General features: G+C 43.3%; 1 protein-coding gene and 1 long non-coding RNA gene across 4 annotated transcripts; one reads left to right on the top strand and one right to left on the bottom strand.

Annotated features, from left to right (window-relative positions):
• Positions 1-12,180: 12,180 nt before the first annotated feature.
• Positions 12,181-97,968, bottom strand: CTDSPL (CTD small phosphatase like). Of its 3 annotated transcripts, XM_058041823.1 has the most exons (9): positions 97,505-97,968; positions 47,830-47,984; positions 40,729-40,761; positions 37,131-37,184; positions 33,972-34,073; positions 29,052-29,108; positions 20,720-20,812; positions 18,929-19,114; positions 12,181-16,709 (listed from the first exon to the last, which is right to left on the bottom strand). In XM_058041823.1, exons 1-9 carry the CDS (start codon positions 97,578-97,580, stop codon positions 16,584-16,586), a joined length of 882 nt encoding a protein of 293 aa, XP_057897806.1. In that variant the 5' UTR covers positions 97,581-97,968; the 3' UTR covers positions 12,181-16,583. The 3 variants fall into 3 exon arrangements, with proteins under 3 accessions (XP_057897806.1, XP_057897816.1, XP_057897826.1); XM_058041833.1 differs by lacking the exon at positions 37,131-37,184; XM_058041843.1 differs by lacking the exons at positions 37,131-37,184; positions 40,729-40,761.
• A 3,333-nt stretch (positions 97,969-101,301) lies between these two features.
• LOC131091601 (uncharacterized) lies at positions 101,302-103,219 on the top strand. The gene is made up of 3 exons (XR_009115411.1): positions 101,302-101,430; positions 101,633-101,891; positions 102,540-103,219. It is a non-coding gene; the product is annotated as an uncharacterized LOC131091601 (long non-coding RNA).
• The last annotated feature ends 26,552 nt before the right edge of the window (positions 103,220-129,771 follow it).

Here is a 129,771-nt window from a genome sequence, read left to right as displayed (position 1 = left end):
CCCTGCTCCCATCTCTGATTTCAGACATTCCCAGGTGTCACAGACATCTTTTATGGAAAATCCTTTCCTTAGGATTTTTCCTCCTGAGAAGCTGAGAGGCCTCAGGAACAAAATGTAAACATTGATTATCTGCTGCTGTGGAATGCAACAGGTGCATCTGTGATTGGTCTCATGTGGTTGTTTCTAATTAATGGCCAATCTCAGTCAGCTGGCTCGGACAGAGAGCCCGAGCCACAAACCTTTGTTATCATTCTTTCTTATTCTGTTCTTAGCCAGCCTTCTCATGAAATCCTTTCTTCTATTCCTTTAGTACAGTTTTATGTAATATATATCACAAAATAATAAATCAGCCTTCTGAAACATGGAGTCAGATCCTCGTCTCTTCCCTCATCCAAGAACCCCTGTGAACACTGTCACACCCAGGGACAACTCTCTTCTGCTCCTCCTGCATTTTCAGCTGCAGGTTGTTCCTCCATGGATTCAGAGACCCTTCCCTGGTTTGGCTGGGGGAGCATCACTCAGGTGTGGCTGTACCCACAGATCCCCTGACAGAGGAGGTGATTTTGCAGGGAGCTTCCCTAAAAAGCAGCAGGGCCTTGCTTTCATCTGCCTCCTGCTCCACAGCTCAGGTCACACAAGGCACTCACCAAATCCTCACAGAAAGGGCTCTCCCTGGGGAAGCTGCAGCAAGAAATGGTGCTTGGAAAGCCCCTCCAAGCCCACCCAGCTCAGCTTGAGACAGGAGGGTTTAGCTCTTTCCAGGGGGCTTTGGGCATGGCTAAAGCAATTTTCCCCCCAGATTTTGTGTAAGCAGCACTTCTGGTCAGGCTGGGGGAGCTGAAGGATGAGCAAAGCTGTGTTACAAACCTCTGGTGGAGACAGACAGCAGCTGGAGCAGGTAACAGCAAGTGTGCTGGTTTGGAAAGCCAGGTATCTGCCAAGGAAGGCAGGAGCCTCCCCTGAACTGGAAAATGAAAACCCCCTCCCTCTGAATTGTTATAATTTTGAAATTAAGGGGCTCTCAGGCAAAGATATGGGAGCAGGAAATAACAGTTCATTATTAGGGAAGAAAATAAAAAAATAAAATAAACAATGCAGTAAATCAAAACAACACTGACAGAGTCAGAACCCAAGCTGACACCCTGTGGGTCAGGGTGTTGGCAGCAGTCCCATTGGAATTGTGGCTCAGCCCTCCTGCAGTGTCAGGGCTGGTTCTGCTGGAGCAGGGATCCTGTAGAGAAGGATGGATTCTTCCTCTGAAGATCCAGTGGAAGGAGAGGCAGCTGCTGTTCCTCTGGGGAATCCAGTGGAGAAGCCGTGCTGGTGTCTCAAAACCTCTGGATTATATCTGGGTAGGAATGCTTGGCTCCTCCCTCTGGGCTCACATCTCCCAATGGGATGCTGTAGTTCTTATCAGTCATGCAGTGACATTCAATAGCTGTTATCAGCAGATGTCCCCTCCCGAGGGAGGTGTGATTGTGGTCACTCAAAGACAGAGATAAGGCAAACTGTCCTCTTGACAAAGGTAATCTGCCATACAGATGGTAATGGAAAACATCTTGCACTGCAATCTGGAACACTCATTGTCCAAGGGGTAAAACCATTCCACAAATAACATATTTTCTTTTCTGTTCTGTAAAGGTTGTGGCCTCATCTCATTTAATTCCACATCACTCTTGTTCTCCTGAAAGTCTCTGGGTGCTGGGGGATAAATGTTTTTTATCTGCCTGCAGTGAGTCAGCTACAAGGCAGCAAAGGGAGCCAGATTTTCTAAATTTCAACTTTACAGAAAAAATCAAGTTCTTCTTTTAACTTTTTCATAACCAGGTTGTCAGCTGTGACACTTTGTTGTGATGTTTTTTAAAATAATGAATTTGATGTGCTTGCTGACAGGCTGGATCACACAGGCACTGGGTTTGTGTGCTGTCACCCATTTTTAGGGATCTCACTACCAAAATAGGTCTCAGCTCCATCCTGGAGACAGCCAGAAATGCTGAAGCAGAGCCACTAATTAGTCATAATGGTGGGTTCTTTTCCCTGATATCATCTTGAGCTTTAGAGCAGGCACCTCCTGAGAACTGGTGTGTGATTATCCGTGAAGCAGAAATGGGATCAGGAAGAACCTGGGCAAATGAAGAGAGCAGCAGCTCATCCTGCAGCAAGTGGAGCCCATCCTGGGCTGCATCACCAGGATTGGCTCCAGCAGGTGGAGGGAGATGATTCCCCCTCTGCTCTGCCCTGGTGAGACCCCTCCTGCAGGGCTGGGAGCAGCTCTGGGCTCCCAACACAACAAAAATGTGTTGGAGAGACTGATGGAGGGACTCCAGAGGAGGCCATGGAGATGTTCCAAGGGATGGAGCCAGGCTGGGAGGGCTGGGGGTGCTCACCTGGAGAGGAGAAGGCTCCAGTGAGAGCTCAGAGCCCCTTCCAGTGCCTTAAAGGGGCTCCAGGAGAGCTGGAGAAGACAAGGGATGGAGGGACAGGACACAGGGAATGGCTTCAAACTGAAAGAGGGAAGATTTGGATTAGATATTAGGAATAAATTGTTCCCTGTGAGGGTGGTGAGGGCCTGGCACAGGTGCCCAAAGAAGCTGTGGCTGCCTCTGGATCCCTGGCAGTGCCCAAGGCCAGGTTTGGATGGGGCTTGGAGCACCCTGGGATGGTGGGAGGTGTCCCTGCCCTTGCAGGAGGTGGCAATGGATGGGCTTCAAGCCCATCCAACCCAAACCCTTCTGTGAGGCTGTGAGTGTCCCTGTCACAGGTGAAGGACTGTCCCCACCAAAATCCCCTCCTGTGACAGACCCTGCATGTTCCTGATCCTTTCCTTTCACAACCACACTTTTACCAACCACATCGTGTGGCTCACACTGATCCTTTCTCACCAATGCACAACTCAGATATTTAAAAACCTGAGGGATGTAACAAATCTTCATGTCTAGATGAAATATGGAAGTCATATTTTGAGAGGGGCATATTAATTCTTAAGGGATAAATCTTACTTTCCTACCAAGACAATTTTAGGTTGTATTTTACTGAGTTTAGGAATTGACAGAGAGGCAACCAACCCAAGCCATTCTGGAATTCTAAGAGATCCCCCCTGCCATGGCCCTGCTGAGAATGACAGCAATTAGAGATGGGTCAGAGTGCTCTGAGCTGCCTCTTTAAAGGCCAACATTTTATCAAAACAAACCTCAAACGTTGTTGATTCCTACAAACTTTCTGCTCCCCTCTTCTATTCTTAGAGAGCTCTGGAACAATACCAAAAAAAGTCATTTTTCCAACAGCATTTTCAAGGTTCATAAAGATTCTGTGATTATTATTTTATTTCCTTTATTTTTTCTTTAAACAAGCAGCAACTACAGCTTTACTGCTTTATCAACCAACAGCCTTGAGGCTGTTATAAAAAAGCTGCACTGCTGTAATGAAAGAAACACAGAGATGGGAAAGCTAAGGCTGCTGCTGTAGCAGTGAGCTGTGTGTGGCCTCTGAACGTTCAATTTTAGCTTGCAGGTAGCCTAAACCACTATTGAAGGGAGGGAAGGGGAGAGGCTGAATTCTAAATGGTCCCAGTCCAGCTCTGTAAATTGTGTGAAATCACAGCCCTGTTTTGCTAAATGCTCAGAGCTTATCCTGATGCTCTATTTAAAATTGCACAGTGCAAGGTGGGAGGGGAGGATGACTGTGCCAGGCAGGAGGGAGGATGGGGAGCACAAGCTGTCAGGGGCTGGAGCTGCCCTCAGATCTCCAGCAGCAGCTTCAGAGCATCAAACCTGAGCTGGGAAACATGCAGGAGTGGGGAAAATAAAAAAAAAAGAAAAAACAAAACCAGGTGCCTGTTTCACTGAATTCCCAGAATGGCCACGTTGGAAGAGACCTTCAAGATCATGGAGTCCAACCCAGCCCCAAACCCTCAACTAAACCCTGGCACCCAGTGCCACATCCAGGCTTTGTTAAACACACCCAGGGATGGGGACTGCACCACCTCCCCGGGCAGCCATTCCACAACTTTATCACTCTTTCTGTGAAAACTTTTTCCTGCTATCCAGCCTGTATTTCCCTTGGTGCAGCTCGAGGCTGTGTGCTCTGGCTGTGTCAGTGCTGCTGCAGACAGAGCCCAGCCCCAGCTGAGCACAGGCACCTTTCAGGAGCTGTGAGAGTGATGGGGGCAGCCCTGAGTCTCCTTTTCTCCAGGCTGAGCACCCCCAGCTCCCTCAGGGGCTCCTCACAGGGTTTGTGTTCCCAGCCCCTCTCCAGCCTCGCTGTCCCCTCTGGATGTGCTCAGTGTCCCCAGGTCCTTCCCAAGCTGAGGGGCCAGAGCTGGGCACAGCCCTCGAGGTGGGACCCCAGCAGTGCCCAGGGCAGGGGCAGAGTGAGCTCCCTGGGAAAAACAGTGCTGGGAGAATCCTCTCTGATCTCAGGTCAGACCAAGGTGGGAGTGGCCAAAAAGCCATTCACAGAATCAGGGAATGGTTTGGGCTGGAAGGGACCTTAAAACCCATCCAGTCCCATGGGCAGGGACACATCCCACCAGGCAGGTGAGGTCAGTGTTTCCCTTGTGTCCTAGAGTGCAAGGCAATGTGCATTCTATTCCCATTTGTCAGAGCTGGGGCAGTTATCTCTGTTCATGGGGCAGTTTTTTCTTTCTCTCTCCCACAGCCAACCCTCCCTGCAGGAGATCTCTGCTGTCCATGGCCACTGAGTGTCCCTGCAGGGCTGATCCAATCCCAGCATCCCATGGGGAGATGCTCCGCCCAGGGGAGGAGCCAAGCATTCCTACCTGGATTTAATCTGGAGATTCTGGAACACCAGCACGGCTTCTGCACAGGATTCCCCAGAGGAACAGCAGCTGCCTCTTCCACTGGATCTTCAGAGGAAGAATCCATCCTTCTCTACAGGATCCCTGCTCCAGCAGAACCACCCCTGACACTGCAGGAGGGCTGAGCCACAATTCCAATGGGACTGCCACCAACAGCCTGACCCACAGGGTGTCAGGTTGGGTTCTGACTCTGTCAGTATTGTTCTAGTGTACTGCATTGTTTATTTTATCCTTTATTTTTTTTTCTTTTCCCTATTAAAGAACTGTTATTTCCTGCTCCCATATTTTTGCCTGAGAGCTCCTTAATTTAAAATTTATAGCAATTTGGAGGGGTGGGGAGGGTTTACATTCTCCATTTCAGGGGAGGCTCCTGCCTTCCTTAGCAGATTCCTGTCTTTCCAAACCAAGACAATGAGGTATAGATAATTTCCTTCCCTTTTATTCAAGTGGAGGTGACAAGTGCCTGTGCCCCAACAGCATCCAAGGAACTGAAAGAATTTGAGGAGAAACCGGATCTCGGAGAGACCCAGATTTAACACCAAGTCATTAACTGGGTCCTGACCTTTTCCCTGGCACACTGCAAAGGTTAAGAAATGCTTGTCAAGGAATTTTTCTCCTTTTAATTTAAATTTTCCATATTGGCTGGGTTACATTCACCAAGTTACACCCCTTCATCCTGCATCCCATGGGGAACATGGATTTGCAGATAATCTGATTTTTACAGCCAAGAATGTCTTTGTTTTGCTAACAGAGATGCAGGAGTGGCTTGCAACCCCCTCCCCCTCAGCTCCAACACCCTAGGTCCTGTGTGGCTGGACCAAAGATGTCTCTTGGAAAAGCCAGGAACTGGGCCCAGGCAGGGATCCTAGATGGGATTTAACTTTTAGGGCAGTCTTGTCCTCATGAATTGAGGCAAAAGAGGAGGAGCCATCTGTTGGGGAAGATGAAACAGGAAAGCTTTATAAATATGATTGTCTGGGAAAAGATTTTGAGAATATGGAAACTATAAGCGAGACTGAAATGAAAGCAAGCTTTGAGATCCCTCAGTTACTGAACAACTGGAAAACAATGGTGTGGACAGCTGAAGGTGATCCCCTTTTGATGGAACAACACCCTCTGCTTGCAGACAGGCCCAAGGGTCAGAGCAGACCCTGCCAGCTTGGCAGAAGGGGCCCAAAGAGGAGTTTTTAGGGTTTAAAATGTAACACAGAGTGGTAATGTAATGATTCTTATAGGCTGTATGTAAATGCTGTAGGATTTGTATCTTGTACTAGATTGGTTAGTGAGAATCAGGATATTCAGCACAGAAGAAGATTTATGGTATTGTAATGGGAGCCTCACTCTCTTATCCTTTTACCCTCTTACCCTCTCATCCTCTCTCTCTCTCACATCCTCTCTCCCCCTCTCTTCTCTGGGGCTGCACCCAGGCTCTTTGCAATAAACCCCAAGTTCCAAGCCCTGGCTGCAGAGATCTCTCATGTCCATCCATCCCCACCATCCTACCCCCATCCAAGCCAGAAGGAAACAGCCAAGGTTGGGTGGCTCCTCCTCAGCTGCTGGGGCTGCAGAGCCCCCCTGCTTCACCGTGGTCACCCCATTGCTGGGCACAGCCTGCAGGAGGGGCAGGGTGATGAATGGGAGTCACAGAATCAAAGAAGATCCCAGGCTGAAAGAGATTCTGATCACCTGCTCCAGCCTCTCATGGAATGGAAAGGGAGCCTGGGTGAGCTTTCCATCACTGTCCAGTCCCACCTGGAAACCCTCCAGCCTTGGGGACTCTACCACATCCCTGGGGAAGTTTTTTCCATGATTCATGGAAATATTTTTTGTGATTTTCCATGACTTGTGTCAAAATAAAAGATGTCTTGTGTCAAAATAAAACCTTTTTTTTGGGCAATTTGTAGCCATTCCTTGTTCTCTCCGTGGCTCTCTGGGAAGAGAGAGGGGAGGAGAGAGCCTCCATCCTCTTTGTGGCACCTTTCAGCCCTGGGCTGCTGTGATGAGGAGCTCCCTGAGCCTTCTCATCCCCAGGCAGCAGGGACCCAACTCCTCTGGTTTTTCCTCAGGTGCTTCCAGGTGGCAAGAAGCCTGCCAGGAGAGCAGAAAGCCAAGGAGATTTGCTGAAAGGGGTGGCTAATGGCCTGGAAAACCCACCATTCTCCCAAAAAAACCCCAAAAAGCAGATGCTGCAGTCACTATAAAGGATTCCATTTCCATTCCCTGGAAAGGCCCAACCCCTTTGGTGCAGGCTGTTCCCTGTCCCTGTGCCCCTGGCTGCCCTGTCCCCTCCTGGACGCGGGCAGGGAGCGGAACTGGCACAGGGAAGGGGCCTTGGCACACACCTGCCAGCCTGGCACCACCTGCCAGCCTGGCACCACTTCTGTTTCTTCTTTTTTATTCCCTCCCCCTCCTGGAGAGTCAACATTTGTCAACAGTTCTCCTCGTGAACTTCAGCCAAAGCTCAATTTAAAATGATGTTGTTGAGAAAAAAAAAAAAAGGTGAGCGGCGAAGCTTTTGGAGGAAAAAATGGTTTAGCACAATAGGGGAGGTGTAAGGACATAATTTAGAGATCAACAGTTTGAGAAACACTGATTTCCCTCTTAAAATTTTCCTGCTCTGATCACATATTTCTGCATTTTCGTGGAAGAAAAAATAATCAGTGACTAGAATTATCATGAATACTTACCCTGCGTTCAGGTGTGGCGCCCCCAGTTCCTTTCTCAAAGGAAACTCAGGAATAACTGGGCAATGAAGAAATTGCTTGTGAAGTACCAAAAGAGATTTTTTTCACCTGAAGGGAGGCGTTATCCATGGGCGTGTGGAGCACAATCCTGGCACTCAGACACCCAAAGCTGTGGTGATGCTCCCTGAGATAATAAAGTCATTTACATTTCCTCCAGGGCGCTTCAAAGGGCAGCGCTGCCCGGCTGCACCATCTCGTGGTGTGACCGAGCCCTGCACGGCCTGAGCCTTTCAAACCGTGCTTTTCCAAGGCTTCCACCCCTGACACATCAAAACCAAACGCTGCCACTGCCCGACCATGGCACGGCTTGGAGCACCACAACCACAAAAGCCATCCAGACCTTCCTCCCTCGTGCTCCTCTTTGGGATGCAGCAGTCCCATTGTTTTCCAAGCATCATCATCATCATCACCCTGAGCATTTACCTGATCCTTCTGGTTGTTATTCCAAGACCTATCCAGCAGGTCAGGGCTGGTTACTCATCTGAACCTGCTCAGGGTGACTGAGATCTGCTACAGAGGATTCCACTGAGAGGAAAATCAGAAGGAAAGTTGAGTCACAGAGCTCCAGCCCTGTGATGCAGAGGCAAGGGCAGGACCTGTATGTGCCCTACGCCTACACAGCACCTGTCCCTCTCAGCTGTGACTCTTTTCTAACCAAAATGATTCTGTAATTCTGTCATTAAATGGGTTCTTTAGGTCTTTCTGACAAAAAGCTTCCCCTCTTATTCTAGAAGCATTTGCTTGTGAAGGAAAAAGATGCACTAAAACCCCCACAGATGAATTTTACACCGATCCCTGGTTCTCAGTCCTGAGGGTACAGCAGGTATTAACCGGGGGATCAGGCAGAGATTAGAAAGAAAGAAACCTAACAGCATTTATAAAATAATTTTCCTATTAAAAACACACACATGAAAATGCCAGACTTTCACCTTTCTGTGGGTTTGTCTTGCAGCAAATGCTTCACTTGCAGCCACCTTCTCCAGCCTGACCCTTCCATGCAGACCTAACTCGAGACATGTCAGAACCCAGGACATCCCTCTGGCTGCCCTGGAGGACTCCAGACCCTGGCAGGGGCTCAGAGACCTTGGGACAGAGTCACAAACACCTGTGCCTTTGATTTTAACCCATGGAAACAATTCCCAACTTTGTGTGAGGAGTTACAAGCCACAAGGGTTTGAGTAGAATGATAGTGAATTTGTCACAGGGTGAAAAAGTAGAATTTTGGGGTTTTTAGAATGGGGGTTCAAGAGGCAAGATGGAGGAGGAATCTAGGTATGTCCTGTCCTCCTTCTTCTTCTTCTTCTTGTCCTCCATCTTCTGCTGTGATGGTGACACTTCTGGATTGGTTTAGAGTAGAGACAGACTGTCTAATATAGGTGACAGGTATTGGAAAATCATTGTAAATAAAGTACATGTAGTTCTTAGTATAAAAAGCCAACACCACCCCAAGGGCGGTCAGTGTGCCACAGCCTGACCTGCTGGACAGACCACAGCAGGTCAGAGAAAGAATGTCATAGATAAGAGAAAAGAAACAACCTTGAGAGGCAGAGCCCAGGAATCTCGACTTCTTCTTTGGTCGTGGGGCTGGGAGAAAGACTTTTAATACCTTGGGGGTCACCTTAACCACAGAAACCTGAGAGAGACCTCAGCCAGGTGAGAAACACGTGGTGTTCCCGTGGGCACCTTGACCCCATCCAGCTCCAGCAGCTCCCCCAGCTTCTCCTTTCCCTCAGGGGATGAATGTTTGCTGCAGACTGGGTCACCCAACACCTGTGCCAGGTGAGCTGCCCAACAGCAGGCACTGTCACAGAGAGGTGACACCACAGCCTGGGAGAAGGGCAGTGATCCTGATGCACTCTCAGCCCCATTTAGCCCTAAAAACCCAGGACAAGCAGAACCAAACTGGTGAGGAACCAAACAGCTTCAGGGGTGCTGGGAATGTCATCATACACGGGGTGCTGCATGCAGGGACTGGAGGGGGTTTGTACACAACCCCACCAGCCACCATCAGGTTTCCTCCTGCCCCTTTACCCTCTCCCAAAATCCAGGACTTTGCTTTTCTCAGCTCCATCCCACAGGCTCCAGTGGCTTTGGAAAGCAGCCAGACGGATTTATCCAACCCTCAGCAGGTTCACCAAAAGGAACAGGAGCTGAGCCTTTCTGCCAAACCTGCTGGCACAGGAAGAAGGCCTTGGTGCTCAGCAGTCAAGGCTTTCATCTTTACTAAAGCCCAGCAGCTCCCAAGAGCTGAGAAGAATGGAATGAGAACTTTCTGGCCTGATTCTCTGAAGTCTTTGCTTCCCCCTCCCAATGCTTTCCCCACAGAGAAAAGGGGATTTCTGGGAACAGACCTAAACTATTTGCATTATCAGACATGAAGAGAATGAAAAAAAAAATAACACAGATAGTTTATTGTCAAACTGAATCAAAGCATGAAAAAAAAAAAATTACCAGGTTACACTGTAAAGAAATTTGGTTTCCATCACAAAAGCTCATTAAAAATCAAAGAAAACAACCCATTGTCAAGCCAGCAACTCCCCAACAACCCCCCCCAGCTTCTGAGTGCAACGTTTATTGCAAGGTTGGGAATTCAGAGGTGGTGACATCATGTTTGCAGGGACAAAAGGATCACCCCTCGTTATCTGGAGGGTCAGAGAAGTTCTCCAGGGGTGACAGAGGTTCTCCAGGGGGTGACAGAGGTTCTCCAGGGGTGACAGAGGTTCTCCAGGGGGTGACAGAGGTTCTCCAGGGGGTGACACGTGTCTGGCTGAGCGGTGACTCCTCTGTTCCCTCTGAGCAGCAGCAGCAGCCTGGTCCTTGCTGGGGTGAGGAGGGTGATGGGTGCCAGCTGTGCTCGTGTCCAGCTTTTCCTGCCTTTCCATCCCCACCAGGGGTGTCCATGTCATGGAATCAAAGCCTGGGGGCAAACCTGAGCGATGCTGCTTTGGGGAGAGCATGGCAGGCACCATGGGGGGACACAGCCACAGCCACCACCTCCCAAACTCCTTGTGAGCCCCTTTTAGCCATGGCCAAGCCTCCCCTTTTGACTTTGAGGTGCAGTGCAGGGGGACCCTGCCCTGTGGAGCCACAGTGTGTCTCAGAAATGCCCTGGACATGGCTCCAGCCATGGACATCCTCTCCAGCCATGGACACCCTGCTCCAGCACTGCTCCAGCACAGAACCATGGACACTCTGCTCCAGCACAGCTCCTTCCCACAGAACCATGGACACCCTGCTCCAGCCATGGGCATCCTCTCCAGCCATGGACACCCTGCTCCAGCACAGCTCCTTCCTCCTTCCCCATGGAACCATGGACACCCTGCTCCAGCACAGAACCATGGACACCCTGCTCCAGCCACGGACACCCTGCTCCAGCCATGGACACCCTGCTCCAGCACAGCTCCTTCCCACAGAACCATGGACACCCTGCTCCAGCCATGGACACCCTGCTCCAGCACAGCTCCTTCCCCACAGAACTCCTGCAGCTTTCCAGGGCTGCCACCTGCCCAAAGCAGAGTTACCCACTGATCCCTGCTTCTCCAGCAGAATCCAGAACTTTCCAGAACATTCCTGGGCTCCTGCCAGCGTGGCTGTGCTGGGGGCAGTCTGGATAATCTGCATGGCAAATGCTGCTTGCCAGCCCCAGCCCATCCTGCAGGGAATTGCAGAGCAGTTTGGATTTCCTCCTGAGTCAAAAAACAACAAACCCATTGGAAAGCCTATAGGTGTACAGATTATTGTGTATTCAGTTGTGCAGACACTTGGTTTCTGTCAGCACACAACAACAGGAGCTTTCTCACCACTATAAATGAGCTGTTTTATGAATTTTGAAACACTTGTTTTACCGAGTGAAAAAAACAAAAAAAAGAGAGAAAGGCATCTTTATCTTTATCTTCATCCTAAGTAGCAGCTAAGGAGATTGGTAAAATTAAAAACAAAAACAAAACAAAGCCAAACCTAAATAATCCAAAACCTGACCAACCAGTACAAGGTAAAGGCAGGTCAGGTCCTCCCAACCAATCATAGGACTAACTAAAAAATAGTTTTAATTGCACCTAATGTGCTATCTTGAGCCAGCTGCTAATTCCAACAGGCCTGAGGTTTTGTGCTCATAAAGCATCAATAATATGTGCCTTTCCTAGAAAGGAAGGCTCTGCCTAAGTCTTACTGTGTCAGATAAAAAGTCCCAAAATAGATTTTTCCAAGCAAATAAAGTGTTTTATTCAGATATTCATGTGGATATGGCAGTGATGTTAAGAACAGCTATTCAAGTAGCTGAAGCAAGCCCTTCAAAAGAAGTCACACAGCTTTGAGACTTGAACAAATTATTGTATGATCTCATCCAAGAGACCTAAATAGCTGGAACATCTGCAAGAGTCGCCACCAATTTATTTAGCAGAGTTCAGCAGCAGTTCATCAGCTCTGCCTGCACCAGCAGGTGCCAGGGCAGCCACTGAGGAGGAGGAGGAGGAGGAGGAGGAGGGACAGGCACGGGGGATTTCACCCTCTGCCACGGATGTGCATTAGCAGCAGCGATTCCCTGCTGAATCAGTGCCTGCTGCTGAAGGAGAAGTGCAGAAATGCTTTTTCCCAGAGAAGTATTACATGCACAAGTAGCTCTATTGTTAAAATTTTTTTATTTGTGACAGTAAAGAAACCATTCAATACCTGATTGACAACACTTCTCTCTCCTGCAAACACTCATATGGTATCTGTAGTGTTTCTCAAGTATTGCTGGATTGTTCATTGCATCAAAGTGTAAACAGCTCCATCGTAAGGAAAAAAAAAAAAAGGAAAAAAAGAAAGAAAGAAACATTTCCATTGCTTACTCCTCTGTTGAGGAGCTCCCAACAGATCTTTAACAAGAAATAAGAGAGAGTCAGCTGGGATTTTACAACATCATGTGAAACAGAGAACTGACAGCTGGTTTTGCATAGTTAGCCCAGAGATTTCGAAGCAATTGCCCCACGCCAGCCTCACCTGCCCCTCCTCACCCCACAAAGGCAAAAAAACATCACAGCACCTTGGAATCAGAGGCACAAACTTGTTTTTGTTTTACAAATAGGGCTGTGCAGAACTGTGGTTTATTAGGTTAAAAACAATCTGTCCAACAGAGGGTTACGCCTTCGGAAGTCACACAGCTACAGATTCTTTTTCTTGGTTTTTTTTTTTTTTTTCTTTTTTTACATTGAAATTTCAAAAGCTGCAACATCAGCACACACCAGTGTCATTTAGATACTTTATTGTCCCCAACCAGTCTAATCAAAATCATGCTGTAAGAAAAGTGATTCCGTACACTGACAACCAAAAACGCCTCCAGGTGTTGAGTTTCTTCCACGTACAACTTTTGCTGTTTTTAATAAAGACCAAAAGGGCGAAACAAAGAGACAAAATTATTCTTCCAAAGCTACCTAAATGAACACAGCAATATTGTACATTTGCCACCAGCTCCCCATGCCCAGCCTGCCACGCCTCGTGGTGTGACCAAGGATTCTGTGCACAGCCCTAAGGTCACAAATGGCAATTTCTTTGTGAACACTTCTGTTGGGTTTCAAGGGTCTAAGGCATTCTGCCTTACAGCTTCATTTAAAAATACCCATACAGGCAAAAAAACCGTTTTTTAACCCAACATAAAAAGGACAACAGAACTTCAGGCCAGGCAGCCTGTGTTTAGAATGACCAACTGGGAAAAGGGTTTTTAATATTTCTATAATATCCAGAACTAGAACTGAAACCCAGGGTTTAGAACAGCCCTGGTGACCTGCATGCAGTAACTGCACTTCAAAATATGCAAGAGATTTAGGAAACAAGGGTTGTTTTTTTAATTTTTCCTATTTGAATTTTTTTTTTTTAAATCTTGTATTTAAAATACAATCAAATACCCGTATTGCAAATTTTACAAACATTCCACTCGTTTTCTGACTTTATGGACAGAACTCTATTGCTTTTTTTTTTTTAGAATCTAGAAACTCTAAATATATAGCGTATGTGTATCCACGCAAACTCAACACTTGAAATTTCAAGTATGATGATAGTGTCAAAATAAACAACTGTGACAGTTGTTGGCCAAATCTGAATAGCCAGGGGAGTCCAAACCTGATTGCAGAGCACTCTGAGTTTTATTCCCACACGAGTTGGGTGGGTTAAAAAACAATAGAACTGATCAGAACTTATAGAAAATACTCTTAATGCTCACAGAGATCAAAGCTGTGCTACGTTTTTTGTCTTTGTATTGTCACCAAGTGTCATTTTAATGCTGTAGCAAGTTACAGTAGGTTGGGTTTTTTAAAATTTGGGGGTTTTTAAGAGCCAAAATGATACAATACAAGTATGGTTGTACAGAACATCATCAGAACCATTCCTGCAGAGGCTGGTGCAGAAGTTCAGTTGCCCATTCTATGTGGATTGGAAAACAATACAAGACACTTTAATAATAGAATCAACATTCATTCACAGACTTAAGGCAACTGGTTCATGAAATCGCTGCTTGCAGAGATGCAGACGGGTGACATGGTTTGTCTCACGTCCCACAGGTCACAACTGTCACACTGGCTCGTGGGTTATTTACTCTTTGTCTGATTGTTTGGTCTAATGCTAACGAGAAAAAGTCTTTGAATTTCTTCAGCCATTCCTCTCATACCTGCACGACTAACTACAACCTGAATACTTCCCTGCAAACTGCACTGGGGCCCTGGGGCCACAGGCACAGTTGAAAATACTGCTCAGAGAACAACTTTTTTTTTTTTTTTGTTTTTTTTTTTGGCAGCTTACAGTTTCATTACTCTGGAGTCAAATACAAAATTAAACCATCTTAAACTGAAAGCAAACGTTAATGGACTAACCAGAATCCACACGTCCTCCTTTTTCTTGCTTAATTCTTTTTGTTAGATTTTAAACAAAGTAGGCTTTTTTTTTTTTTTTTTTTTTTTTTTTTTTTTAGATTTTTCATTTTCGAACCTGACACTTTTGTCTTTTTGTTGTGGCACAGATTTATACAGTACTGAGGTGATGCCAGCTGGTTAAGAAACAAAAGGGTGATGCCCCAGAGACTCAAGGGTGTGATGGGGCTGCCTCCAGCACCCCTGGGCCCAGCCACAGCTGGAGCACAGCTGGAGCACAGCTGGAGCACAGCTGCACTGCAAGGGGGGCTCAGTTTGACACTGCACCCACCACCACCCACTCACTGCCTGTGCAGACTGGCCTGCCCCTCTCAGATGGATTTTTGTTAAGCTGCTTCACCAATGGTTTTGAGACGAGGATCACAAGCCCCAGGTCCATCACAAAGGAATTTGTGTTTTTCCCAAGTCATTGGGACTTTTCAAGGAAAAGAGAAAAGGCAAAGGGGGTCTACAATTCAGAATTTAGCACGAGGCTAATTAGAAGCACCAAATAATCCATTTAGTCTTCTCTGATGACAGCCAAACACAGCTGCACTTTTTATGTTTGCAGATTGCTGCTGTGGACAATAACTGAAAGGTGACACTGGAAAGGAGGAGGGGAAAAAAAGGTGCCTTGTTGTTCAAAGGCATAAAATATTTAAAAATCATTCATCTGAAATACCTATGGCACTGCAGAAGATGTTAAGCAGGCTCTCAGATTCAGAGATGAGTCTAACTCAACTCCAAAGCCAGAGGACAAATTTTAGTCTAGGCTTGTAAATTCTGCCCTTCAGCAAGACTTGATACAGCTCATAATCTGCACCTCACACCTTGGGGAAAAAGAAATACAAATCAAAGGTGTGGGCAGTGAGCTTCCTGCATTTTTATGTATCAAAGAAAGGAGAGGGCTTCATCTTAATTGAAAAAAAAAATCCTTTACAGGTCACCTTTAACTGGTATATCAGATACCAATGGATTAATCCATGGGGGTGGGTTATGAAGCCTGCATGTTTATTTATTGCCCAAGTTTGCAGCTTACAGAACATGTCTCATAGCACAGGCACAGTGGCAAAAACAGTATAACAGCCGATGGTCAACTCCATTTGGTGAGTATACAGTAGCAGCAATGGAAAGAAAAAAGTACTCCAAACAGCTCAATGTAGATCCAGCTTCCCCAGATGGGTTGTTTTGAGAAAAGAATCTGAAGCTAATAAATAGATCTTGCTGTTCTCCCAAGAGAATGGTTTTCCAAAAAAGAAGAGGCATGGCAGTTGTGCGTGAGCAGAGACAGCAGAACTTCATCTGTCTGCATTAAAGGTGCTTTAGGTCTATCAGCCACCTCATTTCCTCAACTCCATCACTCCCTAAACACTCAGAACAACTGCAGATATATTTTAAAACTGTGCCCAAAATCCTCATCAGTGAAACAACCATGTTAATGACCCCAGTTCACCCCTCCCACGACCGCCTGAACCTTCTGAGCATGACAAAGTGTAACACAACTCATTGTCATCGTGGAGACAGGAACCCAGCATCTTGGTTTCAACTTTTTCCTTTGTTATATATTACAGTGCTCTATAAATTTTTTTTTTTCCTTTTTCCTTTTAAAGCATTTAGACAATACAAGACTAAAAGATGTCTGGAAATACGTCTTATACAAAAATGAATTTTTATCTTAAAATAACATTCAAAAAGGCACTTCATTCTGTAAGAAAAAATTCAGAGTCAGGTCAACTGCTCTAAGCAGGGGGGTAAAATTGTCTGCATAGTGGGAGGGGAAGAAAGGGAGAGAAATTCAACTGCTGAAATACAAGCTTCTTTTTTTTTTTGGCATGTTTTAAGAAAAGCTGATCCAGTAAAAGATGTCCATTTATGAAATTAATTAAAAGAGTCCCATTTAAAATAGCTTTTTTTTTTTTTTTTCCTTTAAAAAAGTAGTCTGAACACATGACCTTAGGAGTCAGGCTTCTGAAGGCTTAATAGCATCACTCATGATTGTCCTTCGTGTCCAATGTAACAGGAAGATCAAGAGTAGCACTTCTGACTGGGGTGACCTCCCCAAGCTTACATTTGAAAGAGCTGAAAGAGATGGAGACAGCCTCTAGCAACTGCAATCTAGGAGCAGGAGTCAGCCAGAGTTAAGGGCTACCTGTTGCAGAGTTTATGAAGCATACTGTAAACTTCTTCCTCTTTGCTTAGTCCTTCAAAGAAAGGAATAAGATCTAGCAGCTCTGTGTCTGTCATGTCATCAAACCAGGACTGCACAGGCACCTGAAACAGAGCAACCAACAAACACTGAGAGGGTTTCATGATGCAAAAGACACTGAGTTTTGTCTGTGTAGGTGTTCTGTAAGCATCACCACCATGGTTAATAATAATCGTGGCAATTAGCCACTCATTAGCATGCAGGTGGAGCAGCAGGGTCAACCCCAAGCCCAAGGGGGACAGCTGAGCTTCACTGCATGTCCAGGTGACCCACATGAACCCCACACACTGGGCAGCTCTCCCTGCTCTGCCTCCCAGAACAGGCTGCAAGGCAGACACAGCTTATGAAGCTGCACTGACACTTTATTTACAGGCAATTATTTTTTTTTTCCTCTCTAAGAATTATCAGAGTGAGTCACCAGGCACAGGCAGGCAGCAACAACCCCTTCCAGCACGGGGTTTGCAGGAAATGTTTAACTGCAAGGGCAGAACATTGTTCAGGTAAAAATGTTACATCTAGTGAGTGGGTTCAGAGAACAACACAGATAATAGCCCTGATTAAATATGCAGCCTGGATTTGGGGAAGGTGTTCTGTGTATCTTGAGCACACTGAGGTCTTTCCAAGACTATCTTGGATCTTGTTACAAGCTCTGGTTTCTGCATAGACTCCAGTATCAGTCAGCCAGCAGCACTTTTCTCTACATGATTAAACCACTCTGACAAGGCCCTCAATTTCATCTCCCAAATTTCTACAGCTCATTATTTCCTTGGCACTGATTTCTGAGATACCAAATGATGATCTTGGATCAGGTTTTTAATTTTAACCACGAACATAAATTAGAGCTGCAGGTCCTGGTTATTATAAATGGCAGCTTTAAACCATGTGTGGCACCAACCAGAAAAATGTTTTCACCCCATCACTTAGGGCATCACAATATTAGGATCTGAACTTGAAAGCTGATTGCTGGAAGATAAATAGCTCTTGATACAAAAAGAAAGAAAGAAAAAAAAAGCTTCTGGAGAGGCAGGACTGTGCAAAGCAACGTTCTTAATAAAAGATTTCCTACATTGATTTTTAACAGTTCACAGAGAAGGCAGCCTAAAAACATCAAAGCCAACAGTGCACAGCCTGGTTGTCTAAAAGTCAGCAGATCTGAGAGCTCCAGCTTCTCCCCTGGCAGCTGAAGCAGATGTGAGCAGCTGTGCTGGCTGCAGCATGGATGGAGCACCCCAGACCTCTCCATCAGAGCTCCTGGAGCCAGTGCAAACACACAGTGGAAATGCACATTGCTCCTCATTGTTCTGCCCTTCAGAACTGCTGCCTGCCCTTTATCCTTATTCCTAAACCTTGATTAACTTGTTGACTAACAGTTCTAATTATGGAGCTATGACAAAAATAATTGAGAGAGAAGTGTAACAACACAATTGGATCTTGATTTTTTTTTCTTTCCCTTACCCACAAATGCAGATCTCAGTAGCAACCAGTAAATCATTAATTATCTTGCCTAATAAAATATTATTCACACAATGCAAAAAAAAACCCTTCACCCAGGATTTTTTTCTCCTAGGAAGCTGAGAAGCCTCAGAGATAAAGGAAAACAATTCTTATCTCATTTGCTTCTCCTGTGTTGTGCTCATGTGGAATGTGTTTGGAGATTGTTTACCCACAGGTGATTGTTCCATTGGATTCTGCTGGGAGTTGTTTTCACTCTTTGGCCAATCAGAGCCAAACTGTGCTGAGGCTCTGGAGAGAGTCACGAGTTTTCATTATTATCTTTTTAGCATTTAGTAAGTATCCTTTCTGTATTCTTTAGTATAGTTTAGTATAGTATTCTTTAATATAATATAGTATTATAAAGTAATAAATTAGCCTTCTGAGAACATGGAGTCAGATTCATCATTCCTGCCTTCATCAAGGGTGCCTGAAAATACAACACAAGCAAACCACTCTTTCTGCAGTCACTACTCCAAAGAACAAAATCTGTGCTGCAGGGCAGCTTTGTTTCTTAGAGCTAGGTTGGTTTTTCAGGTTCCACACCACTGTGTATCTCTCAGAAGTGCTGGAGCTCAAGGCAGCAGCCAGAGCTCAGAGCACAGGAGCAGTCATGGCTGTGACATTCTGTCAAGATCACTTTGCCCATGTCCTTCAGTGAACTCCAGAACGCACTGCAGCCTAAAAAAACACACAGTCTGACACAGTGCTCTGAAAAGTCCATTTTCTCAATCCCAAAACCTGGGTGAGGGCCAGAGAGATGAAGTTAGGCTGGAGTACTCGGAATACTTACTGCATTTTCAGGATGGAAGATGTAAGATGCAGGAGAATTATCTACTATAATAACTTTACTCAGCTCACGGCCCAGTCGACTCAGATCCTTCACGTAATTGCCTCGGTGGAAAACACAGGATTCTCTAAAGAGCCTTGCCCTGAACACACCCCAGCGATCCAGTAAGTCAGCTACTGGGTCTGCATACTTAAAAATACAAGTCAGAAACACCAAGTTAGCAACATGCAGAAAAGGCTGGTTCACAGAGAAGGGACACAAAATAGTTTCAGATAAAATGCCCTTTTTCTCCATTTTCGTCCCTGCTCCTCGTTAATTAACTCAATTGCCTGCAAACCTGAAGTGATTAATAAAGAGATAAAGCAAAAGTAGGACAATTCTCTTTCTAGAAAAACCTAACTTAATGTTTTCTGTGATTTGATTAATTAAGTTTTATTCTCAGGGCCAACTTAGTGTTAACCTGAGAGTTTCCTAGAGGTTGATGGATCCAGAGATCTCACCTGCCATTACCATAAAACCAGCCAATGCTAGTAGAAAATCAACATGAAGTTTTTCCCAGCTGATTTGTTTCCATGTGCCTCTGAAGATAAAATGCAGTGAACAAATCTGAGCCTGATATGGCTCTGCCAAATGATGCCCTTGGAGCAACTGGGTCAGCAGGACTCTTAAGATTACCAAATTGCATAATTAGGCCAAAAAGGATCAGCTAAAGATGTTATTAATACAAATACTCATGAACAATATCAGGGAAATTCACATTTTATAGATAAGATGGGATTTTAAGTGAGGCACAGCTTAGAATCCAACCATTTATATAAAGTGACCAAGAACAAGTATCTAAATAAACTCAAACATGAATAACCACATAGTTGAAAACTGTAGTTAGATCTTATTATTGCACAACAGGAGTTACCATTTTCCTATATTTTAAACCAAGTAAAAAACCTGATGTTGAAATCTATCATCTCTTGATTATGAAATAAGGCACATCATTTCAGTATGAAATTGGGGCAGTATTTAGGATTTTTTCAACATGACTGAACAGTATGTGGTAAAGAGAATGCAGGGAAAAAGGCTTTACAGGAGATCAGGGTCCTGGCCCCTGCCACCATCTCTACACTAGGCTGGAGCAAAAGCTTGCCATGCTACAGCACTACTTAGAAATAATCAAATCATTTTACAAACACACCACAAATACAATACACTGAAGGAGGTGGAGAATTCCAGATCACTCTACTACTGTAACATCTACCACAAAAACTACCTACGAGCCACTACTGCTACTGCAGGACCAGAGGGCACAAAATATTCCTGGGGATGTTCCAAGCTTTGCAAAAAAGTCTCATTTCTTCAACTCCAGGTTGAAATTGCCCCTCAAGAGAGCAAGAAGCTTGGTTCCCAATTTCCAGTGAGTTTCTGAGTCACTGGTTGATGGTGCAGACAGGGTTTAATTCGGTGCTTTATTTCATGCCCAGCTTTCATGTGCTGCTTCACTGGCACTCTATTTGTTCTAATTTCTCACTATAACCATGGTAACTTGGGAGCCTTTCATATTGGCATCATGAGCAATGCATGGAGGCTACATTATGAGACAAGCCCATATGTGATGGTGTTACCATGGAAACACTTACCCACACACTAGCAGACAAAGTACACACTGTCAGACAAAGAAGCAGAAAAGAAGGGGAAAAATTAAGATAGTACCAACTGTGGAAATAATCATCCATAGAAAACCCAACCAAAAGTCCACTGACCAGCACCATCAGGGTTAAAGAGATGAAAGGAGGAACAAACCTTGGCTAGACTGGCTGTGAAGAGTACACATTCAAAGAGCTCTCCCATCCTCTGAAGAAACTCGTCCACGTGTGGTCGTTTCAACACATAAACCTGGAATGATAACAGCATTTAGGTCAGATGCTGCTCAAGGAAAGGAAAAAAAACCAAAAAAACCAAAAAAACAAAACCACTCCTGCAATGCCAGCACTTGAAACAAAAGTTAACAGGGAAGCAATTCAAATGAAATGCTGGGGAAAAAGGAAAGTATGCAAGATAAAAGTAGAGCTGCAATAACGAGATTGGCACACACAGGCTGCCAGGCCCCTGCTGGTTATGGAGCTGCAAACACTGAGCATCATCAGGAGGGTGCTCCTCAAAAATCTCATTAAAGGCAAAGAGAGACAGGAGGGCTTCTCAAGAAGTGAGGATCTGGATCCTTCCACCAAACCCATTCTTCTGCTGGGAAGCTGAGGAGCTCCACAGAAGGAATAAATCTGATTAAACCTCTCTGACAGCAGGCATTGCTCAACAGGGACCTGTTTTCCTTCTGCGGCTGATTGTCTCATTTCTGAAATTCCAGGTGCTGAGTACCACAGCTCACTATGGAGAGTGATCAAGCCCTCCAGCTCTACAGGGAACTTTTCTCACCAAAAATCTTCCCAGCACCACGCAGAAAGCCTGAAAGTGCTGGGTTTGAAATCTGACAAAGTCTACAACATCTTCTGAAGAGGACCTTGCCAAAAGAAGGCAAATTCCCAGGATTTCTGTCCTCTTCAGCAGTGCTCTGCTGCCTTTTAGCACTGCCTTGGCTGCCTGCTGTCAACAACCTGATTAGCAGATTATTAAAACCTCCCTGATTCTCCTTGCAGAGCCCACAAGATGATTTTGTGCTCGCACAAGATACCAGAGCAAGGAAAGTGCTGCTCAGAAAGCTTGGAAACAGCTCACAATATACTGGGAAGCTGAAGAGGGGAGTCTGCTTGAAAAATATTTATCTGTCTTGTTTGCAGTTAGATTAAAAGTTTGAGAGAAAATATTGGCAGCATTTTATCTTCTTTTGTTTGGCAAATAATCCCTAATGCTGGAAATTTCAAGTGGAGAAGTCTGGCATAGAGCTGAATTCAGGAAGAATTGCAAGACTGATGCTATTTCAGGAATTTCATTCTTTGATATGTAAAACTAGATTAATTGTATGTATTTTACTAGATTCCTATTAATAAGAGGTTAAAAATAAAAATCAAGGTACTCAGAGAAAAAGCCTGAAGGAGAAAAATATGGAAACAGCAGCTTGAACTGAAGTGTAACAATTAAAGCCTTCAGCAAAAGAAGAATAAAAGGAACTGTGTAATTGAAATTGAAAACCTAAAATTGAAAGTAAAGTTTTTTTAAAAACACATATAAGGAGCTGTATCTTAATGACTAAAGCAGAAATGTTAATTTCCCACTTTATGCAGCATACAGATCATACCATGAAGTCTTTATATCTTTTAAGTTATTTCTGTGAAATTTATCGAAAGTATTTCTGACCCCATAAACATTACATTCAAACTTTGATACAGATAACAATTTATAACCCAGATTTTTTTAAACAACCACAGCAGCACCTAACACATCAAATAATGGTGACATTTTATGGATTAAAGACAGTTAACAGATGTACTTCACCACCACTCTCTTTCCAGATAATTACAGCAATGTTTCCTGTATTTCACCAGGCATAAACCAAGTAATTTCCTCTCCTATAACAAGGCAATTAATTTTTCATTTAATTCTTTCTACACAAAGTTGTGCTGTAGTATTTCCTCTCCAGATTCCACCTTTGAATCTTTTTTAAAGACAGAAAAACAGCTGCAGTCCCTCCGCTTTTGGGTATCCAGAGAGTTTCCAACTTCCCAGATGTGAGAGGAAAGACAGCAGGATCCAAGTTCATAATTAAGTTCTTGATTCTTTAGCCTTAATTTTATTCCTACACTTATTTTTGAGGGGCACCCCAGAGTCTTAACATCATTCTTGGAGAGTAAGTGCTGGAATTTAATATTAATGTCCCTTTTAAAGCCCAGTGCTTCCAGCCTCAGCAGAAGAACTCTCCTCTTTGCTCTCCATCCCTATCTCTGCCCCTGTCAGTGAAGTATTTCCACTTGGAATGTAATTACAAACTCCCTGCCAAGGATCTGAACTTTGCTGCTTGCAACACAAGCCACCTCCTCCATCAGGAGCACTCAGTAAATCAAGCCCAGAGCCCTGAGCTGCACTGGCAGCCTTGGCAATAAACACTCCCTGGCTGTTTTTAGGGCTCCTAATTCTGCCCCTAATTCAGGGTTAGCTGTGAATACACAGCATTTTTAGTTAGCCTCCCCTCTGCAGTTTGGGGCTCCTGATCCACCACAGAGCACTCACAGCCTCCTCTGCTTGAGTTTCTCCTGCTGCTTTGCCTTAAATCTTTCCCTGCTGGGACCCGGCCAACAGATTTGCTTCTCATGTTAAATGCCTAATTAATAATAAATGTCACCTCTTAAGATGAAGTCTCACCAAATTTCTCCCTTAATTATTTCCCTCTGTACAAAGCCCCAGTTCCTTGACTTTTTTTTTCTTCCATTTTTTTTTTTTTGGCAGAACAACATATCTTAATACTCTGGATAGTTATTCTCCAGAGTTGAAGTTTTCTTTGAGAAGTCCTGCTTAGAGCCTTGGAAGCAACTCCAAAATGTGCTGGTATCCTGGGCTACAAAATCTCTTTGGTTTACTCCACATAGAAAGCTTTCTTCAGCTGACAGAGCAGCTCTTTTCTCCTCTTCCTTCTCATTTGGAATTTTTTCCCCTTTACTTTGTAAGTGGCTGGACTTGAATCTCAATGCTGCATGGTTATTTGTGGCTTGGCTTTTTCCTCCATTGCCTGATGGCTTTTGAAATCTCTAGACTAACTGGCTCCTGGCATTTTTCTGAGATTTATATACTGTCTTCAGGGCATTAAAAAAAAATTAAATCCATCTTTTTTTTTTTTTTTTTTTTTTTGTATGCTCACTAATTTTTTTCCTTATCACAGCAAGAATTTAGAGGAACACAGTATTTTTTTTATTATTTAAAATGAACCCTACTCAACATTTTAAGCACAAATCAGGCACTAGGCATGTTTCCACAGGATTTTTACTAATGGCAGAACACAAGCAATTATCTTTAATCGTTTTCAAGCATTTCATATTTCCACATGAATTTTCTATACCTCAAAGCAGCCTCAGCCTACAGAGAACTCAGTATTTGTGAAATCCAACGACAAACCCAGCTCAATTTCAACCAATTCAACAGGACACATAGAATTGCATTTCAAAACCAGCTTTACAGTGAGGAAATCTGCAAGTAATGACCAAAAATCCTGCCCATGACAACTCCAACTGCTGTAATCTCCTGTTTCATGTCTCTTCTGAGCAGTGAGCAGAAAATCCCACGTGTCCCTCGTGGTCCTGGGTCACACACGTGTGGCCCCGTCCCAGTGCAAGTAACCAAGAATAGGCCAGTTAGAATGGATACAGCCTATCCTGGATTACTTGAACCAGGCCACAGCCTTCTGCAAGAAAATCCATGAATTCTGTGCTTTACAGGAAGGAAAATTATTATTCAAACAGCCTTTCCACCCATCATCAACAAAAAAGAAAAAAAAAATTGCATATTATATTCAAAGTATACATGCCAAATGTTCCCTAAGCTTTCAACAATTAAAAATAAGCAATTAATTGGATTAACTCCCCCCTCACCCCAAAGAAATACTTAAAAATTAGTTTTACTCAATAAACAAATTGTATTTAAAAATAAAATTCAAAATAACACCAAATCAAACTCTTCCTGGCTAGCTCTCTTTACTCCTGGACACCAAAAGCAAGGCACAAAGGCACTGGAATTCAATTTGGATGACAGATGAAGGACAAGCATTGCCTAAAAGCCTTCATTCACCCTTGGGGGATTAAAGCTGTGTTTGATGCAGTTCTGGGCTGGGGGCTGTGGTCACTCTGCTCTTGCTCAGTGGGTCCAAAGGAGAGGAGGTGTCCTGCAGAGTTAAATCAAGGTGCCCAACAGGGGGAACATCTCCAGCCACCACTTCCATCCCCAATGAGCCTCCTCACAGCTCCAACACATTCCACTGGACTCCCCCCCACTTGTCATTTGGGAGAGAAGGTCCAGCTCTGATCTCCTTGCACCCAGAGAACCAGAGTGGAATGAGAGGAGTGGCCACAAGGGTCAGCTTGAACCAGAACCCCCCCTGTGTACCTGGGCCACCACTGCCAGCCCAAAGCAGAGTGCCCTGGTGGCCAAGCAGGCCAATGGCTCCTGGCCTGGCTCAGGGATGGAGTGGCCAGAGGAGCAGGGAGCTCATTGTGCCCCTGCCCTGGGCACTGCTGGGGTCACACCTCGAGGGCTGTGCCCAGCTCTGGCCCCTCAGCTCGGGAAGGACCTGGGGACACTGAGCACATCCAGAGGGGACAGCGAGGCTGGAGAGGGGCTGGGAACACAAACCCTGTGAGGAGCCCCTGAGGGAGCTGGGGGTGCTCAGCCTGGAGAAAAGGAGACTCAGGGCTGCCCCCATCACTCTGTGCAGCTCCTGAAAGGTGCCTGTGCTCAGCTGGGGCTGGGCTCTGTCTGCAGCAGCACTGACACACCCAGAGCACACAGCCTCGAGCTGCACCAAAGGAAATACAGGTTGGTGTGGAAACTCAGGGCACTGGGAATATTTCTCTGTCTGCTCTGGGGTGCCCTGACCCCCAGGGCAGCACTGACTCTGACCCTCATCCATGGAGAAAGTTTCCCAGACTTCAAGACAGACTGGAATCCACAAAAGTGTGAAACAGATCATAGAGAGCAGTATAGGTGCATCACTTGCTGAGAGGTTTTGGGTTTTTTAGTGTGTTGTGGATGGCAGCAAGATGGAGGGCACAGGGTGTCATCCTGGGTTTCTTCTTCATGCTGCTTCTTCCTCCTTCTCCATGGGTTTGGGTGGCATTTTGTAATTGGGCAGAAAAGTCCCCATGGCAGCTCTGTGGGATCAGTTATTGGGTTAAAAGGGAAAATAATCCAGGTGTCAGTTCTTAATGGCATAGTTTAGTCTGAAAAGCCCTTGGAACAAGAGATTGTTGGCCATTTTGTGCCTTCTAATAAAAAGCTGCTGAACTCCCAGCAGTGAGACTGCTTTACTGATAAGAAATAATAAACTCCTGAGTCTGAACATGAACTAATGTCTCAAGTGCCTTCAATCCAGACCCAGAGAAACCAACACCTGGAATCACCACAGGCTGGGTATCAGGAAAAAGTTTTTACAGAAAGAGTGATAAAGTTCTGGAATGGCTGCCCGGGGAGGTGGTGCAGTCCCCATCCCTGGGTGTGTTTAACAAAGCCTGGATGTGGCACTGGGTGCCAGGGTTTGGTTGAGCTGTTGGGGCTGGGTTGGACTGGATGATCTTGAAGGTCTCTTCCAACCTGGCCATTCTGTGAAAATGTGGGATCCATCCCTGGAATTTCAGCTGCCCCAGGATGGGCAGCTCTGCAGGCATCCAGAGACCCACAGCAGAAAGAAAGAAAGGTTCCTTCACACTTGATTTATTTCCGTCTTAAAATAAAATGACAAATCCTTTCAAAAGATGAGGCAATTTAGGCAGGAGTAAGAAAGATGGGAAAGGGAGAAGGGATGTTAAGAAAAGCTGGTTTTTAATCTAGGGAAGCTCGTTTACCCAAGCACCCTTTAGGATGATGAATTGTCCTCCCTATAAAAAAAAACCCCAAGAGTGTTTCTGACCTTTGGATTATAAATTATATAAGGGAAAGCAAACTCCCCAAACTAAAGACATTATCTTTTAAGACCTCTGTTGAACTGCAAAAAAACCAAAAAACCCAAACCCAACCAGCATTTACCATGAAAAACTTTGCTAGATAAGTCAATCTCAAAACTCTTTCAGGAGTACAGCAATTCCATTTGCCACAACTTGTATTTTTTGGTATATGAGAGCTGAACAATCTCACATAATTCCAAGTTTCTATATGAATGGGTAACTCTGAAATGGTGTCTCTCAGCAAGGAAACTTCTTTTCCACTGGGGTTCTGCCTAAGGAAGAGGTCAAGGACAATAAAAATCTGTCAACCTCCTCCTGGTAAGGTACCAAGCTCACTGGAAAAACAGAGATATGCACTATGGACAGTGTGGTTCCACAATGTTTCCCATCTCCTGGGATATTTTGCACAGGTGGAAACATTTCTCAATGTCAGTGATTAATCCTGGAGTTTATAAACTGCTTAAGAAAATGGACACGCATTACACAGATGACAAATCCTGATAAATGACACAAATTGCTCAGATCAGTTCATTTAGGCTCTAAGTGACTACAGAATTACAGGTTTGAAGTGGGAACAGGTTGTCAGAGCTCTACAGGCTGTGTTAATGCACATCACACTCAGCCAGAATATCCATTTTTGCCCTTTATCACAGTGCAAAACAAAAAAGAAAAGATTCCTGAATGTCAGCAATACCACAAGAGGCATTACACACCCAGGCTTTGCCATATCCTGTGCGCCACACAAATTACCTTTACTTCAAGAATAACAAATTCCTTACAATTACCTTCATTTTTACCATCCAAATGGGCCTGAGGCATTTACCTATTTTAGAGGTTAAGAACTTGAAATTCAAAGAGTGAAGCAATTTCCCTGAAAATCATGCAGGGACTTTCCAGCAAAGCACAGAGACCAATTTCACCTGTTCTCTGTCAGAGGAGGAGATGCACAAATCCACTCCCTTTGGAGCCAGCTGTGAGTTTTTGTTTGTTTTCAGGGGTTTTTTTTGGTTGCTATTTTCTCTTTTCTCCACATGGAGTCATCTCCAAATGCCAAACTGCATCAGTTTTGGTGAAGAATCTCAGAGTTTGCAGCAGGGAATGGAAAAGCAACCAGGTTTTGAAATGTTTGACTATAAAACCCAAACCTTTTATTGGGGTTTGTTTCCAATGTAAATATGTCATCCTGACAAGCCAAGTGATCACAACTCTAAGCCACTCAGAAATTCACTTTTTAAAGCATTCTGTGAAGTTTTAGGAGAGAGAATTTGTCTGTTCCACAGCACCAAACACAGATAAAGCCCACATCAAATCAGGATTAAAAATCACAAATCTCCAAAACATCACTTAAATGTTGTAAGCATCAGCTCTGGTGAACATTACAGGTGGAAGTACCACAAGTGTTATTTTTTTTCTACATAAAACAGGCACAGTGTAAGAACTGTCAAAACAACTATTACTTTAAAGCACACCTCAGTCCACTGACTGATATTCAGTAATCATTTTAAGAGTGACAAATACATGGAGAGCTTCCATCACAGGAAATCAGCCAAAATTATGAACTATCTTTATGACCCACCAAGAAATAATATACAAATAAAATATAAAACCTTTTAAAATACACAAACCTCTTTGTCCAAGTAGAGATAATCCATAAAGATATGTAAACAACATTTCAGATTGTAAAGTACTTAAAATTTCTGTTAAATCAAACAGAAGGTTTGCTAACTGTAACACCCAACAGAAGATGTTTCAAACAATTTACAGAGTTCATGTATCAGAAAGGCTCAACTTGACATTAACCTGTTCAATTCATCTCCAGCAAGAACCTCAGTGTCTGCCTGAAGAGGGAGAGTAACAGCACTGTAATTTATTTGATTCAGCCCTTCAGAAATGATCACTGATTAAAGACACCAATCCAAGACACATGGAAGGGACTGATTTTCAAATTATGGGTGTTTTGCATTTACTCAAAACCATTTCTCACAGCCTTAAGTGAAGCTCTTAAAGAGCAAGACACAGAAATCAGTCTCCTCATGATTTTGTCCAGACCTTTCAAATATGCTGAAGTATATAATGATTCCTATCAGAGGAACTTGAATTACTTACAGGAATAAAAGGGGACAGAAATTGAACACAGACTGCCATAAAAACTGAATAAATGCCTGTTCTTCTTTTATATTTTTCTAAAATATAAATAACCTTTAGCATATGAGCTACCAACATATATTAAAGCCAACCTATGTCCTATTTATGTTGGAAGGAATGAAAAATGCAGTGTTCAAGCAGCTTTTTCTGGGCTCAGCAATGTTTGAAACCCCATCCTTACATCACTTCCTGCTGGAAAATGTTTTAAAATTGACAAAGAGTTGAGTATTGAAGTCCTGAGAGAGAGACTCCACCTGAGCACACAGGGATGCCTGTCTGCATTCCAGAATAAACAGCTTTGCAAGAGAAATTATTGGATATAAAGCAGCAAATGGAGGAAGAGAACATTCTGGGACTCAGGACACAATGCTGAAGAAAGAACCAGCACTTACCTGATGTATGGTTCCATCAATTTCAACAGGAACGATGAAATCAGCATTGCTAATTGGCTGGAAAGAATGACAAGGAAATAATCAGCAAAACTTTAAAAATCAAATGGTGAGAGGGAAAATTTCAGGGGCATGAAAAGGAAGAGTACCAACTTCTGAGGAACAAGTTAATAATCATTGTTGACCACACATATCCACTCTGTGTGTGCTCCTACACGAGCCAGAAGTTCCCAGTTGTAATTTCAGATGCTGCACTTCCCTTTTCTCTCCTATTTTTAAGCCTCATAAAATCCAGCACGCTTCACTGCTTGAATAACCCCCACTACCACTGAGTGTGTTCATCAGGAAAACATCTCTTTGGATAAACTCTTCCATCCAGTCTTTATGGATAAATGACCATCAAGAATATCAACCGTGTGCTGCACACATTCTACTCGAGGGTATCGACTCGTGACTAAATTAAAGAGTGTGGTAAAAGTAATACCTAATGATCATATTTGAATCAGCAGCTGCAGCAAGACTAAAGGATTGTAAACATGCCAATTCAATCAACCTAATCATGTAAAATTGCATTTTAATTCCAAAAGGAAGAGCAGGCACACTCTGCCCAAGTCCTTGAATCTGTTTTTCCAGCCTGTCGAACACAACTTAATTCTCAAGACTGACTGTGAAAAACTGCTGGTCAAGGAAAATTGCCTTGGAAAGCAGCAAAGTGGCCTTGTAGAGAGTTCAGGAGTTCATAATCTAATCTTGGCTACACAGCAGGGCCAGTTGGGAAGAGGCTGCTGCCAATGTTTGCTGGTTCAAGTGGACACCACACTTAGGTACAGCTCATGCACTGTGTCCATGCTAAAAAAGCAGTCATGTAAACATGCCTGGAGCTCATTCCATCACCTGCAGCCTGGAAATGGCTGAGACAGAGCTGCCAAAGGCAGTTTTAACATGAGTGGTTAACAGCCAGTATCTTGCATGGATACTGCCCAGGCTGGGGAACATCTTCACTCAGCTCGGGGGGATTTGTACAGATGGTCCCAGCTCTCTTCTGCACCAGCAGGCTTGATCTCAGGAACCACCAAAAAGGTGCCCCTGGAGTATCTGTGGGACTGGAAACAGACTTCAAACTCATTCAAGGGGCCAAAGGTGTGCCAAGAAAGCAGAGAAGCAGCTGAGGTCAAGTGACTTGAGAAGCAGATCACAAACTGGGGAGTCTAAACAGGTGCTCTGTGAAAAAATGGTGGGAAAAGAGGATCCTGCAGTATGAACCTGCCAGCAGCACTTTGATCCCACTCCCTGGATAAACCAGATTGTAATTCCCCTGTCAGACAGCCTCCCTGCCAGGAGAGCAAAGTGACCACAAAGAATTTCTGTGGAGGGAAACACCCTTTCTCAGGAGAAAAGAAATAAAGAAGGTGGTTTGATCTGACACCTGCAAGTGCTGCTCTGAGGGCACAGGAGAGGCTACATGAAATCCTCTCATCCTGACCAGCCAGGATTGGCAACAGACCTCATGCTGCCCCCTGTGCTGATATGATCTGAATAATTCCTCAAATACACACAGATCAATCTGTATTTTTCTTATCTAACACTGAGCAATTTCCCCTTTCTGCTGTGGAAAAAGACAGAAGGGAGGCTCCCATCTGCTCCCTGCGTGAAGCCCCTCAGATAGAGAAGATACTGTGCAGCTCCAACAGCCACAGAACAGCCACACAAAAGTTCTGCTGCTTCACCTTAAAAAAAAAAAAACAACCTCAAATGAATTGTGAAGAAGGCTCAGCCACCAGTTTTCCAGTGGGTGCCAGCTCCCTGCAGACTTTGAAGAGGCTTGCACACACTTGAAGGATTTATATATGCATGACTCCCTTCAGCAAGAGAAACACTCTGCAGCAGCAGCAGCCGAAAAAGAATAGGTCACTGCAAGCTGCAGAGGTTTTGAAATCCACTGTTAAAACTCCAGCTTTTACAGAATTTAACCTAACAGGAGCAACATCAAACCACATTCAGTGTGAGCAACTTTGGTTTTTCTCAGCCTCAGACTTCGTCACCAAACTACTCCCAATTTGCTTCCCCCACTTAACTTATATTTCAGGTATTTTGTTGCTTCTTGTTGTCACTGGTGATAAGGAAAGGAGCACAGCCTGCATTCCTGTGCTCCTCAGGGAGGGAAAAGAGGAGAAAAGTCTGCAGCAGTTTGCTGGGCAAAGGTTGTTGGGCACATGAAGCACGTCCCTGCCTCCAGTGGGAAGCACAGAGACAGAGCCTGGAAGAAGGGAATGGAATTCCACTGAAAATCTTCAGCTCAGTTAGAACTTTTGTATTAAGAAAGCCCCAAACTTTCAGCATTTTAAATGTTCTAAAGGTGTTTCACTGCCAGTTTTGAATAGGACTACATTCCAGGCTTGCATGTGGTTTAATACATTTTATACAAAACTGTGTTTACATCTCCTTGATTGAATAATTTATTGTTTTTTGCTTCTATTATTGTTTTATGATGGGAATGATAACTACCCTGTCTATCTATTCCTTTTTTACTCTTGCCAGAGAACCCTAAACTTTATTCCTTTAATATGCACCTAACATGAAAGACCAGTACCTCCTTAAAGCTTCACAAATATGCAGGGGCATAAAAAGATGAGAATTACCCTCCCTCAGATGTTGCTGCTTTCATAAAGAGCACTTTAAATATTCTGCCTCTCTGGTTGTGTCAAAAAAAAAAAAATGTAATCTGCATTTGAAATATGAAGCCTATTTCATAACAGAATTACAAATTCTAAAGTTATCAGGTGCTTTAAATAAAGTCTTTTGTACTAAAACTCTCAAATTTATGTATGCTTTTCCACCTTTTAAGTGGGGAGCTACCTGGTTAGAGCAGATATGTTTTAATGGAAGGAAAACCCCCAAAATACCCCCAAACTCCTACAAAATAAAAAGCTACAAAAGTAATTTTGACTATCCAGGCAGAGCAGGGTGCACCCAGGTGTTCAAACCCCTGCTCTGCTGGAATGTATCATTATTTTTGACGACAATTAATGGTCTTAATTCAGCTGAAGAACTTGAAACAAAACCCAGACAGCACCACTGGACAGTACCAACCACTAAACAACTAAATTAATTTCCTCCAGCACTTGGTTTGCTCTTACACACCCCCAATCACAGGGTTTCATATTGAAATAACACCATTGTCACCCTAAAATTCCAATTCTGCAGAAAATCCAGCATCTGCACAACTCTACTGACCTCACACAAAAAAAGGACCAGTTTTCTTTCCCTCACACAAAACATTATTCAGTGCTCAGCATCAAGCAGAAAAAGCTTTTGGTTTTTCTTAAATATCTACTCAACATCATTTAAATACCCATTAAATATCATTTGAATGTGGGAGGATTAAAAGGAGCCCTCTAAGAAACACTCTGCAAATCTCAGTCCTACAAGAGAGATTTGCAACTGTGTCAACCATTAAACATACATTTCTTTAAAATGGTTAAAAAAAATAACTAATAACCACTTAAACTGAATCTCATTTTGTTTCAAAACCAGAAAAAAATCACAGTACAAAATTACCCACAGCACTCAGAATGCAAAATTGTATTTTTACCTTTCAGGTAACAATAAGCCCAATGCTTCAGCTTTATTATACACAATTAGACTTTTACATTCAGCTTTCTCTTCTTGTTTTTGATTCTTGCTTAAATAGGAAGGCATGGCTCCTCCCTGCCCAATCCAGCTGTGGATTTTATCTCCCTGAAAAGCTCTCCAGAGCAAACTCAGTCTGGCTACAGAAGACAAATATGGCACTGAGGCTTGGAGTTTCCTGCACACCAGAAATTATTCTGTACCATCAGGCACAACAAAGAGAAAAAAAAAAAATCTTCATTTCAGACTGAGGCACAAGAATATTTGTTCCAATATTTCCATATAAGGTTTTCTTTAAGTCAATAAAGAGAGGCTGCTGCCAAATCCTAACCACAACATGAATTACAAGTTTGCATTTTAAATACTGGCAACCAACAAGTGAAGGATTAAAAAGTGGAGCTGATGTTTCCAGTGAAAAATGGAGTGCAAGCAGCTGGAAGACTGTAAGGGTGGTTAATCTGGTTTGGGAGTGGTAAAACAACATTATTAATTCTTATAAATTCCCCAATCAATGTATAAAACCAGCAGATGCTTTATCAGTACTAGCTGTACTAACCAGAAATGCTATCAGTACCCCAAGCCAATTTAGACTTTGTATTTCTGAAGTCTCCTAATTTCAGCCCTACTTAAACAACAGAAAAAATACATAAAATACAGTATTTTGAAGAAACATTTGTTCAGCACATGCTGAACTCTGAAGGGTTACAGAAGCTGCTTCTTGAAGATGACTGACTCACCACCAACAGCTAAATGGTATTTGTTTTCCTGCTCTGAAAACTAAATACCTAAAACCAATTGCTGGGATCAGGAAAACAACATCCTCCAGCAAGAGAGAAGAGCCACCACTGGTGCCCAAAATCTCCTGGTTTAAGGTACATCCAACCCAGCACAAAGCTGTGCTGATTCTCCATTCTCCTACACTAACTATGGCATCATTTGAACTGCAAAAACAAAAAAACTTCAAAGCATCTGTTGCTATTTTCAAAGCAACAAATTCTGCACCTGTTGAAAACTCAGGTCTTTGGTGGAATACACAAAGCCCTGCAGTCAATACCTATTCCAGGCCTTGCTGCAGTCAGTGTGACTTTCTCAATAAAATAAAATAAAATTTAAGAAGCAATCCCTGTTGTTACTCCCCTGAGAGCTAAATTAGGATGAATAATCACAGGAGAGGCAATGAGGACTCCCAGGCAGAGGATGTAAGAGGAGTTCAAGTGTTAAGAGGCTTTAACAGTTCCTGCAGCATTCACTGACAGATCCAAGCTGCAAGAGATCCCTTTTGAATTTACTTACCTTAAATGAACTGTGCACTAAAGTTTCATCTAAATCAATGACCACACACTTCTTCCCATAGTCTGATGCTGTCAGTTCTGGCAGGAGGTATTTAGCTGGTGGCTATAAATAAAAAGAAAAGAGGAAGACAACAAAAAAAAAGTAAAACCTCTATGGAAGGGGCACCCTTTTGTCAATATTACTATTCCAGTAATTACTGGCAGCTGGAATACATGACTTGAAATCAAATGATTTTCTGGGCTCATCCCAAGTTTATGTATGGATATTAATGGCTCATGCAATTGCAATACCCATACAGACTTTTCTTTTTTAAATTAGAGCCTTGTTTAGAATGACCTCCAAAGCACTGGAAATGAAAATGGTAAAACACCACCACTATCCAAAGAAAAATAATCATAAAACCAGGATATTTGATACAACATCTTTTTCCAGTGGCTCTTCTCCCAATGCCTGGTTTGGGTGCTGTTGTTACCCTATTTCCAGTCAATCCATTTGCAGTCATATCAGGCTGATGGACACTTACACAAATCATTATTTCTGTTTGCCATGAAAAATGCTGAAACTGAGGAATCCATCCTGATGGAAGACAGCATTACTAATTTTATCTTCCAGGACATGTCTTCACTCTTGCTTTTACCACTTAGGAGGGTGGAGATCACCTTCCATGTGAATTATGCTCCCAGTCAAGGTATTAAAATTGCAGTGAAGAACCTGAACTGGGCTCCTGTACAGCACACCTTACTAAAAATGGAACCAATCCCATGAATTTTGACAATTTTTCTGAAAGCAATGCAGACATTCTCATATTCTTTGGATCATTTCCCACTTCAACACCACAGTTTGCAATAGAAATATGTTGCTTTCTGAAATCACAGAAATGGGAGAGAATGCTTCCATTTGGAGCTGAAACACTGCTGCCACTTGGGGTTTTTTGATGAAAGAAAAGGATTAGCTTTATAGAAAAGCATCAGTAGGGAGAAGCTTAAGACAGAGAGGAAATTAAATTAATTTAGACTTGGATACACAACTCTAACTCCATTCTTTTCCTATTTCTTTATCTGTTCACTGTCGCTCTGGTAAGGATTCATCATTTATCACTTACATTTATTTATGGGTTTGCTCTTTGCAGAGGTGCTGGCAGAGATCTGAGGCCACCCCTGTGCAGGCAGGGGTGACACAGGTGAGGCAGGGCCACCTCCAGCAGCCAGGACAGATCATCAACCACTGGCTGAATTCAAATGTCACCTTGATAGATACTGCCTAATGATGCCTAATGAACTCTTAAATGAAGCACCCAACAAATCAGATTCTGGACTTAAATTAAGTGCTTGTAGCTAAAGCAGGAGTTCTTGGGGCATTTTCAGGAGCATTCACTGAAATTGATTAAGCTCCTTACAATTAACACTGACAACAGTTCCCTCAGCCACCAAACTGGAAGCTGCCCTGCCTAAAACCACTTTTCTCAGGGCATTTCCTCTCAGCACACATCTGACAAGGACTTTCCAATTAAAACAGCTCCTGCCTAATTACTGCAAAGGCTCCAGAGCCACCCAAGCAGGCTGGGATTTATACAACACCCTGGCTAGGTTATGGACAGCCCCACAGCTGCTTCAGTTCCACCTCTGCTTGCTGGCAGCCAGGACCAGACCTAAAAGAATTTTGGGTTTTTCCTCCTATTCAAAGCCTAAAAGGTATTTAGCACCCCACCTCAGTTTTCATATTAAGAAAGATCCAAACTTGCAACCTAAATGAAGTAAAAGCTTATTGAAAGAAAAAATTTGACCCATTTAAAAACAGTAATCTTCAGAAGCCATGTTCCAGTACTTCTTGTCTTTAAAGATGAAAAAAAGGCAGGAACATCCCAAGAAACCTTAAACATACTTCTCAAAAAAAAAAAAAATAATAGCTCAGTTTATTGTTGTACTCAAAACTCTTATCTCCTTTGAATTTCTGACTACATTAATCTGCACAGGCAGTTCAAAGCCAGAAATTCCTTCTGCTATGTGAATTCCTTATCAAAATGAAAATATCTGTATCTGTGGAAAATATATGGAACTGTATATTCTTCAGTGTAAAAATGCATATATGAAAAATATGAGCACTGTCTTACCATAGGTATCTTTGTTTTTTTTTAGCTGCAAACTGTTGCATTTGTCATCAAGAAAAGGATGGACACACACCAAGGACTACAAAATGCAAGAACTTTCATCTCTAAGAGCCCAAATTCCCTGAATGCACAGTGAGGTGACCTGCATCTGTTTTTTTTTTTCATCCAAAAGCAGTGGCTGGGAGAGGCACAATTCCCCTGTGGTACCCACACAGAGATTCTGGTCACTGCTGGAGCTCCTCTCCCTCCTCAGCACTGCTTTAGGGGATCAAGTGCAGTTTCTGACCCAACTGCATCTAACAAGGGCACAACCAGCTCTCACACAAGCTTTGGCATCTTGAGTTCATTCTGATCTTGCTTCCTTAAATTCACACTTCTGAAGATCAGAACAAATGAATTTTCCATTTCACAAATTGCAATTCTGTTGCTCTCAACTGTGCAAACATTCACCCTCTGATAACAGGGATAAGGAAATTATTCTGAAGCTGAAGCCACTACAAGCTGTGAGGCTGCTAAATAGCTGGTGAAGGACTTGGGAGCAAGGGTGGCATTTTTGAGGCTTTTAGGAACTTGAAAGGATTTGTATGCAAAGTATCAGCCCATTTGTTTTGCTGTTCAAGCTTTCTGATCTAAAGCAATTTCCACCTGTCAAGGGCAGCAAAGCTTTTAGTCAGAAACAAGCGTTACTCAACACTGTGTTTTAATTTTCTCTCTAATGGAGACATACCCAAGAAGAGCTCTAAATACCAATTTCCATCACAATTAACAGTGAATAGTTATGGAAGTTTGACAAAGTCTTTTATTTTTTTACACACATCACTTTGAAGACATCTGAGATGATTAAGAATATTTCATTGTGGCCAACAGCAACTCATATTTACTATGCAACACTCCCCCAAAGGCTGCACAAAGAACTCAGCAGAAAAATGCCACGTGCTATCCCACTGGTTTGCTCAATTCCAACAAGACACAAACTGTACACAAATTAAACTAGTCACTGTTTGGGGTTTATGCATTCCAGCCAGGTCTCAGGGCTGATCAGCTCAACAGACCTTGTAGTGGAACGACTGCTGCACTGCTTCAGTCCCGTGGAAATAGTAAATTCCCTAAGAAAAAAACAAAAAAAAAAAGGGGATGGTGGCGGCAAGAGAACAGGACTTTTGGTTGAAGCATCAACAGCTGGTGAACACAAATCTCACAGAAATTCACAACCATCAGCTCTCCTCCCTGCAGGCCTGTATTTCCCACAGGTATCAGAATTAATAAGCCTTTTTTAGTCTCTCTCTCTGTCCTGGCAGTGTTGTTAAGCTCAAGTGCAGCACATTACACATTAATTTACTGTTTGTGTCCTCTGCTCACACTCTGGGCTGCACTTGCAGGCTAGCAGCTTCTCCCAGCAGCTCTGTGCAGAAAGAAGATAAATTATTCCTACTTCAAACACAGCTGCCAGAAGATGCCAGCTTCTCTTGTGGAGCGGGCAGCTCCCAAAATTTCTGCTAGAACAAGTTATAATAAGGATTTAGGATTTATAATTTCTGCTAGAACAAGTTATAATAAGGATTTAGCTAATGTAGGTGAGGACAAATGGAAACAAACCCCAATATCCCTGTGCTAAGATTTAACTCCTGCAGGGATTCTGAGGGATAATTCTGATACCACTCCTTAACAGTGGAATTTTAAGCTGAACAAAAGTGGACACTCCAACTCATTTAAGAGCTGAAGTTTGACAATATCTCATTTAATCTGTTGCATAAGCGTGGCTTTGTATTTCCATCTACATTCAAAAGAATTCCATCTTCATTCAAAAGAATATAAAATAGTGAAGATGCTATGGGTCTACTTTGATTTGGGGGCTGGAAGAAAATAATCTTTTAAAGTTCCTTCCAACCTAAACCACTGTATGATTTTATGATTTCTCTACCAAATCATTTCCAAACAAAGCTGAATAAAATCCATGAAAACACAGGCATCCTGAGCTATATCTGCATTTTTAATCAGGTCTATCAAAATGTGTCAGGTGGGGATGTTTTGGGCTTGCCTTTTTAAAAATTTTGTGTTTATTTCAGCCCTAAAAATAATTAATTTTGCAGTATAAGGAAAATAATCAATTATGCTGCTGTTTAGCCTATGCCTTAACTGGAAACAGTTTCAAAATATGAGTTACCAAGTTCATATTTAAAAAACTCCAAAGCAATGCTGTTTCTAATTTCTGAAGAACCTAACTTTAAACTGGAATATTTTTTGTTTAGCAGTCATCTTCATCAATAACCAAGTAAAAATTCACATTAAATCAAACTTCTCAATTCAGGTCAATTAATACAGGACAAATCTGATTGAGCAGAAGATCCATTTCACTGAACTGCACACATAAATGCAAATAAAAGCAATGCAAACTGCACATCAAGCAATGGAAGCTTTCAAACAGGTGACCTCAGCACACTGCCAGGTTTAATACACAATAAAAAGCACAACAAAGCTCCAGAAATCCTCATATTTTGACTGGAGGCTTCAATTTGAAAGGGGGGAGTGGGCAGAGCTCTTTTTAGAGCCACTCAGGAAATCTCTGAACACTTGAACTGATGACATTTGCAACCAGTAAATGTAAATGTCCTGTAACATGAAAATGTCCACTCAATTGTGGCCAAGCTCTGTGCCTGCTCAGAAGATTTTTCTCCTGGTTTGTACAAGAGGCAGCTCACACAGCCTCACTTCTCATCCCTAGAGAGCAGAAAATCAAGAATTTCTGCCTTAATGGGTCTGAAACACAACATTAGAGCTGTCTTGGACCAACACCCCTATTCAGACCAACCCTTCAATTTTAGGTGTTTTTCCTAACACGAGCCTGCATTTCCCTTCCCTGCACTCCCTGCATGTGCAGCTCCCCTGTGCCTTTATTTAGCTGCTGGCTGGCTCCTGAGAGGCAGCAGCTCTTTCTCTGATGCTGGCAGCAAATGTCACAGAGTGCCCAAGGGCCACGGCTGCCTGACAACACTGCCCTGTCCTGCTGCAGGGAGGAGCATCAGGTGGCACTGGAGAAGGGGAAGGAGGGTTTAAAGTCACCTGCTTGCTCAGAACTCCACAGCGTGGCTGCAGGGATAAGTGGATTTTACTGCCTGGTTAGTGCTGGGAATGTGTCTGCGAAATTACAGCTGAGCTTAAAAAAAAATAATAAAAAAAGGAGGGGAAAAAAAATATGTCCCTTCTTGAATCATTCATTTTCCTACCACTGCCCAAATCTAACACTGCTTTAACACTGCAAAGACAATGTTCTAACCAAGCATCTGATTTAATTTCTGTACCTGTCAGAGCTCTACTTATTAATCCTTCCAAAATTTTGTTCTCTTTGAATTCTTATTCTGTTAGTAGCTACAGTCACTCTTGGGAAAGGTTTTATTCCAGGTCAGAGCACAGCCAGAACATGTTTCATGTTCAAATAATTCCTAGTGGAGCAGCTACAGCCACCTAACAGAATTTGGCAGGTATGTAAAAAAAGAAAAGTAGTTTGGAAATCAGCATTTTCTGATTTACATTTGAGGTTTTTCTATTCCTAGACTTGCAGAAATACAAATCACATGCATGTCCATGCCTGCCTGCATCCACAGCATGCATGAGCCACACCAGAAATCACAGGTAAGCAATGAAGAGGAATTTCCAACAGTTCCCAAACCCAAGGAAAGCTGTTGGAAGAGGGAAGATGTGCCCAGTCCCAGGGATCTCCTGGCACTGGTGCACTGCAGCACAGACAGGGGGGTTCCTACAGGAGGATTTGGAATGCTGGGCTACGTGAGAAGGAAGGGAAAGAAGATAAAGAATGGCATCTTGGGGAATATCCAGGTCTTTAAAAGCTACCAAATATCTCAGACAAGAGGGTTGGGTCATTATCTCCACACATCAGCACTGCTGCTTGCTGGGAAACTCTGCAATGATGAAGTATTGTAAACAGCAAAGGAGCTCAGGAAAAAAAAAGTGTTTTCAGCTTTACAAAGCCTAAGCCTTCATCCTTGTAAAAAAAACAGCAGCTTTTTGACCAAAAATGGTTAAAACTAATTAAATTAAAAGCTTCAGTTTGAAGGACTCGGGTTTTTTTCTTCCTTTTATTTAGCTTTGAAAAATAATTTAGATGCCAAACAGCATTCCAAGTTTAATCCAGGGAAGATAAACAGAAATATTGAGGCTCATAAAGCAGCAGCTGATACCAAGAGCATCATCTCAAACAAGTGCAGGGATGAGCAAGTCAGTGTCCTCTGTTTTCTTAATGTGACATATTTCAAATAAATTATGCAGTTTCCAACTGTTCTTTTCAACTGGAATATAGAGGAAAATGAGAGGAAAAGGTTTTTGTAATTGTGTCTCACATAATGATGATGAATCACCTTTTGCCTCTATTAAAATAAATAATTTTCAGACTACCTCATGTGTTTTCAACATGCTAAAAATCCAGAAGAAACCCAGATAAAACCCAAACTCTTCTTTCAGTCCCTGTAGAAGACATGCAATTCACTCCACCTCTGGGGATACAACATTACAGACAGAACATAAAATCCTTTTGTTAACATGCAACACAAAACAGACCTGTTAGACTGCAACATAAAATGAATCAAAGCAAAAGTCATGAAAATTATTAAAAGAAAAAGGGATAAAAATACATACACTTGGTATAGGCATGACCTGCATCTGGTCACCCTGGGGAAAAAGAAAAAAAAAATCACTGTAAGGGTAATGGCTTTTAAAGGGTAGAACAAAGGTCTGGAGCAGTAAATGTAGCACTCAAACATTTTAAACCAAAAAGTTCCAAGTATTCAAGAAACCAGGGTAAAAAAAAATAAAAACAGGATTTTGCATTTTAGTTGCTGAAATGATCTGTTAGTATACTGGCATTTATGATTTTTAGGAGACTGGACTGATAAAACCCATGCTATGGTTAATAAGAGATGACAATAAGAAAGTACCTGTATTTACTGGAACCTTTTCAGCTTTAAGATCTACTAATGGGTGTATTTGTCAAATTGCACTGCAGCAGCAAGAGGCTGAGCCAGAGCCTGGCAGAACCCCACTCCTTGAACCCACCTGCATTTGAGACAACTGACTTAAAAATCAGCATTTTCACTCAGCAGAATGTCTGAGAAGGACACAATGATGTTAAATTAACCCAAGGAATTCCATTTTTTCCATCCAGCAGTGCCAGTGCTGCTCCCATGGTCTCACTTTTGCACCACCCTTGGGAGAAGGCAGGAAATTCTTGGCCAACCTGATCCTTCCTTCTCATCCTTGGACATGCAGAAACAAGGACAGCTCTAAAATGGACACAGCCTGGCTCAAATGGGCAATTCTCACTCAAACTCTCACTCAAATATATAAGATATTTTTTAAGCTAGAATTCTGTTTTCTCAAACTCTCATTCCAATATCTAAGAGATTTCTGAAGCCAGAATTCTATTTTCTGATGTAATCCTTCAAAACCAACTTTATTTTCTGGTGGGCACAGCACATAAAAAAAAAGGAAGCTGATCCTTCTAGCATAGATGTTGCTTGGGTTTGGTTTTATTCTTTAATATTTGGGCAACACAGGCTCTGATCTCCAGCAGAGAAATATTGAAAGGGCTGTTTTGAATTCTAGAACAGCCTCTTCCAGCTGAAGAAACCTCCTGCTTATTTGTTTTCAAGTCTACCAGTGTTGACACATCACTGACAAACAGAAATAATTCTTTATTATTTTTAAAGTGCTCTTTTTTACTGAATTTTTTTTACTGAAGTTTGCCCAAAATCCTGAGAATTTTTTTTACAGAAATTTTTTTACTGAAGTTTGCCCAAAATCCTGAGAAGCTGAACGAACAACTACCATGAACTATCAAAAACTTGGCACTAGTAAAAAGTACCTGATTTCTAGAAAAAACACACACAAAAAAGTTGGTGAGAATACAAGTTTTCCTCAGGGTAACAGCAATAAGAATAGGGAAAAAAAAAAGATAATTCAGTATATTAATGTCCTGTTAGTGGAACTGACTTTCATGGGAACCCAAAACCAAAGTTGCATTACTGTTTCCCTAATTTCTCTCAAAGAATTTCTTAAATTAAATTAAAAAAAAAAAGGGGAGAAACAAGCAAATTTCTTAAAAGGAACCCTGGAAATACCTATGCAAAAATCAAAACAGTAGTAAGAGAAATGAGAACAGGAAAAACAAGCAGAAAGAAGTGCAAGAGTCTGCTGGGAAAGCAAAAGTGTTCATGAACAGGCAAATGCTTCTTAAAAACAAGCCTGCTCTGGGAAACTTCTTACAAGCTGCTGCCTCATTTCCCAGTGCCTTGGAACAGGAAGGGAAATGGGTCAAACAGCAGAGTTTGAAAGAGATGACAGATGACTGCATTTGTTGAAGGCTTTCCACGAGCTGCTGATGTTGGGAACAGAACAAAGCTGTTCCTAGAATGCCAAAATTTCCCTATTGTGTCCCTAAGACAAGCCAGGAACTGATTTGTCCCCAGCCATTGAATGCAGGGTTTTTTTAATGGGTTTTATTTTTTCCATGCTATATACAGATGGAATGATAAATCCTATCTTTTCCTTTAGCTGCATAATTTTTCGTTTGAAATAACAATTTCCAGCACTGTGTTCCTCACTTACACTGCCTATGATCATGTGTGGCCTCAATGAGCACCAAGTGACAGGCCACAATATTTTGCTTTTTTTTCAGAGTCTGTATTGAAAGATAAGGAGCTATTTTCACTTTAGAGAAGAAGCTGACCAATGTAACAGATTCATCCTATTAGTTTCTTTAGCACAAGGCTTGCTCTACACCATGACAGGTTCTTTTACAACAGTAGTACAGTTATTATTTGACACTTAAGTGATCTGACAAACTCTCAAGCTGTCTCTTAATAAAGAAGGTCAGAATGAGTGGGCAAAGAGAGGAACCTCATCACTCTCTGCAGCTCCTGAAAGGTGCCTGTGCTCAGCTGGGGCTGGGCTCTGTCTGCAGCAGCACTGACACAGCCAGAGCACACAGTCTCAAGGGAAATACAGGTTGGATAGCAGGAAAAAGTGATAAAAGAGTGATAAAGTTGTGGAATGGCTGCCTGGGGAGGTGGTGCAGTCCCCATCCCTGGGTGTGTTTAACAAAGCCTGGATGTGGCACTGGGTGCCAGGGTTTGGTTGAGCTGTTGGGGCTGGGCTGGACTGGATGATCTTGAAGGCCTCTTCCAACCTGGTCATTCTGGGAATCTTTGAATAGGTATGGGGAGGAGATCTTGTTTTCTAAACACCTTCCACACCACATCTTGATGGTGACCAACAGAACCAAACACGTGGAATTTTCCTGCTCTGATCAGCCAAGGGTAAGCTGGAGACAAAGCACAATGATCTCCATCAATCTCAATCATCTTCCTCCACATGGAGAGGGATTCCCACCTCTGCTCAGCATCCTGTCATTACTGATGTCCCCATCACAGAGCCCACACTCCTGCTGCTCCTCGAGGTCTCCAGCATGAAGCAGATGCTACTGTGACCTCAAGAACGTGCTCCCTCCAAGCTGTTTCCTCATTTTGCTGGGCCACATTCATGAGGGACTGAGAGAAGATCCTTTTCCCTGTACTGTGCTATAAACAGAGATCCCTGAAGCAGAGGAGAGTGTTGGAGACACGAGCACAGGGCATCTGCACAGCTCCCCAACATCACCTGGGAGGTGATGGCATCATGCAGTGGGTAGAAGGAGCCACAGCTTTTGGAGTGAGGTGGAAATTCAGTGACAGGAATTCACCTGGGAGATGATGGCATCATGCAGTGGGGAGAAGGAGCCACAGCTTTTGGAGTGAGGTGGAAATTCAGTGACAGGAATTCACCTGGGAAGTGATGGCATCATGCAGTGGGGAGAAGGAGCCACAGCTTTTGGAGTGAGGTGGAAATTCAGTGACAGGAATTCACCTGGGAGGTGATGGCGTCATGCAGTGGGGAGAAGGAGCCACAGCTTTTGGAGTGAGGTGGAAATTCAGTGACAGGAAAAGCAGAGGGAGCAGCTGCTGCCCCTAGAAAAATCCTCCTCTTAGTTCTGTCTTCTTCCCTGGTGCATGTGGATCAAGAGCTTCTCCTCTAACCCAGCAAGTGTAAAAATCCCTTTCCTCATTCATGTTTCACCTCCTTAACTGGAGCCATCTGCCTGATCTGGATCTTGCTGTGAAACAAAGGCAAGGTTGACTCCAGTGGAAGTGGGCTGGGGGTGAAATGGAAAGTGCCCACAGACATGTGAGGGCTCCCTCACCCACCAGGACTGAAAGCAAAGGGAAAAAAGAGTTTGTATCTTGCTTTTCTCACCTTTGTCTATGTGGACTCCCTCCCCCTTCAAGTCTGAATGAATGAAATCTGTATCCACAAACACCTCAAAACTCAGGTAACAAACTTACCCAGAAGAAAAAACTTACAGGCAGAAAACACAAAACTTGAGTCAAGTTGCTAACTGAAGAATGGAAATTGAGATTTGAATTTATCCCAAAGAAAACAAAACACAATTCTCTCTCCAAACACTGTAAAGAAAAAAAATACAGTGGCTGGAAGGTGTTGGGGAGCTGCCTGATGCAGAAGGGGCAGGAAAATATTATAAAGGAGTTCATGAGGTTGAATATTTTGTGCTCCCAGTGACACATCTGGCTCAGCATCTGAGCTGCAGGCAGGCTGATACACCCACAGATATCACCTCTCACAGTGCATCTTCTGCTCTGCTGGAGAGCTGCTGCATTTGAAGGAAAACAAATATGCCACAGTTTCAGTAAATACAAGTTATTATTGAAAAAAATGTTGTACTGAAACTTCAGAGACAGAATGGACCATTCATTACCAGTATTAGAGTCACACTTGGACAAGCAGCTGCTCTGTGAGTAGAAGGTTTAAAAGAGAACTCAATACTTTGAAGAAGTTTTTGGGCTTTTTTTCCCCACTTAGAGAATAGAATTCAGCACTGAAAGTAACTGTTTAATCAAAACCATGCTCAATTTGGTGTTTCTTCCAACCCCATGAAGAAGTGACAGAACACTTGACATGTCAAGCACCATCAATTCACATCATGAAGCCCTGATTAATCTGAAGCACTGATTTCATTTTTTCTACTAGAGCCAAATAAGAATTGTCTCACACATCACAATTATTCTGAACAAAATTTCAGTGCTGTGTTTTCAACTACTTTATAAAATACCCTTCTCCCCCACTTTCCCTCCTTTTGAACAGGGCAGCATTTAAAAAAAATCAAGATTCCTAATTAGAAGAAAGTTGGCTTATCACATCAGCTTCAGAATGTGCCAGAAGCAACAGAGAACTCTGAATTCCAGTGACACCAGCAGAAGCTTCCCCCATTCCTTCCCTTCCTCTGAAGTCTTTACCATCAGTTTTCATGTACCAACTCCACTGAACAGCAAAGACATGAGGGAAGTACCTCCAAGCCATTTTGCACTCATTTCTAGTGGTAAGTGCTTGACATTATTGTGCAATTTTCCTTGTCCATTTTTTAAAGAAAGGGTCACAACACATGAACTGACTGGGGCCAGCCAGAAGTGAACAGTGATGTGATAAATAATTAATAACACACAGAAGAGAGAGCAGATTTAACCAAGTGACCATCTGAGCAGCAGCTTAACAGAATTTCAACAATTCCTACCTGGCAGTGAAACTAATGCAAAAAAAAAAAAGAGATTCAATGAAACAGCAGAGGAATTTAAGCAGCGGGTTGTCAGGTTTCATTTTCTTTCCTGATAGGCAATTTTGTCATTCCTGGACATTTCATTTCACCAATTTAGAATCCAAGGCCCACTGGTGCCTCCCCCACTTTTCTTATTTCTGAATCTAGACAAGATGCTCAGTGTAAACTCCACCAAATTCAAGCAGCTCTCCTGGTAAAAATCACCAGCCCAACAGTGTAACAATATTCAAACATATTCAAAAGTCTTCAGTGCTCTTTTGATTCCCTTAGAGGATTTTCCTACTTACACTGTGTTAGCACTCAAAATAAAAATAGTATAAACATATATAGAGATTAATCTTTAATACAGCATCTAAAATAGCAATGTCACTGACTTTTTTACCTGAAGAACCACCTGAAAGTTCAGCTATACTGATTTCTTCTAAAAAGATATGAGTATCTGAGTGCCTTTCATTCAGCTGAAGAAAGCACTCTTCAATTAAATTCTCTTCAATATATTCTTTGAATTTTATTTTGTCTTGCACATTTTGATCTGGTCATTTTAGGAATGCTGTGATTTTGTCCTGGCCTTGTGTACAAGTATTGCACAGCTCCAGAACTGCTCAGTGAGGCATCACAGAGTGAGAATGAAAACTTGTGTGGACACCCATGCAACCTCTCAAGGCATAGGACATATTTGGAAAGTAATTGTTTTGCAAAATGCAATCTGGACACTACTGACTCCAGACCATTCTGATTCACGTTATTCTACAGAAAAAACAAACTTGCTTTTATGTTTAGTTTCTACTGAAGTCCCATTTTCTCTCAGCTGTAGTTTTGCCAGTAGTCTCAATTCTTTTTGCTTTCAATTCCCCAGCATAGTGGAAAGGAAATTTTAGTAGCTTCCCATCCCTTTTTTTTTCCCCTCAGATGAATGTGTGCATACATGTTACACACTCCTCAGCTTTCCCTTCAGCACATCCAGGCTATATTTCCCTCCTTTCACTCAAAATGTACCTTGGCTAGCAGGAGAAGTCTAAAAATACATGTACAATCCCTCCTCTTGGCAGGATTTTCAGGGCATTTTACCTCTGTGAGAGCAGTTTCAGCAGGAACTGGTACAGTTCAGGCTTTACCTCCACACAGAAATCTCCATCACTTTCATCTGCTCTCCCTCCCTCTCTCCCACCAAAGAGTTCCTTGTTCTTTCCCCTGAACTTTTCAGAATTCAAACACAACCAGCAGAATTCAAACCAGAATAAAATGGACTGGACAAGGGAAGGAAGGAATCAGCTGCATCAGACATGAAAAACTGTGTGAAAAGCAGAAGGATAAAAAACTCAGAGACATCTCCATTTCTGCCATTATTCTCCACCATGGATTCACCTGGATTTGCAATCTCAGAGTCCTGGAAACTGCATGGAAAACTTGGCATTATTTGCCATATTGAACTGAAATTCTTCAGACCATAGCACAAATGCTCTCAGTGTTATCAGATTTATAAAGAAGAAATTTGTGTTGCACTGTTTGTATTCTATGTGTATTTGCATCTAAAATCCCCATCCATTCATTTCACTCATTAAACACAACTTAGTAACTTGGGAAAATAAGGCCAAAAGCTGCTAGCCCTGGCCTCAGCATGTACTGAATGTAAGTGGATTGCTTAGGAAAAAAAGGTCTAAATAATTATGGTCCTTTTGATTTGTTTTTATGTCACTGAAAACCCTTTAAAATGATGTTCAGAAGGTTTTACTATGTTCCAGGGGAACACATTTTAACTTTCCTGTAATCAGGAAAAGGAACCAAAGCTGGGGACAACTCAGCAGTTGAAATTTTACGAGAAGTCTCCATTTTTTTAGTGTCTTAGTCAGGTTTTAAATGTTGGTTGTTTACAGAATGTAAAGTGCCAACACCCACAACAAAAACATTAATTTTATATCACAGATGAACAGACAGCATTAGCAATCCACCATCAAACCAGCAATTTTTTTTCCTGTATCTCACGAGGGAAATCTGTCAGGACAAACCTTTGGAAGCAGAATTAATCCTTGCTTACAAACCACCCACATGACAGCAAAATAAGACAAAATCCTGACCTTCTGAAGTCCTCCATTCTCCTCCACCAAAGGAGGCAGAGCACTGGTGCTGTTGGTGGATGGTGGCTCGACATTGTAGTCACGAAAGCAGCAGAATAAGGTGCTAAAGATACTTCGACTCCTCTGCTTCTTCAAGCTGATATTACATTGGGACACTGGGGGGAAAAAAACACAACAGAAAAATAAATTCATGTGGTACAGACCTGGTTTTCCAGATTACAACAACTGAATTGAAGATGTAAGGTTTCTATACACAGAAATCTTTATCAAGTTTTAAGATTACTGAGGTTTTCTAGTCATTATATTGGGATAATAGGGGGAAAAATCACACAGGAGAAAAATAAATTCAGGTGGTGCAGATCTGGATTTCCAGATCACAACAACTGAATTGAAGATGTAAGGTTGCTATACCCAGAAATATTTATCTAGTCTTAAGATTACTGAGATTTTCCAGTCATTATATTGGGACAATGGGGGAAAAAAATCACACAACAGAAAAATAAATTCATGTGGTACAGATCTGGTTGTCCAGATTACAGCAACTGAATTGAAGATGTAAGGTTTCTATACACAGAAATATTTATCAAGCTTAAAGATTACTGAGATTTTCCAGTCATTACACTGGGACACTGGGAAAAAAAAAACCCACACAGCAGAAAAATAAATTCATGTGGTACAGATTTGGTTTTCCAGATCACAACAACTGAATTGAAGATGTAAGGTTGCTATACCCAGAAATATTTATCTAGTCTTAAGATTACTGAGATTTTCCAGTCATTATATTGGGACAACGGGGAAAAAAATCACACAACAGAAAAATAAATTCATGTGGTACAGATTTGGTTGTCCAGATTACAACAACTGAATTGTAAGATTCAGTTGTTGTAATTGAAGATGTAAGGTTTCTATACACAGAAATCTTTCTCAAGTCTTAAGATTACTGAGATTTTCCAGCAGATTGAGACTGCTCTTCTTCTTTTTTAACACATTTTTCCCTTGCCAGACTCGTACTGTGACATCCTGGAACTCTGCATAATCACACTGAGACAGCACAAAGAGTTTTCCCAGTAACACCCAAGGTGGATACTGCAACTACACAAAATAACTCACTGCCAAAATCCATCTCTGGACAGAGGAAGCAAAGAGATCTAAAAACCAGAGATGCACTAAATGCCTCCTGTAGTGTTTCTACACAACCACACAAGCATGGGTGGAACATTTACAAGTCCTGTAAGGGTCAGGAAAATCTCTGAGATGCTTCTGAGTTTGACAGCATTGCTGGAGGACAGAAGACACAACACAGAGGATACAACAACAAGGGTGGTTCTCAAGAAACAGGAGCCCTGGCCTTGACTTTCAACTTGCTTACTGGTCCACCAGGATGAAAATAACCCTTAAGTGGTAAAAAATTACATACAGCTGAATGAAAGCAAGTGTAGCATCTTCAAAGAATGAATACTGTAGTTGAAAGCAATAGTTGAGAGAAAAGACATCTAGGGATTCCCCTAAGGAAAAAAAAACTCCTGAATACACATTAAAATAAAAGAGTTGGAGAAAATTTTTAGGATGTTTTAAATAATACTTGATTTGTTCACCAAATGTTTTAATTATCTATTATCATGCTTGTACATAATGCTTATTTAGAAGTATTTCTTTCCTGCTTTGGGGAGGAAATCAACCCCCTCCCCATCCAAAAATTAGAGGGTAGGTGAAATTTTTAATAAGTGCCATCATTTCCATATTTGCCAAAATACTTTTCCACTTCAGGGCAGTGAGCACTGCCCAGGTTCAGTTATTAATTGCTGTAAGAGCAAAGCGTACCAATATAAAAAACTAAATGGGTTTTACAGACTCTCACCAATTTCAAAAGTGCTCTGATAACAGGATGGAGTCAGAACTGTGCAGAGATTTGTGTGCTTAAGGAAGTGTTTCATTACTTTAAAAAAATCTGTAAATTGAAACCAACCCAGCACCACTTATCAATATTCCAGTTAAACAGAAAACACATGAAGAACTCTGGCAACCAGTGCTGCAAGTTACAGTCAAAGGCTAATCCTCTAATTCTCAAAATGTCATATTCTGTTTGCAACAACAACACTGGCTTAGAAACGCCCAAAGGATACCTGGGCAGTTGGGAAGGACATTTTCAAAGCACTCAGAGAAAATGGTATTGCAGCACAAACAAGGTAGGTGCAATATAATCCTGGCAAGGAGAACTCCTTTCCACCATTAAAAATTGAAATATGCTGAAATTAGAACAGGAGGAACAATGCTCTGTGTCCTGCTGCCTACAGCTACTGCCACAGAAACCTTGCTAATAATTTCTGCTTTGTTTTCAGCCTCTGCTTAAAAATATGAGGGCAAATTATCTCATTTGAGTGCAGGTATCAATTACAGCAGGGTGCTTGAATTCCTAACTCACAACAGATCAACGGGAACACCAAAACCACTCCAGAACTAATACTTCTATCATCTCTACTTACTATAGAAAGAGACAGTAAATTGTTTAAATAAACATTCAAAAATCTCTAGACAAAAAATGCTGATTGGTCCAAACCTTCTAAGAATACTTGGATAGAATCATACATTTGAAATCTGGCCACTCCCTTCACTTAGTGAAACATTTTACTAGGAATAAAATCCTTCATTTTGGTTTTTAGTCTTGACAATTCTGCCATTCATAACACAGTGCTGTTTCAAACAGGTCTTTGCACTAATTTAAATGTTATTAAATAAGCTATTAGAGAAGCTTTACAGTGACTTAACAAATGATAATTTTGGATGCAGCAAGGAAAAGAAGTTTTCAGGTTTTATGTGCTGTGTTAGATTAAAATACAAGTACTGCACACACAGAAAATGTTTGCACCCATATCTCATTTTTAGCTACTCTGACAGTGTTGTGCATCATGGAAAATAGTTCCTCCCTCCTCAGTTACCCTGAGCCACCTGCAATCTGTGTGCTGCTGACTGGATTTCTTCTCCTTGAAGCAGTGACAGCATAAATATAACAACTACAAAGGTGTAAAGAAGCATTGATGTTGAATTACCAAAAATTACATAAATTTAGGCATTCTGGATGGCAGCAAATTTTAAGGAGAAAAAATGCTGAGGATAAAACCTTGAAAAGGTTTGGCATTCTTTAAAAAGTTCATAGCCAAACTGCAGGTCTGAGCAGCATCCAGCATATGGAGTTTAAAAAAACAAAATTCAGATTTTCTTTTCTCCCTCCTCCATCTGTGAGAAGTCACAAGCTCAGTTTCTGGAGCTGATTTCCTCCCCAGACACTGTGAACCATCCCTACCCCAGCACTCTGAGCACCGAGGACACCTCAGTGACGTTTTGCATCTCAAAGCCTGCACATGGAACACGTCAACACCATGGCCCAAAAAAACCCAGGCAGAGCAACCCCAGAGCATGAAAATGTGTTATCTGTGAAAGCAGAGAAGGCTGAGAGCAGCAGGTGCCTGCAGGAGGGCTGAGGAAGGATCAGGGTGAGCTGGAGCTGCTCTCCCCTCCCACCACCCCAGGTTCACTGCAAGGGCAGTTCAAGGACCTGAACATACCACATGTGTGTGTGCAAAAATCCTCAACAAATTCCCTTTTCATGGCTTTGTCCCATCACTTTTCACTTTTAGAGCCCAAAGTATCACATGGGCTGCAGCTCAGCCAAGAGTTCAGCTGCTTCAGAACTCTGAGCATCCTTGTTTCTTACCTCTCTGCAGGCCCTAATTGGTATTTCTGAAGCAGGAAGCACACACAATATCCAGGATGAAAGGAAGGAATTCCACCTTGAATTTATACACCCACACAATGCTTTGCTCTCTTGCTTTTCTCTAATAATTCTTAATATCTTACTTGAGGTTTACAACAAGTGAGCACTGGGCTAATGTGATTTTTCAGATCTGATTATAACACCAAGATCTCTTCATTAGAAGGGATTTCAGGCATCACTGAAAATATAAATCAAGAATTCTCATATCTTTCCATGCAGAAAATGTCACATGTATCTACATTTAATTCCATCTGCTATTTTAGAGGCCAGTCATTCAAAGTCATGATGCCTTCCTACAACTTTTCACAGTTAAATTTTAAATACAGATGCCCATATAAACACACACATCTATTTACATGCACCAACAAATGCATAACCTTCTCCCTCACTCATTTTGAGCACTTTATTTCCTTTTCCATGTGGTGTAAGGTCACACTGAAGAGGAGAGTGCACAGATCCAGCACTGCTTCACTCCTGGGGGTCTGCAAGAGCCTTTAGTGAAATACTTGGCCAAATTACCTGAATTTGTAAAATATTATTTACAGCAGGGTCAGAAACAGCACAATCTAGAAGGGAAGTAACTCTGGTGCAGACTGGCCCCAATTTAGGGTCTCACCTGTAGTTTCCTGATGCCATTTCTAAGCACAAGCCTCACTGCCCAGGACCCCTGTGGCATCCAGGGTTTGAGGGCATGTTCATCCCTGAATTGTCTGGAGCCCAAGAACAGTCCCAAAATTGTTCTTATGGAAGTCTTCTGGCAAGTCTTAACAACCCCACAGCCCTGCTAAGGCAGGGGAGGGGCCCAAGGAAAAAGATAAAGGCAATTTTTAAAATAAATTACTGCAATCACACAAGCTTAAATGGGAGGTATGGAGACATACTGGGGGGTTTCCAAGAGAACAGGGAGAAAAAGGCCATAACAAACCCCAGGTTTTAACACACACAGTGTAATAACTCAAATGTTAAAACAGAAATGAATACAAGAGGTGCTGACAGAAATAATCTACAGCATCTTCTCCAAGCTCCTTTCATACCCAGGAAAGAGGAGGCAGAAGGGCTGTGCTGCTCTCCCACCAGCAGCAGCACAAGTTACACAGCCAAGAAAAAGATTCTCCTCTCATGCACTGTACTCTAGAAAAGTTTAGTTGAGGGCTTCCCCCATCAGATTTTGCTGTGGTGGTGTGAAATGACAAAAGCAGATTCTTGGGTAGCCACAGCACCACAAGGAGCCACCTCAGGATGAGTGGCAGGCTCTGAGCCCACCCTCTGCAGCCAGGAGTGAGCTAATTACTGCTGAATCTGTCCTAATTAAATGAATGCAACATCCAGTTCTTCCAAATAATATCAACTGGGGAATGAGGAGACTTCTCTGCTTACAGATGAACTCAGTAAATGCAATAAAATGATCTGGGTATGGTGAGCTCTCACCATCAGTTTGTTTATAACACAGGATAGAAAGAGGAGAGTCAGAATTAAGTGATATTAAACAAAGCCTTTCTTCAAAGAAAGCAATTTTAAAACCTAAACATGATTAGAAATGCCTAATTTCTCCAACTTTAAAGAGGCTGTATCTGATTTTCTCAGAAAGAAATTTTATATCCCACATGCCTCAAGATAGAAACAGTTAAACAGAAAATCATCAACTTGCTGACACAGCTCCTCTTTTTGTGGTGTGACCAGGACAGGAATTGTTTTACAACACCTGGTGCCAAATCTGCATGTGATGCTCTCATAACTTTGGTTTTAAAATGCCATTTGTAGTTTATCATTGAAAGGTTCCATCTCCTGTGTAAACTTTGCAGCAAAAACAGCAATAAAAGCAATAAAAGCAATAAAAGCACTGTCACATCCCTGAAACAACCACCCACAACTGGTTTCACCTTCAAGCATGTAAAGCCCAAGCAAATTGCTCTGCTGAAATTCAGCATGTGATACCCCAGAATTACATTAATTTCAACTGAAACTGGCAATCTTTCTCCCCCCAGCAGCACAATTAATTAAAAGTAAGGCTTTGGGTTTTCCACTGAAATGATTACTTTGAAGGGAGAGATCCCAGACTAGTTTAGTGAAATAAAAAAATCTTTCCAAAACATTTGACTCTCCCTCTCCACCAACCTGTTTCCCAGGCATTCCATGAGTAGTTTGCTCTGGATGAAGTTGATGGGCAAAGAATAAAACCTGAATACATAAGGAAGGTGAGGACATGAGGGAAAAATGACCAAGAAACTCATTTTTATTTTTGAGAGAATTTCTTTAGGTCAGTGCCCTTGGATCTGAAAAAAAAAGTCAACATGATTTAGGAGCTTTTAGGGAATTTTAGGAAAAAACTGAGTATTACTCTTAGTAAATGATTCCATGATGCTTTGGAAAACAAGTTTATGAGTTGCATCTGCATGCTAGGATGAAACAGCTACACAAGAACTGCTTTTCCTACAACTTATCCTTCTATTAATAACTCTAACAGTGGATATCAGAAACTACAGTTTCACTTCCATACCTCCCAAAGTCATCTAACATAAAATTTCACACAATACCTAGGACAAAAATCATCAGGATGGATGTCAATTCATCCATCAATTCAGCTAAAGCTATATGAAGAAAAAAGAACTCTACCTAACCAAACAAAGCTTTGGAAATGTTTTTGTTGCAGCAGCTTAAAGCTAAAAAACTCCCCTTATTTCACCCTACATAAATGATTTATTACAGCCCTCAAATCTGAGCAGATTAAATATCTGCTGTTGGTTATTGGATGCTCATATTTTAAGGATCAAAGGTAGAGAAATTCTGAAGTCACTTTAAAGACATGACTGAGAACTCAGCACTGCTGTCTCTGGAAGGGCTCTGATGCTTCATGAAATGCAGCCAGTAAATGTTCAAAACACCAACTGCACACAGAAGCCTCTTAAATGACAAGGAGGGATAGGAAACCATGAAAAGGCTCAAAACAGCACAAGAACCTGATGGATCTCAAGGCAAATTCCAAAACCTTTTAAAGCTGCTGCTGCACTTCAGCCTTCATCCTGTGGTTTGGCTGGACACGTATATATGATGGTATAACCTTCATATTTGTGTCAGCTTCTCATGTAAGCCATGATTTAAACATCTTTTGCAGTATTCCACGAGTGAGGAGAGCTGCTACCAGGCAAGATCATGTAAAAATAAATTCATCTGTCAGAGCCCAACTCTGCATTTATTCAGCCCCAAGACTGAAGGCAGATCCACAGCTTCAGGGGTATCCACGTTACAGAGAGAAGCTCAAAAGTTAAATACTGCTTTAAGAACCCAATTAACCTGCTGAACCATGTTCTGAGCAAAACACCTTCAAATTCAAATTAAACAGGGCAGATCTTGGCTGCCTCCTCCCCTGCTCCAGTGCTGACAGGGCTACACTGAGACCACTTCCAATTCTGAGCAGCAGCACATGTAGATCTGTATCTCCAAAGGACTCCAAAGTAGGGCTCCTGTAATCCAGGAAGGAACTAATTAACAAGCAGCACTTTCATTCTTGTGCCTGTATTGCTTGCCACTGAAACAGCCAGTGGGATCAGAAGATGGATGAGGATACAAAGGAGGAGTCAGGAGATGCTCAGCTCCAGTAAAACCCTCAGCAAGAAGAACCAGGGAGCTGCTGCACCTGTGCCTTTGATATAAACACCTGAACAGTTCTTAAAAAGGAGCTGAATGTGCCCATCCAGCCTTGCCTGTGCTCTGCTTGGAGTAGCCAGGAGGGATGTGCCCCATCCTTCAAGCATTACCTGTGCACAATTCCTTATTACACAGGGCTGAAAAACTACTGGACGCACTAAAAAAGGTGCTGCAAGGATACACAACAACTTTTAATGCACACATAAAATCTTTTCCTACTGTTTGCTTTTCTTTGAGAAGAGTGATAGCACTTCATAGCTCCCAGAGCAGCCTGTGAACACATGTGCTCAAAACACACATATGCTTGAAGAAAATAAGTAAATGATTAAATAAAGTAAGTAAATAAGTACAATCATCAGCTGACAGTCTGAAACATGTACAAAAGACCAGAACCATTTAAGAAAAAAAAAAAAAAAAAAAAAAAGGGATGAAAATTAAAAGAAATAATTTGTGTCACTCATCTGCCACTACACTCATTTCACACTACACTCAAGGCCAGGTTTGCAGCACTGGAGTTCAGTGCTAGCTGGCAAAAGTGATTTGACTCCAAGCTTTTTGCCTTGAAATCTTTCACTCCTGGAGTGAAATTCATGTAGTGTAAAAGTGATGCCTTAAAGCAGTTTAAGGGCCAAGTAAAACACAGCAAATAATGAGAAAGTGGCTGCAGTGCCACAGGATTGCCATGGTTTGTAACTGGGTGGTAAACCAAGCTAAATGAAGTATGCAAGCAATGCTGGGGAGATGTATTATGATACAAAATAAACAGAACTTTCTGCAGGGGCATTATGGAGCCATTTCCCTGTCCCTGTAGCACTTCAAGTGTTTTGTCTCAGCCCAATAATTTATAAACATTACAAAGCAACAGCCACACACTGATCCATTTCCAGCACCAGCACACCGTGACTGCTCCCTTTAAAAATGGTAGTTTTTCTGAAAAACAAAGCATTTGGGCCTCTGTGGTGTTTCTGTGCAGCCTGAGCAAGGCTGGAGCTGCTGGAGCTGGATGTTTTCCCAGCGCTGGGGTTTGGAGCGGCAGTTGAACAGGAAATACTGCGCAGTCTGTGCATGCATTACATTCCTGTCCCGCCCCGAGCAGCCAACAAACAAACCTTTCTTCTAGTAAAAGAGAGAGAGAAAAAATACACTGCACAAAGTTCACCAGCAGATGTGGCCTGTGAATCCAACCCAGCCTTTTCTGCTGATAAAAAGAATTCGATGTATTCGCAATGTTGGTGTAACGTCACGGTTTGGTGGAGCTGGATCAGCAAAGACCTGGCAGCTTTAAAGCTGCAAAATCTGCACTGCTGAGGTTCCCTGAGCTGCTGCACCCACAGCAGAGGCTTTCTCTTGGGGAGGGTTTGCCAAATATTAGCAGCAGCTTCCAATAAAAAGGATTGTTTTATTTCCATTTTGCTCAGCACTTAAGTTTGTTTTCCACCATCAACCACGCACAGCAACCAGATCAGATGTTTGCATACCTCAACTCCAATCACTCCAAGGTTGGCTTGTTTGAAAAAAAATATTCTGGAAATTATTTAAAACTGATTTGTTAAATACTTGGGTGTGGGATCTCAGCACATCAGGAGTGATGTGCAGAGTGACCGAGACCACCCTTGGGGGGCTCGGGAGTCCTGGAATGTTGCCAGAAGTGTCTGGTGGCTGGACTTTGATCCTGCACGGGAGACGACACCTGTATGAGGATGGGAGGATTTCACGGGGATAAATGGTGAAGGGATAAGTTAATTAGAGTGTAAGACACAGGGTTTAAGATTTCTGTACAGGGGGGTCTAAAGAAGTAAGATGGAGGAATTGGGGCGTGTCCTGTTCTTCTTCTACTTCTTCTTGACCTCCATCTTCTGTGGTGGTGGTGGCACTTTGGGATTGGTTATTACTAAAAGTGCACTGGTCAATAAGGGTAAAAGGTATTGGGGAAAATAGGTAAATATCTTATACGTAGTTTTGGGTATAAAGATAAGTGACCGCCCCGGGGGCTCTCAGTGTGCTCATGGCTGGCTGCTGTGCAGACCTCTGTCGGGCCGAGAGAAAATCTTGTAGATAAAAACTAATAAACACTGAAGACCGAGAAAAAACCTGAAGACTCTTCTCGTCCTTTGGAGTGCGGGCTGTCCAAGGCCACCCTGAGCCTTTCCAGGCCATCAAAAACAGCTGAGAACGGGACACTTGGGAAGGAAGACAAAGGAGAAACAAACAAATGGGAACAGGAGCAGCACACGGGGTGAAAATGGCCGGATCTCAGCGTTGGTCAGTCAGGGCTGAGCCCCTCTGGCATGGGGAGAGGATCCGAGTGGGAAGGCAGGGAAGTGAATGTAAACAAGCACGTGTTTGTAGAGCAGAAATATGTCCAGCATCCGCTCTGCTCCAGCCTCTGCTGACGTGGGACACGCTGGGAAAGGCAGGGGAGAACAGTTTGCTCCATCCCCAGCAGCTCCAACCCGGGGAAAAGCAGGAACAGGCGAGAAACAGGCGGCACCCGGAGCCCTCACACAGCCCAGGCAGTCACTGCTGCCCACACATTAATGGAACTCACAGCTGGCAGCATCATAACAGTAAAAAAAAGTCTTAGAACCAATGCTGATTGAACAAGGAAAAGGGACAAACAAATTTTTCTTTAGGTTGTTTGGGAGAGTATTTTCTTATTGCGAACAGGTATGAACAGACAGAAGGATGGACACACACACACCGTCTGCAGCCCCAGGCCACATTTCCCTGAAGGAATTATGCCATGAAATTAGTGTGAAGTTACTGAAGAGCTGCAAAAACCTCTTTTTTCTGTGCTCCTCACCTAGCCACACAGCTTTTACCCAATCACTCATTTTTCAAGACAAAGAGAGATCCAAACCTAAAAAACATTGCTGGATATGGGACTTAGAATCAGCTCATTTCCTCATCAGATGGGTTCAGTTTAATAAACTGGGCTTTATAAGGGTTTTAATGGAGTTTTCTTTCCCCCCAGTGACCAAATTCAGAGCCTGGGGTTGTGAAATTAAGCAGAGCTTCTTCCTGCCTCCTGCCACACTCAGGCTGATTTAAATTGAAGTGACAGTTTTAGTTCTTTTATTTGACTTGAAAAGTGTAAGACAAGTGGTTCACCAAACACAAAGGTCAAAGAAATTCCTCTACTCTCTCCCCCCAAAAAATATCATTACACCTCCAACCAAAACCTTATCAAATTCATCTGAGGAGAATAAGCTTAATTTAATTTTCCTAAATATAGCCCAAAGATGTTCCCATAGAGACAGCAACATTCTATATGGTACTTTTTGCAGCAAATACTTCAGCAAGACATCAAATCCAAAGCATTAGTCTATTTTTGCAAGCTTTCTCCCCTCTTTCCTAGGAACAGCTCTTTCTCTAACAAATTCATCTTGCAAAAGTATGTTAAGGGTCTCTGCAAAGAAAAGTTTTGTTTCTCCATTTTGCCTTATGAATTTTTCATACTCTCCTGGGGATATTTTTGGGCCAGGCTACAAGTCTGCCAGGGAAATTCACTCATCCACAGTTTGCTCCCCAAAAGACACATCCCTAATAGGAAAATATCAAACTGGGACATCTTTTCTGCACTTCCTTTGACTTCTCTTTCTAAGCCCCATTTATTTTTCCCAACCCACTGGTATTTTGTGGATATTGAGTGCAGGTCTCATAAAACATTCACCCTGTGTGAGAAAATACACATCTAAAATGATGCTGCTTCTGGTGACATGTTCTACAGAACCCAAGCCATTTATATCATGTAAGTTCTGAAAAGATTCTTAATGGAGCAGGGAACAATGTGTGACCATGTATGAAACATTTACCTCGTGTTTTGGAAGAAAAACAGAGGTGGCTTCGCTTCGAAAAGACACTGATTTAAACAGAGATGTGGATTTATTTGGTGTCACTTCCCCATTCCTCCATGCCCCTCCTCAGATTTCTCTGTATTATGAAACCCAGATACAAAGGAATAAAGAGGAATCCCACTCCCTTGGAAGAGGAAACTTGCTCTGAATCACTGTATTATCTGTGCTTCAGTCATTAATAGAATCTGAAAGCAACAGCTGTTTCTAACAACTAAAAATGCTCTAAAAATCAATTTACAGGCACCATACAGCAAGGGTAACTTAGCAGGTTACTTGAATCCAGCCCTTCTGGGAGCAAAATAAAAACATCAGGTTTTGATTATAAACTTATTTGTTGCAGGGATTTCTCAATAAGAGGTCTGGGTTACACTGGAGTGTATCTGCTGGGACAGAATCTCACTTGGAGAAATTGTTACCAAGGTAATTTCTTCTCCAGCTTTTAGCTTTCATTTTACCCTATCTTGGATTACTCTTCATAAATTCTTTTTTAAAGATAATGATAATATTTATAGACATGTAATACAAATGCCTATTACAGAGAGAAAAATGTAATTTTATTTGCTGCCTTCTTCTTCAAGCTGTTGAATCCACCCTCACCAGTGAAGCTGGAAAGGATTTTGATCAATTTACGTTTTCAGTAAAACCTACACATCTTCTGCAACTATTTTAGATCTAAAGTAATTACAATATCAACCACTGTGGGTTTTCAGTTCAATTGAAGTGTCACCTGCAGAACAGCAGCTCTGCCAGGTATCTCTGACAAAAAATTGAAGCTGTAACAGAGCATCTATTGTTACACACTAAGTAAAGAAGTAAGGAAAAATCCCCCACAGAAGCACATTCCAAAGGCTCATTAATAATTTGCTAAAATATCTCACATTGCCCTGGTGCTGCATCTCTCCCTTCACTTTTCAAACTCCTTTTTTTTTTATTTTATATTAACTGTGTTTTCAACTGATTCCAAGAAATAAGCTGGAAAATATTCAACCCTAGCTCTTCTGACCTTGTACTTTGGAGTCATGAGTATTTTATCCATTCAGCATTCCCAGACCATTAAAAGCAGCACATTCCCACCTGGAAATATGATATTTAGAAAGCTAAAACTAGATTAAGAATGAAACAAAAGATAGGGGAAACTGCAAGCTTTGTATGATAAAGTGACTACAGTTTTGACAAAAAATAAAAGCAGTGAAACTTGATGAACTTCCAGCAATTCCTTTCTAGAACAAAGCCACAGTTTACTGCCCGTTGAGAAACTCAGCTAATAAGAAAAATTATTTTCTAAAAAGAGTTTTAGGAGGAGGGAATTTTTAAAAAAGCATTTTGATATCTTGAACAAGCACTCAGATGCCTCCACCACGCTGACAATTCAGCTGCAGGTTGGAACAGCTGCAGACATGTTTAACTGCCTCTCCTCTGACCTATTTGAAATATCCTAAACTTTGTACTAAAGGAATGCACAAGATTTAATGCCCATGCTTGAACTCCTGACAATCCTGCAGCACTGACAGCAGCCCACTTGCTATTTCACAGAGCAGGCATGAGAAAGTATGAATAACTAAGGATATTAAATAACCAGTGTCTTCAGGACTACAAGTTTAGAAACCTTATAAATAAACTGTTTCCTAAATTATATTAGAGGGGGGGAAAAAAAGCAACAAAAGCAGTACAGTGATTTTTTGCTGCTTACTGGAGCAAAAATGATAATTGTAACTATGTTGATTCATTCTACAAACCCCACTCCCAAACAAAGGCCACATATTGACCTTATCAAAGGCAGACTAAAAGGAGGTAAAAAAATTCCAACTAACCCCATTAACAAGGCAGAAACTCTTCCCCATCTTACTTTGTCAGCATGTGCCTTTGTGCTAATTTTAAGAGAGAATCCAGGCATGAGGCAAGAAGAATTATTCTAATTCTGCATCTTGTCCAAGTAGCCTCTCTTAGCCTACATTCCTGCCCAAGCTGTTTGTGCAGAACACTCCAGATCAGCTGGTCTCTGCCCAATCTGGCAATAAAACCCTGCTGCTTTCCTCCAGCACCGATGCAGAGGCAAGGGTGAGCTGTGTGTGTAGTGCATAATGATGCAATACCATCCCCAGGGCTTTGCATCCTTCTGTCTTGGCATGGAGCAGCCAGATTTTCACCATTCACATCAAACATGTCATAGCAGCACAGAATGGTTTGGGTTGGAAGGGGCTTTAAAGATCAGCTGGTTCCACACCCTGCCATGAGCAGGGACATCTTTCACTATCCCAGGCTGCTGCAAGCTCTGTCCAAACTGGCCTTGGACACTGCCAGGGATGGGGTGAGAGATCTCAGAGGTAAAGGAAGCACATTTCATCTCCTAGGGAGGCAGGAACCTTGCTTTATCACCATCACTTTCAGTAGCAGAGGTCCCACTTTAGCTCAGGGCAGAGAAGCAGATGAGGGATTCTCAAAGGTCCCACATTGGCTCAGGGCACAGAAGCAGATGAGGGATTCACAAAGGTCCCACTCTGGCTCAGGGCAGGGAAGCAGATGAGGGATTCACAAAGGTCCCACTCTGGCTCAGGGCAGGGAAGCAGATGAGGGACTCACAAAGGTCTCTGGCTCAGGGCACAGAAGCAGATGAGGACTTCTCCATGAGCCCTGAGCAGATGATGGATCCAGCACATTCCTGCACTTAGCTCAGATGGGAAACCCCAGGCATGAGGATTCATAAATGCTGGATCCCATCAAGTCTATACTTACAGAAATACTCAAGCACTCAGAGAGCCAGGCTGAGCTCTTGCTGCTCTTCCTCTCCCAGCAGGTAACAAGCTCCAAGTCCAGGCAGCCCAGCCACCATCACTCCTCCTGAGCTGCTTCCAGCTCCCTGTGCTGCTCTCAGCACCCCAGCCCGTGCCCCTCTGCAGCTCAGGAGGCTGCACTGACCCCACACACACAGGTGTTCACACAACGAGCCCCTGCCACGTGGGCTGTACTCAGACTGAGGAAAACAGGGGTACAAAAGCAACAATTTCTAACTGAAAACCCTCTGGGTGCCTCCAGCATCCCCCCAGCTGTGTGCAGCAAAGCTGCACTGAGAAAAGCAGAGCCTGAGACAGTCACACCTGCACTGCTGGGTGTGTTGTTTATCCTGAGAGCTTTAAAAATCCCTTTTGGCACCAGCAGTAAGTATTATGTTCTGTACCATACCACAGCACAAGCAATTTGAAAGGCTTTTTTTCTGGCTACTGGCTGAGCTCTATCAGTTTGGGCAGAGCCCACTTGGCTCCTTCTGCCCAGCCCCAGCACATTCAATGAATTACTCCAATCTAAACAGATTCTGCATTTCAATTGCTCTCCCAAAGCTGCAGCAGGAAAGCTCTGTATGCTCTGGCATGCCTGCTGCAAAGCAAGATAAATATCTGGCACCTCTCCCGCTCCTACATAACCAGAATGAGGACAAACAGCTGCATTATTGGCTTCATTAGGGCCTGTCTTAGATCTTATTTCTCCTGGTGACACAGAAAAACATGACAAGGGAGACAGTGGAAAAGACTGCCCAAGGAAGCAGTGAATGCCCCATCCCTGGAAGTGCCCAAGGCCCTGAAGTGCTGGATGGGGCCTGGAGCAACCTGGTCTAGGGGAAGGTGTCCCTGCATGGCATGGGAGGTGGAACAGGATGATCTTTAATGTCCCTTCCAACCCAAACCATTCTGGGATTCTGTGAAATCCATGACCCAACGGGATTTTCCCAGATCAAAATCTACCAAACACCCAGATCTGTACTCTTGCTATAACTCTGCAGTGCTGCAGGGACATTCTCCTTTCTGCTGAAGAACTGTGCTCCAGTGACACAGGAGCAGAAACCAAGGCCTGAGTCCCCTCCCACGGCTCCCCACACACACAAGGAATTCCACCCTACAAAAAATAATAAAAAAAAAACAAAATAAGGTCCAGTGTGTTTGAGACACTCACTGCCAAAAACCTCCTGCCAAGACCCAGCCAGCTGGAGGGGAAAGTCTCTGGGTAGTAATGGGTCTTGACATTGAAAAAAAATTGGTTTATTTTCTTGTTTCAACTACATCATTACAGGTCCCAAGTAGTTTCTGTTGAATTTTCTCCTCAGCCACCAAGCCCAGCTGACCACAGCAGAGCTCACAAAGCCAAGCTGATAAGAACTTGTAGGGCACAATGCATCTCATTTGTCCACACCAGAACCCACCCCAAAAATGCCAATATTGTTTTTCCCCTCTCCCCTGGGAAGCCCTGATGAACAGCTCAGCTGTTTGTACTGCAAACATTTACAGTTAAGGGAAAGATCACCATCCCCCACATCCCTGCTCCAATCCTTCCTGTAAGTCACTGCAGTTGGCCAAGACCAGGAACAGTCCAGCAAAACTTGCTTACCCTAAAAATGCTGCAAAATAACCCCTTCATTTAATCCTCCTGCCTCTGTGCCCGGTGCTGCTATTTCCTGACCACTCCACACCACTGATCTGCGCATCCAAAATGGAAAATGTTGCTCATAAGGAAAATAAAACACAGGATTAGGGCTTTAAATGAGGTTCCTCAGCAAGGCTGACTTGGGAGCTCTGGACTCTCAGCACATTTTCCTGCACCTCTCAGGTGATGCCTCCAGGATTTCTGAGGAACACTGGGAGTTCTCCATGAGGTGCTGTGAAAAAAATGCCACCATACAGAAAATTCTGATGGCAGAACATTTAGTGGAGGATCGTTTGCTCCAAGTATTTTTTGTACCAGCTGAAAGACTACAACACCATTCCCAAGGGGGAGAGCTTACACAAACAGGGCAAAGCTTCTGGACAGGCTTTCACAGCAGTTTTTTGAGGTTTTTTTTGAACTCTCTTCCTTCCTCCTTTCGCCCAGAGGTGAAAGTGGAAAGTTTTCTCAGGCAGAGAATGCTTTGACCACTGAGCACTTAAGCAAACACATTATCCACAAAACTTGGGGTTTTTTTTCCTCTTTCATTTTAGGAAATTCAATTGTTCAAAAGCCTTACTTAATCAGCTGGTGCACACCCACAGCTGAGCCCAAGCACTGAGGAAGCTGTTTCAGCCCAGCCTTTAATGCAGGATGAGCACAATTTCCAAACACCTGTGACAAGCCTCATGTCCAAACATGCTCCAGCAGCACCTGACAGCACCATGAGGTGGTTACAACACTCCTGGGATGTTTGTACCTGCTCCCTGGGCACAAGTTTTAACTTTCCCATCACCACCTTGCATCTTCTCTTCAATCCCCAGGATTATTGTATTCAGGGTTAACATTAAAAAATGGCAATTTCTATAAATGTGGGACCATCCTCCTGCTGTTTTGCTTGTGGTATTCTTGTATCAGTTTGTAATTTACATCACTGAAAGTTTCACAGCAAATATTGAAAGAATGTGGCTCCAAGTAAGTATCAAACAGGTATTTTCTCTTGCAACCCCAAGTTTTGGACACTCCCATCAAAAGGAAAGACAATTCAAGAGTTCCAAGTAAAGCCAGAAGGTATTAACTGTTCCAAATGACAGCTGGGCACGTGGAATTGAGGCTTCCTAAACTCTGCATCAAGTGAGAAACAGGCATTTTTTGTACTTCTTAATAGGATGTGTGTCCTGCAAAGCACAGGGAATAGGTCAGCCCCATCCATGAAAACCAGTCCAAGTCCAAAGAGAACCTTGGTCCCCTTTTCTGCTCCACTCCAAATTTCCATTTTTTTGGACAAGCAGCTTCTAAGTCTTTGTGCAACAGTTCCTTGTTCATAATTTTTAAACCCAGTGTAAAAACCAACTGCAGAACATTTTCTGCTTCAGTTTTATTCTTAGGTAAGGCACACACACAGAGTTGAGTAGGACCTTGGGGCAGAATACATATTAAAAATTGAGAGGTGCTCATATAATTTAATGGTAGATTCTAGAGGAGCATTTAGCTTGTAACATCCTAACTTTATTCCCTTATCACAAAGAGCAAATATTCCTGCTTTATCCAATGTCTAGAAATGACATTAACCATATCCAGGAAATCCTAATAGGTCAATCTTAGCATTTAAGTAACATTTCAAGTTAGGCCTTAAAATAAGATATAACTGTGGTGTTTGGATATTACTAATTACTGATATTTTTCTTATTCATAAACTAATTGTTGTGTAAGGATTCTAGCAAGGGAATGGAAAAAAATATCTCTAGAGCTGCTTAAACATGCAACTTGTTTTGTTTTTTGTTTTGTTTTTTTTTCCTGGAGTCATCTCAGGCAACTAAAACTAAGCATGATCTAGGAATGAGAAAGTACAAAGGAAAAAGAACATCAAAAATTATGTCACTTGGCTTATACTTCTTGTTTATACTTATACCACAGCAGGAAATATAATTACAAACATCAGTCTGCACCGGGTATAAAATATTCCATATTGAAAAGAAGCAATGTATTACATAACACTTTAGAGTTTCTCCAAATTCCAAAGCTCACACACATTCTTCCTGCCTTAACAACCCAAAAGTACACAGAGATCTGCAGGAATACATGGTGTGCACATACACACATCTGCAAAAGCCAGCTTGAAAGTGGCACAAGTAACAAAAATATGCAGCCAAGCCCTGCATCCAAACCAGAGGCAATAACTCTTAGACATGGAGTTTAAAGCAACTTCAATAAACAATCACTCCATCATTCTAAAAAGCACATTCTAACTGGAATTACCCTGACTTATTTTAGGAATTGAATTCCAGTAATGTTGTATGAATTATTCAATCATTGTATCAGCTTATTTTCAACCAAATTCTGTTTCCCTGAGGAAATTCCAGCATTGGAAATTGCATGCACCACACCAATATTAGCAAGAGCTAGAATCCTTTACATTTTTTCTTTTTTCTATACAGATAATGTATTCTTCAAGCTCATTTCCACCGAGGGGAAGAAAAAAAGCTTTCAGCTTGGCTCTCCTCATGAATAATACATTAAAAATTTAATATTAGAGCACAAATCTTCTTTTTAAGCCTCCAGAAACAGTACTATATTTGCCCTATTACTTTGAAAAGATTCATGTACATATTTAAATAAGGGTAAACCATAAGCTCCTGTTCTCCATAATTAAGCTGCAACAAAATATTTCCCCATTTATCAGCCCAGTTCTGAAACAATTCTGTAAAGCTTTGTAACTGTCATTAAAAAAGAGAATTCCTTACCATATCCACAATAAGGAGTGTAAGACATTTTGTTCCACAGCTCAGTGTAACAATCTGAAGTGGAACAGATTTTTTTCAGCCATTCACAAAACCCAGTTTTTTTTGCACGGAGGAGAATCCTGATTTCAAGAAGGCATCTCTAGTTCATGTTACTAACAGCAGACATAAATAAAACCCAAACCCACAAGAAAAAAACAGCTGCAAAAATGATGTAAGGGGGGGAGAGGGAGGGAAACAAGTGCCTGGTGAAAGGATGAGAACTTCCAGGAAGAGGAGAGTCCTTCTAAGAACAGCAACCGCGTCGATCCCGTGCCACTTGCTCCAGCCCTGACTCCGCAGGCTGAGGGCTCTGCCACAGCCTCAGGCTCCCAGCCCTTCTCAAAAACAAACAAAAATGAACAGCCTGTGGAGCACAAACCCAGATGTTTCAGGGCTCAGAAAGCAGCAGTCCCATCGTGCTGCTACAGAAATATTTTTAAGCGTTTGCGTCGAGAGGCAGCACCGCCGGGGCTCAGCTCCCTGGAGGCTTCAAGCATCTCCTCCAGGAAGCCAGCAGCAAGTTCGTGACACTCTGAGGAACTGGACAAGGTGTCCTCTGAGAAAGAGCACACACACTGCAATCTGCAGCACAAAGGACAAATTTAACCAGCAGAAACTTTGCTTTCACTGTTCAGGGCTGGGTCAGCAGGGTGGCCTCAGCACGGAGCAGGACTAATGGCTGGGTTCAATGTTTTAAAGGTTTGCTCCAGCCTAAATGATTCTAGGATTTCCATGCATTGCCTGGTCTAAGGATGAGTCAAATGGGAAAGAAAAAATGGCAAAAGATTTCTTTTTATTAAGGTGAATGGAAGAAATGTTACAAACTTGAATATGTGCCTGCACCAGCAGATTTCAGCCAACCATTCACCCCCTCCCAACACTCTTTCAAAATTACTTCTAATTTCTCTTTAAGGTATCCTGTTCTAATTTCTCTTTAAGGTATCCCAACAGGAGTTGGGATACTCTGCTCATTACTACAGCAGAACAGCAGGAAATACAGTTTTCTTCTTCACCTAACTGATCACAATTAAAAAATTATCATTACTGATTGGCATTCAAAGATTTCACTCTGGGCTGAACTTCTAGGAGGCTCTTCACATCCCCCCAAAAAGCAGATTTAAGGTGCAAGACATGGGAACCAGAGACTCTCTCTGCCTCTTCTGCAGAGAATTATCTACAAACACAGTTTGCTGATCTGTTCCCAGATGACAGATTGTGGAAGTGAGCTGCAAACCCTGTCACACACACATTTCCAACCCAGCTTTCAAAGGGAAGTGGATTCCGAGCAAGGTTTTCAGTCTGCACTGTGAAGCTGCTTGGTTTTGCAGTCCATGAAAAAGCTCCTACAAACCTGTGTCTCTTCCACTAAAGACCTGTGAATCTCCTCTGTTACTTTTTTTTCCCTACAAACTTGTTTTCCTTCTTTTCAGCCATGATTTTAAACACAGAATCCATAAGGAGCTCTTGCACCTCTCAGAAATGAACTCCTGTTGCGTTCTGAGCGGTTAAACCCATGAGGGGCTCCCTCAGGCAGCTCCTGGGCTCAGCTCTGCAGTGACAGCGACTGTCCCCAAGGTCCCTGGTGTCCCCCAGCAGCAGCAGCTGGAAATCAGTGCCCCGATGCACACAGCCCATGTTTGTCCATCACCCTTTTCCTTTTGGCTGCTGCCTCAGCTTCGCGAGCTCCTCTCCCCTCATACAGGAAGCTGGGGCCTCAAACTTAATCCTGCACATTCAGTTCTCTGCTCTTCCAGCTACCACTACAAATGTACTCTCCAGAAAAGAAAAAAAAAAAAAGAAAGAAAAAAAAAGGCACAGAAAGCTCTCGCAATCCAATCTTTGCTAAAATTCTCCACGGTGAGATTATTTCTCTTTTTTTTCTTTTTTTTTTCTTTTTAACTGAAGGAAAGATTAACAAATTCCTGCAGCTGAACAAACACACTGAACATTATTCATCAAGACAGAAAGCAGATAATCCAAAGCTAAAAGGTACAAACAAACTTTGCAACACCACTAGAGCCAGAAACTCTGGAAGGTGCCAAGGTCTTTATTCACAGGTTTCAGTGTTTCTGAAGGCACTTTCACTCCTGTGGGGCTGGAGCAGCAGCACTTGTGGGAGATGGGGAGGAAGATGGAGAAGATGTGGTTGAAAGAAGATTGAGCTTGGCCACAGCAGTCTGGGAACCCAGAGTATCAGATCAAGGAAGTAGAATGAGGAAGGAGCCATCGACAGCTCTAATTCATCTCCTTTTTCTCTGAAAGCTGCTGAGTTTCTCTGCCTGCTTGCTCCAAGTCAGCCCCTTCCATCATCAGAACTGTTTCCTTCTCAGCCTACAAGAATGAACCTCCTTCTCCTGTCTCTTGGCCATTACAATATCACCAGGCTCACCCCAGTATGTTCCAGGGGGAAAAAACCAAGCAAGCATCATAAACTGAAACACAATGTTTTGTACTGCTATTTGTGTGTGTGTGTCCCCTCCCAGCAGCTTCCTCAATTCCTTCTTCCTGAACCTCACAGCCTAAAATAGAGTAAAAAAGCCTTCCTGTCATCCTTTCCAATTATTCTGGTGCTTCCTCAACTACTGGCTGTGGGTAAAAACTCCTACACCACACATAAAGACATCTGCAATTTGCTTAAATGCATCCATGGCACTTTGGAAGGGCAGGATTGCCTGGATCCCAGCCTCATCCTTCCTTCAGCTGGGATCAGCACAACTCCACCACAGCTTTTACAGGCTTCACACTAAATAATTTTACACCATTTAAGATGTACAGCAGCAAATTGCTGTTTACTGCTGTAGGAAGGGCCTCAGCCTAAGGAGCTGATGCCTCTTTGATGCCTGTGGGTGGCTGAGGAGCAGCAGCTACTCATGGAAACACCAGGGGATGTGCAAAGGGCTCCACAAATCAAGGAGGGTATTAAAGCACCCTCCTTAAAATGGAGGTATTCTGCAAAAAGCATTTAATATGACGAGTAAGAGAAAAGGTACTTTCTGAAAAGGGAGGGAAGAACAGGCTTAAAGCACCAGCTGAAGTGATTTTTTGCAGTGATTTATTTGTCTGAAATGCTGATTCAAGGTGCTTCCCATGGTATGAATGAACTTAGTATGCTTTAAAACCCTCACTCTTTATTTACTACAGGTATAATGGTTAATAATGGAATAGCAACAAGAGGTGGGAAGAAAGGAAAAGTAACTAGACCTGAATTAACTCTGTGCAGAGTTAACCACACCAGCAAACTTCCTCTACATGAAAATCTGTATGCCAGGGTCACACTACTGTGACTTCTACTGCCAAACTCACTGGTGAAATGCTGTGGTCACACCAGTCACAGAAACCAGGGGCAGATATGTAAATAAAGAAATAAAAATCACGATACCCCTTCACAGGACAAAAAGAAGAAATTCTCAATTTGTTCAGCCTTTTATTGCAGGTCAGATTTTCTACTCTGCTTTCTCCCAGCTCCTTGGAAAGCTCTCAGCTCTAAATCCAGAGGACAAAGCTTTACACAGCAGCTCAGAGAAGGAAAAGTCCTTCCAGAACAGGGTACAGCAGGACAACTTCACCATTCCTACAAATCAGCTGTCACACTGGAATGTGTAAACAGACATATATCTCTTTTTTTCTCATTGCTACAAGTCAGATCTGACTACTACAAATACCTCAAGATTTTCTAAGGTCTACCAACACTACCAGCTGTCTTCTTGTTCTCAGTGTTTGCAGTGATTTATTCCACAAAAACTTGAAATAATCTGATTGAGTAATATGAAAAACACATGATTTATGTTTTGCTCCCTCCAGTCCCTTTCTATTTTTAGTGGAAACACCCAGTGTGGCTCAGATTTCAGTACCTGCACATTCAGAGTCTGCTCCAGGCCACCAGGTCACCAATGGGTGACCAGATCTGGATATTCCCACCTGCCATGTCCCTCTAAAGGCTGCTGCAAACATTTCTGCACCCATTTTATAGCAGCTTATATGCAGACCAGCATTTTCCTAGTTTATTCTTAAAAAGCTTCTTTTCAGCTCACGGCAATCTACTCCTTTTTGCTCCCCATGTTACATGTTACAGAATTAAGTTCAGCCTCTGTGGCATGGTTTATTTTTGAGTAGAAAAATCTGCTGGGTATTACTGGCTTCCTTGGTTTCTTGCAACATTTCTCAAGCTTCTGTGTTCTTTTCTGAAAACTGAAATTAGAAATTATGAATAAGGCAGCCTAAGCACTATTTTAGTTCTTACAGGGTTTTTTTAGAAGCTTATTTACTCTTCCCAAGGTGTCAAAGGTAACAGCTCACAGTTCTGAAGTTGTACAGTTTCACACCAGCCACTAGGCACCCAGTGATTTAATTTACCATCTGCTCCCAATTAAAGTCATAGCCAAAGACTGATGCAAGCTTCCCTCCCCCAGTTTAATACAATATTTTAGTGTCAGAAGTTGGTGACTTCCCTTTCCTGCTGAGCACCAAACCAAATCCTTTGTCTTCCTTTCATTACTACAATACTTTGCCAATCCTTTGCCTTCTCCACTGCCAGGTGCATGCTCTGGCAAGCACAAGACAGAGAACATTAAAAAGTTATTAAGGAAAAATTAAAAACAACATCCAAAAATATCAGGGAAGCAAAAATATTCTTGCTCAAACCATCCCTGTTGGAAAGCAGGGCAGACTTTTTGCAGGCTTCCTTCCTTCCTCCTGCACTGGAAAAACTCATCAAGTTAGTGAACTACAATATTTCCTATGCTGCATTTGAACTGGCACAGCCTGTGCCCATCTCCACAATAAAAAAACCTGTTAAACTGCTACATCATCATCTTCTTAAATCCTATTTTCCTTTCAGGTTTGCATCTGAAGGAACTGAGTCAGGTCTCCAGCTTCTCAGAGCTTACTGAAGTTTGCCACCCTGCAGCTCACTGGTTTTCTCACTGATTTTCTCACTGATTTTCAAGTTTTTGCTCTTGCTCCTCTAAACCTCTGATAAATGTCACCATGTCAGCCACCCTTTCTGAGCCACCTCCCACTCCTGTCCTGTGGTGCCTCCTCACCTGTGATGCCTTTAGGGATCTCTGTCAGCTGCCTTTCCCGCACCAAAGCCTGCTGCAATATGAGAAGGATGTGCTGGACACCATGCCCTGCTGTCCTCCTTCCCCAATTTTTATTGCAAAAAAATTCCCTGTACCAGCAGCCTGTGTGGCTGGAATCTCTGCAGCACTCACCTGTGGGAATGAGTGAGGGGCTTCCCTCAGGGCACAGGGACTGAACTGAAACCCCTGGAGAAACTGAGATATATGAAGCCACCAAGTGAAACAGAAATAGAGATTTAGAACATAGATTTTAGCTTTTAGTAGATACTAGTGCCTTGAGTATCTAACAAGCTGCAGCAGAGAGCAGAGGCCTTTGTGCCCTTAGGGACCATTCTACCATAGCAGTGGTATTTCTGTAAGGTTGCCTTGCCCCCCAAAAAATGTAAACTCTCACCCACCCACAAAGGGCAGGTACCTGAGTGAAGGCCCTGTGAAGGTTTGTAAGGTTTTCCAAGGAAAATTCTCCACTGCAATGTGGCTGCAGTGACACCAGCAGTGCTCATTTCACAGCCTGTCCTGCTGGGCGACAACAGACAGAACAAGAGGACACAGTCTCAAGCTGGGTCAAGGGAGATGTAAGTTAGAATTAAGAAGGAAGTATTTTACAGAAAGAGTGGTCAGATACTGGAATCATCTACCCAGTGAGGTGGTGGAGTCATCATCCCTCGAAGAGTTCAAAAACAGACTGGATGTGGCACTTGCTGCCATGATCTAGTTGAACAGTTAGAACATGGGTTGGACTTGATGATCTTACAGGTCTCTTCCAGCCTTGAATTTCTGTGATTCTGTGACACAGGAGCTTTAATGAAACTTGCCCACTGCTGCAGCTTTCTGCTGCTACCATTTATTTGTCAGTTTTGCTATTTTTAACATTTCACAGAATCTCAGAATCACAGAATTTCAAGACTGGAAGAGACCTATAAGATCATCAAGTCCAGCCCATGTTCTAAATGTTCAACTAGATCATGGCAGCAAGTGCCACATCCAGTCTTTTTTGAACTCTTCGAGGGATGATGACTCCACCACCTCACTGGGTAGATGATTCCAGTATCTGACCACTCTTTCTGTGAAATATTTCCTTCTTGATTCTAACTTACATCTCGCTTGACGCAGCTTGAGACCGTGTCCTCTTGTTCTATCTGTTGTCGCCCGGAGAAAGAGCCCGACCCCCAACTCAGCACAGCCACCCTTCAGGAGAGACCAACCCCAGCTGAGCACAGCCACCCTTCAGGAAGTTTCAGTCTTTCTTTCTTGATAACCCCATAAATGAAACTCAAATATGAATTACTGTGTCACAGAGACCCTTCACAGGGCTGCCCTGTCACAGTGAAGGACTGTCCCCACCAAAATCTCCTCCTGTGACAGACCCTGCATGTTCCTGATCCTTTCACAACCACACTTTTACCAACCTCATCGTGTGGCTCACACTGATCCTTTCTCACCAATGCACTCAGATATTTAAAACTCAGATATTTAAAAACCTAAGGGCTGGAACAACTCTTCATGTCCAGATGAAATATGAAAGTCATATTTTGAGAGGGGCCTATTAATTCGTGAGGGATGAATCTTCCTTTCCTACCAAGACAGTTTCAGCTTGTATTTCTGAGAATTTAAGATTTGCCAGAGAGGCAGAGTAGCACACAGAAGTGATCTGGAATTCAGCTCAGGTTTACATTCACCTCTTGATTTACATTCCCCCTCTGATCCAACATGAACCAGCTCTGCCCAGCTGCTTTTAAGGAAGCTGCCAATGGGACCAAGGCTCCCCTTCACACAACAAATCCAACTATTTTTGTTTGGTGGGTGTTTTTTAATGCTTAAGCCTTTTTAAAAATTAATTCTTAACTCAAATGCCTATGAGAGAAGAGTAAGAAACAACAACCAACAAACCTTTGTGCAATTCTGTAATGTTTTTAAATGAACTTTTGTGGACAGCGTTGTGTACACAGGTCTGTAAACACTATGCATTTCCTTACAGGTAGGATTTAAACTGGCCACCAACACTTTAATCAGTATTAAACATCCTTAAAGAAATATAAAATTTTGTAGCTGTCCCAAGCTGATTTTTTTACACACTATTTCTGAACATTGCTTTGTATGCTCAACTGTTTATAACACTAAAAAAAGAAGACCTGAAGAGTTCAAGGAGTGCCAAAAAAAAGAAGAAACAGAATGTTCCAGGCCAATGATGACAACTCAGAGGGACATCAATGGGTTCCCATCACGTGTCAAGCAATAACCACTGGCACCACACTCAGAGCTGACACAGGAGGTCCCCAAGCTTGAGAGGCTCTTGTAACTACAAATGTTTCTACCACCACACTCAATCCACACTATCACTTGACACAGGAATGCTCAAATCTGCTCTGTATATATGTTCATGCCAAGCAGATGAAGAGAATCACATTTGCAGGGATGAATGAAATGACTGGAGGCACATTTGGTGTGTTCTGTGTCGCTGGTGACATGTTCATCTATCAGCTTTTCAACAGAAGCAACCACCTTTCCATCATGAGATGTTTTATTATAGACCCCAGCTAAAGCAACCACAACAATTAACAGCTTGTTTGGTGTGTTTGTCTCTGCAAGTGGGTCATGAAGTCAAAAAGAGCGGGGAGAAAAGGATGAATCCTATGGAAACCTAGTGGCACTTGTGAAGGTGATGGTGGGAGGTCAGACTTGAGAAACTCTCAGAATCTCTGCTGGTCACAGTGACCCCAAGATTTGTCAGAAAGTCTCTTTTCTCAGCCCAGCAGTCAAAGAAGGAGTCAGAGCTCTTCAGTTCTTGGTCTCAAGGTTGTTTATGGTACCTTATCTACAAAATTCTTTCTCCTGGCCTGCAGAGATCTGTTCAGCAAGACAGTCCAGGCACTCTGACTACCTCAGGGCAGTGTTATCTTTTATACTAAAAACTACGTGTACATTATTTACCATAACTTCCCAATACCCATCACCCACGTTACACAGTGAGCTTCTACTCTAAACCAATCCAAAAGTGCCACCATCACTCAGAAGATGGAGGCTAGGAAGAAGGAAAAGGCACGCCCTGATTCCTCCATCTTGGAACCCCAATCCCCCATTCTAAATCCTCAAAAATCTGTTTTTCACCCTGTGATAAATTCACTATTCTTCTACTTAAACCCTCTTGACTTGTAATTCTTCATATTAAAGTTGGTAATTGTTTTTTCCAAGGGCTAAATCAAAGGCACAGGGGTCTGGGGCTCTGTGCCAAGGTCTCTGAGCCCCCTGGGAAGGGTCTCAAGCCCTCCAGGGCAGTCCGAGGGATTTCCTGGGTTCCCACAAGAAACCTTCAGCCTGATGATCCCTTTTTGAAGCAATAGGGCTCTGTGTTTGTAACCCCTTTTAAGAAGATATAAGTGCACATTAATAACCCATTTATTTTGTGGACAGAGGTGTAAAAATAAATATTAGTCTCACTCCAAACACACCATTTGCTTTAGGAAATGAGAAGCCACCAAGTATCAGTGGCAGACAAGGATGGACAACTCCCAGGACTGCACCACCAGGTTCCTTGATGAGAAAAGAACCCCACGTGTTTCAGGAACTTCTGAAGCAGCCTTTCAGAGCACAGGCTTGCCAAAAGCTTTTACTCACTGAACTTTAAGTGGAGCACTGCTAGTAGATAGCCCAGTGTCCTACATTGTTTTGGTACCAGTCAATAAAGGAGCTGAAGAGAAAAGCCAGAAGAGGAACAACCATCATCTGTTCCATGTGGAATTATGTTTTAAAGGCAAAATCCTAGGAAGCATAAAGAATGAAAGAAAGGTTGGGTGTCACAGACCCCCAACCTTTTTTATGAAAAATCCTTTCCTTAGGATTTTTCCTCCTGAGAAGCTGAAAGGCCTCAGGAGCAAAATGTAAACATTGATTATCTGCTGCTGTGGAATGCAACAGATGGATCTGGGATTGGTCTCGTGTTGGATGTTTGTAATTAATGGCCAATCACAGCCCAGCTGGCTCAGACAGAGAGCCAAGCCACAAACCTTTGTTATCATTCTTTCTTTTTCTATTCTTAGCCAGCCTTGTGCTGAAATCCTTTCTTCTATTCTTTTAGTATAGTTTTAATATAATATATACCACAAAATAATAAATCAGCCTTCTGAAACATGGAGTCAGATCCTCATCTCTCCCTCATCCTGAGACCCCTGTGAACACCATCACAATTGGGTGGTTTAAGTTTGTCTTTCTTCTGCCTAATACAACTCCTGATTAAACTTAGGTTATAAAAGGAACCAAACTCATGGATGAACAGATGAGGCTGCAGCAGGTTGGCACATCAGTGAAGCACAGAATCATTTCGTTTGGAAAACACCTCCAAAATCAATGAGTCCAACCATTAACCCAGCACTGCCAAGCCCACCACTAAACCCCGTCCCAAGGGCCACATCTGCACCTCTTTGAAATCCCTCCCTGGGCAGCCTGTTCCAATCCCTGATAACCCTTTTGGTGAAGAAATTTTTTCCTAATATCCAATTTCAACCTTCCCTGGTGCAGCTTGAGGTCATTTCTTTTGATTCTGTCACTTGATCCCTGGGAGAACAGGCTGATCCTACCTTGCTACACCCTCCTTTCAGGTAGCCAGCCATAGAGGAGAAGATGATCCACCCCTGAACCTCCTTTTCTCCAGGCTGAGCCCCCACAGCTGCTCCAGAGCCATTCCCAGCTCCATTCCCTTTTCTGGACACACTCAAATCTTTCTTGTATCAAGGGACCCAACACTGAAGACAGGATTTGAGGTTTTCTGCACTCTCTGTTCCATTTAGGTGAAATGTTTAACTCCATGGACACAACACATGTGGATTAGCTGGGAGGTTTTTATTTCATGGGGCTCTGACAGCTCAGTTTTGCTGAAACATTTCAGTTTTGCTGAAATGAGCCCCACAACAAACGCTGGAAATAGCAGCAGAGAATGATTTCCAGCAACATGTCAAAAATACACTGTCAAAGATGAACTTCTTACTTCCAAAAGCAAAGGCTCCTTTAACTGGTAATCTCCCAAACTGCAATTATTACAGGGAACTCAATTAATCCATACCAGAGACAGAGAGCACAATCTAATATATATATATATATATAAAATATACTAAGTGATATAAAATATACTAAATATATAATATAAAATATACGAAATAGTGCTGATATAAAAGATACTAAATATATAAAATATATAAATATATCAAATATACTAAATAGTGCTGATAAATCAGAGAATACTTTTCCCCAGATTGTGCAAATCCTGGCTGCATGGATTCATGTGGTACTAGAAGTCCATGTTTTGAAACATTGGGCAAAAATTGATAAATAACCACCTCCACAAACATGAGTTCTACTGTTGATGCTTCAGTTTGGGCCTTGTATCCCATAACAAAAAGCCCCTAATCCACTTTCTGAGATTTTTTTTTGGTTGTTTATTGTTGTTTTTTTTTCATTTCTCTTGACTAAACTGCAAGACTATGCCCTGCCTTCCCTTGCCATTTCACTGCACAAGAATAAAGCCTCTGTCTTATTATGCAGCTTAATGATATGTTAATCTTAAAGCAAAACACTGAAGGGAAACACTAATACTCTCCCCAAACAAACAAACAAACAATCAGAAAATGTGCTGTTGAGTGTAACAGAGCTGTTTGCCCAAATAATGTGAGAAACCCAAGCAGTAATTAACACAAATTGTTTTATTTGAGAGAATTAACAGAATACAAGCAACCTGCAATCATGATGCAGTTTGGACTTGGCTTCTTATGGGCTGGCTGGTGTTACAGCAGTAAAACAAAGGGCACTGCAAAATGCAAAGCTGAAGCTTAAAAAAAGGAGATGTCAGGATTTTATTGGGAGATACAAAGGGAATTTTATATATTTTTTTTCTTTGAAGACAGGATTCACAGGGATTTGTAAAATGAGGTACAGATTTTCTACAGGGATATTTAGCCCCTGATTTTTCTGAATCTTCTGCACTGAAAAATAATGTTCATGGTATTCTGATTAATCTAATAATAATAATTATTACTAAAATTCTTCTTGAGGCTGTGAGAACAGCAGGCTGTAGGAAGTATTAAGTTATTTTACCTCTGCAGGCTCTGTGGTAAATAAGACCACAGGGTCTTTTTAGAATATTGTTGTCCTACATGTCCCAGGAAAGTCAAGCAGCAGGAAAATTATCCTACCCACAAAAACTAAAAAAGAGGAAAAATGATAATAATAAAAATGAAATACAAAGAGCCCTAGAAGTTATGCCACAAAAAAAAAAAAAAAAACAAACAAAACCCTACTTAGTCTCAAGAGTTATTTTCTGTAACCTCAGAAGGAAGATGTGACTGGCAGCTTCAGCAAATAGGAACAGACAGAAGGGAAAAAGGGATGAAAATGCCCCCAAACCCAAAGCACCAGGGTCTCCCATGCTGCCCTGCCCTCAAAACCCAACCTGCTCTACATGAACCCCCCACAGACACCACCTCACAGCATAACCTGAAATTCTATTTGAAACCATTATACATTTAGGGAAAAAAACCCACAAACACTCTTAAAAAATGGAGAAAGTTGTCAGATATAAATTTATTTAGAAGTAACCCATCATTTAAGCTGCTTCACTGAGTTGTTTATGGATCATCATCTCATTTCTGGAGGAGGCCATAATCACCTTGTGCCACTGAATCCTCACTCCCATTTTCTGTAGAGCAGGAACATTTTTGCCTCCTCACATTCACTCTACACTCTGCAAGAGCCATTCTCATACTCCCTGAAATTATAAACACACAGACTCTGTGTGCTTTACAGAAAATCTATCAAAGTGCCACACAAAACTGCTGCAGGACATTAAGAACTGCTGAATTTTAAGGCAGAGAATGTAGATTTTCAGAGGTAAAGAATGTCATCGAAATTTGGAATCCAAACTTCAGCTGAATTCAAGAATGAGGATGAATATACACTGTTCATTTTTCTGGATATGTCATTGGGCAAATTAAAAAAGTTGATAGTTGAACAGTTTGTATTTTTCTGGAACATTCAGTAATTTGGGTAGAGCATCTCAAGAACCAGCACCCTAAATCTTTATCAAAAAAGGAACATCTCTTTTAAATGAAGTGACTTAACAATTCAGAGGGGGTTCTGACACATAGTATGACTTATTGAAAGTGGGATTTTTATTTACTCTACAAAACCTGAAAAGCTGCACATGCACAATAGGGAAGCTGCTCCCAACACACAATTATGCTATATAAAGAAATGGCTTAGATGAGAGTATAAAAAAATTGTTATTATTTTTAAAGAGGAATCTATAGCCACAGTATTTACAGGAAATAAATAAGGTAGGATGAAGCACTGGCTTTAAACTGGAAATCACCACAAACACTGTGGGAGAGAAGGATCTGTGCAGATAAATTATATTTAAACACAGAACTGCCTGAGTAAGAGAGAAACACTTGATAAAGAATCATTTTATTACTCCTTTGCACAGTTTGCATTTTTCTGGAACACTCAGTAATTTGGGGAGAGCATCTCAAGAGCCAGCACCTTAAATCCTTATCAAAAGAGGGCTGGAAAAGAGGAACACCTCTTTCAAAAGAAGTGACTTAACAATTCTGAGAGGGTTTTGTCATGTAGTATGACTTACTGAAAATGGGATTTTTATTTACTCTAGAAAACCTGAAAAGCTGTGCATGCACAATAGGGCAGCTACTCCCAACAGATAATTACACTATAAAAAATGGCCTAGATGAGAGCATAACAAAATTGTTATTATTTTTTAAGGAGGGTTCTACAGGCACACTATCTTCAGGAAATAAATACAGCCAAGGCAGGTGTGAGGGTAGAACAAAGCACTGGCTTTAAACTGGAAATCACCACAAACACTGTGGGAGAGAAGGATCTTTGCAGATAAATTACATTTAAGTAAACACAGAACTGCCTGATTAAGAGGAAAACATGATTGATAAAGAATCATTTAACATTTTAGGCAGACACAGATCCTGAGGAGGTTATGGAGAACACAGACTGAGATTTGTAGAGCTACAGACACAGGAGCAATACAAGAGGCAACAGATCCTACTTGCAACAGGATAAATTTCCCCTAAATATTAATAATTACTGTGGTTGAACACTCCAATATGGTTCCAGAGGCTGTGGATCCAAATTTGGAGCATCTCCATCCCTGCTCTGAACAAGGATCTCCAGAAGTCCCTTCCAACCTGGAGCCTCCTCTCACAGTAACCAACACAAAAACAGGCAACAATATTTACCTCCAGTTGTTCCATGAGATTACAGGAGCACAAACTCACCCTCAGCTACTCAAAGAATCATTTACAATGGCTGAAAATATCATTAATGGGTTAAAAACCCCACTGCTTTTATAAAAAAAATCCCTCTCTAACATTAGTCTGCCAGTCTTGTGTGAACAATAAGCCTTTTCTTTTAAATTCTTTTCTGCAGCAGAAAATTAAAGCTTAGTATTTTTATCTTGAAAACCTATACTGCCAAGGAAGAAAACCTTAAAAGGGCTTGTGTGACACCTGAAAGGTGACTTTTTTTTTTTTTTAAACTGACATTTATATCACACTGAATTCCTTAAAAGCTTTCCTCCAGTTTTCTCTTCGTTACCTTGCTCTCCTTTTTCTCAGTTTTCTATTTACTGTAGAAATATCTTCTTTTTCCAGATCCTACCTTTTCAAGCATCCTCATTCCCTTAAATTACTTCCTGGGACATTAACAGCAGAGGTAGAGGAAGCAACCTCAAAGTCTGCCAGTGGAAATAAATACACCTTGCTGATCAGTGATCACAGAAAAAAAGGGTGAGCAGTGTTAGAGTTTCAGTGTCTGCTAAATAAATGCCCTGTAAATATTTCCTAAATTGCAAACTTTGATCATGAATCTCCCCCTGCCAAGCTCCAGGAGTGAGCTGAATTTTATCCTTAGTGCCACACAGCAGCCCCACTAAAATCACACCCCTGAGCTCACAGCTGAGGCTGCAGAATGATTTCATCTGGTCCTAAGGGAGGATTTTAGAGCAGGAGTTTAAAGTTGGCTGTAAATTCAACCCCTTCCCAAGCCAAAACACAAATACCTGTGTTAATGCCTCCCCTTGAAGCAGAGCTAAGCTCCTGTACAGGGGCCAGGCACAAATACCTGCAGGATGAGGAAAGATTCCAAAATATCCCAGCTCTAAGCTCACAAGAGGAGAAAAATGGGGATGAGGGAGGGAGAAGCCATGGGAACAGCTCTGCCAAGGATTCCCCACTCCTGCATCTTTCTTTCCACTGACAAGAGCACCTTGAAGACCAAAATCACTGAAAATCCAATAAAATTCATTAAAAAATACATAAAATCTAAGTTCTAAACAGCTATGAACGTTTTGTTTTACTGTAAGTCCAGAAATTTATGCTTCCTGAATACATGAAAAGAGAAATACAGGACAGTATGGAATTCTTCTAGTGGGATACAGGCTTTGGAATTTTTTTTTTTTCCCATTAGCAGTTCCCTGGACTATCAAAATTTATAAAAGATAAATCCAGTCATAATCCAAAATTTATAGAAGATAAATCCAGTCAGAATCCAAAATTTATAGAAGACAAATCCAGAATCCAGTTCATGTGATATCTCCCCTCACTCCACAACAGCATCCCATCTCCCTCTCCAGCCAGTGTTAAATCATTATCTCAGATGAATCCCCCTCCCTTTTCAGACCTGAGTATTGATTTTCCCTTAGATGCATGGGGAAAAGAGCAGGAAATGCTCTTCCTTCAAAAAAAGCAGGAAATGAAAAATTTCTTACAAAGACTTTTCCTGAATAATCATGCAAAGCATCTCGATCTTGCAAAAATAATTTCATTCAGAAACAGGCAATTGAGACAAGATTTCATGGCAATGCTGAAGGAAAAACATAAAAAAAAGTTGGTGGTACTCACTCAGGAAGGCAGCTGACAAAATCCATCAGAGAAAGAATGAGGAGAGGTGATATTTTAGTGATATTTTATGGAATTCACTTGCAGCTTTTTGCAATGGGTGATTTGCTACCATCCTATAGAAACAGTGCCATCCATCCAAAAGGCCCCTGGGATAATAATGCAGCCTTTCCATAAGCCTCTATATTGTTCTCCTGGCTGTGCAACAGACACAAGAAATTTCTCTACACTGGCAAAACAAGCCAGCCCTGCTGATGCTGGGTTCAGGTTTGCTTTATGGAGTGGAGCCACAGGACTTGGCTGCGACATGAACCTTCCACAAATCCCAACTGAAATGCTCTGCCTCCAGCTCATCCCTGACAAAAGCACACAGTTCTTGCCTGCAACAGGGAGAGCTTTTAAATCTCTTCCATTTTTACTGAATTACTGTCAATTCACCCAGGTGCTGGGGGTTTGGCAGCACGGATGGGCTTCCAGCACGTTACCTAACGCTGGGTTTCAAAAATCTGAAAATTCATTTTAACAACCACCCCCAAGGCTGCTAAACTTAGAGAAGCAGAACATCACCACCAACCACTGAATTTCTGCTGCCAAGTTTTCCCCTCTTCTTCTTCTCCTTTCTCCTGTGAAGAGGAGCTGACTGGTGGCACTCTGCAGGTCTGTATCCCCAGTTCCACTGCGATGGAGCCAAACCCCAGTGCTGACACACAGGGTGGCAAAGCTGCCAAATCAGGATTTTGAACTCTGTTTAACTTCTCTGTGCACAGAAGTCAGTGAAAATCTGTACAGGCTTCTTCACAGTTAATGGAGTCCCCAAAATTCATGTCATCCTACAGCACCTGTGATTCCTCCACCAATTTGTAAGACAAACCCACTATATTTCTTTATTTATATGCACACAGGACAAAGCCACACTTAAATTTTTTATTATCAAGTATTATTTTACGCAAAAAAAACCCACCAAACCCAAAAACTATTCAAGTACAAGATGCCCTCACCTCAAACTTTATCAACAAAAAAAGGAAAATTCTCCTGTTCCTCAGCACCTGGTAAGGACCAGGCACAGCAATATTTTCTTTTTTCAGGTATGGAAATGGTTCCAGCAACAGTTTGAATACTTGATCATTCCTGAAAAAGTCCCTTCAGATTTTTAAGTGCTGCATTATTTAGGACCCCTCCAAGCAAGCCAAATGACTGAACTGAAAGCACCAATGATGGCAGAAAGCTTTGTCTGGAAGACAATTTTTGCCAAATGAGGATGAGCAGAGATGAGCAGGACATTGCCTCTTTCAGCCACACATCCACAGCTGAGACACAACAGAACATCTGGCTCAGCTTCTCCTGAAAAAGGCTGAAATGGATGGTGAAAACACAGTGCTGTTTGTGAATAAACACAGAAAAAAAACCAAACCAAAGCAATAAAACACCTCAGGCAGCAGAGAGGGGAGTCAGGGACGGGCAGGGAGTGCCCTGGTATTGGAATAATGCTCCCAGTATTCCCAGTTAGATTGTGCCTGGGCCAGGCTGACCCTCGCTGCTGGGCCAAAGGCAGCAGCTGTGGTGTATCACCCCAGAGATACCTTGGCTTGCTGGAGATTGCAGCTGGGCACTGAACAAGTCCAGGCTTGTTGGGAACCCCGTTTACCTCAGGAGGAATGGCTTCAGGCAATGGTGAAGAGAAAAAGGAGAGGATTCTGCTGGAGGGTTTAATGTCCAGAGGTTTATTCCATGGTTCCAGAGGTCTGAACGTGAGGAGCTGCTCCAACAGAATCCCCCTGCATGCTCTGATCACCTTTTGAGCTCAGGGACAGGGGGAGGGGAGGTACAGGTGAGCACCAACCAGGTGAGAGGGGCAGGGTCTCAGGGGAAGATGACACCCAGACAGGCCAATGACCCCTGGGCTGAGGGGCATCCTTTGAACTTGACCAACCACACGACGCCTTGCTGGAATGTTCAGCCTGATTGACAGGACTCACTCAGCATGGGGGCAAGGGGGAAGGGAGAGAGGCACAGGCACACCTGGGGGAATGACCTGGAAGTCCAAAATGGGACATTACAGCACTCCACAACACCCTGGGACATCTCCTGGCACCTCCTGGCTCCACACAGGGCAGGAACAGCGAGATGTGGGCACTCCAGCAAGCAAGGAAAGTGGCACATTTGGCCACTTGGAGCAAAAGGCAGCTCATTGCTATTATTTCCTGTGAGTGTTCCAAGGGCTGCATTTATCCTCTGGGAAGTGCTATAAATAAATGGGATGTTTTCCAGAGGGAAGGGCGTTAGTGGTCACTTCTACCCAAACATTGCCAAAGAAGTCTCCTAAAGTCCAGCATCCAAGCCCTCCCTTCAGCTGACAGGTTTTGTTTCTAGAATTAAAAATCCTATAATTAAAATGTCCAATTCTATAATTAATTCAAGTTTTAATTCAAGAATTAAAACTAAAATTTTCTACGATAAAAAATTCTAGCAAATACTTGATGGTCCCTTTCACTACAACACAAATCATGTTCATATTAATTTCTCTTGACCATTTATTATTTTTGCTATTATTTATCACGCAGCACAACTGATTACAGAGAAGTTAATCCAAGCAGACTTTGCAAAGAAAACAACAATTTAAAGGTGTTTTAGTTGCTTAGTAAGCTTGGAATTTGGTGGGTTTTTAAACATGTTTTTGGATACTAGGCCCAAACAGTTATTTTATCACCTGAGGGAAATATTCTGTGTCTATTTCATTCCAGCACAAGACCATCAAACCTCAATCAATGTTTGACTGCTCTGAACGAATAAATAAAAAGCAAAACCAAAAGTTTTCAAAGATATGTGCCCACTGGACTTGGCAGTGATTTCCACAAGTGCAACATTTTCTCAGCTATTTGAAAACACAGGATGCAGCTTCCCAGACAATCACAGTTGCTGTACACATATGGTCCTAATTAAAGCAAAAAAGGAGTTTATTCCTGTACAACACTTCCCAGCAGCAGCAGCTGCCAATCACCTGACAACTCTGAACCTGTTTTCCACTCAGCATTCTGATGCCTTTGAAACTTGTTATTATTATCCAAAAGAGAAACCTTTACTGACCTTATTAGCAGAAGAGAAGATAAAGCCATTTATTACTTGAAGGCTTTCATACAAGGACCACCTAGAGAGGGACTTCAGAAACCATCTTCATAACAAAAATTGCAGTTTTTTTTTTTTTTTTTTAAAGAGCAGCATGTATTGGGCTGATAATTACTGGAAAACAGTTTAAAAACAGCACCATGAAGTTTTGTTTTCCCATCTGACTCCACCTGGTATTTTAAGTGGCCAGTGGAAACATTTTACTTCAGCCCTTTCACCATCAGCAAAAGAAAAAAAAAAATCAAGTTGTTTTGTTTGTTTTTGTTAATTACTATTGTTTGCTGAAAAAATACTGAATTTTTTACCTATGAACTTCTAAAATGATTTCAGGTGAATTCCAACACCCTCTATCCACAGCACAAGGATAAACAAAGCCTAAACTAAACAGATATTAACCTTAACAGCAACTCAGGATTATCTCAGCACATTCTGCAATGAGTCAGCCCAGAATTATTTTACTCTTATCTGTCTTTTAGTGCCCACTGAAGGCATTTCCAAAATAAAAGCAGAGTTACTTCTGTGTTTTGGCATAAACAATTCTGAGATAAATGCACACCCTTGCAGACCAGCATCCCCCTTTTCTCCAGGGGCTGCAGAGTGGTTTGTCCAGGCTGAGTGCCAGGTCACCTTGCTAAAAATTGTCCTGCTGTGTCCTCCTGGTCACCACCACAAGGTCACCTTGCACATTTCCAGGAGTGGTTTCACATTCACAGCTTATATCCCTGCTAATATTACTGGGAATTTTTCCTGTGCTTCATTCTGCTTTGCTTGATTTTATTCCTAGGGGGGTTTGTGTTCTTTTTTTTGTTTTCTTGGATTGGGGAGAACAGGTAATTATTTTTTATGTTGTAACACCATAATCAATATTTTTAGATATACAATTTAAGAAGATTGCAAGTGTTATTTGAGGAGAATTTGGTGGAATAAATTATTTTGGGTGATGAGGGAAAGAACCAGAACCATCTGGGACATCAGAAATTCATCACTGTGGAAACTGTATTTGAACAGAACCACAGCTGCACATGGTCAACAAAAAGTTCTGTACTTCAGGGCTTAATCCAGCATATCACACAAAATGAAATGGCAGAGTTTCATTCTATTTAGGGCTTTTTCTGAAAAGACACTTTGGAAAAATTATAAATCCAAACCTCCTTGTGATCTGTTGTTTTTAGTTCCTGAATGCTGCTCTGCCTGCTGTGGCAATGGCAGCTGGCTGAGGGACACCTGGTCCTCAGGAATCTGCTGAGGCTGCTCCCAGCACCTGGGCCAGGTTTGCTCTGAAAGCTCATTTTTCTCCTCTGAATTATTATTACAGTTTTGTATCATGAGCTAGTAACAGCATTTAGCTCTTGTGTTCAGATAAACAACTGATTGATTTAAAGGTACTGAAAAGGATCCATCACTGCCACAAGTGACATTTTTAAAAACATTCTGCTCTCAGAGCTCCCCTGCCTGCCAGAAGGATGCTAAACAGGTGATTTATAATGATGTGCAGCAGCAGCACAAGTAAATACAGGCATGAGACCTGAACAGATTCCTATTTCAGAGACCTGAACAGATTCCTATTTCAGAGACCTGAACAGATTCCTATTTCAGAGACCTGAACAGATTCCTATATCAGAGACCTGAACAGATTCCTATTTCAGAGACCTGAACAGATTCCTATTTCAGAGACCTGAACAGATTCCTATATCAGAGACCTGAACAGATTCCTCTATCAGAGACCTGAACAGATTCCTATATCAGAGACCTGAACAGATTCCTATTTCAGAGACCTGAAGAGATTCCTATTTCAGAGACCTGAAGAGATTTCTATTTCAGAGACCTGAACAGATTCCTATATCAGAGACCTGAACAGATTCCTATATCAGAGACCTGAACAGATTCCTATTTCAGAGACCTGAACAGATTCCTATTTCAGAGACCTGAACAGATTCCTATTTCAAAACTGTCACGTTTGATTTCCAGTTTTGTTCAGATTTTTGTCTTTTCTTCATCATGACACGTTTAGCAAGGGGAAAGTGGAGGCAACTCTAGGGTAACATGTGGAGCACCAATAAATATGAAAGATTTACAGGGAAAAATCCCCAAACTATCCTAAGAGTAACACTGAATGCTCTTTGTAGCAATACTAGTTAGCATGTAATTAGTGTGTACAATGAGTCATTAGCAACCTTCCCAGCAGAGACAGGAAGAATTTGCTGGAGTGTTTCAGATTTCTTAGAGGGTAGGGATAAAAAAAAAGGCATTTGAATTTCAGGGCCAAGTTTGCATTAAGCTGTCAGTTTTATCATGGTAATCTGGAGCCAGGAACATTCATGTATTCAATCCACCCTAAAATTCGGAGGGACACTTCCTGCTTTTTCTTAGGTTTCACTTTCAATCTCCATTAAACTTCACCATACATCCTTCTCTGACATATTTAATCTCAACACAAGAGGGAATCTTCCAGAAAGACAGGAGCTGCTGCAATGTGAGGGAGAAGGAAGCTCAGAACTCTGCACTCATGATAAACCCGATTAAACAAATCCAGTTAAAATCTCATTCCTTTGTGGATAAGCACAGACCTCCACACAGATGCAAATTGTTTTCCAGTTATGCTGTAAACCCCCTCCTTCTGGGACTTTCCAATTTATGTCAATGTGTAATTAGCAAATGAATTGCTCTGCAGATTGCATTCAGTATTCTTTTCCTTTTCTTTCCTTAATTCCCCAACTAACATAACCTTCCCCCCTTTCTCCACTTGCAAAACTCTCCAAATCACTTTCAACTTGTGGATTCTCAACAAAATCAGCTTCACATCATAAAAAGTAATGAGAACTGGCAGCTGGCCAGCAAATGACTTGGCAAAGGTAACCATCTTGCAGCACCCAGCACAGGAAAAGGGTCAGTGAGTTCAGGATAAATACAAGTACAAACACTCGATGTGTTCAGCTGTAATGAAATTTTACCTTTCCTTCCTCTACTGCCCCATTTCCATCCCTGGAAATGCTCAAGGCCAGGCTGGAGGGGCTTGGGGCAGCCTGATCTAGGGGAAGGTGTCCCTGCCCATGGTGGGGTTGGAACTGGATGATGCTGAATGTCCTTTGCAATCCAAACCATTCTATGGCTGATGACACACAGTTCATATGCTGAAACACAATCAGTGTTTGTAACACTGGTTTTCAGTACCTTTAAAGGTTGCATCAGTTATAACAGATGCAAATTGCTGCCAGTTAATCCTGTTTAGGAACTCCCAGATAAACAGTTTTGGAAACCATTTCTTCACAGGTTATGCAGGTCACCTGTATGAGGCATGAGGAAATATTTCCTTTAACCCAAATGTGACTTTCTGCCTTTCACTCTGAAGCCAAGCTCTGGGAAGAGCCCTGGAGTACTGACTCTATTATTCTGGCTATTTTTCATGCATCTCCTCCCTTTAAATACAGCACAACATCCACAGGAGGTGATAAAAGACCTTTATTTTCCTATATTTCACACATAGAACATCTCTCCTTATGATTGCTCCTACCTCACCAACTTCCCAGGAGACAAATCTGTCCCTACAGCACAGTCCAGGGTTCCTCCTCAGCCCCAAACATCAACTGCCCACAGAACCAGAAAACTTGGAAAAGATTTCTGAGGTAGAGTCCAACCTTGAACGCAGCAGCGACACCAGAATTATCCCTGGGTAATTCTGCCACCAAACACCTCAGCCCAGGGAGCTTCAACAGCATCAGAGCACAGAGACAGCTGCTGCAGTCCAGATCTTCTGAGGAGAAGATAAAAAGGCAAGAAAGCAAAAGAAGGCAAGGGAGAGAATTTTAAAAAACCCCAAAAGGTCAAAGATTAATTCCGAAAATCCCTGTGAAATACATACTTGAAGTGTTTTCCCTGAAATGCTTCACTTTACACTGCATTCATCAAATTGTTAATGTGTATTTTAAACCAATTTTAGTTGAAAGGAGTCCCATAAGCCCATTTGTAAAAATTTGTAAGGGTTTTGTGAAGGCACAATGAGATACTTTACAATTGTACCCTTCTCTCCAGGTGATAAATGTCAGACCTTTCTTTGTGCTTGGCTGAAGCAAGGATATAAATGATTAAATATTTTCTAGGAATGTGCCACTATTGACCTCTCCTCTATATGACAATCACTAGGGGAAAACTGGCAAACCTCACACTGCAAACCAAGTTTAAAATCTACACCCACCATTCTGAGCTTCGCTGAGCTGGACCTGCTGCAGAAAACACCAGGAGGCCACAAAAAAATAAACCTCTGAGAGCTGGAGAACCTCTGGCATGGAGACAAATTTTTCTTTTATGGAAATCCTGTCCTTAGGATTTTTCCTCCTGAGAAGCTGAAAGGCCTCAGGAACAAAATGTAAACATTGATTTCTGCTGCTGTGGAATGCAACAGGTGCATCTGTGATTGGTCTCATGTGGTTGTTTCTAATTAATGGCCAATCACAGTCAGCTGGCTCGGACAGAGAGCCCAAGCCACAAACCTTTGTTATCATTCTTTGCTATTCTATTCTTAGCTAGCCTTCTGATGAAATCCTTTCTTCTATTCTTTTACTATAGTTTTAATGTAATATATATCATAAAATAATAAATCAAGCCTTCTGAAACATGGAGTCAGGTCCTCATCTCTGCCCTCATCCAAGAACCCCTGTGAACACCCTCAACAACAAACAGAGGGTTGGGGGTGTTCATCTGGAGAAGAGAAGGTTCTGGAAGATCTCAGAGCCCCCTCCAGTGCCTTAAAGGGCTCCAAGAGAGCTGGAGAGGGTCTGAGGACAAGGAACAATGACAGGAAAAAGGAGAATTGCTTCAAACTGCCAGAGGGCAGGGTTAGGTGGGATATTAGGGAGAAATTCTTCCCTGTGAGGGTGGGGATGCCCAGAGCAGCTGTGGCTGCCCCTGGATCCCTGGCAGCACCCAAGGCCAGGCTGGGCAGGGCTTGGAGCACCCTGGGACAGTGGGAGGTGTCCCAGCCCAGGGCAGGGGTGGCACTGTTGGAGTTTTAAGGTTCCCTCCCACCCAAAGCCTCCTGTGATCCTGTGAGAGCTCTCCTGGAATCGGATCCCTGGTAACCACACGGACGTGCACTCATGGGGAACCAATGCAGGTATGTAAATATTCAGGCATGAAAACACAAGACAGCTTTTGTGGACAGAAATAAAGCAGCACTGTCTGCCAATTGTTAAATGCATGCTCAGAATGACTTTGTCGAAAATTTATATCTTTTATAAAAGCTCTTTACTAACACTGCTTCAAAAAAAACCTCACACCTGAATTTTTCTACACGTGTCCACTGTAAGAGCAGCTTTGAGGCACAATTTCTTTATGTGATTATGAGGATGGAAACTGATTTATCTCCCCCAAAGTGTTCCCAAAGGCAGGAATTCACCCTCAAGAGCTGGAAGCACATCCCTCCCTCTGGCTCCCAGAGACCAAGGGAGGAGTCCCACACACCAAGGGAACAGCCAAGCTTTGCAAATCATCAAATAAACAAGAAAGTTTCAAATTTTACTGCTGATTACAGCAGGCCAGGAAACAGCAAGATTCTTTTTACTGCCAATTCCGCTGGGAATGCTGGAGGACAAGGCAGGAAGCAGAGAGAGCTGCGGGGGTGGGGAGAGCAGGGCAGCGAATAAAAATCAATATTTCCCTTGCTACCAGCAAAATAAGCTTTGCAACAGTGGCAGCAAAGAGCTGGCCAGCTACTCAGCACAGAGGACTTGGCTTTAAACAATATCATCAATATGCAAACTGTAACTGCAGGCTGAGGTTCAGGAAATATTTGCCTCCTACAAACCTGTTCTGATATTTTAGAAACATTTGAAAAGTTATATACACATTCGATTTTGATCAGGCATCCATTATTTGGGGCTGCTCCTCTGTACAAAATAGGTCCTGCAGAGTCTTATTTTCCCCATCTGTCAGGCTTTACATATATTAATAAACATTCAGAAGAGACTAACAGCTTCTTGAAAACATAAATAAAGGAAAGAAATCCTATTTCAACCCCCAACAACCTTAGAATCCAAGTCTATCATGTATTTATTCAGCTTTAACTCACCAGAAATTTTCTAGATAATAGAATTCTCATTTCTAGTGCAGCCAATCACTTCTAATAATTGGGTTCTTCTTTTTACAAATCATACTTTATTATCATGTACAAAGAAAACAATAAGTGGCACTTTGCAAGTGATCATTTTGATAACAGGCTGAATAAAGCCCACAAGCTTTAGAACAGGACTTTCTCTGCTCATTTGGGTAAAGTTGATATTTTTACTGCTTGTATCTGTGTTACACAGTAGCAGCTGGCACTGAAAGGACTGAACTGTATAAGACTCTTAGACTTTTTTTTTCTTGTTTTACAGCAAACATTCCAGAAATACAAAAAAAAAGGCCAAAATTATACCACAGCAGAGCACATGGAAGATATTTTCACTCAGATCTATTTAGATGCTACTTATGCTTTCCAAATCCATCCCATCCATGTCCGTTTCATGGCTCAACCTCTCTAAGTAAAAATAAAGCAAGCTCTCCTCAAACTCCAGCAAAAACAGAATTTATAGATGATTAACATTCCCAGCATGAAACTCTTGCAAGTGTCTGTGGTGACATTAAAGCACAAAAGGCTTCTTTGCTCTGGGAATTCAGCAAATCATTCAAACCCAGTGAGATGTTTGAGCTGAGCACTGAAAACAAGAGTTTAGATCAGGAACATCCACTAGAACCAACTCATGGAGCCCTTGGAGATGTTGAGATCAGGAACATCCACTAGAACCAACTCATGGAGCCCTTGGAGATGTTGAGATCAGGAACATCCACTAGAACCAACTCATGGAGCCCTGGGAGATGTTGCTGAGAGATTTTTGCAGCCAGGTTTCCACTGCTGAGAAGCACGGGATGGTTTGCAACCCTCACCAGCAATCCAGATGTGATCTTTATAAACATCTAAACAGGCTTGGCTGTTGCAGTTGTATCAGCCCGAGGATTCCGTCCCTTTCTGGAAATAATTCTGAGCTGGGCTAAGGGGACACACAAAGTGTGTGGGCAGAGACCCTCAGACTCCATCAGGAGTGGAAACAGAGTTTAGATCAGGAACATCCACTAGAACCAACTCATGGAGCCCTAGGAGATGTTGCTGAATGTTTCTGGGAGATTCTTCCAGCCAGGTTTCCACTGCTGAGAAGCATGGGATGGTTTGCAATCCTCACCAGCAATCCAGATGTGATCTTTATAAACAGGCTTGGCTGTTGCAGTTGTATCAGCCCTTCTCCTGTTTCAGCTTGGAGGATTCCATCCCTTTCTGGAAATAATTCTGAGTTGGGCTAAGGGGACACACAAAGTGTGTGAGCAGAGACCCTCAGACTCCATCAGGAGTGGTCAGGGCAGGCTGGGAGCCCACCCCAAACACCAAAATTCTTCCCTGTGTCCCCACCAGGCTCTCTGGGCTGCAGAGGCTCCAAAGGCAGGACTGCAGACCCTGCTCCATCCCCCAAACAGGCTGGAGCATCCGGGCTCCTCTCTGCTCCCTCCTGGTCCTACACACATCCACATTCCCCTGCCCTCCCAGCCAGATACATCCCCCAGGCAGGGAGGAGAAAGAGGGATGAGCCACATTTTCCCTCACTGATTCACACAGCGGGCAAAACCTAAGCAAGAATGGAGATAATTACACCTGTCTTTGCTTTTCCTATTTTTTTTTAAAGAAAATGTTAGCTCTTGTTGACAGAAAAACTTCAAATTGTCTAATTCTCTGTTGGCTGGGCATGAGAAATGGATAAATTCAAACCCTAAAGTTATCATTTCCATAGGCAGGATTGCTCAAAATTGGATTTTTAATTGGAAATGTAATACTGAGCTCCAACCATGGTGGTCATTGCCAACAGTTCAAAATTCAAAAGTGCACTTCCTTACAGAGAGAAGAACTAAGATTTGGCATATACATAAAAATTATGGGATAGATCTGATTTGCAACCATTCTCATGTCAGAATGGTAACTTTTAAAGGACAGTCAAGCTCATAAATCAAGCATTCCATGAAGGGAAAATAAGCTTCCCACAGTCCAACCTATCTGTGAGGGCAACAGGAAAGTCCTTCACAACAATGCCCAAGTCAGGCAGTTTCATTTCTCTTGGCCTTTTGCCTTCTCAGCATTTCAGTTTTTATCCCCTCACAGAAACACAAATGGAGCTGTTATCCAGAGGCTCATTTGGAATGTTCAGCTTCAACTCTGAGAGCTGAAGCGTGGCATCGATCACACTGCATTTTACTGATTATGTCAGAAAATGCTATTTGCATTTCTGAATACTGAATTAACAAAATGTAGGTCAACTCTGTTGAGTTTCTTTTTTTTTTATTTTTTTTAAAGGCATGTTAAACTTCTGAACACTTTAGTTAAATCCCCACATTGAATCCAGTATGAATTTCACGTGACAACAAGCACTGGGAAGAAGTGATCACACTGCAGGTTATAAAGTGAATATTTGATATTTAGGTAAATTATCATTCCCATCTGCCAGTGCACTTCTGCCTGTTAACTGGGACCCTAAATCAAACCTTGGGTTACTACAGGTTACTACAGACTCCCTGGAACATAAAACCTACTGTATGGCTACTCTGCTCTCATATAACAGCTATGTCATTAGTTAATGATTTAAAATTTTACCCTCTGCAAGCAATTCACATTCCAGTGGATTGCTGGAGTGGTTTCCAAATCTTTTTTTTTTTTCTTTCTTCTCCCCTTTAAATGCTACTTTAGTGTTAAAATTCTGAAGTCAATATTATAAAAATCTGTTGAGACAATGTCTCAGGATCATTAACATATGTTCAAGTGTTTGAGTACTCTGAATCCGGGTGATGTAATGGCAAAAAAGTACATTCAAAATATTTTCAGCTATATTCAAAATGGTTTTTTCATTGAAGACACAATTAAAGACATTTATTTTGGCTTTTAACTTGAGATCTTCAGACTCCTTATTTAAAATTATAATGAGTATTGCTCTCATTGCTGGTTTTTTCCAACTCTATTTGAAAGAAGGTAAAAAAGTTTGTGAAAACATCCCCAGAGACTCATTCACACTGTGATTTTAAAAAAACTCTAATGGTTCAGGTTCCATTGTGAACCTTTTGCATACAATTTATTGCAGAAGACAATTCACATCTGTAGGGACACTAAAACATTCTGTTACTCTAAATAACTGAAAACAGACACTCAGCTGACAGGAAAATTTTAGAGAAGTCAGGAAAGATGGAGCTGAAGAGAGAAAACAAAACACCACAGCCTGAAGGAGGCACCTGAAGGACTGGACTGGTTTTTTACCACTATTGAACTTGGCACCTGGAAACAGCCAAGAATTTGCATCATTTATGAGGATCAAATGAATGCAGGCAGGTAAAAAAAGGGGAAATTTATTTCTTTGGACTGAATGCCTGTTGCCCATCCATGATCACACTCTCAATGTGACACTCAGAGCAGCACTGCTCAGTTTTCTATACATTTAACCATACAGATTTTACATCAGAGGTGAATAATATCAATTAATACAAATTTAAAAATAACCAGTTGATTTTATCTGTGCTGATTTATAGAGATCAACACTTTCACTTTTTCTTCATATTTTTTATTTATATTTTTCTTAGTTGCTCACATTTACCCTGGTTAAAAAAAACTCCTTTTCACATACTTAGGTCTCCATTTTAGCTTCAAGTTTGTTAATGTTCCCCATTTCCAGAAGTGCCAGATGACCACACCATAAAATATTCTGCAAAGAACTCCTATTTCTGTTACTTAAAAAACTAACAGAGAATTGAATTCTCTGTGAATTTAGTGTCCAAAGAATTTCCAGGCACCTATGAATCACTTCCAGTTGAGAAAATCTAAGTTTCTATTTCCCAGAACTAATTTAACAACACAAATAGGGACCAAACTCCTCCAGCAGCACCAACACCACAGGCATTTGAGAACATTACAATAATAATAATAACAAAATATGATTGTAGCAAACCTTCCATGCTCAGCTTTCATCTTGACAGACAACTAAATCCAGTGCACCACCATGTGGCAACATATTAGGGAATGGTTCACATACCAAGACCTGGTTTTTTCCACCTTCAAAATTTTTTTGCTATTTCTTAAAAAATGAATGTTAACAAATCCTTCTTAGCATTTAAAAGATCTCCCTTAAGTTGCCACAGTTTCACCCATCTCAAAAGGCTGTTTTTTAATACACCTGGACTAGCAAGAAAAAGCTTGAGCATTTGTAAAACACATTATTTACCTAAAAACACAACTGCCCCAGGACCAGAGAGGCAGCTCTGTTTCTTGCCAACCTCACTCCCTCCCACAGGAGAAATCTGGCAAAAGCCTATACTGCACATCGAATTCCTTTTAAAACACAAATACATTTAAAATAAATAAATTAAGCTAAATGCTGGTCTCACATCTGATTAAAAGCTTAAAAAAAATCTTGGGAAAAAATCAAAACCTTGAAGGTAGACACATGCATTATTTAGCAGCTGCTCAGTTACTCTGGAACTGCCTCTCTCCAGCTGAACAACAAGAAAATAAATGATTTTTCTTCCACAAGAAACACCAACACAAGGTCTCAACAACCCCAAGAAAACCCTGATTCCCCAAGCCAGCACATGCCACTTAGTACCCTGGAATTTCCTTCTGCAGCCAAATGCTAAACTCAGAGGGAAAAAAAAAAACAGCTTTTCATGAAACTGAACAGCCTTGCCTCACACAGCACAGCGCTGCTGTATTTCACCTTATCACAAAACTCCCGAATTCAGCCTTAGCTGACTCTGGATTTCACGAAACAGAGAGTTAATTCATTATGCCTTAACACATTTGTGAGCCATTTTGTACCAATCCCTCAACCAGCAGCACAGCTGAGTTATCTGGGCTCCCTCTCTGCGCTCCGGGCTCTTTCTCTCTCGAAGCTCACCGGACCCAAAGGCTCTGAAATCTGACAGAAATTTGGGTGAGGATGGGCAGCCACGCCAGGGAGGCAGGCAGAGCCACGGGCTCCCACAAGCTCCTACCTCCAGCACCGGGAAAACCTGCAGGGGAAGAGGTTGGAGCAAGCAGTGCTCTCCTTGCAGAGCCCAGGACAGACAGAGCCGCGTTTCTCCTGCTGCAAAAGTTGCTCTGGAGCGACGTGAAAGTCTTTCCACAGAGCTCATCGTCAATCCAAACACGTTTAAAAAAAAAAACAACACACACCCAAAAAGCTGAAAAAAATGGTAATTCACCTCCTGCTTGAAGATGACGCTGGAGTTTGCTCATCTCCAACTCCGGGTCCCCTCCTTCCCCTCTCCCCCAGCCCAGCCAACCCCAAGGCTGAAAAGCTCCTTCTCTGCTAAGAAGACCATCACGATTTTCTGCCAAAGACAAACCAATAGCAAGAACACAATGCACATTATGCAAGTTACTGCAGAGTTATGCAAGTTGGATGCATATTTTCACTCGCTCTGCCGAGGACTCCGGAGCCACTTGTTTGATGTGGATGCCTACTCTTCTTCCCAGCTGTCAAATCTTCCTCTGCTTGTCTCAACTGGCTTTTTTTTTTTTGCACTAAAATTTCAAGCAGTTGCTGCAGATATTAACAAAGCCCTTCCATTACATACAATAATCTAGGCCATTAAAACCACAACATGTGAGCACAGTATCACACGTGTCTAGCCAAAAACAGGTCTTAGGAGATGTGGCAGGCAGAGCACAGCACCTTATTTACTGTAGGTATCCCATCCTCCACACTGCCAAAACAGAGGAAAGCATCAAAAATCTCTTGAGCCAAACCAGGCCTCGTGGTGGAAGTACCATCTCACAAGCAAAAGGAATTAGAGAGTTACATAAACACCTCTATGCTGAAAATAAGTAATTTTTTGCTCAAACGCCCCCCAAACCTGATGGTTTGGGCTTTTTTTTTTTTGATCTACCTCCATATTTCTGCAGTCAGCACTGGTGAAGCAAGAGACAGATTTCATGTATGGCCTGGCAGTCAGAAGTAACTGAGAACAACTTCTCCAACAATATAGGAGCCCTCACTAGTTCCAAGATGAGCCACACAAAAATCCAAGCTTTTTGGGCACTAAATCCACCAATTTCAGGGGGGGAGCTACCAATCTACCATTTCAGACAACTGCTCAGATCTGACTGTACCTACCAAGGAACATGGAGATATAACTCGTTACTTCTAATTTCTGCCCTTTCTCCCCCATTTACCAGCAGTGCCTGTTACAAAGCATAAAAGTGACATCCAAGTAACTTCCCAAAGCCCCAAAAACCTGAACCCTCCTCTCACCCACCAGACACGAGAACACAACCACTTACAGCCCCAAGACTGCTCCAAGCCTCTGAAAGCAAACAAGGTTAAAGGCACTCGACAAGAAGCAGACTTTGGAGGGAAGCAGCTCCTTCAGCCAGGCTGGATTCATCTCATTTGGGAGTAAAACCCAATCCAAGTGCGATGCCTTACGCAAGCAACAACTATTTATCCAAGGAGTCAAACAGAGCCTGCTTTAACAAGTAGCCTGTGTCTCTTTCTGAGAGGCACAAGGAACCTCCAACAAACCCGAAAGCTGCACAGATTCTCAAATGGGGAGGCAGGGAAGAATATAGGAAAGAAATCTGGTTAAAAAAAACAATAAACAAGGAGAGGGGAAAAGAATTTAAAATCATTCCAGCGGATATTTCAAAACCTTCCAACACACCCAGCACAGGTATCCCTTCCCTCAAGCAGGGCGCTAACTGCACAGTGACCACCTTATGAAGTTACCTCCCCAAACATCAAGGAACAAGAGTATTTTTTTAAATGACTGATGAAATTCGGTATTTAAACACTTTTAACAAGTTCTCAGCTGTATCCAACAAGCAGTTTCAGACACCCTTCACGCAAATACCTTCATCCCACGAAAAAAAAAAACCCAAAAAACAACAACCAGCCCAAGCCCAACAAACCCTCCTCTATTCCCAGCAGCCTGGAGAGGATTAGACGGCCACTGAAGAATGCGAGTTGTTACTACGTGCATTTTTAAACAGAAGGGGAGGAAAAAAAAAAATCACGGAGAAAGATAGAAAGCAGCTCACCTTTATCCTGAGTGCAGGACAGGATCTCCTCCTCTTTGGGGTTAGTCACCTGGGTGATAATGGACGGGTTGTCCATGGAAACAGAGTGAGATTCCACCTGGCTATTTCCCTCTCAGAGGCAGGCTTGTGTGCGGAGGGGGTTATTGGGGGGGGAGCGGGTTTGTTTGTTTGTTTAAAAAAAAAAATCAAGACGCAGGTTCGTATTTAAAAAAAAAAAAAAAACTATCGGAAAAAAAAAAAAAAAAACCCAAAACAACCAAAACCTCAACAAGCAACTCCTCCAGGAGCGAAACCGAGGGGAAGGGGGGTGGGAAGGACGCCAAACGCGATGCCACAGCGGCCTCTTGCCGGCGCCAATTCTGCACGGCGAAGGGGGGGGGGGAAAGGAGCGCAAACCTCCCCCCCCCTTTCAAAAAAAGCGAATTAATCCAATTCACCCTTGCGGGAAGCCCGCCGAGCGCTGCCCCCCGAGCCCCCGCCGCCTCCCGAGGCGGGGGAAGAGCCCCCGTCCCTCCGCTCCGCGCCTCCCCCCGCGGCCTCACGCCGCCCCCCGCATCCACCTGAGCCGCCCCTACATTCCCCCCCCCCGCCGCCCGCCCCCGCGCTTATCTCATCCCCGCGCCCCCCTTCCTCCCGCGGGCAGCGCTCGGCGGAGCGACGCCGGGCCGCCCCCTCCACCTCCTCCTCCTCCCTCCTCCTCCCCCCGTTCCCGGGTCGCGGGCGAGGAGGGAAGCGCGGCGCGAGGGGAGGAAGGGAGGGGAAAGGGGCCGAGCCGCTCCCCGCGCTGCGCCACAACCCGCCCGCCGCCGCTGCCGCCGCTGCCGCCGCCGCCGCCCCGAGCCCGTGAGCGCGCCCGGCCCGCCCCGCGCCGGGTCCGGAGCGAGGGGCGGGAGCGGCAGCGCCCGGCGGTGCGCGGTAAACAACGGGGCGGGGCCGGGCCGGGCCGGGCTGGGCTGGGCCGGGCGGAGCGGGGCGGGCGGCGCGCACAACACCGCGGGGGTGGGGCCGGGGCCGGGCTTGCAGCGGGGGTGGGGCCGGGCAGCCGTGAGGGCGCGGGGCGGGCCCGGCCCGGCCGCCATTTCCCGCCTCGGGCTGCGCGGGAAAAAATAAATCACGGCGGCGGAATTGTTTGGGAGGGAAAAGAGCTGTGGGATCGGCGCTGCTCTGTCAGCCACTGTGTGCTACGTGCGGGATTTCCTCAAGCACCTCCCGGGACGGTGATTCCACCACCTCACTGCCGCGTCCTGTCCCTAATGTTTAATCAACTTTTCTGTGAAGGAATTGTTCCCAATGTCCAACGTAAACCTCCCCTGGCACAATGCGAGGCTGTTCCTTCTCATGCTGTCCCTGTTCCCTGGGAGCAGAGCCTGACTCCCGTGGCTGTTCCCTCCTGTCAGGGAGTTCAGGGAGTTATGGGGAGCCGCAAGGTCCCCTCTGATCCCCCTTTTCTCCAGGTGGAGCCCCTTTCCAGCTCCCTCAGCCCCTCCTGGTGCTCGAGACCCTTCCCCAGCTCTCTTGGCCATCTCTAGACCTAATATTAATAGATTCATGAACAGATATAAACCATCTATTAGAAGACATGTGAAGTATCTTTACAGGTGACTGTAAGGTGTCTTTTTCAGAAGCAAGCATGCAGCTCAAATCACAGAATCACTCAATTTGAAAGTCACCACAGTGGGTCGCTTTGTCCCATGTCCCAGCTCCGGCAGAGAAGACCCCAGCAGGGCCATCCCAGAGCACACAGCACAGGATTGTGTCCGGATGGCTCTGGAATATCCCCAGGGAGGGAGACCCCACAGCCTCTCTGGATGATCTGTTCAGGGTTTGGTCACTGCACAAAAAGTTCTGCCTCATGTTCAGGGGAACTCCCTGGGAGCATTCCTGCCCATTCCTCTGGTGCCATTGCTGGGCCTGGGCCCTGCTCCGAGCCCTCCCTGCAGATGCTGACAGACATTGGTGAGATCCCCTCAGTGCATCCTCTCAAGGCTGAACAGCTTTTCCTCAGCTTTTCCTCATAAGAGAGTCCATTAATCTTCCTTGTAGCCTCTGCTGGACCCACCCCAGGAGCTCCATGTCCCCCTTGTACTGCAGAGGTACCGATGGCAGGCTTGGCTGCTTCTCTCACAGCAAATACCCTCTTGTCTTTTTTCTAAAAGGCATGTCTGGTTCTCCAGGGATTCCCAGAGCTGCTGTTTGCTGGTGCATGAGGATATAAATTATGGTGTACCTGTCCTGTTCCCACCCTCCTTGGTACCTGCCATTACCCAGGGCCTCGGGCCCAGTACTGGGGAAGGTACATGGGAAAACCCACCCCAAATAATGGCTCTTTTGTGGGGCTGCCAGAGTGTAGAACCAAGAGAAAACCTTTAAAAAAGCACGGTGGTGTTTTTTACATAAATAAAGAATTGTAACCTCCTGTGCCTCCTAGAAAAAAATCAAACTAATGTATATTTAAGCCTCTGTTGTAACCGTGCTACACTAAAGATAGGTATAATTTTATAATTATTTAAATAAATGGGGAAAATCCTTCTGTAGCCAGCATAGACCCAGGCCACATGAATTTTAGTAATATTGGTTACAGTTATCTTCTTTTTGCACTAAAGGGGAAACCGGTGACAATTTACTTTAACAAAATATTTAAAAATTTATCTATGAACAGTTTTCCCTAACAGTAACAAAGCCATGGCATTGACTCCCCATCCCTGGAAGTGTCCAAGGCCAGGTTGGACAGGGCTTGGAGTAACCTGGGACAGTGGAAGGTGTCCCTGCCCATGGCGGGGGGTTGGAACTTGGTGATCTTTAAGGTCCCTTCCAACCCCAGCCATTCTGGGATTCTGTGGTTCCTTTCAGCTGCCAAGCTGGATTGCAGAAATGACCATTTTGTTTAATTCCAGCAATTTAAGCAGCTGTTTTTGTTGCAGCTCTTCCTCACTGTGAAAGAAGACTGTGAGCCCAGCCTCGAGGAATTTCTGCTCTGCAGCAGTGCCACATCCAGTTTCTGGAGAAAATGACTTAACAGCTCGGGGGCTTTGTTTTGTTCCTGCAGTCAACAGATTTAAACAATTTGCTGCGAGCCTTCAAATCACTGCTGGTTTGTTTTTTTTTTTTTCAGTGTAGAAAAAGTCATTCCAAATCTACCTGTGCTTTCTGTCTCCAAAACTAACACTCCCTGCAGAGCAGAGATACCTGTATTGCAGGTTTCTGGGACTCGTATTTTAGGTTTTCCTGTCCTACTCTTTATGACAAACCCTTGCATGGGGAGTGAGCGCAATGCCACTGCTTGCATTGCATCCAGCTGTGCAAGTTCCAACCTGCTCCTTGGCTTTGGCTCCTCCAGACAAGAGCCCTGCAGCTCCAAGCAGTCCCTCACGGGCTGGATTGGGCACAGAGGAGCAGGAGTTGGTACATGTTGGCTGCTGGAATTAGCCCTGCTGCCTGTGAAGGCTGGCAGCTGCTGCTCCTGAGCTATTATGCAGCTTTATCACAGCTCTGCTTGTGTTGTAACCCTGCAAGTGCTTGATCTTTTACCCGCCCAGGCACTGCAGGCATTTTTAATTATCTGAGGGTTCATTTGCATAGGAGCTTTTGCTGAAACAATAAATTCATACCTCTGTTATTATCTGGTATGAGTTTCTGTATCAATATTTATATTTGGGTAAAAACCAAAGAAGCTTCCTGCTACCATTAAGACAAAAGAATTGTTTCAGAGCAGGTTCAGGAGTCAGCCAGCACTAAGAACACATTCCTTTTCTGTGCAGGGAAAGGGAAATTGTAATGTGTGGTGGAAGAACAAGCCTTCCAATGCCTCTTTTCTATGCAGGGATGAGGAGACAGAAACATCTTGTCTGATGAAAAGCACGTTTTGCAAGGCTTGACAAATACAAGGTTCACCTCGAGCCAATGTGGTCTGTGTGATTTTAATGCTGGTAAGATTGTTTCTGCAACTCATGTGGTAAAACTCCAGTCCAACAGCTCCCTGTGTGCTCATCTTCATCGGGAATTTAGTATTTAGTTCAGTTTGGAGGGGGAACTGCTGTTTGTGGTGATATAAAAGGGGGAGGTAGGATGGGAGGATATGCCAGAGGGGCTGTCTCTCACTGTGCTTTTCCCTTTGCTGCTGCCATGAAGGCCCCTCAGCCCTCCAGCCTAAGGTGGAATGCAAAAAGCAGGATACTGGCAGCACACAAGGAGCTGTGGAAAGTCCATACTCCTGCAGGGCAGTGAGAAGCAGAATGGAAGCTGAGGAAATGCAGCTGTTCTCACCCCAGCTGTAACCTCAGAAACAGGTCCCTTCCCCTGGCTGTGGGATCAGCATCTCCACCCCCACCACTCCCAGTCCTGTGCCAGTTATGAGAGAGATGTTACAGAATCAAGAGCAATCCACGTTGTATCCTTTCTGGTTTTACTGTAGGAACACTCTGAAGTGTGTACAGTATCTTCTGTCCATGTTTCTTTGTGTGCTACATGAGCTAAATCCTAAATAATCCCATGGAACAAGGGAATGGTTTCATCTCCCTGTCACAGATCAGAGGTGGAGGTACAGACAAAGCAATACTTAGCAAGGAATTGCAGCACCAGCTAATAGGGGATCCAGGTTTTCATCATGACTTCTGACATTTGTCCTTGTTACTAAAATGTGTCCCTCTCTCAAGGCCACAGGATGTTTTATAATGGGGGGGAGGGGGGTGTTTTTAGCAGAACTGTTCTACATTAAAAGGAAGCATTTATTTTCATTGGTATCAGTTCTGTGAAGTCTTGACCCTGGGCCCACAATGGGAGTTTTATCCTTGACTTTAATGGGAGAACAATCAAGGTCTCGTGATATTACATCCTAAAGAAAGGAAAATACTGCAGTTGGTATCAATAAGATAAATGTCTCATACTTAGTGTAAGCGGCTATATTCTTGCAATAAATGGTTTATTAGATTGATTAAATGTCTTAACTTCACCTCAGCTATTAATCACTTTTGGCAGCTGTTTACTGCTTTGTATACTTTGAAGTAATGGACATTATTCCTTAATTATCTCATTGCAGCTCAGTCATTGTTTCCTAAATAGTGCCATTAGAATGGTAAATTGCAACAGTAAAACAGTGTCAATAGGAAGTTATGAAGTTCCCATTTTATGATGCATTCATAAAGTTAACTCAATCTACTCAAGATGTGGCTGTGATTTCCTCACAGTGACCTGTTTGCTATGACAGGAGAGATTCTGATGAGGAAAGAGTTGAGCTTTAAGTGTGCTGGGACTCTGCTTTTACCCAAGTAAAACACAGCATATTCCCTGTTGGAATATATGTGCACATCAGAATTTATTAAACTAGTGCTTGTTTGATCACTTTTGGTTTCACTGAGTGCTGTGAATTCTGAGGATTTTGTGCCTTTGAATACAATGCGTTTATTCCTGAGGTAAAAAAAAGAGAAAACTCCAAGCAGTGCTGTCATTTAGATGTTACTATTGTCATTCCACAGAAGGATAAGAGAGAACCAAATCAATCAGAAGAAATGGCTGCTTTTAGTTTTATCTCCAGATCTGGCAGCAAGTCATAATGTAGCAGTTGTACAACAATTTCCATTCTGAGTCCCTTTTTCAGTCAACTGTAACTGTCCTGAACTTTAACATTATGAGTTGTCTCTTTCAGGCTGAGTTGTTTGGGTGGAATCAGTATTACTGTCAATCTGAGAAAGAGTCATGAAACTGGCTTTCAAGTACTGTAACAGAAATTGTCTCTCTTCTTTCTCCCAAATAAAGGTTTTTAGGGAAAAAATAACCCTGGAAATTATGAGTTCTAGTGACTTTTTTACTCTCCTGGGATTTTTACTGTGCACATGATAGAAAATGTAGTTTCTTACCTTGGGCTAAATTAGTGCCGAAGACAAGGTGAACGGGTTTTAACAATTTATGTTTAATCCCAAATTTCTGTAGACTGCTAATCCAAAAGCTTTGATTAAGGAATCCAACTAAAATGAAGCCTGGCTGTGCCAGATGTCAGACACCCCCAGGAGATACGATGCCTGAAAAGTGTTCAGCCCAGAGGGAAGCAAACATATAATTAAAATGCCTGGCTGTAATTTTGGTTCCGGGTTGAATTCAGCTGGTGACCCAGAGCTGGAAGGCTCTGAGGGCTCATCACCAGGTGACCTACAAGTGACATATCCAGTTCTACCTAACTGCAAATGCTACACCTTTGCAAGGCAGCCTGCTATTTCTTTTTCTTTTCTTTCTTTTGGCAAGCAACCAAATCATCTTCCAGCCTTGTCAGAGGCTGGTGAAAAGTCCCATTCATGTGCTCATTGCATTTTTTAGTTCATCTGGTCAAGCTTAAACCATCTCCTGCTGCCCTAAGGTGCTCCCCTACCTTTTGGAGCTGGAGTGGAGCTGCTGCCAGGATGCAGCTGACAGGAACATTTGTAACAAGGCTTTCCCTCTGTCAAACCCAGGTGACTGAAGGCAGCAGGTTGAGTTCTTTACCCCAAATAATTTGTGCTAGATCAGATCAGAGATTACTTTGAATCTTTCAAACTCCAGAAGCAATAGCACAGGGCCAAAACCCAATGATTTAGGAGGCAACAGCAACTTCAAGCAGTGCAAGTATTTGTTTATCTGCAGCCCTAGACCATATTAATGCTACAGAGAGGTGGTGATGCCCCATCCCTGGTGGATGCCCCATCCTTGGAATCATTCAAGGTCAGGTTGGATGGGACTCTGAGCAACCTGATCTGGTTGAAGATGCCCTTGTCCATGGCAGGGGGGCTGGTCTAGGTGACTTTTAAAGGTCTTTTCCAGCCCAAACCATTCCATGATTCTACAACCATTTGATGCTGGTGAGAGATGAGAGGTGGAACATGTCAACAGCAGCAGGGCTTCACTTTTGATTGTTGTGCTGATTCACTTGAGCACAGGAGTGGGGCAGGATAAAAGGTGGCTTTGCCCTTATCTGGTTACCCATTGTGAGCACTCTGTTCTCCAGTATCCTGCTGCAGCACTCCTGCCAATACTGCTGTAGGGACTTGGTTTCCATTTCAGTTTCACTGGTTGTCAGAGAGTTTATCTGTGAAACAGATACAACAACAGCTAATCTCATGTTATGGTTCCGTGGCTGTTTATAACTCCTATTAATAGCAACTGTGGAAAGCCTGAGAGTGGATTTTATAAGGCACTGGGGTAACCAGTTACTGCACATTCCCCTGAGGCTACGTAGCATCAAGTGTAGCAGCTTGTCCTTTCCAGACTAGGTCATGAGCATCTTAACTTTGGCATTCTCTGTCTTTTGGGGATTTGACTTTGTGCACGCTCTTGGTAATTCTTTCTGAGACATGATTCAGAAACAATTGATTTTGCTCTATGATTTATGCTTACAAAGATTCCAGCTGATTTAAAGGAGGCTCCATAATTAGGCTCTACCTTGTGCACCAGCTCCAGTGAGGATTTCACAGCACTTAAAAGGGATTGACTGGACTTTCACTGGAGGGAAATAGGATGGGTCCATGATGCTTTGGTAAGCCTTAGAGGTTAATATTTTTAAATGCTTCTAAAAGTTCAGCATTCTCATTCCAGCTGCTGGTACCCATTTTTAAAAGTGTGTGTTTTTTCCCCAGATGTGGGAAATGTTCACGTAATACCTGATTCAGTGAGGCATTGACCATTGTCACATATAAAACAGGACAGCAAACACCTTCTTGCTGATAGTTCCATGGCGGGGTTTCTGAGTTAATGACAGCAGTGGTTGATACTTGCCCTGTTAGTGACACAGTTGTGGTTTCCCATGTGGCACAGCAAACAGGTATTGTCTTCTGATTCTGGGGGAACCAGCTGAGGAGCTGTGAGAAACTCCTGGCTTTGTGGAGGATGAAAGGGGATAAGGAAGTCATGACAAGGGCCTGAAACAGCCCTTGGCAAGGACTTCAGGTCATCTTGGCACACAGGAGCGGTAATTTATTCCAGGAGTCACTGCTGAAACCATTAGTGTGAGCTATGGAATAAAGCAATAGTGTGAATAAAGGCAGTAGAATCTGGCCTAATTGAGAAACAGAAAAGGAGGAGTGAGGAACACGAAAGGTCGTGTCAGTGCCATGTCCTGTCATCTGAGTCAACTGATAGTCATGGTAAGTAGCCATCTAATTTATTTTTTAAAGGACTCCTCACAGGAAAAACCTGCTGACTGTTGGAAAAATAAAGTCAAAATGATTAAGAATTGCAATGAGAAATTCTAGTCACTGCCTAATTCTGTGCCTTTCATTTTCAAATTGCATAAATGGTAACTTAGCTTTTGGCCTCATGCCTAGAGAAGCACCTGAGAACACATCATTGCATCATCACCGAGAGTCCATTGGCCTTTTAAAATTATGGGCTGGCTGTGGAAAGTGAAGTGGCTTGGTTGGTTCAGGCTGATACCAGACCCCACTAGCAGTGAGTGACTACCACAAAAAATGCTGGCGTGGAAACCACAGGCACTCTTTGAAGCCTTTGGAGCTATGATGCTTCCACTTGCACCATTCCTCTAATTGAGATTTCATTCACGTGGCTGCTAGTGGAACCTGAGAGTGTCAGGAATGTGAAAGAACATTTTCCATGATGTGGTGTGGTCTGTGTGGCTGGAAGTAGAGAAATCAGAGTGAAAGTGGGGAGGTTTGAGTGAAGGAAAGAGGACAGATTTATGAAAGGCGTCTGTGAATTCTGTACACGAGCTACGAGGGGAAAGTGTAGATGGAGGAAATGGTAAGGCAGAGGAAAGGAAAATGACCTACAGAAAGAGGAGGAAATAGGAAATCCTTGAAGAAAAACTCCTAAGGAATCTTGACATTTCAATCCTGGTGTCTTTCCCTCAGAATTTCAAACGTAGAGTGGTTTTCAGCACCCGGTTGCTGGAGAGCTGCAAAGAAACCTGGTGACCTTTGTTGGGAAAAGGCACTTTAGATATTGGAAAAGCAGAGATGATTTAAAGGAGTTCTGTGGCTGTCCTTGGAAATAGTGCTTTTGTCTTCTCCAGTTGTCTCTTTTGCTGCCTGTGTAATAAAAAGGAATCCAGTTCTGAATGCACCAAGGGCTCCATATAACTTTGTTTTCCTGAATATGTAAAGCAACACAGGTGCTGCTGCTTGACTGGTTTCTGGTGATTCCCAAAGCCAGAGGCACTGGCCACCCACCATTAGTTTGAAGCAATATCCTCCACTTTTTACTGTAACATTTGTGTTCCAGTAAAAAGGCCATGAAAAATGTTCCCTGATAAATATCTACAAATAACAGAAGTGTCTAAGCCTCAGGAAGAAGCACTTATGTTGGACGACCAGGATGAAATTGAGCTTAATAAAAATATTTGATTGTGAGATCAAGATAGCTCAGTAATCCTGTCAAAACTAGTCTCATTGTGCTGGATTCTGCACAAAAAGTAGTAGGAAGTGACCCACAGCATAAAGATCTACAGTTTTAAGTGTCAAAGGAAATATAATTTCCTGTGGAAAACTGAAGCATAGAAAGAGTAATTGGACTGCAATTATACAGGGAATTTCTGGCAGGGTTGGGACTACCCAGGCTGCTCCCTCTCCTGTCTGAGCCTCAAGATACCCTTAAACAGCTTCATAACCAACCTGGTAAAGGCAGGTGGGGCACAGGGAGGGTGATGTGATAAGGTGTGTAGTGTAGCCACATTTCTCTTCACAGAGAAAAGCAAGGCACAATTCTTCCCAAGAATATTTCTGGGTTTCACATTCTCTGAACCTCAGAGAAAGGAAAAACAATTCTTATCATTTGCTGTGCCCGTGTTTGTGCCAAAGTAGAATGCAATGTGGAGATTGTTTACCCAGAGTGATGGTGCTTTGTTCCTTGGTCTGTCAGGGCCAGGTGTGTGTGTGTGGGGACTGTCAGTGACAGTCACGAGATTCTGTGCAGTGTGTGCAGAGTGGAGTGCTTGGCAGGTTCAGTTTAGATGTAATGTAATATAGTGTAATATAATATAGAATAATATAGTATAATAAAGTAATTAATTAGCCTTCTGATAAGATGGATGTCACTATAGGACATGAAACAACACGAGCGCACACACTGCTGCTCTCAAGGGGAAAAAAGGGAAGTTTATTTTCTGACTCCAACATTTATAGTTTTCCAAAAGTGACAGTGGACTGCAGGGTGACAGTGCCACCTCTCCAATGACACTGGACAAACCAAGAGTCCATCAAATTTCTCCTCTTCCATAAAAGAATGCAAAACAATAAGTTATTTACAGAAAGTGTGTGAAGAAATTTTGTTACAACAATGGAAACATCAGAAGGCTTAGAAAATCTTAAAAAATCAGGGCAACAGATGGAGTCCTCCTCATCATTCCTCCCTGCCACAGAGGTCATCCTGTTTGAATAGTGCACCCCTCCTGGAAGACAGGCAGTTGTGAGGGTGTTCACAGGGGTCCCAGGATGAGGGAAGAGACGAGGATCTGACTCCATGTTTCAGAAGGCTTGATTTATTATTTTATGATATATATTACATTAAAACTATACTAAAAGAATAGAAGAAAGGATTTCATCTAAGGCTAGCTAAGAATAGAAAAAGAAAGAATAATAACAAAGGCTTGTGGCTCGGACTCTCTGTCCAAGCCAGCTGACTGTGACTGGCCATTAACTAGAAACAACCAACATGAGACCAATCACAGATGCCCCTGCTGCATTCCACAGCAGCAGATAATCAGTGTTTACATTTTGTTCCTGAGGCCTTTCAGCTTCTCAGGAGGAAAAGTCCTAAGGAAAGGATTTTTCAGAAAAGATGACTGTGACAGGCAATGTCCATAATTCCTGGTGCTGTCCCCCACGGATGAGGAAGAGGAGCCCGTGTGGGTCAGTGGGATGGGGAGTCTGAGCGGACACAAAGGGCTCACGGAGCGTGCACGGTGGCCTCACACAGCCCCAGAGCAATAATCGTTTGTTAGGAAGGTGCCAAGTGTGAAAACGTAGCCCATGCTGGGTCACTGGGTCAGAGGGAAGCCTCCACTTGGTTTTTTTTGGATTTGCCATGCCAGCAGGATCCTGCTGCACTGGGATTCTCACAGAAGCCATTCCCAACCCAAAGCCTGTCCCAAGCCACCAACCTAACGAGTGCCAGGGCTGTCATGCACAGCAAGGACGTGGCTGGAGTGGAAGCAGAGAGGTGCAGCACTCTCAGATGAAGATGTGTGGGCAGGCCTGTCACACCAACAGAGTGCTGAGTGCTCCAGAGACTGATATGCCCTGTTAATTCAATTAATTGCTTCTTCAGCGTGGTTGAGAGATCAGCCTGTGAAGTACAAATATCTCAAGCCAAACAATTTTTTCCTTGTCTGCTGTGGGTAAAGTGTTCCACACATGGCTGCCTGTCAAGTGTTCAGCTGCAGCACCTGCATTTTGATGTTCCCAGGTGATTTTCTCCAGGCTTCACGGGGCAGCTATCCTACGTTTCACTTCCCCTTGGGTCAGTGAATGAAATACTTTCCTTGCATACTTGTGTTATGTTCAGTTGGGGATATATTTGGGTACAAGTCAAACTGGTATTTAGAGGCTGTGCTAAAGCTGGAAAGCAGCATGGCAGCGTGTTGGTCCAAGCATCCCTTGCAAGGCTTTGCCCCTGGCCAGTCATCCCACAGCTCCACGCTGCAGGAACATTCTCCAAGCCATTTGCATGCAGGGAAGGCTTTGAACAGCCTGAATTTTCCCCTTGGCTGAAGGCCCTGTGCAAGATCCACACACTGGTTAGGTTCTTTATGCATTAGCTTTTACCAGAATAGTTAAATAATTAAAACAGTCCGCTGGCCAATATACTGATAAATGAATTACTTGGGCTTCCATTGGCTGCCGTTTATGTGACCATGTGGTTTGTTGTTTGCAAGTATTTAAACAGCTCCAGCTACAAGTGGGACTGGTAGAGTCATGGAGGGATGGAACTTTTGGGGAGAGTTGGGTTTTGACCTGGTGGGGACCTTGAGCTCTCTCCCTGAAGAGGGATTTGTGGCTTAGGGGTTGGTTTTTATTTGCAGGGTGCTTGGGCCTGAGACAAAACCAACAAACAGCTCTTAGGACACCTGCTTGACCTGCACTGCTTTGATTTAAGGAAATTAAACTCTGCCCCATAGAGAAAGAGCTGAAATCCTGCTGCTTTTGGGAATGTTATTTCAATGTACTTGTTCAGTGAGTTGGCCTGGTAGTTTACAATTCAGAAACCCTGGAGCACTTGTGAATTGTGAGGGAAGTACACTATTCATTATCTGCTGTCAGGCATTCATCATGCCAGCTAAGCTTCAATCCTCTCATCAGGATGCAGAACATTACTTATGACCAGTCACAGGCCATGAATAATGGCTTAACGAAATGAACAGTTCTTCAGCAATTCAGACCCAGGTTTGTTAATCAAAACTATTCAGAGCCAGATTCTGGCACCCTCTCAAACAATCTGAATATGCACCCTCTTACCCTCTTTGGTTTTAATTGTATTTATAGTTTAGCAAACCTTTTTTTTTTTCTTTTTTTTTTTTAAATGTTGCTGACCTCACCCAACAAGCTCACAGGAAAAGCTGAAGTTTGCCTGCACCAAAGTAAGTAGTTCTTGTCTCATTTTGCATTAGCACTTGCTGTAGAATACCACTTTGGCAGTGATGATGAATCTGCATCTTTTCCAGATGGGATTTCCATGCTGGTCAGCAGCTAAGCACTGCCTAAAGCTAAGCGCTGACTTAAACCTATCTTTTATTCTTTATGTGGGGAAAGTAAGCCGAGTGACATATTCTCTATGGCACCTCATGCACAGCAGTAGAATGGCATGGCCATATTCACCCGTGTGTAGGATTAGGCCCTGTTCTGGTTGGTGTTTCACATCAACAGCAGCTCTCTCTTGTATATTGCCAAACACACTTCAGGCTGCTGGAAAGTGGAATATAGCAGTGTATTTGCAACCCAGGCCCCAAGTATTCCTCTACAAATGTTCAAAGCAGCTGGTAGCTCAAACTCTGTTCCCTGGTCGTAGGAGGCATCTTAATTTTTTTGGTATTCTGAGCTGTGCCAAGGAAGCTGGAACTTCATTTCCAGAACCAGGGATTGATTAAGCTGGAACATTTTTTACATGGGCAGAGAGTGATGGGGCAAGGGGAAGCGATTTTAAACTCAAAGAGAGCAGGTTTAGATTAAATATTAGGAAGAAATTCTTCCCTGTGAGGATGGTGAGGCCCTGGCACAGGTTGCCCAGAAAAGTTGTGGATTCCCCTTCACAGGAAGCATTTGAGGCCAGGTAGGACTGGTCTTTTGGAAGGTGTCCCTAACCATGGCAGGAGGTTGGAATGAGATGGTCTTTAAGATCCCTTCCCACCCAAACCATTCTATATTTCCACAACTCTATTATTCCATTAATGGAGAACTTTCTGGGCAGTTGATGTAAGGCAAAGCCATGGAAATACTCAACTGAGTCTTGTATCTCTGACAATCTTTTAGCACTGCAAATCACAGCCTTGGTGTCACTAAACTTATGAGGTTAAGCCCCCAGAAGAGGTTCCCCAGTGCTGTTTTGGGGGATGGGGGCAGCACATGTGGAGGTGTAATAATATATTCAGGATCCTCAATGCATTCCTACTCTTCTAATATTCTTGGGATGAAACTCCCCATGAGACCCTCAGGGATGCAGTTACCAACTTCCACTGTGGTCAGACTCCTCTATGTGTTTGAACAAAGCTCTTCATTTTATTTTACATATTCATTTTTGAAAAGTGTTTCCAGGGCATAATCTTCCATAACCAGTTCTTCTTCCTGAGGATCATATTTTGGGGAACAGCCCCAGCAGTTTCACCCCTGGAATGTATTTCCCCATATGATTAAATGTTGGTCCCTTTGTGTGGGTGAATCAGGGTTCAAAATGAGGAAGGAAAAAACCCCTCTGGATCCATGTCAGAGGATCTCTCTATCAGCAGTGCCTGGTGCAGGGGAGGCAGAGCTTGCTCTGGGTTTTTTTCCCACCAGATTACATTTTGATGCACTAGCTGCAAGGAGTGGGAAGAGAAGGAGCAGGGAAAAGAAGGAAAAAAAAGAAAAAGCACTCATCCAGAGAAAAACCAGGAGTGCTTATCTCTCCCTCTTCCTCCTCTGCCTTGCATTCACTGCCATCAGCTCTTCATCATCTCTTTCTGCCCTCAGGGGTATAAATGTAGGCATCTGTGGGGGAATAACCCAATACAGGATTTTGTCTCCTCTTGGAAGCTTTTCAGCAAATTTTCGTTTTGGCCATTTCTTTTCTCCAGGCATTGTATGTTCTTTATTTGAGAAAACAGAGGAAAAATGCAACCCAAACAACATTTCAGTTTCTCCAGCAAAAAGTTTCTATTTTGATTTATTGAAAACTTGTCCAACCAGTTATTTATATTTTATCTGTGAAAGACTCAAAAAAATTTCATCCGAAACATATTTCCATGGAAACGTCCATCTTTGATGAGATGTCGTTCCTCAGATGTTTCAGCTGAAGAATTTTGTCAGTTCTGGCAGGAAAAAAAAAAGAGTGGGGGACAGAACAAAGACCAAGCTCCCAGGAAAACATGCAATGCTTCAAGTTAATGGGCTAGAATGTCAGCTGGTAAACTGCCATAAAGCCAGAGAAGTCAACCAGTCGACCCGAGTCAACGGAGCTATGCTAATTTACACAGAGGATCTGGCCTTAGATTTTAATAGAACCAGCCAAGCAAGCTGTTTCTCCACTTGCCCATCCTCCTCCCTTTTTAATAAGCTCTCAGTCATACTCAGCCTATCCTTTAATAATTCACCCTTCTCTCTTCATGATCCCTCTTTCCTCTCTGGAGATAATGGGATGGGATTTTCTGCGCGCAGCCCTCACAGAAATATCGCAGGCAGGTTAAACTCCGCACAGCTGGCTGCTGGCTTCTAACACATCCCTCGTGCCTCTTCCTGCACTCTGATATCCATCTTCCCTCTGGTCTCTGCTTAGCCAGGGCCAGCTGACTCCAGTGCAGTTTGCCATAGATTACGACCCAGTGCATGGTGCTGTAATCCATGGATCCCGGGATGTTGAAGTATTAAGCTCACAGAGCAATCAATTACTTTAATGGGACTTGTGTGCGTCTGGCCACCGCTCTGGAAAACAGATCTATGAGATAGCTCCAGGACACAATCCAGCCTCTGGACCAAGAGGCTCCTCTGCTGCAGAAGTTTTTCTAGCTCGGGGCCAAACACAACTGGCAAGGTGCACATTATGGGGGTTTTTTTGTTGTTCTGTGTAACTGCAGCATGAATGACTGCGTGAAACTCTCTGTCCTATGTAACATGTAGCTGTATGAAATAAAAACTCCATCATCACCAGTTACAGAGTTGCAAGTTTCTTACCCTGTTCCCTTAAAATTTTTAAGACCCACCGGATTACTTTTCCTAATCTAGTTCTAGTTTCTTGTTGACCATGTTCTTCCCTTTTTGCTGCTTTGGCTAAATATAACAGAGAAGTGTTGATGCAGAAAGACTCCCTTGCAGACCTTAAAAGGCTCAAGCATATTGGAAGATCCTCATTGAAAAACGAGTGACACCTGATTGCCATAAAAGTAAATAGTTCTGGGTCCCCAGAGGATGTGAGCCCTTATTTTCAGTGAAATATTTCAAATATTTCAGTTATTTATACCTGCTTTTGTTCACATGGAGGAGTGAAGATACCATGCAGAGCCTGAGATGTGTCCTGTGTTGATTTCTCAGACACCCAGAGCATGGAGCAGACCTTTTGCACACCTTTTCCCACAGTAACTGAGATGATGTTTGACTGTTCCAGAGCTGTAACTGCATCTTCCAGAGGAATAAAAAGTAATGTATGAGAATGGTTCCCTTACTGAAGCCCTGTGGACTCTGCATTGATTAAATCAGTGTTTTGGAATGACAGAAGTGTGATTGATGTCATTTGAATTTCAGCTCAGCATCTTGATTGGCATTTTTGTGTAATGACTTTTCCTTATTTGTTGAATTTAATTGATGGTTGTTGCATTTATTTCCAAAGAACGTTGCTTTAATTAAGAAAAAAATCTCTGCTCTACAGAAATTAATATTCCCCATCTATATGGCACAAAAGGGTGTGTGGTGAACATAGAGAATAATTAGTAGCTGTAGGAGGAGAACTTACGAGAAGATGATTATGAATATGTAATAGAGGAAATAGACTACAAGGAAATTAAACCAATAAATTTATGAGTGAATAATTGACCTCTGAGTAAATAAGAGCGTTCTCTCCACAGCCACTTGACGTGTTGTTAACCACTCTGTATGTCAGAACATTAACCACCCTTTTAACCAACCACTCCTTTGCTGTTGGCAGCAACTCACTCTGCAGAGCTGCCTTGCTGTCTTGCAGGGTGATGTGTGCACCCTGCCATGAGCACACGCGGTGCCAGAGCTTTGGGGTGGCTGGGAGAAAGGTCACGATCTGTTACACACGTGTAAATCTACCCTTAGCCAAAGGAAATGTTTGCAGGGAGTAATTAAATCTGCTGCGAAATCATGCTGTTCAAAACGAGAGCAAAATTTCGTCAACTGCCACCAAATGAAGTCGGGTCTTCCCACCATTAGGGCATCAACCCAAAGCTGATATTTTCAGAGTTGATGGCAAAGTTTCTGAAGTTGATTTTCAACATTTTCAAGATTTCCATTTTCCCTTAGATGTGGTGACAAATTAGGAATGTGACTTCAAAGAGTGTAGGCTAGAGATGTCATATTGTTCCCAAGAAAGTCCCAATATCCCCCAGATGAGAGGCCTGACAGATGTGAACTGATGCTTTAGCCAGAAGAATGGACCTGATGATGTTTGTGTTTGAGAGAAAGTTTGGATACTCACAGAGTGAGGGCTAGGCCTTAAACCTGAGTTGTGAGATGTAGTAAGTGGTGTCACAACTCCCTGAGGAAAGACCAGCTTTTTTATAATGATAAAAGATAAGATGGTGACGTTTGTTTGCTGAGAAACTTGTGTTAGAATGGTCCCTGGGGAATGAGGTATAATGGATGTATATTGAGGATAAAGACTCTTTTCATTCCAGACAGATAAGCTATTCCATCTGGTTAGAGACCAAATAAATTGTGAAATTACTGCCAGTTTAACACCAAATAAATTGATAACAAAGATGTGATATCAGTGGAGCTTTGCATTTCCTCCTCCTTCCTATTAGCTGGTCAGTGCACCAAACGTTTCTTACATCTTAGAATAGAGGGCAAGTAGTTATCTAAAAAATTTAATGATCAACTACAATATGTGACTGATTGAATCAGGAGGGTAGTGTGAAAGATGAGGTTCACTTGCTGGCCTTGGCCTCTTTGTTTGGCAAAGAGAGATAAGAAGACAAAGCTCAGTTTTATCAGAAGTTAACAAATGACTAAGTAGAAGAGAATCTCAAATCAGCTCTTTATTTTCTGTGATCCAAGCAATTGATGGACTGTGTTTGGATGTGGTAAAAGATCAAATATAATAAACTGGTTATCAGCCCATTCATCTCTGCTGGAACGTGGAGTGGTGTTGGGAGGTGCTGTCTGTGTCAGGGAAGAACCTTTGGGTTGGGAGGGAGGTGAACTCTTTCTCCTTGGAAAGTCCTCATCTCCCAAGCTGTGAGGCCACACTCACAGTCCTAAGTCCCGCCCTTGTCTGTCTTGTGAAAGTCAGCAAGTTTGGGGAGTTCAGTTTATGAGCTGTAAGAATAAAATCAAAAGCTTATCCCAAAGGAAAGAGGTGGATGTGCTCCTCTTCAGCACAACCTTCATCAGCAGTAAACACTTCTCTTTCTTTCTAGGGAAAGGAGAACAATTCTTGAGATAAAAGTAACTAATCCAGGGAAAAAAAAAAAAAAGAGATCCAGTATGGTTTTCCATTATATACTGATGGCAAGATTTTTAAGTATACATCTACAATAGTGAAATAGTTCTGAGCCCCCAGAATTTCCTTTCTATTGTTAGAATTATCCCTGGCACAACTTTTGGCCCAGACCACCTAGACCTGTCCCAAACAGTCTGCAGCTGGTGTTTGGAAGTCCCCATGGTTGAGGGGTCTTTCCCCATAGGCAGTCTGGATGGAGCCACCCTTTTCAGGAAGCTGGAGGACTCTGACACAGCTGGACTGTGGCAGCTGGCTTCTGGACCATAAAATGTCCCCTGGCTGAATTAAGTCCACCCCAAGAAGCCAGAACAGACATTCAGAGGAGATCCTTCCTCAGTTTCCCCTCCAGCTAAGAACAGCTGGGATAAGATATAAGACGGAGAGGGAAGGTGAGAGATTTCCTACACAAATCATCCACATTAAAAATGACTTTTTGGAAGACCTGACACCACTTGATTTGAAATTTAGTACTTTCTGGAGCATTCTGCTTTTTTTAGAGTGTTTGTGGAAAATACAAGGCATGATGGAGAGTTGGGATATAGGAATTGAGGGTGCATTTTGAGCCTCTGTGGTTGTGCCTTATTTCAAAACAAACAAACAGCAGCAAAAGCTTAAAGCTCAAGTTCAAGTTGGGGTCTAAGACTGAGATGCAAAAGGAGGGAGCAGCAGGGCAGACTCCAAAAAAACATGCTTGTGCACCTCTTCTAAAAGCTAAACGCGTATTGGTCTGGCTAGATGAACAAACTCTAGAGATCAAGAGAGGGTTGTGCAGAGCTAGAAGTCTGATGCTGGATGAGTTTGATTCTGAAGCTCCTGAGAAGGGTATTCTGCCAAGGACAGTCTGGCTGTATGGTCAGGGGAAGTTAGAAACTACGAGGATACAGAAATCAAAAATGCCAAGAGATTATCAATAGAAAGAGATTGGGAGAAGTTATAGGTTAGCCTTGTTGAACGAAGATTAACAGTTTCTAGGTTGTTAGATACTGTCTCAAATGTTCTGCATCCTGTAGCAGTGTTAAACATAGTGGGCCCATTTCATTTTTACTGACACAAATGAGAAATAAACCTCTCCACTCACTTGAGCTTCTACTGCATGCAAGATCAAAATCAGAGCCAGAGGCATTCGGAGGCTGAAAGAAATGTTTTTGTTTTTGATGTCTATTTTTGCTGCCTCTATTTAGAGCAAACATAGCCAGGGCTGCAAGTGAATACAGTGTCTCTAAAGAGGTGAGTTATTCCCAGCCAATCTGTAGTGGCAGAATGTGGTACCTTATGGGTTTGAAATAGACCATCCTCATTAACTACATGTTGGGCCAAACTCTGTTAATTTTTACAGCCCCTCAGGGCCGAATGTAGCCCATTAGAACAAAGTGATAATATCATTGGAAGCTATTTTTGTGCCCTCTGCTGCAAGTTGGGTACTATGATACAGCATAAACTAGCTAAAGCCAAGATGTTTTAGGCTTTGGGGCATTAAGTAGTTTCTTAGTATTTATCCATGCTTTTCTCAAGGGTTCCAACCAGTACTAATTAGTGTACATAAATGATGGCTGAAATTCAGGGAGCATTTCAGCAGCAGGTGTGTTGGGGGTACTTGTGTGTCTTCAGAGCCAGGTCCTGAAGGGCTTTAAATTGAGCTGTGTGGTGTGGTGGGATGGGGGGAGTGATCAGTGGGACTTTGAGTCATGATTGTGGGAGGCCAGTGATATGGAGTGAAGCAAAACTAAGCAGGAATCCAGGCAAGATTCCTACTGAAGTCACTCTCATGGACCACCTAGGCCTGTCACCTTGGGTGTTGGCCCATACCTGTTTTAAACTGGAACAGGAGAGATTTAAGTAAGATGTTAGGGAGAAAATCTTCACTGTGAGGGTGGTGAGGTACTGGCACAGAGGAGTTGTGAATTCCCCGTCCCAGGAAGTGTTTTAGGCCAGGTTGGATGGGGCTTTGAGCAATCTGGCTTAATGGAAGCTGTCCCTGCCCATGGCAGGGATGTTGGAATTCAATGGTCTTTAAGATCCCTTCTAGCCCAAGTTGTTGTGATTCTAAAACAGATGGCCACAAAGGGAAGCAGCTGACAAACCTGGTCTGTGTGCTACTTCTCAAGCCCTACCCTCAATCTGTCATTCCACTGGTCACTTACCTTGTGGCTTTTGACCATCCTAAATTTCTGCTACATCTCCCATGAGTTCAGGACAACCAATCTGTGACAGTGTTCACAGGGGTCTGGGGATGAGGGAAGAGATGAGGATCTGACTCCATGTTTCAGAAGGCTGATTTATTATTTTACGATATATATTATATTAAAACTGTACTAAAAGAATAGAAGAAAGGATTTCATCAGAAGGCTGGCTATGAATAGAAAAAAAATGAATGATAACAAAAGCTTGTAACTTGAACTCTCTGTCCAAACCAGCTGACTGTGATTGGCCATTAATTACAAACAACTCTATGAGACCAATCATAGATGCACCTGTTGCATTCCACAGCAGCAGATAATTTCATTCCTGAGATCTCTCAGCTTCTCAGGAAAAAAAAATCCTAAGGAAAGGATTTTTCAGAAAAATCATGCCTACACCACTCACTGCTGGGGTTCAGCAACACAAATAGGACTCACCAAACTTATCCCAAAGATCCCCAGCTTTCCCAGCTCACTGTCCCTTCCTCCTGGTGTGGCAGGTGAAGGTGACATGTGATAATTTGTTGTTACCTGATGCTCTTCTCCCCGTGGCAAGGTTTGCCAGCCCGCGGTGCCTGGGGCAGGCTGTGCTGCCTTTACACCTGCTGCGTAATTGCGCTTCAAGATCGGGCATGTGAGCTCCAGCCAGGCTGGGAGCAGCTCCACTGGAGCAAAAAATCCGGTTAAAGGGAGAAGCAGAGCGGGCTGGGAGCTGCTGAGTCACCGCCCAGCCCTCCTCTAGCCTGACACCCAGGCAGAGATCAAAGGTGAGGTGACCTTGTGCATCCGAGGTGAGGCAAAGTCCTCGCAGGGCTGGAATGTGCTCCAGCTCTGGAATGCAGACAGGCAAACACTGCCTCTGTTAGCAGCTCTAGGCAGGGGTCTAAGATCGTCTGTCTGAGGGGAAAAAGCTCCACATGTGTCCAAAACCCATGAGTGGGAACACTCCCATCAGCTGTGACTCGGGTGCTCAGAGAGAATATCCTTGGATCTGTTCTCCTGACCAGAGCTGTGGTTAGACTGGGTGATGCTTAGTTTTGGAGCACTCTGTTTTGAAGCTCTTGGAAAACCTCAAAACCTCTCTTTAATTTGCTAAATAGGAAACTTTCATCTCCTCCTGTAATTCTGTAATTCCACAGTTCTCATTATGATCTCCAAAGAAACATTAAAATGGGTTGTGTTTCAAAGATTATTGTTTCTCATCCCATCTCCAGCACACTCTGTTTATTTCAGTGGACTAACTATCAAGGTTGTTATTTCTGGGTGTGAATCCCTCATTCTGCCCTTGCTGATTTCTATTTCCCCTTCTGGCCTTGGTAATTAAACCAATTGAGCTTTTGGCTACTTTCAGAGGATTTTCTGGTAAGGCCTGTTTCACTGCCTTTTCACCTGCATCCAAAACAACAAAGAGCCCAGTGCAGCTTGCCACCTCTTCTCCATTTCTCTGAAAGGTGCAGGACAGAGAACACAGAGGTGTTGGCCAAGATGAAAGAAGGACTCCTGTTTTCTGGTTAGATCCCTTCTTTAGTTTTGGGCTCACAGGTGCTGCTACATGGTAAGATTCATCTCTCCTGACTTCAGACATCTGCAACGTGGACATTTACTTCTGAATAGACTCCCTTTACAGTCCAGCAATGTACCTCACCCTGAAGCAGACATTTTCAACACTTGCCCTCTTGGGTTATGCTCTAAAAACCCCTGGTTGTCTTCCTGAACTCTAGTGGGGTGTGGAAACCCAGGGCACTGGGAATATTTCTGTGTCTGCTCTGGGGTGCCCTGACCCCCAGGGCAGCACTGACTCTGACCCTCATCCATGGAGAAAGTTTCCCAGACTTCAAGACAGACTGGAATCCACAAAAGTGTGAAATGGATTATAGAGAGCAGTGTAGGTGCATCACTTGCTGAGAGGTTTTGGGGTTTTTAGTGTGTTGTGGATGGCAGCAAGATGGAGGGCACAGGGTGTCATCCTGGGTTTCTTCTTCATGCTTCTCCTTCCTCCTTCTCCATGGGTTTGGGTGGCATTTTGTAATTGGGCAGAAAAGTCCCCATGGCAGCTCTGTGGGATCAGTTATTGGGTTAAAAGGGAAAATAATCCAGGTGTCAGCTCTTAATTGGATAGTTTAGTCTGAAAAGCCCTTGGAACAAGAGATTGTTGGCCATTTTGTGCCTTCTGATGAAAAGCTGCTGAACTCCCAGCAGTGAGACTGTTTTACTGATAAGAAATAATAAACATCCAAGTCTGAACATGAACTAATGTCTCAAGTATCTTCAACCCAGACCCCGAGAAACCCACACCTGGAACCACCACAGTGGGGTCTATCAAATAAGCTCAGGGACAGACATCTACAACTGAGATATTCACATTTGGTTGGAGAGCCTCAGGTTCAGAGCCCAGTTTTTACTGGGTCTCAGATTTTAAAACAAACCTCTGTTCAGTCTGTTTTCCCTTCAGTAAGTCACCTTTGGAGATGGATTTGCCCTCTTTTGAAGATATGATGTGAACTCAGTCCCTAAAATCTGCACATATGACCCTTTGCAGAAGTCGTGCTTTCATGGGTTTCTTGCACTGTCCTTCCAACCATCCTCTAGGATGTATTTTAAACAGAAGAATACAAATAGGATGGTTGTGCTTCTTTCCATCATTGCTTGGGACACCACCACTGACCGATACATCCATGAACAAAGGAGCCACCAGGGCAGAAAGCCCAAACCCTCCACAGTCCCTGAAGGTATCTTGTAAGAGGGAAATGCCTTTGACCAGGGCATGTAGAGTTAGGACAGTAGGGGATGAGCCTAAATGGGCAGAGGTCAAGTTTAGATGAGGTATCAGGAAGAAATTCTTCCCTGAGAGGGTGGGGAGGCCCTGGCACAGGCTCCCAGAGAAGCTGTGGCTGTCCCATCCCTGGAAGTGTCCAAGGCCAGGTTGGATGGGGCTCTGAGCAACCTGAGATTGTGAAAGTGTCCCTACATAAGGCAGGGGATTGGAATGAGATAATCTTTAAGGTCCCTTCCAACTCAAATAATCTCATGATTCTGGGTTGTCCTCAAGAGTGAATGCACTTGCAGAAGAGGAGGGCAGAATCTGGATCATGGCCCATAACACACTGAGGGATCCTTGGGATGAAAGAGGCTGCACAAACATAAACTATCTCCATTGATTAAAAATGACAGGGGAAGGGAAATGTGTGATTTAAAGCAGTGCCAGCTCTGGTTTAGCAGCAGATAAAGCAGCATTGGGGCTGTTGGTCAGACAGTGCTGCTCACTCCTCAGTGCTCATGTTCAGATGAAATGCAGGGGAAGGATATTTTTCCTATCAATGCCACAGAGATCTGAGTGTTCCTGTATGTCTTTCCTACAGAGATAAAGACATGGACACTGCTGACATGTTACATTCCCCTTATCTGGGGTGATTGTGCAATCCCACTGGTGTAAACCTCCAGCTTCCCAGCTGATGCAAACAAATTCTGCAAAGACTGGGGGCACTTTGGCATGGCCCTGCCCCCACAAGGCAAGAGGTGTGACTTGTCAGCAGGAAAACCATGGAAGCCATTCTGCAGGAGGTGACAAAAGGCTGGAAGTGAATGCAGGGCTGTCCAAGAAAGCCCCATGCAGTCTCCACAGCAATTCCCCCTCTGGCTGTGGGTATTATGTAAGGTAACAAGAGCCTGACCTGCTCAGCTGGGCAGCCTCCCGAAATTCTGGGCTGCAGGCTGCTGCTACATGATCCATCTTTGGGAACTGAGGCCCATCAGGAGAGCTTCCAAATGGGGTATTTCCATGCCCTGCTGACCTGGGCACTTTGGGAATGATTTTCACCTCATGCTGCTTCAGGAGAATTAAACCAGTGACCACGTGCTGCTTTGGATGCCTCATGTTAGCCAGGACATGAGGCTGTGTCACCTGTGTCCTCCTAGAAGCAAGCAGAAGCCAGGTGAGATACACCAGGGCATCCCAAAAAGCCTGAAATGCCTTTATTTAGGCATCTATCTTCCTTCCTGCACATCTACAGCCTCTGTCTCCATCACAGCCAGGCTGTTTTTGCAGCAGTGACACAAGTTCTTTCAAGGTGGGGTTCAGCCAAACTGTTTTAGACACCTCCTTCAGAGAGCTGCTCCCTAAACACCACAGGCTGTCATAACTAGACTCCTGTGGCTGCGAAGGGAGCTCAAATTTAGACATTTACATGCAATCAGCCAAACTCCATCCCAGATCTGGTCTGTCTCACGCTGACATGAACTTAATACCAAGAAAACAGCAATCCACGGGCCTGATTTTGCTTGTAATTACAGCAGTGTTGATGAGATTAGGTACAGAACCACCACTTGGCAGTTGTCCCCCAAAGTAAGCTCTGACAGATCTTCATTATGGTAATGTTTTCATGGCTCCCTTTGTAAAAACAAGAGTTTCAGTTAAGAGTTATTTGTTTGGGTTCGAGCCAATTGTGAGCAGCTTCAGTTTTAGCAGGGTGTCCCACGATGCTTTCAATTACAACGAGGTGAGTAAGAGATGTTTTGGTTTGCTGGCGATGCTGAAAGATAATTGCACACGTCTATATTGTTCCTGATCTAATAAAAAAGCTTCACTCCATCCCAGAGAAAACATTTCAGCTCACTCTTTAAGGATTTTTCCCATTAAGAAGAAAAACAGAGCGAAAGGAAATCTCTGAACAAAGACACATTTCATAGTGAAATCCATCTCAAGCAACTTATGGTTTTTAACTCTAAATGAATTCACTTGGCAAAACCGACAGAAATTCACAGTGTTGCTGCTTTCTTTCACCAGAAAAAGCATTTATCCCTCCCAAAACACGCCCACACTGTTGCAGCTGCAGTGCTCTAAAATCCACAGGGCTTTGGACCCTTGCTGGCAGGCCTGGGGTGATCCCTGCAGGTTTTTGACAGCAGGTTGATAAAGGGCCCTTTTGGATGCCTTCCCTCCATGATGCTTCCACAAGGTAAATGTTCCTGGTATTATTTGCAGCACAGTCATATGTCACAGCAAATGCCAGGTACAATAAGACCCAGACAGCAAAACAGTATAAATAGATTAGGGAATTCCTGGCATTAGTTCTGGAGCAGTTTGGGACTGGAACAAGTGAAAAAAAAAATACAATTTTTCATCAAGGGAAGTTTCCTGTAAGTAAAAGAAAATCTCCCCCATTTCTGCCCTCCCTTCTTTCTCCAGATTGCACTTTTCCACCAGGGAGAATCCGACCGCTCCAAGTGAGTTGAACCAGAATCTCATTTTGCTGAAGTGGCCTGATTTGGGATGCAAACCACCTCTGAAAGGCTGAAATTTCCCATGGGAGTGGAAATTTTCTGAATTTTGCTCATCTCTGGTTCCTGCTTGCACAGAAATGGCCTAAAGCAAACAAGCAGCCCTGTCCTGGAGCAGCCAGCAGAGCAGCCTGGTAAGTAGGTTAATTTGGATGGGGTTCCCGGGTGGCAGCTCCTCATCCTCTCTCCTGCCTGGGGAAACCTGTGCAGTGATCAGCTCTGCAGACAGGGCAGTGACAAGCCTCCCTCCAAGGCAAAAATAAACTTCCACATTTATGAGCACAGAGATGCTTCCCTGCAGGAGTCATTCCCACCCCAGGGCAGGCTGGGCTGGCCTGACACAGCTCCACTCAACAGAAAAAGGATCACCTCATTCTAGATGTGAAAATATTCCATTTTAGAACAAAGCCAAGTCCTCAAAGGATTTTTTTTTGGTAGGGTCTACAAAGCAGCTGATAGCCCAGATGGGAATTCGTAGCTGTGGCTGGTTGCTGAGAGCTTTGCCAGCTGGTGATGCATCCCTGTTGGTGAGGTATCAGCATGTCATTGGTGAGGATCAGCCAACGTGCCAAGGCTGGGAGCCTGGGGGGATGAGAGATGGACAAGTGTGAGAGGCTCTGGATGGAGACAGCTGGCTCCTTCTCACTGCCTCCTTAAAATGACTGCAAGGAGACATCAGCCTCCAGAGCTGCTGAGAGGCTGGGGCAGCTGTGGGGAGAGCTGGAGCCCAGGTACAGGTTTCTATCCGGGTGCACAGGGCATGGGATGGAGGGTCGAGCATCTGCCTCTCCCTGCAGCAAACACAGATGTGCCCTCTGAGCACTGCACTGTGCTCCTGAAGTGTTCATGGCCTGCCATGCCAACCTTCAGCCTTCCTGCAGCCTTCACTTCCCTCCTCATCTGGGGAGAGAAAAGTGCCCTGCAAACAATTAACACTCAAAATCCCCCAGTGAACCAGGGAAGAATTATTTCCTCATTTTTACCTGTCTGGAAAATGACACAGAAATTAATTGACTTCTTCAAGGTCACTCAAAGAGTCAGTGGGAGATTTGAAAATGGGACCCAGGAGTCCTGACTGCTGGTCTTTCCTAACCACTAGATACCTAGCTTCAATTGCTAGACAACCTGCTCTTAGGCTTTACAATTTTGATTAAATATTAAAAAAAAAATGAAGCTTTAAAGGAAAAAAAATTCACTACAACTTTACCAAGTGATGTGTGACTGGGCACAGCCCCCCTGGGAACACAGACACTGTTCAAGAGGAGCCGATCCCTTGATGCTCTGCATGCACATGAGGTGCCAGGCTGGATGCCATCACACACTGGCACAGGTCTGGCTCCTGCCACCACGGGCTGCTCAGGTGGCTGCCAGGGCTCTGCTTGGCCATGTCCAGCAGATGAGGTGCTGAACTGGAGCAGCACCAAGCTGTGTGTCTGTCTGCACCTCAGGCTGAGTGCCTGCACCTCAGGCTGGGCTTTGGTTGTGCTATGTGCTCAGGAGTGATCCGGCTGCTGAACATGAGCAACCAGGGCTTTGAGAGGGAAATGTGGAGTTCAGGGCAGGGCAGGAGCAGAGCAGGGAGTTGGCTCCTGGCTTAAAATCATCCTGTAAGGGCAGAAAGCACCTTCCACCAGGCTCCTCATTCCCTTCCCTGGGCTCCCACCCCATGCCCTGTGACGGTGTCCACAGGGGTTCTTGGATGAGGGAAGACACAAAGATCTGACTCGATGTTTCAGAAGGCTGATTTGTTATTTTATGATATATATTACATTAAAACTATACTAAAAGAATAGAAGAAAAGGTTTCATCAGAAGGCTAGCTAAGAATAGAATAGGAAAGAATCATAACAAAGGCTTGTGTCTTGGACACTCTGTCTGAGCCAGCTGACTGTGATTGGCCATTAATTAGAAACATCCAAGATGGACCAATCCCAGATGCACCTGTTGCATTCCACAGCAGCAGATAATCGATGTTTACATTTTGTTCCTGAGGCCTTTCAGCTTCTCAGAAGGAGAAATCCTAAGGAAAGGCTTTTTCATAAAAGATGTCTGCGACATGGGCCTGCGCTCCCTCAATGCTCAGTGGCCCATTTCTGATGTCACCTCATTTCTTCTCCCACCAGTGCACAGAGAGCCCCTCCCAGCACCCCACAGCTGTGTCCTTGGGGCAGCCCAGCCCCACAGGTGCCCCATAGCAAGGACAATGCAGAGGGCAGTGCAATCAGCCCCTTTGTTTGCTCTGGCGTCCCTGGAATCACCACCTCCAACCCCTCCATCAGCACCAACACACCCCATCCCAGCAGCTGGCCCACAGCCTGACTCACTGTTACCCTCTAGTGCTGGGCCAGCTGGGGACAGGCATCTCCCTGGAGAGCTCAGGGCTCCAGGCAGCCCTGGGCTGTCCTCTCCACTCCCAGACACCCAAAATTCAAGTCCTGGCCCCAGTGACTCATCACAGGGTGCTGACTTCCAGCCCCTGCATGGTTTGCTGAGCCACTTTCTCTGCTCTTGCATGCCAGACGGGCAGATTTGTCACACAGCTGTTGGTGGCTTGGACAAGCCCTTTGGTTTCTCTTGATGATGTGCCTGCTGTAGGTTTTGTTCTTCCTTCCTTTTGTATTGAAGGATCTCCCTGTCATCTTGAGCTGTGCTCTCCAGGCCTCGTTTGCTGTGGTTTTAGTGGAGGGACCAGTAGCAGGTTTGCCCAGAGAGAGACTGACAGTGAAACACCTGCCAGGAACAATTAGGGAAAACTTGTTCTGTTGGAAACTCCTATTTTTATAGGGAAAGCACTGCTGGTGAGAGGGAGCAGAGTTTGCTCCCAGTCTGCACCAGTAAGAGCTCAGACTCAGGAAGATGATGAAAACATTAAAGCCCTCTGGATTTTTCCCTGCAGTCTCTGAGAATATTGACAATGGTTTTCAAGGAACCAGGACTTTCCCTCTCTGTTGGGAAAGGAGGGGTTGAACATCTTTGTAGACAGGGCTGAAGACATCCTGTGGGGCTGGGAACAGAATGCTGGGGTCTGGCCAGGGTGGAGTGAGGAGCCTGCAAGGGGGATGTGGAGAAAAATAATCCCTTGCAGCAGCAGCAAAGCCCTAACCCTCCTCCCTTTCACCTTCCAGGGGAAGAGGGTTAGCATTTTTCCCTAGCAGGATTTGTCAGAGTTGGGCACCCAAATTAGAAGCCTTCTTGCCCTAACCAGGCCACAGCCCTGAATGCCAGTGATTCACCACTGGAAATACTGGTAAAGCCACTTTCCTTTTCACGCTTTTCCGTTCCTTTTCTTTCCTAATGAGTGCCGCCAATTCCTTATTTCACACATGCCAACATGGATTATAACTTGCTCCTCTGAAAAGAGGCCAACAGCCACATTGGCCACGGGCTCAATGCTGTGTAATCAAAACCTTTCTCTGGCTCCTGACACATTTGGACCTGTTTTTCTGATAAGCTGAGCTTGTTTATGGCCATGCATGAAACGTAGCTTGTGGTTTTCTGTCCTAGTGCATCTTGTTTGACTGTATTTTAACTTTACTGAATGTTCCTGGTGATAGAATAAACATTGGTATTCGTATAAATAGTTTACCCTTTGAGATCCTGTGATAAAACACAGGAAAAGTGTCTTGCCTGCACTAATGAACTGAGCAAAGCAAACATCCTGGACGATAGGTAAGGATCATTTGGAAATTTTATGGCCAGAGACAAGGTCTTTGAGTCTGAGCATTTGTGTACACACACACCACAAAAACTCACCCCCGTGTTTGTGCAGTGTATCCAGCAATGCATTCTTGAGTAATGTGTGTGTTCCTGGAAAACATGCAGGGCACTGTTCACTCGTCTAAACGGAGGTGCACGGGGGTTTTTGGGGATGCTGTGAGAATCTGAGGCATCCACACACATCTGGCAGGAAATGATGCAGGCCTACAAGCTCCCTCCCTCCTGGGGCAGCTGCTGAAAGCTGGGCAAGACAGCCCCAAGGCCCTGCAGGGGTGTGAGACAGTGATGTGCTGCCAGCAGGGCTGAGCTCCCTGCATGGTGTGAGGGGCAGAGCTCAGAGATGGAGGCACGGCTGAATTACAGTGTCTGCAGGATGGTGTCCAGTGAGCAAGGGGTGTCTGTCCATCTGTCCACAGACCCCAGGGAGTGATTCCTTTGGCCATAAGAACAGCTCTATTGGCTGTGTTAGGAGGGACTCAGCTCTCTGAGCAATGGGTGTCTGTCCATCTCTCCACAGACCCCAGGGAGTGATTCCTTTGGCCAGAAGAATAGCTCTGTTGGCTGTGTTAGGAGGGACTCAGCTCTCTGAGCAATGGGTGTCTGTCCATCTGTCCACAGACCCCAGGGAGTGATTCCTTTGGCCAGAAGAACAGCTCTATTGCCTGTGTTAGGAGGGACTCAGCTTTATGAGCAATGGCATCTTTTAATTTGTGAGATGCTCCAGCCTGTCCCAGCCAGCACATACCTGTCCCAGCCAGCACATACCATGGACTCCTCTGGCATCTGCAGACATGACAAAGGACTTAAAGGAGGGCCAAGGCTGGGTGACACCAAATTCCAGAGAGATGGAGGTCTCCATGGGTCCTTTACCATGTCAGCCAGCAGGGATGTGTGCAGACACCCACCAAAGAGCACTGGGAAGTTGGGAATGGAGATGAGCACCAAAACTTGAGTCCATCTCTCACAACTAGACATTTATAACACAGTTATATCTAACATGGCAAATCCAAGCTCCTTTACCATAGGTGGTAGGAAATGTGCACTCCAAGGGCAGAATGCATCTGCCCAGTGAGAAGTGTCCTCTAGAGAGATGAGAACAACCCCTTGGCTCTCCTGAGCACAGTGACTAGAACTCTGCAGGGTCTAAATGTGCACATCAAGACAGAGTTACTGTTGATTTTCCCTGTGGATACAGGCATTAATCAGAAGAATTGCACCTTCAGGACATAGACAATCTACCAATTCCTTTGATAGATATTCTCTGCGACTGGTAATTGTCTCATCTGAATTTGCCCAGCTCAGTTTATGTCCTGCTTCTCTTCTGCAGATTGAAGGATCCTTCAGCACTGCAGTGAGTCACATATTCTGATCTTCCCATTGATAAAATGAAGAGCTGGAGCTGCTCAAGGCTTTGACAGAGTGCTTAAAATCCTTGAGAACTGAGATAAGATATTGTTGAGCACATTGTTTCCATCAATGAGGACAAATGGAGCAAATTATTAAGTAATTCTGTGTTATGAGATAACTGCATCATCATGGTACAGCCATCTATGACAAATCAGAGCAAAGCTTCGTGCAAGCAACTCGTGGATGGGAGAAGATATGAAGGTGTGTGTGTGTCCAAAGAGTCAGAAGGACCAGAAAAATGGAAGGAGAATATCCAGTGGATGTAGTCACTGGAATGCTGTCAAGATTTGCTAAAAGAGAAGGGGAGCAATAATTCTTTTTACTTTCATTTTGAGTTATCTGGAAAATGGATTGGAGCTGTGAATTCAGAAACAACCTTCAGTTCTTTTTCATCATTTCTAGAGGAAGAAAAAGAACAGGATTGCTCTGCAGAGGTCTTGATTGTACTATGAGTTATCCTGATGGAACACAGAGCTGCTGTGCCTCAGTTTCTCTGTGACTGTGTTCACAGGGGTCTTAGGATGAGGGAAGAGATGAGGATCTGACTCCATATTTCAGAAGGCTGATTTATTATTTTATGATATATATTACATTAAAACTATACTAAAAGAATAGAAGAAAGGGTTTCATCATAAGGCTGGCTAAGAATAGAATAGCAAAGAATGATAACAAAGGCTTGTGGCTTGGTTCTCTGTCCGAGCCAGCTGGGCTGTGATTGGCCATTAATTAAAACAACCAACATGAGACCAATCCCAGATGCACCTGTTGCATTCCACAGCAGCAGATAATCAATGTTTGCATTTTGTTCCTGAGGTCTCCCAGCTTCTCAGGAGGAAAAATCCTAAGGAAAGGATTTTTCATAAAAGATGTCTGTGACATTTCTCCATCTGCACAGTGGAGCTGTAGGATGCTACTGAGCATCCCCTCAGCTGTGAGGGGTCTACCTGGTCTAACTCAGACCTCTGGTGTAAATGTATGGTGTAAATCAATTCCTGTGGTACTTACTGACAGGGATTCTGGCCGGCAGCTTGTAAAGCAGCCAGACATTCCCGTGCAACGTGAATCCCACCCCTGGGGCAAAGCCCACTGCCAAATCTGTAAGCAGGAGAGGGAGAGGGACTTCCTTGCTGGAAACATCACAGGGCCACCCTGGAGGCTGGAAAAGAAAAGAAGACCACGTCCTGCCCTGCTTCTGGGCAGAGTTTAGTTGAATTCTAAACAGCCTCATTCTAACCTCCCCCCGTGACAGCAAATGTCACTTGCAAAGTGTGTAATTGGTGCCTGCAGCCTCGTGTCACTCAGGTCACATGCAGACGTGTGCTCCCTGCTGCTCCTGTCTCTGCTCCTGGCAGCTCCTGACATCCCAGTGAGGCACCCACCCACAGATCCAGGCCCTCTCCATGGCAAGGGCAGGGTGATGGGCTTTGGGGAGGTCTGAGTGTCCCCATAGTGGCCTCTGTGCACGCACGGCTCAGGGCACTGCTGGCACCAGGTGTCTGCATTGTCCACGTCACCAGTTCTTGGGGCCTGTGAGCCTGCAAGGTCTGCTGGGGGAGAGAGTTCCTGCTGTTCCTGAGCAGATATCCCTTCCCTTGGCCCTGGGCTGGTGCTCTCCCTGGCTGGCGGGCCGTTCCTCCTCCCTCGGCGTCGCGGCGTTGGCAGCACAGACGGTGCTCACAGCACCCCCTTCCCAGCCCGACCTTGCAGCCATCCCTTCTCCAACCACAAAGATGACACTGCTGGTTGCTCTTGCCTCCCACAAACCCCACCTGTGCTGGGAAGGAGCTGCCAGACCCGTGGGAAGCCCTTGGCACCTCATGTTGTGGCCTTTTACAACGGGAGACCCTTT

Source organism: Melospiza georgiana, chromosome 1, assembly GCF_028018845.1.
Source record: "Melospiza georgiana isolate bMelGeo1 chromosome 1, bMelGeo1.pri, whole genome shotgun sequence".
Lineage (NCBI taxonomy): Eukaryota > Metazoa > Chordata > Aves > Passeriformes > Passerellidae > Melospiza > Melospiza georgiana.
Note: the sequence above shows the minus strand (reverse complement) of the source record. Positions and strands in the feature narration are given on the sequence as shown.

Coding starts and splice junctions, on each gene's coding strand:
- CTDSPL (XM_058041823.1), bottom strand. CDS start 97,580: ATGGACAACCCGTCCATTATCACCCAGGTGACTAACCCCAAAGAGGAG. Junction 37,185..40,728: donor AGGTCATGCCTATACCAAGT/GTATGTATTTTT, acceptor TTTTTTTCTTAG/GGAATTTACTATTTCCACGG. Junction 20,813..29,051: donor TTGATGGAACCATACATCAG/GTAAGTGCTGGT, acceptor TTATCATTCCAG/GTTTATGTGTTGAAACGACC.